The following is a 144,179-nucleotide window of genomic DNA, read 5'->3' on the forward strand; positions in this document are numbered from 1 at the left end:
TGGACTGAGCACACAGCCCTGGGGGGCCCCAGTGCTCAGTGTGATGGTGGTGGAGAGGCTGTTCCCGATCCGGACTGACAGAGGTCTCCCAGTCAGGAAGTCCAGGATCCAGTTGCAGAGGGAGGTGTCCAGGCCCAGCAGGTTCAGATTTCCAATCAGGTGCTGAGGAATTATTGTGTTGAATGCTGAGCTGAAGTCTATGAACAGCATTCGAAGGTATGAGTCCTTTTTATCTAGGTGGGTGAGGGCTAGATGGAGGGTGGTGGCAATGGCATCGTCTGTTAAACGGTTTGGACGATACGCGAACTGCAGTGGGTCTAGTGAGAGGGGCAGCTGGGTCTTAATGTGCCTCATGACGAGCCTCTCAAAGCACTTCATGATGATGGGTGTGAGTTCCACGTTGGAACGACGGCGCTGCTCAGAGAGATGTTGAAGATGTCGGTAAGAACATCTGCCAGCTGGTCTGCACATCCTCTGAGCACTCTGCCAGGAAGGTTGTCTGGTCCAGCAGCCTTCCATGGGTTGACTCTATGTAGAGTTACATCATCCGTGGTAAGACGTTCCTTGGGAGGAGGGGTGGTCTTCCTCACCACCACGTCTTTCTGTGCTTCAAACCTAGCGTAGAAGTTGTTCAGCGCATCTGGAAGGGAAGCATCTATGTCACAGGCAACTGATGTTGTCCTGTAGTTGGTGATGGCCTGGATGCCCTGCCACATATGTCGCGTGTTGCCGCTGTCCTGGAAGTGATTGTGGATTCTCTGGGCGTGTGCGCACTTTGCCTCTCTGATGGCCCGGGAAAGTTTGGCCCTCGCTGTTCTTAGGGCAACCTTGTCGCCTGCTCTGAAGGAGTCTCGGGTCCTCAGTAGCGCACGCACCTCCGCAGTCATCCGCGGCTTCTGGTTGGAGCGTGTGGTGATGGTCTTGGAGAAGGTGACATCGTCAATGCACTTGCTGATGTAGCTGGTCTCTGATGCTGTGTATTCCTCCAAGTTGGTAGAGTCGCCATATGTTGCAGCCTCCCTGAACATGTGCCAGTCAGTACACTCAAAACAGTCCTGAAGAGCAGAGATGGCTCCTGCTTGCCAGGTTTTCATCTGCTTCTGGAGCGGTTTGTGCATCTTACGAGTGGTCTGTATGCTGTAATTAGCATAACACAGATGTGGTCAGAGTAGCCGAGGTAGAGGCAGGGCTCTGCCTGGTACGCGCCTGGGATGTTTGGTAATATGTGCCTTTTGTCCACAACAGTTCCCCGTATCCAATGAACCCCGAGCACCCCTTTAATTCTTAAGCACTATTCGGGTACGAACTCGGTGGAGGAGTTATGGTCCCAGGCCCAGTACTCGTGGTATGACCCTTTTCAGGTGAGCTCGTGTACTTGGGCTCAGTGCTCCATACATGGTGATTCCCCTTTGGGTAATTCCATGTGATGCATTTACACTGTTCAGGTTTGTCCTCTGGTGAAGCCTGTGTTTCGCCTCATCAGAGCCCCGCTCTGCTTCGGCCACTGTTGCTGTGTATCCTCTCCCTAGAAAGGGTCCTCCCGTATCATTCCATATGTGAACTTCACTGTTGTTAAGTCCATGTGAGGTAAGACATTTCATCTTATTCCAGGAATATTTTATACAAAGTCACAGTACTTTACCGATTTAACCTTCTAAAATGTACAGAATGTATTTAAATCCATGATTTAAACAATACCTAGTATTGCTAGGTAATTCTGAAAATGTATTTGAACTGTGGTAACTTTTATAACTGACAAATGAATGATTATAGCCTGATGGACCTCTTTAATCCTCTGGGGTCTGAGGGTGTTTTGGGCCCTGGAGAAGTTTTGACATGCCTTGACATTTGTGCTTTTTTTCAGTTGCTTAAAAGCATATTAATGGCTAAAGTCTGATAACACTGTATTCAGCACAAACTGGGCTACAATAATATGTGATCAGCATGTGTGTACAAGTTTGTATTTTTGCGAAAATAATGTTTATGCATGGTTTTTGAAAAAATATATTTTTTTAAGTAATTGAAATAAGGACATATAACACATACTAAATATTTGTCCACAAGACTTTTGAGAACTGGATCTTGTAGCCTAGAGTTTTTGCTACAAAATGATGTGAAACCATCCTGATCAATCATTCATACAAAACAATATAGTAATTTAACTTTTGTAAGACACTTTTAGTGTTAGAAAGGTCATATGCGAGGAGGCGTGAATGATCATGAATATTTTCAGCAGCATTACTGCAGTCTTCAGTGTCACATGATCCTTCAGAAATCATTATAATATGCTAATTTTTTTAATATGGGCATATTTAAAGAGTATTTTACTAATTTACACCTGAACACATATTTGAAAGCACAAGCTTCGTTGATGATAATGAGGCAGCAAAAACACTAGTTAAAATATAATCTAAACATTCATATTATTTATATATCATATTACATATCATATTTATATCATACAGCATACAATTTAAATGCCTGCTTTAGCCGAAACAGCATTTACATGTAACTAAAACTTGCCTATTAGAACATATTTCAAATTTCAATACTCTGAATCCTGGCTGGCAAGTCTGGAAACAGTCCCACTAGTAAAATATGTACATGTTTATATAAAATAGCATGTCAACTAATATGTAAGTAAAACTAAATGACTTACTCATACAAAATTGTATCCTCAGCTGGATCAAATCTCTCTTCAAAATACAAACGTTCATCAGAGTCCCCGCTCTTCTTTGGAGGAAAATGTTAACTCTTCATCACTATCCAGGAGTTTCCTCGCCTGTGTATCTTGCTATCTTTCAAACGCACAGAAAAGTGAATGAACTAGATGTTTTAAGGCAGAGTCGGGGGTGTTCACCATTTGTTTCGATCATCTCAGCACATTTCCGCATGAATAGCGCCCTTTGCCCGTGGGTGTAACCACATTAGGGATAATTAGCTGAGCCTGGAGAAACTGTACCTCTCTTTGTTTCATACAGATTACATTGCAGAAGAATATTTGTTTTAAATGTGAATTGTTTTATTTAAAAGTAGACATTTTAAGCTTTCTTTAGACATGTTTCATGATTGTGTGATAAGTATTTGCAGAGATTCAGTTCAATTTTGTGACGTCTTTCAGAAATATTCTCGCAAACGGAGACTGCTGAAAGCTCACCATTTTTATTTTCTTTATTTTACAAAAGCACAAGGATTTGTTGTTATTGCGAGTGTACACAAACAAAAGTAGACCCTTTATAGTCTCTAATGATCTCTTACACTTATCTGTATGCCCCAAAATGATGGAGAATTTTATGTTGTTTCTGCTGTAATGACAGAAAAATCCAGCAGGATGTGCCGGTGCATCTACCGACCCCAGAGGGTTAAAATGTGTGTAATGTTTGATCCATGTTGTATAACCAATGAATTTTTGTTACCTACACGTATAATATTCATGAAAGAATGTCAAATTTGGTATGTAAATGCTCACTTAGTTACATGGAAGAAGCTGATGACAACGAATATCATGTCTCTTGTACCATTCTCAAGATATATAAGTTCATGTTTAAATATGCACTAGTTTTGAGCGGGAGATTTGTGAGACTTCGAAACAAAGGACCATAAAATCAACTGTCGGAAAAGACAGCCCAGTTGACCATGTGACTCTGAAAATTCACTTCTGATTATTGCAGACCTTGGACACTAGACACTTTTAGGGATGCGGACAATTTCAGTTCAAATGTTTCCAAACAGGAAGATCACACTATCTTCCTCTCACTTCTCTGCTCTTCTGACTGCTCAGACTTGGCTCTGACTCTTCCCTTGTGGTCTTCTCTGGATCTTGTCAGAACTAGATCCATGCCATGTGAGGTCCAAGGAAGCTCGGGACTCGAAGCCCCGAGGAAGCCTCTCACTCTCTATGGTTCAAACACCCATGAGAAGGCCTCGCTTCATAGCCAACCTCATCATTCATCCAGACAATAACTACCTGCCAAGAACCAAGCAACACAAAGAATGCAAGGAAATAGAAAGACACGCAAGTACATCTATACACTTTGCTCAAAGTGCTGGTATATTAGTTAAATACTTTGGGTAATCCAATAGAAAATCGATGTAGACTCAAAGAAGGATAAATGGTTCTTAAGGCATTGTCAACAGACTCCATAAAGTTCATTTTCTTCACATTCTGTCATTCTTTTCACCAACTTGTCTCATGTATATTTGTGTTTGATTATATTTATGTTTAGAATAGCAATAAAGTTTGTCTCTATTCAAAGATAACTTGACTGTGGTATATTTTGAAAATAATCTCATCCCGGTTTCTAAAAGATTTCGCTTCAAAGCTGTACCTAAATACATGTGATATTATTTTCAATAAGCCATGAGAATAATATTACTCCCATAAGATAATTAATCAGAAACCCCTTATGAAAGCAAATTCCTTACAATAGAAATTGTGAGCGGATACAACGAGACAATTTTAACGGTGTAGAATTTTATTCAAACAAATTATGTAGTTATTTGTCATTTATATAATGTATAATGGTTGTCGCTATATTATATTTTTCATTACCTAATAATGTAGAATAAGGACAGTTTCATTTAGTTCATAGCTCACATATTTCTAGACCCAAAATTCCCTTACATATAATGGTGTGAGAATGAGGACACTTTAATGGTTCCCTTCTAAATTAAGCATACCAATACCCTACAGCTCTTTCTCTCTCAATCCCTTTCACTCTTCCAGTCTTGTCTCATAGTGACTCACACACACACACACACACACACACACACACACACACACACACACACACACACACACACACATATTATAAATCTTCCTAGGTTTGTTTTCTCAACCTTTTGTATCCACTTCCCCTCTCCCTCCAGTTATTTCCTCCTACACATCAGTATTCACATTAAGATGCTTATCTACTGTGTTCCCCATCATTCCCCCAGATGCTTCATTTTTTCTGAAGTTCATCGTCACTTGAAATGAGCTCCATCTGTTACACTCAGCCAGGGTTTGGCCACCTGGTGGCCTTGTACCCTAATTGTGACCATGTGGAGGGTCTCAAAGGCCCCTGTAACCCCGCCTCCTACTGGGACTGTGGATGATTGACAGAAGGTTCACATCACTGCCACAAACAGTCCGGGTCAGGACTGCTGCCAAAAAAGTGAAACATCCTTTGCAAGCATAAGCGAGTCACTGCTGAGTATAACTGAAAATGGTGGAGAAAGAATTAACAGAAAAGGTGAGAAAAAAGAAAGAGTGTGGGAAATGGGATTTCTTCTAGATCAGCATGACTTTGTTTGACCACAATTCAAAGACTACATTTTGTGTTCCCTCGAAATAACTTTTTCATTCCCTCGCAATAGTTTGCATTCCCTGGCAATAGGTTTTACATTCCCTCACATAAGAACTCGTATGATGCTATGTATGATCGCTATGGGACTCTGTCCGAGTGTCAATTGGTCTGAAGCCCTTATACAATCACAGTAATTTAAGGCTGATGCTGCTTAAGCGACACCCCTAGTGAGCTATGTCATGGGCTCCATAAAGGCACTCGCATTCTCCCTACAATCTTACCCATTTATCATGCCAGGGAAGACGTTTTATTCCATGAGCGTTCCTGCTGTATACACACTTCAAGGCGATTTTTATACATGCCAAGATAATATAAAGCAATTCTCCCTACATTCAACCCTGTTCAACATGCCAGGGAAGATGTTTTATTCCATGAGTGTCCCTGCTGTATATACACATCTGGGTGATTGTTATGCATGCCTAGATATAATAAAGGCAATTCTCCCTACATTCTTCTCAGTCCAACATGCCAGTGAAGTTGTTTTATTCCATGAGTGTCCCTGCTGTAGACACTTCAGGGTGTTTCTTTATACTTGCCTGGATAAAATACAGGAAAATATTATTTACTCTCATTCAATTGGCTGCAGTAGCGAAGGCACAGGAGTCTCCTGCTGTGCCACTGATTTTAGAACAGTCACCAAATGTAAGCCAAGAGTGCCATGCCATCTAGTGGTTAATTTTTGTGCTACAGGAGCGAGCCATGCATTCATTCCTCTGTCTGCCCGTTTAGCAGATTGGCAGCAGTTGCAAAATGATTTGAAATTGGAAGTTCGAATGATAGAGCATTGATATATCACGGCGGCTTGCATATCGATCTGGATTTGAGACCTTTTCATTTCACTCTAACTGTGACAATATTTGTTTCTGTGTCAACATTCTGAATGGACATTTCATTACAGTCGGGGGACTGGTTTGTGTCCATAGATTTGAAGGACGCTTATTTCCATATTCAGATTCTGCTAAAGCACAGGCACTTTCTCAAATTCTCTTTTGGGGGTAAAGCAAACCAATTTTTTGCCTTTCCGTTTGGATTTACTCTAGCACCACGCTCTTTCACAAAATGGATGGATGTTGCTCTGATGTCCTTAAGGCTTCAAGGTATCTGCATTTTGAATTATATAGATGATTGTTTGGTGTTGGCTTTTTCATTCGCTCACATAAGTTTGCATTCTATTGCAATAGTTTCCATTCCCTCACAATAAGTTTTGTGTCCCCTCTGAATAAGTTTGCATACCCTCGCAATAGGCTTTGCGTTGTCTCAGAATAGTTTGTGTTCCTTCACAAGTTTTGCATTCCCTCATGATACATTTAGCTTTCCCTCACAATAGTTTGCACTACTGTGCAATATGTTTTGCATTTCCACGCTATACCTTGCAATCCCTAACGATTGAACCAATTAATTTACTTGGTTTTACTACAGTAATTTTAGTTGAACTATGGTATTTGTTGTATTACCATAGTAAACACAAAATTGATCATAGTTTTACTACAGTAACTAAAGTTCAACTACAGGGCTTTCCACACTGCACGTAACCCTGTGTTATCGTCTTTTTAAACCCTAATTTTAAAGGGTAAAGCAATATTTCACTCTTGCAATTTTGAAAGTGGGTCAGGGTTATGAAATCCTTCTCCTGAGCAGGGTAATTATGAAGAGTGTGAGACATGAAACAAGTTAACAATGATATTTATTGTAAAAATGTAATAGGCCTAATAATACCATAATACCAAATCTTTGGTAGTAAATTTTTTTATAATTCTGCAGTTTCAAAAGTGGTGTCAAACTTATTTTAGGTCGAGAGCCGTTTTGGACTAAGTGTCAGTGTATGAGGGCTGAAATGTTAATACATGCATGTGTGTGTGTGTGTGTCGCAAGTCATTTGGAAAAATTATTTGAAAGTACCAGCTCATAAGACTCATTAATTTGTAGATAATCAAACTACACCAGTCACTCAGTGTTGTTGAGCGCATTAGCCAACAAACACAACACAATAGAAAGGTGTGCCGTGCTGTTTTGGTGTTATTTCATGGCATCATTCAATTCAGATTGCAAAATCAAAACTTGGGTATAATAAAATGTCTTTAGTTGTGACGCTGAAAGTGGTGGATCAAAGCGGATCAGCAGAGCATCAAACACCATTAATCTAGACTAACCTATATTCTGCTTTAATTACTTTTGGGTGAAAATAAAAGGGAGAACATTGATTTTATTTATTTCATTAACTGATGTTATATCAATTAGTACAAAATCAAGCAACAATACTGACAAGAAAAGAGAAAACCTCTGCTCTAGGCTGGATTGCTTCAGCTTAAAATAAATCTAAAATCGGACATTGACACAAAGAAACTTTAAATAAGAAACCCACATAGTAAAAATTATTATTCTGGAAATAACTTTAAAGTTATTACCTCCAATAGTTATCCTTATACCGGTCCATTTTGGGATGGGTTGTCATGGGACTGTTGTGAAGACATAAGGGTCATTCGCTGAAATGCGTGAATCCACAAGTGCTGAATCTTGTGCATAATTAAATTAATTTCCACTGATGGTGCTAGGTACTGTATAACACAAATTAAAATGTTTATCTGCACTGCTGTAGCTTAAAAAGATCATCATACTAATAGTAATAGACTAAATCAAAGTGAAAGTATTTTTTCCCATCAAATCATCCCATCTCATTGGAGTCCTTTGCGGGCCACATTTGGCCCATGGGCCGAATGTTTGATACCTCTGCATTATGCAATGGTTAATTTGTGGTAGACCTATGAATTTTAAAGTATAAAACTCACTCAATTTTGTTAGATTTCCTAAATAAGAATTCATATCTTAGCTTTTGCTGCTATAATACTGCTGCCAAGATTCTAGGGTGTCCTTGGTGGTTGCCAGGGTGTTACTATGTGCTTGGTAAGGTGTTCTGCTGGGGTGCTTGTAGGTGGTTACTTATTGGCCCAAGTCAAAAGAGCCTTTCTTCATTATTCTTCTTTGATCCTTAGCTGGCAATGTGCCGGGGTTTTACTGTTGTGCTGTACGCTGCTTTGGGCAGTGTTGGTTAAGTTACAATCAAAAAGTAATCCACTTATGATTACTTATTACTTCTTTTGAATTTTAATTAGATTACTTTACTGATTACATCTTTGTTAAAGTAATCAGATTACTAATTACTTTACTTTTATTTTTACTTTCTAAAACCAATCAAACCAGTGAAAAAAACGAATGTGACAATAATAGCTCTTTTAGTACTTTAATATTGACTGAAAACAATAACACAATTTCAGCAAAAGACAAAGACAGCAACTTGGTTAAAGAGATTCAATGCATTTCTAAATATGAAATTTCTTATCTCAAATATGCTGTAGTATTATCTTCAGGTGAGTGTGTGTGTGTCCACGCTATCTACATCCTTCTTAGCTGTGTGTGTATGTGTTCAGTATGCTTGTTTACCAGTGTTTTTGTTGGAGAGAAAGACACATCTGCAAACAGCTTTGATATTAAATCCATTGTGTATTTGAATGCTTGTTGTATCTTTTCTGTGTTAATGTACAGGTTTGCTTGTGTGTTTCATCATGCCTGTGTATGTGTGAATGTACAGTATGTCTGTTTGTGTGTACATGTGCAGCATGTGTGGGTTTACAACTTTATAGAGAGTGGATTGATTCTACCATCTTGCTTGTGCTCGGATGAATTGAGTATTCTTTATCACTTGTGCATCTGTGATGCTATTGCATTGTGTCTGTGTCTAATTGTGTACAGTACATAAAGAACATAAAAGAGCCTTCTGCTTAGCGATGTCTTTTTCATGACGCCATGCCACAAATTTCTACACATTGTTAGCGATATATCCCTCTGTCAGATATGAACGTGTGCTGTTTTCCATGTACAGTCCACACAACACCGATCCCCTCTCCTCCCGCAGAAACTTCAGAGGGGCGCATAAGGATGGGGTAGAGTGCAGAGATTTGAGGAGGATTTGTGAAATCTTGAAATGCTTTAATTTCGTTTTGAATTTGAATAAACAACTACACTCCGCTGCATCCATAGTAACACAGCTCACTCATCTGCTATCGCCTCGATATGTGTCCTCTATGCCATGGTGGTTTGTTAGAGCGTATGCTCATTAGTTGACACAGCAACACCCATAAAGTACTAACATAGGAACGCAGTACATTTTAAATTGCATTCTACTTCATTCCTAGTATTCTCTATTAGATGTGTAATCCTGTTAACATAATTGTATTAATGTCTGAAACTGTAATCAGATTACTTAATTTTTAAAAGTAACACATTACAGCATTACCAAAAATTAGATGGCTTTGGGTGATGCTGGGCATCATTTACATTTACATTTATTCATATGGCAGATGCTTTTATCCAAAGCGACTTAGAAAAGAGGAAAACATAAGCGAATCATCTTAAGGAGACAGTGGTACAAAAGTGCCATATTACAAAGTTTCACTAGCATCAGAATAGTATTCAAAACATTTACAAGTGCAATTTTTCTTTTGTTAAGCGATCTTGGAAAAGATGCGTTTTAAGTCGATTTTGAAAACAATGAGTGAGTCTGCTTCACAAATGGAGTTGGGAAGGTCATTCCACCAATGTAGTATGATGAAGCTGAAAGTACAAGAAAGATTTTAGCCGACCACAGGCTTCTAGTGGGCGTATAGCTCTGCAGAAATTACTAAGGTATGTTGGAGCAGACCCAGTGACTGTTCTGTATGCCAGCATCAGAGCGTTGAATTTGATATGTGCATCAACCGGTAGCCAGTGGAGAGAGATAAGAAGTGGTGTAACATGTGCTCACTTTGGTTTATTAACCCTCTGGGGTCTGAGGGTGTTTTGGGCCTTGAGAAGTTTTGACATGCCTTGACATTTGTGCTTTTTACAGTTGCTTAAAAGCATATTAATGGCTTAAGTCTGATAACACTGTATTCAGCACAAACTGGGCTACAATAATATGTGAGCAACGTGTATGTACAGGTTTGTATTTTTGAGAAAATAACCTTTATGCATGGTTTTTGAAAAAAATTAAAATTTTAAGTCATTGAAATGTAGGGCTCACAGTTTAGGAGCGGGTTTGGTTATTAGCAATAATTAATAATTATCATAGATAATTATTAATTATTAAAATCAATAGAACATTGATTAGAATCAATGTTAGCTTTTTTTAATCCTTTAAATCAACAATCATCAAATTTAATAGAATATTAATTATTATCAAAGATAATAATTAATTATTATAATTAATTAAACATTGATTAGACTTAACACTAGCTTATTGATCCTTCAAATTCAACCATCATCAATGATAATTGTCAATTATCAAAATCAATAGAATATTAATTAGGATTAATGTCAACGGGGCACCACCCTGGAATCAGGGACTAATAACCAGACAGTATAACAGTTTCGATGATAGATTGTTCTCTTAGGAAATGTCCATAGATCATCAAGATTAGAAAGGGAACAACGAAGGGTTGAATTCGAGCACTAGCATCCCCTGCCAGCCTTTGACACATGTGTATGCAAAACAAGCCAAAACACTTCTCTTTTAATTACAACGAAGTTTATTGAAAATATAACATCAATTAATAATCAATACAATGCAGTCAATAAACTTCCGACATTCAACTACAAATTAAACAGTGACGTGATTAGATATGGTAACCAAAATAAGCCTATAACACATGAGAGGATGGTATGTGTGTGTGTGTGTGTGTGTGAGAGGAGTGATGTGCACAAAATGGCGGACGTGACTCTCGTGGAGAGTACGCCACGTGAGATTTCCGGCCAGAGAGTATGGCCGCGAATATGGGCGGAGAGAAGCCGGTTAATGGCGTCTGCTCGTTTACAGCGTGTCTCCGCTTACACGATAACCTGGGGATAAAGCTGAGCTCTATCACAAAGTTATCTACTAGCAAATGTTTGTGAGGGGTCGCGCGCACGTGTGTGTGTGGTTAATACGACAGAGACAGAGAGAGATAGAGAGAATAAAGTGGCGGCGCTGAAGCTGGTTTCGTGATCGTGGGAGAGAAGGCAACTGTTAGATTATCACTCAGAGACGTGGTGAACGGCTCGTAACCCGTTTGGTTCTTTAATGGATAAACACAGTGTGCCGGTCTCATCCGCGATGGCGTAATACACAACAGTCCAACGTGGTTGGATTACAACACAGCAAACTCTCATTTGTGATAACAGTATGTTACATTAATACCTTGAGTATTATTAATAGCAACAATGAGCGGACTCGGCGGTCCATAAACAGTACAAACAATAAACTTGATCAACAAGAATAACACACCTAATTATCCTATCTCTGTCCAGACGTTAACCTCTTACTTGGATCGCGTGGGGACGCATGTAGAACGTGTGTTCATCCATCCTTTGACTCCGACTCGGTTCCTCAAGGCTCGGGTGATGACGGGAGGCCGTTTCCTCGCTCTGTCGGCGGGCGGTACGGCTGCTGATTCTCAGTGGGCTGGCAGAGAAATCAGCGACGTCAACTTGATTGAAGAGGGAAGGGGATCCTTCTTTCTTCACTTCTGCAGGCAAACGGATGAAGATGCGGATTGCTCGGCGGTTTCCTTCGGATCCGTGGAACACAATGTAATCTCAACTCGTCCAGAGAGATAGAGATTGTATTGCCGCAGTTTCAAGTTGCACGTTACTTCCTTGTGCAACGAGGCAACACCTGAGAGCAGCGATGAGCTACAGCTACATACGGCACGCAAAGTCACTGGAAGCAAGGTACAGACGATTTCCGAGGTATTTCTACTCCTGATGACGTCAAAGCTGAGGTGCGTTCTGTTGAGTGCCTCATCCAATAGGAGTTGAGAGTTCAATCCTTTGGAATTTCACACAGTTGTAAAATGAGCAAGGCTTCTTGGGATTTGTTGTCGGTTTTGTACTCCTTTGTTTGATTTTGGCGCGGTTTTTATCAGCAAGATTTATGACTTTGTTTTTGTGGGCCTCAGTCAGGCTTTATGACTGTGTTAGGCCTGCCTTTGTCTTGTATCTGAATACATGAGACCCAACAGAAATAAGGCCATATAACACATACTAAACATTTGTCCACAAGACTTTTGAGAACTGGATCTTGTAGCCAACAGTTTTTGCTACAAAATGATGTGAAAACCATCCTGATCACTCATTCATACAAAACAATATAGTAATTTAACTTTTGAAAGACACATTTAGTGTTAGAAAGGTCATATGCGAGGAGGCATGAACTATCATGAATATTCATTGTAATTTCCACCTGAGGAGACAAAAGACCCTTCCCTGGGCCTATCAATGAGGAATGTGAGGAGACTTAATTATCAAAATCAAGTTTTAAGTTCAAAGAAGTAATCTGACTGTACATTTTCTTTACATAAAGACATTACTCAATTTTAGACCTACACTACCGTTTAAAAGAAGTCTATTTTGCTCAACAGTAAAAACAGTGATATTTTGAACTATTTTTACAATTTAAAAGAACAGTTTTCTATTTGAATATATTGTAAAATGCTATTTGAGATCAAAGCTGAATTTTCAGCATCATTACTGCAGCCTTCAGTGTCACATGATCCTTCAGAAATCATTATAATATGCTAATTGTTTTAATATGGGCATATTTAAAGTGCATTTTACTAATTTACACCTGAACACATATTTGCAAGCACAAGCTTTGTTGATGATAATGGGGCAGCATAAACACTAGTTAAAATATAATCTAAACATTCATATTATTTTTATAACATATTACATATGATATCATACAGCATACATTTTAAATACCTGCTTTAGCTGAAACAACATTTACATGTAACTAAAACTTGCCTATTAGGACATAATTCAAATGTCAATACTCTGAATCCTGGCTGGCAAGTCTGGAAACAGTCCCACTAGTAAAATATGTACATGTTTATATAAAATAGCAGGTCAACTAATGAAAACTAAATGACTTAGTGGTCTGAAATTGTATCCTCTGCTGGATCAAGTCTCTCTTCAAAATACAAATGTTCATCGGAGTCCTGCTCTTCTTCTGAGGAAAATGTGAACTCCCTTAATATCCAGGAGTTTCCTTGCCTGTGTATCATTACAAACGCACAGAAAAATTAACAAACTTTTTGTTTTTAAGGCACAGTCGGGGGCGTTTACCATTTGCATTGATTGTCTCAGCACATTGCCATATGAATGGTGCGCTCTGCTGGTGGGTGTGATCACATTAGAGATAATTAGATGAACCAGTAAAAAATGTACATCCCTTGGTTTCATACAGATTGCATTGCAAGAGAATATTTGTTTTAAATAAAATAAAAATAGTTAAAAGTAGACATTTTAAGCTTTCTTTAGACATATGTTTCATGTCTGTGTGATAAGTGTTCGTGGAGTTTCAGTTCATTTTTGTGACGTGTTTCAGAAATATGCTTGTGAACACAGAGACTGCTGAAAGCTCACCCTTTTTATTTTCTTTATTTTACAAAAGCACAAGGTTTTGTTGTTATTGTGATTGTACACAAATACAAGTAGACCCTTTATAGTCTCTAATGATGTCTTACATCTGTATGCCCAAAAATGACAGAGAATTTTATGTTGTTTCTGCTGTAATGATGAAAAAAATCCAGCAGGGCGTGCTGGCACGTCCGTCGACCCCAGATGGTTAAAGACCAGACGTGCTGCTGCATTCTGGAACATTTGCAGAGGTCTAATTGCATATGCAGGGAGGCCTGCAATGAGAGTGTTACAGTAGTCCAGTCTAGTTATGACAAATGACTGAACAAGCAGTTGTGTGGCATGTTCAGATGGAAGTGTCTTATCTTCCTTATGCTGTAGAGTGTAAATCGACATGTTCTTGCGGTCTTTGAGATGTGGTCCTTGAAATTGTATTTGTTATCAATAATTACCCCTAAATTTCTGACCGTTTTTTAAGGCATTACTGTAGTCGAACCCAGCTGCACGGTGATGTTGAGTTCAACAGCAGGGTTGGCTGGAAAGACCAGGAGTTCAATTTTGGCTGGATTGAGTTGCAGGTGGTGTTCCTGCATCCTGGCCGAGATGTCTGCCAGGCAGGCAGAGATATCGAGCAGTCATGGTGGTGTCGTTGGGCTGGAAAGACAAGTAGAGTTGTGTGTCATTGACGTAGCAGTGGTATGAGAAACCATGTGCCTGAATGATGGGTCCCAGTCATGTTGTGTATAGAGAGAAGAGAAGTGGCCCAATACCTCACCTCTCCAGGCTACTTTGAAGGACCTATCTGAGAGATAGGAGTTCAACCAGTCAAGCACAGTTCCTGTATTACCCAGCGAGGAGAGGATGGAGAGTAGAATCTGATGGTTGACTGTGGTCAAAGTCTGCAGAAAGGTCAGAATCAGGACGGATTATCTGGATTCAGCTTTCGCCTGTCTCAGAGACTCATGCCGATAATGGAGAGCTGACTGATCCTGCGATATTTCATGCAGTCCTGACTGTCGCCTTTCTTCAGAATTGGCATGATAATGGCCTTCTGAGTGCCAAATCAGTTGTATGAGCATGTGAAGCTGATATATAAAGATGTCTTCTCTGGCTTTGATCGCTTCTGCAGAAACTTGGTCTACTCCAGGAGCCTTTCCATTCTTCAGCGATTTTATGGTGTTTCTCACTTTGTCAACAGTTGGCTCGGTCGATGGGTGTTGGCTCTGCTGTGGATCCGTGCGGTGGATCATGGTTGGTAGCTCTTGGAAGTACTCTTTCCGTCACCATAGACATTTACTGGTTGAGCTAATGGAGGTTCCATCCGTCTTTATGTAGTCATTTGTTGATTTGCTTTGTCCACTCAAACTCTTAAGGGTCTGGTACAGGACTCGATATTCGTGCCTGGATACCAATACTGTATTCCAATAGGTTTCTCATTCGGCCTTCATCTTCTTTAGAACTTCTCTGCACAGCTGTCATGATTGCTCAAATTTGACGTGTTTGACTCACTTCCTTTCTCGCACAAAATCCAGTCACTCATCCAAGATCCACGGTTGTGTCCAGTGGGGGATAGGCTGACATAGGTTGATGGCACAATCTAGGATCAATGATGTTATTTTCTTTTCTTCTCCATCCACATCATCTAGCTGATCGAGTGCTGTGAATTTATTCGACAGGGCAATCTGGAATTCTTTTTTCGTTTCTGGATCCTTTAGTCGCATCCATTTTGGCTGGGCTAATCGGGGTACCTTGTGCTTTGTTCGCTGGAGTCGCAGTTGGAGCTTGGCGCGAACGAGGTAGTGGTCCGATCTGCAGTCAGGTCCCCTCATTGCACGCACATCCGGAAGCGACGACTGGAAGAGGTAGCTGATCAGGAAGTAGTCTAGGTAGGCAAAGTCTAGATGTATGAGGATGCTGGAAGTGACTGTTACCCACAATGCGATTGTTGGATAAGGCAAAGGAAAGTAGGCACAGACAAATTATCATTGATTACTTCATGGCTTATTTGCCCAACATTTGATGGGCCTTTACCCCAAGATAGTCTTATTCTTCTCTCTAGAAATGGCACAAGTAGATCTACTGTAGATATGGCCCTTCTTCAATGTAAATATATCGAATTTATTATCCACTATGCAAAAATCGGTCATTTAGAAAATTCAGAGTTCAGTCATTTAGAAAATTAATAGCACACCTCTCCTTGTAACGTTTCTGGACACAGGTAGTGACAGGAAGACGAAGATGACTTGATGAACCCAAGTGCAGTTTTATTTTTCAAACATGGAATCCAATAAACCCTAATATTAATATTAAACATGAATCAAAACAAAACTAAAACATGAACGACTAGACTAGACAGGACTAAAGACTTGACATAAACAAAACTTGACTAAAACTAGACTTGACGTGACTTGGCTTGAATAAAACAACAGTTACATTCACAATACCTGACCAGACACAATGGCAAACATGAGGGCTTAAATACAAGGACATGGTTAACAAGTAAACAAGACAACAAATCACAAGACTAAACTATAAACAAGACAATACTAATAACAAAGTAATCAACCAATGTGCCAATGAAAACAAGACACATGAACAGGGGAAACACATGACAATATCAAATGAGGGAAAACAGGAATCACATGACAAAAACAGGAACTGGATTTTAAATATAAAAGACATGAAAACATGAACCAACAGAATAAACATGACACTCCTCCACGAGCCATGCAATTTGAGGTATAATTCATGTCTGTAGCACAAACATTATGGGATGAGTTAAGCATCAAAGTTTAATACTTAGGTTAGGGGTTTGTGCAAATCCCTATAAGCAGTAGTTGTAATACTTGCATTAGTAAGCACCAGTAATAAGCCCTCTTAAAATGCGTGGTAAGTGTAAGTGTGAGAACAATTGTTGTTCCCCAAATGTCTCACCAATAAAATTTTTACCACATTTATCACTGATGAATTGATTTACAGTTTTCTAGCCATTAGCAACTTTGGATAAAGTTATTAATAACTGACAACAACTCTTAACATTTTAATAATGACACCAAAATGACAGAAGGGTCTCATTAACTCTTAATGAAATACTCAAATGTATTTATTATTTTGCACACCTCTTGGCTTTGCTGATATTGTATATTTAAAACATTGTGGTATACTGCTGTGATAACATGATCCCCCTGTACATGCCCGGTTTTCGCTGGTCTCAAGATTGACTCCCCACAGAGTATGGAGAAGCAGAGAGAGGCCAGCCCAGACAGCTAATGTTATTAGTCTCATTACAGCTCCCCGGGAGCACTGAGGCAAGGGGGCGACTGCCTGACGTGCTGTTTATTTCCTTGTGACTACACTGCTCCAATTAAATTCTCCGTAATGAGCGAGATTATGATTTTTTTGGCAGCCTTTTGTCATTCCATGGAAAAGGCTGTCGTGGTTTAGACAGAAATAATCAAGAACTATTGTTAGAAAACACAGGTGTATGCGATACTATTGTGCAGGCACAGAAATAAATCAGTAATTTTCTAAATGTTTTAATCAACCAAATACGTAATTTAAGGCAATTTTTATGTCCCTTAGTGTGATAAAAAATAAATAAAAATACAGCGTCACGTCCTTGACCCAACAACTAATGTCTTTTTATTGTAAACATTTTCAAGTTAATTGACTGCTTCTGGCTAACTTGTGTTAGAAATATTACCATCACACATCATACACAAATCCACTTGAAGGCTGATATAGGCTATGATAAGATCCTTAATCCATGATAGTTTATAAAGGTTTTTTCTTTTCTTTCTTTTTTTTGTAATTTTATTTTAATGTTAAATAAATTGTGTTGATAAAGCAGTCCTTGACATTTTTCACCATGCAACGGCAGTGTCAGTAATTAACTTTCCAAGAAGGAGGATTTGAAATGTTTCTTTCTCTATAAAACTTGTCTGCATTTTTTGACTTCTCCTTTGAATGCAGTTAATGCCATAATAGCAAGATAATTCCCCACTTCCAACAATTCACCAATCATCTTCCAGAAAGTGAAGAAAATGTAAAAATGAAAATGGCATGCACTTGTTCCAGTTCCAATTACATTCTGTCATATCAGTTTTAAAATACACTGCACTAATTAAAATAGTATGGTTAACCAACACCCCAGGCCTTTTAATCCTCCAACACTTTGAAATCACTTTTCTTATTGCGGTGCCAATCTCTTATGAGAAAATTGCTCAAGTTTATTTAAAAGTCTAATGCAATACTCCCTGACAGAAGCCTTTTCAAAATGAAGTGCATGCAATAATTCCACCTATACAGCTTATATTAAGATGAATGTTCAGTGTGGCTTACAGTCTACAATCTATTGTTCATTGTAATAATCTATGCCTCTTTATAATGTGATATTGCAACATGAGAAAAATTAAATTTTCCTTGATCGTTTGAAATAAAAAAGTTCAGTGCACTATGAAAATACACATTTAGAAAAAAACAAGTTTGGATGCTTCCGTCCAACTTGGCTATCCGAATCAATTCGCCTGGCACCCGCCCCAGTTCCACGGCGTTCTCTTCACATCGGTGAGGAACAAGAGTGCCGCCATCCTGCACGCAGAGATTGCTTAGAGCCTGTCCCCCCAGCTGAGATGAAGAGCAACTTTTACAGCCCTTACTTCATTGTTCCCAAGAAGGACGGTGGGATGCGCCCAATCCTGGACCTGCGAGTCCGGAACCGGGCTCTGCACAGACTCCCATTCAAGATGCTGTCACAGAAGCACACTTTGTCATGCATTCGACATCAAGATTGGTTTGCAGCGGTAGACCTGAAGGACGCGTACTTTCAAGTCTCGATTTTACCTTGACATTTGGTTTGTCCACTAGGCTTGTCCCTGTCCCCCACATCTTCATGAAGGTCACGGGGTTGCCATTGCCCCTCTAAGGGACATAAGCCTACTGAACTACCTCGACGACTGGCTGATTCTAGTACACTCTCAAGAGTTACTCTGTGCACACAGGGACCTGGTGCTCACGCACCTCAGCCATTTAGGGCATCAGGTCAACTGGGAAAAAAGCAAGCTCTCCCCGGTTCAGAGCATCTCTTTTCTGGGGCATATGGAATCCTCAGCGGCGGTCACAGCACTTGTGATGATGCATATGAGACCGCTACTGACCTTGGACTGACCTTGAGTTCTTGTGGGCAGGAGTCCACATACAGCAAGTGTCAAGGCACATCATGGTTATGATGGACGCCTCCAAGACCGGCTGGGGCGCCGTGTGCAACGGACATGCAGCTGCTGGCTCCTGGGCAGGACCTGCTCGCCCTGCGGAGGCTACGGCCATTGATTCAGGGCAAGCATGTGTTGATCCGCATGGAAAACACCTCGACGGTGGCCTAGGCGGTTTATGCTCCCGTCTCATGTCACAACTCGCACATTGTCTCCTCCTCTGGAGTCGGCAGCAGCTTAGGTCGCTGCGCACCACTCACATCCCGGGCAACCTCGACGTCACAGCAGATGCTCTGTCATGGCAGGTAATGCTCAGGGGTCCAGCTGATTTGGAGTTGATTCGACAAGGCACAGGTAGACCTGTTTGCCTCCCAGGAATCCTCCCACTGCCCGCTCTGGTATACCTTGACGGGAGCTCCCCACGCCACAGACACGCGGGCACACGACTGGCCCAGAGGGCTGCGCAAATATGTGTTCTCCCCAGTGAGCTTACTTGCACAGGTTCTGTGCTAGGTCAGGCAGGATGAGGAGCAGGTAACCCTCGTGACTCAGACCTGGTACTTGGACCTCACACTCCTCGCGACAGCGCCTCCCTGGCCAATTTCCCTGAGGAAGGACCTTCTTTCTCAGGGACGGGGCAACGTCTAGCACCTTACGAGAATGCTGTCTCCAAAAAGAGGCTTGCCCACTGGATTTTGGATGCCATAGCGCACACTCCACGAGAGGTGTGGCATCCTCGTGGGCACTGGCCAACAGCACCTCTCTAGCAGACATATGGAGGGCTGCAGGCTGGGCAACACCCAATACCTTTGTGAGGTTTTACAATCTCCGGGTTGAGCCGGACACATCTCGTGCTCTTTCAGGTGTGAACAGGTAAGTAAGTTTCATTACAGCTGGCCGGGTGTACCGCTTTTCCCCCTGAAAAAATAGGAACGGAAGAGGACGCCTTCCCCGGCGTGTTTTATGAGCATTTTTAGGTCCCAGCCGAATCTATTTTTCTATGGAGAGAAAAACTTAGTGAGAAAAGGCCACGGCTGGAACATCAACATTGTGGCATTTCGTATATGGGACCCCTAGTATCACTTCATTGATACAATGTCGAGTGAGTGGCAGAAGGGGAATGTCTTGGTTACTGTCGTAACCTCCATACCTTGATGGCCGGAATGAGATGTTGTGTCCCTCTTGCTACAGACCGAACTTTAACGGCCGGGACCTTGTCTTGGCTCCTCAGTGCAAAACCTGAATGAACTTGCCTGCTGTCCTCCCTTTATACCCATATGTCGGGGGGAGTGGCATGCATATTCAACTCGCCAATTCTCATTGGCCTTTTCTCAAAGATCTGAAGGTGAATCGGTCGTCTAAGAGCGACCCCTAGTGTCACTTCATTCTTCGTCGCATTCCCTCCATCAGGGAACGGATGTTACGATAGTAACCGAGACGTTTTTGAAAAATCTTGTTTGTTCTGTTTAGCTAGACTCTAAACATATGTGCTAGTCATTTTGTTTCGAAAGTTCTGGGTTATAAAAATGCTATACCATAAATGCTTCAGGGCTTGACATGCACAGTAGCATTCTAATTCCTTTGTTATGTTTTATGTCCTTGAAATGGTCTTTACAAGTTAAGCTCTATTAAAGGGATAGTTCACCCAAAATGAAAATTCTATCAGATTCACTCAACCTCATCTTCCCAAACCTGTATGACTTGCTTTCATAAGCGAAAAAAGCACTCAAAGGTATTGTTACGCCCTCTAGGCATATGTGTTTTGTTTTCTCTCTGTGAGTTTTCTGTTGCAGGAGCCTGCCCCCCATTGGTTCATCCATTTGCATTTGTTCCAGCCAATCGCGGTGTGACTTATGTGATCAGCCAATCGCACATGGAGACCTGAGATCATCCAGGTAATAAAATTCAAGATGGCTGTTATATGAGAAGACCTGTTTTGTATTGCTTGTTGTTTTTGTTGTAAAGCTTTTCAGTTTGTTTTCTTTGCTTTGCTTTGTTTCCTTCTTTGATCTTGTAAGGTCCTTGAACCTTTCTTGATGCTTGTTTTATTTTTGAATTTGGAACATGTTAGGAGCCCTGCACATGTTGCAACTTGTAGACCTTAACACTTTCTAGTAACACCAGGTAAGGAGTGGTTGCCACCAATTGTAAGTTTTAGTTTTTAGTTAGCGCAGATTTATGTTGTGTTTTTGTTCTCTGTAAGCCTTTTCTGCATTTAGTTAGTTGTTTCTTTTTGTTGGCAACACTCTCGTTCCCTTTTCCCACATTTTGTGTTTTCTGGGTTCATGTTTATGTAAATAAGTTAAATTTTTCTCAGTAAAGCCTGCTTCTTGCACTTCAAGCCTTTTTAGTGGTCTGCTTAAGCTTCTTTCTGTTTATTTGCACAAGGTTGTTCTAGTCAGTTCTGTCCTGGTTTATGTTGATGTCCCTTCTATACCCCTAGACTGATAGGGATGTAACAGTATCTTAAAAGCAGTTGTTAAAAACAACACTAGTTCTCGTGTGAACATGCAAGAAACCTCTCTGAAAGTAATCAAGAACATGCAACAGACGTCACAGAAAAATGAAAAAAAAAATTGGGATTCTTTCTAACCTTTGTGATGCCTTCGTATTCCTTCAGAATATTGGGAAATGGGAATATTTCAAATTACTTTATGTATAGATTTTACTTATTAAGCCTTGTCCCAGACTTTCAATATTATACTATGAAAATAATTTATAAAATATAAATTATTACACATTTAAAAGTAAGATCATCTTAACTAAGATTGAAATAAACATAAACCATTTCTATATTAATTAAAATTAGTTTTATAATTTTTTTTTCCAAAAATATGACTGTCCCACAGGCATCATTTCCACCACACCAAACAAATTTGCCCCTAATAAAGATTTTTTATTTTTTTTAAATTAATGTACTTGTTAATTATGCCGACAAAGGTGTCAGTGAAGAGTCATTAGTAGTCATTAATAATCATCCTTTCTAATAAAATATTGTGATTACTTCGGATAAAGCCAAATGTAAAGTGCTTAAATCATTACTTAAATATATCATTCATCACTTATGAAATGACTAGCTTAATTTAAAGCAATTCACAACTTCAGTTTCATTAATTTCTCTGTTTAATAGGCAATTATTTGTTGGAGTCTGAAGTCTGTTTCTAAAGCTAAACTTAAAAACCAGCACTATTGCACTTATAGAAATAAACACTGTGTGCTTGAGCTATTTTTAGAGTCTGTCGCTGCATAATTTGGTAATGATTATACCAGAGCCACGTCGCCTGTATCACTGCGTGAGTCTGGTGGAGCATAATTTCCTTCTTGTTCTTCGCTCATGTTCTTGACAAGCACACTGGCCTCAAGAGAACAGAAATTATTACTTCCGCAGCTGTGAGGACTCAACAGTCACTCAGGAATGGACAGGAGACCACAACATGCTGCTGACATTTGTTTTAAATATTGACATCCTGGCTGTGTTATTACTCTGCGATTTTCAAATATGTAGTTGAGGTGATGGATAGGGAGAGTTGGGATGTAGTGTGAATTGGGATTCGTAGGAGGGGAGGATTGGAGGTATATCTGTGCTTGTGTGTGTTTAAATAAGTGTGTAGGAAGGATACTGCTCATACCCAAGGCTTTTTCTCAAATCTAGCTACCTCACTGTCTCATGGATAACTCAAAATGTGAATCCTTTGAAACTGTGTTCTCACCTCTTGCCTTGCATGAACAGCAATGCAAAGCATTCTGGCATGAAAGCCACCACACACACAATATATCAGCTCTGTTGTATTCTGATGGTTATGGAGAGTCTAAAAAAATGGAAGAGTTACGGAGACTAACTTTAAAACCTGTTTTCACTTGGTTTAAGTCAATAAAATCAAAATTGACACTTCTCTAATGCACATAACTGGTTTTATTGACTCTTTTCACACTTCCGGGTTTTGGAAATCAAAAACGATTGCAGAGTCAAATTCGATAGCAGTGAAGAGACCACACCAAATATATATTTTGCTTACCCATTTGCTCCAACATCATATGAAAAAGGCCAATTTTAAGATTCTATAACTTTCCAAAGGAAGAAAAAAAATAAGAATGATGGATTATGACCATATATATACAGTACATATATATATATATATATATATATGAATATAAAAAAGTTTGCTACATTTACGCTGCTAAATAAGGAAGAAATGCATTGTCACAGTCTTGGAAAATGGTCCATTGTGAATGATTCATCAGTACATGTTATTCCAAAGAAAAAAAGGTAGCCTTTGTAATCTTTCATCTGTATATAAAACAACTTTATTTTCAACTGATGTAAACTAGTGTGCATGGGCAGTTAGTTACTGAAGGGGAGGGGGGGTCCATGCCGCACAAGACATGATGCTGCCCCGGGCGGCTGCCTATATCGCCCGTGCCTAAATCACTGAGACCTAGACAAGTCGGAGCTGGGGATGGAGGTGTGTTTCAGAGCAAAGCCTTTTCAGCAAACTGCTGTGAAATGTTATCGCAAGACTGAGCTATTTAAATGTTATGCAAAGAGAGAGATGCGGACTGAGTGGCTCTTCGAATATACTTGAACCAACCAGATTACACCAAGCAAACTGATTGGCTTAACATGTCATGTGTGAGCAAGCCAATTTTTGCTAAATATTTATATATATATATATATATATATATATATATATATATATATATATATATATATATATATATACAAATTACAAATACTTTAAGTGTAGGGAGACACAATTGTGCATTTCCCAGTGCATCATGGGAGTGGGCGGTTGCAGCAGAGCTCTTTTGGCACACTTTGTTTGCCGCAATTCTCTGATTGGTGGATTTTCCCCCTCAGGATCATGAATAGTGTAGTTCTTCACCAGGGATTATGCCATTAAAACAAGCAAGTCTCATAGAATGTACATTCTAATTAGTCCATTTGAAATCACTAGAGACGCTACAACTGTCTGTTTTATTCACTTTCACACGAATCACAAGTACAATGGCTGATTATGGCTTTGTTAACATTTAAAGTTATTAAACTTCGCACTATTACTCACACACTGCTATGTTATGATTTCTAACCACTTTTAGTGTTGATCTATAACATAAAAGACTGCAGTTCAAGCATGAAATAAGGTGGTTGCTTCAGAAAATGTGCTTTCCATTTCGCATTTTGTTATTGGACACTATTGGTTAGGTTTAGGTATTGGCTAAGGATAAGGATGTCTGCTTTGTGTCTTTCGGTTTTTTTTCGAACACTGCTGGTTACAATTAGGTTAAAGTTTTAAGTTAGGGAGGTACGTTTTACTCATTAAAACCTCCATCTAATATTCACCATAAAAACCTTACAATACCTGATAACAATAACATTTCACTCACTTTTGGCACACCCACTGGACATTTTACTAGGAAACTGCAGTGAAACGTGTAATAAGTCATTTAATTTGTTTTGCAAAAGCGTTACCACACTCACATAACGTTGATGAGATCAGGCTGCATTAAATACAATTAAATAAATAGATATATTTGATGATGTGGGCTTATAGCTTTAGCAGAAGCATATACCACTGATAACAATCTCGGAGCTCATGGTTGGTCTGTCTTAGAAGTTTTTAGATTATAGTTAATAATCAATTGCCTTATGAAAAATCTAAATATGGGGTTTACTCGTAGAACCAGACTGTTTAAACTATTTAAAGGCAGCTAAAGCTACTTTAATAAAGGTTACAGCAATAATAGCAAACATTGATAGATTTGAAAGAAGAAGAAATAAAGATTACCAATGGGTGCTGGGTGGACAGCTCTAAATACAGGTGTAAATAAGGCCCATTATTCATTCAGGCCCATTTTCGGAGTTGGTTAGGGACACATATGACTACACTGCATTTGTAAAGCATTGATGCATCCCAGACAACATCAAAAGACCTCCTTCTTACATAACACATAATAATTTCAGGGGAAAGCGTTGTTAGGGGAAAGCATTCCGAAACAACTTTGCCAGCTAGGTATGCCTTTGAAAGAAAACAACATATATCCCCATTGCTGGACCATATATATTTGGACTGATGACTGAAAGGGGCCCATAAAAAACACGATTCATAGAAAAAGAGCGTTTCTAAGTCAGAAAGTGTGAGCCATTCCCCAAACTCTTTTGTTAGCTGTTTACAGAGTCATTATTTCAGTGATTTCTGTCAGGTTGTACAGATATTTTATGCTGGGTATTACAAAAACAAATAGTTTAAAGCACCTTAAATCGAAGAGTATGTATCAAATTATGGTGGAATGGCTGTCTCTTTAATTGACACTCTAGTAATCCTCTTTTACAAACCCTGACCCTTTGGGCAACACATACAAGAGTAAGCGTAATGATCTTATTTTGAACATGGAATAATAATAATCGACTCACTTTCCTCTGATTTGACAAATTTTTATTGGGAAATCCGTTAGTGCTTCTGCGAGGTGCAATTATCATGATAATAAGAAAGGTTGAACTGATACCAGGACATTTGTGAATGGCACCTCATCAAAAGCAAGGCAGCACAATAATGGGTCTCTCTTTCACTGACTTCACACAGACCACAGATCTTTCTTTGACCTGCCGTGTAAGAGGATGCTTGTCTGAAGGATGTGGGTCAAGTGCAGAGCACCACCCAGCTGATATCATCAAGCTAAGTGGAGGATAGTGTCTATTTCCTGTCTTTTCTAACTTTACACAGTTTAAATGTTGTTGGAACAGTAGTACCAGCACTCTCTTTTCCTTGTGGTGTAAATGTGTGAGAGCAAATACTGGCTAAAAAATTGCAACTGAAGAAAAATAACTGGTGTGTTTTGCACTTGCTATTTTTTACACTATTTGGTGTTTGGGAAGCTTATGTGAAATACCTTTGGGAATGTCCTGCAGTGTAACATGATAAACTCCATTTGCTATAAGTATTATGCCTGCCATTTTATTGCCATCTTAACTGAGAGACTACACAGGATGTTTGTACTCAAAATATATCATCACAACCACTTATGAGTAGGCTGTCTTCATTTATAATGACGTTGCTTGACTGTGAAGACTTTAAATGTATGTATTTTTCCCAACTGTAAAGTCACGGAGCCAAACACCAGTTGCTTGCCAAGAAATAACAAATTTATTAATTCATTTTATTAATCAGACGTAGGAGAGAAAGCAAAATTTAAATTGGAGAATGTCATTAGGTGGTCTTCTCGTCTTGCTTGGTCATTCTCTGCAGATGTTAAGTGTACAGGGTGTATTTAAGTATATCCATAAGAAAAAAAACAACAACACGTTCTTCCATTGTTTAAAATGAGCCCATATTACGTCTCTCTGAAAAGTCCTTCCCAGCAACTTTGCATCCAAACAATACAAATGAATGCAATTTATATAAGACTTACATAAAGTTTGACTTACACTAGGCTTTAGGCATGCATATTAGACAACATAATAAAAAGCACAAGTGTAATAATTTAATACAAATGATCAATAATGCTACTAAATGATTATGAATACTGATGATAATTAATAACACTATTAAACATGAACATTTATTCTAAAACTGGAAATTGAATAATAGGATGCAATAACCAGAGAAGAACTTTGCACTTGACCCAGACCATTAGCGCTTAACGTATTAGATTCCGTTCTTGTTTTCAGCATATGACATTTTACATTTACATTTAGTCATTTAGCAGACACTTTTAATTAGATGAGCAAATGAGGAACATAATATGTCACACACATGTCAACAATATCTGCAATATTGCACTGCCACGTTCTCACAGTGGCAGGAGCAGTAAAATGGAAGCACAGAAGAAAGAGAAAGATTTTTGTCCTCATTCAAAATAAGCTAAAAAAGTCACAAAAAGGAGACTAACATGGTCTAACAAGTTCAAAAGAAATGATGACAAGTTACCGATGAGTTTTTAATGACTGATGCCGATATCTAGAGAAATGGTGCGTACATAAAATTGCAAATAAAAAAAGATAAGAAAAAAAAGATGTGTGTGTGTTTTAGATGAAAGATAGCAGATAATCTTGGTTTATGTTTAGTTTTCCCATTTTAGTAATTAGTTCACACATTAAAAAATACAAAAATAAAAATATCTTTAATAAAAGGAAGAAGAGAAATGCATCAGTGCACACAGTAGTCCAGTAACCATGGATGCTATGTGCACATTAGAAATTAGATTTTCTCACATTAAGACCAAATCATACTAATTGTACATGCACAGAGAATATGACATTGTTATCAGCCAATTACATAAAGCGCACAATAAGCGCTTTCAAGATGCTCTCTCGTGTAGATCCAGCAAGAGCATCAATCTCCTGATGGCTTCCGGTCCACAAATTGATGGATATGTGCAAGTTTTGGGAGGTTTCTGAATGATTTCTTTGAAAGACATTCATCCGCATAATTGAAGACAGTATATGATGGAAGTAATTGTGCTGTTTAGACAAGGCTGTTGAAAGTTGGAAAACTTTTGGGGAAAACGAGATACACAAGCATTTTAAACATGGGCTCAAGCATGTCTGCTGAGCCGCAGAACTGTTTAAATGAGAATTTGTTGCACACATAAGTAGGCAAGTAGACTATTCCAGGTGAAATCACAGCTTTCAAAATGTATCAGTCAATTCGAAAAATGGATCTTCTGATACGATACATTTCCAAAATACAAAATATTGGCTGATATATCGATTATCCACAAATGATGACTATTCAAAGCAACAAAAATATTAACTTTTTATTATACATTCTTGTAAATTTAAACCTAAAATATTGATGTTGATTTAAGAAAAGAAAAAAACGAATGGACGTGTTATGTGTCAACTATAGACTACTTAGTATAGTTTGCAAGTTTTCTGTATGCATTGAATACTTGGATGACTGCAAGATGTGCATTAAACAATGACAGCACATACATATATGGCCTCTCTATTAATGGTTTCCTGATGCATACCTTTCCAAGAACATGTCTCACGGTGTGAATCATGGGGGGTCTCATAAATTCTTATGAGTAGGCTGTCTTCATTTACATTGACGTTGCTTGAGAGGAAACTGAATATATAATAGGATGCAGATGGTGCAATAACAGGTGAAGAACTTTAAAAATAAATTGCACTTGATGCAGCACATTAGCGTTTTGTGTACGCAATTTCACTTTGAGCATATGACATTTTGCATTTACATTTAGTCATTTAGCAGACACTTTTATCCAAAGCAACTTATAAGTTGAGAAACATAACAACAATTTGTCACACAAAATTCAACTACATCTGCAGTATTGCACTGCCAAGTTCTCACAGTGGCTGGAGTAGAAAAGATCCTAGCTTAGAAGAAAGAGAATACAAATTTGTGACGAGTGTGAGTCACATGATGTTCTGAGTCACATGATGTTCTGGTGCACATGGCTTAAGTGAGTTTGAAGATGGCAGGTTCAGGGCAATGCCTTGTGCAGTGGAAAGATGTGGGAAGTTAAACCCTGCATATCTCAAAAAAAAAAACTTTGAGCTAGAATGTTAAGTTAATTGATTGCCTTGGGATTTATTAACCTTTTTGGAAGATTGCTGGATGTTCACCGAGAAAGCTACCGATGGTCCAAACAACAATGGAGAGCAGATAATTTGTCTGACTGACCTACTGAACAGAACCAAACAAGTATTGTTTTTTTTTTATATTCTTATGTTGGATTTGCCAGTTGAGTGTCCATGAGACTGTTTAAATGTTTGAAGTTCTAAAGAACTCTTTCTGAACTGCACAGTGAAATGGTTTGCATAATGCTGGTTTGAATGGACTTAAGGATTCTTAAAGGCCTAAGTGTATATGGACTCTGATGTATAAGCTACTATGCTGAATTGAGAACTCACTCAAGAACTGTTAATGTGAACTGCATGTCCAATTAATTCTGAAACTGGTGGGTTGCACCCCAAATGAGTTGAAAAGAATTGAACTGAATTTGATTGAACTGAATCTAATTTTGGAATTTAGTGACTTATTTTTGTTGAAAGGTTTTGTCATGCTAAAGGAGCCCCTGAAATGAGAATTGAGTATTTGGATTTCTGGGATATTTTTCTTATTCATTTTGTGTGTGTGTGTGTGTGTGTGTGTGTGTGTTGAGCTGTGCATATGTGACACATTAACACTTTGCCCTCATTGAATGATTCTTCAAAAATCAATTACAGTTTATGTGAATTGAGTCTTGCTGTTGGTGTGTTAATATCCACATATTAAGGGTTCCTACTTCTTTAAATGTGTGAATCCTTTGTATGGTTTACTGACTCAAAGACTGAAGACATTTAGTAGGTTTAATCACCTGCTTGGCACCCCAATTAATTAGGTAAATCTGATACACGTATTTTTTTTTTATTTTTTGTATTGTTAAATCGTAAGTGCATTGAGTGGTTAAGTGCTCACGGAACAGATGTTGTATTAGATGTTTTTTTAATGCTGATATCATATCAGCAGATCATGTGGAGTTTGGAAGCTCATTCCACAGAGGAACGGAGTAAATGATCGAGAAATGGACTTTGTGACTCTTTGTCACAGGACTACCAGGCACCGCTCATTCATTGACTGCAGAGAGCTAGTTGTGGCATAGGCCTGCACGAGGGAGTAAGAAGGTGCTGTTCCATTATTTGGTCCTGAAGGACAGAGTCAAAGTCTTGATTTTGATGAAGGGCAATTGCTGGCAGCCAGTGGAGTGAAATCAAGAGTGGGGTGATGTGAGCCCTCTTTGGCTGATTGAAGACCAGACATGCTGAAGCAGACTGGCCAACAGGGCATTACAGTAGTCCAGTCTTGATATGACCAGAGCTTGGATTAGGAACTGTGTAGCATATTCAGAAAGAAAAGGTCAGATTTTCCTGATGCTGATGATCACATAGAGCTGCACTTCGACATGGCACTCTTAAAATAGGACCTTCCTATTCTGACACAAAAAACTCAGAGGGTGATTTAGACCATGTTATCTTATTGATTAACTCTTTTGCCATAGTACATTTTTCCTTCTCTCACTTTTGCATTGAAGGTCAAAGAACAGATGATTATATAAGGTAACCCTTTAAAAACGCAGCGTAACAAGCAGGATGAACATACCCTCAAGGCAATGTTAGCTGCAAGCTCTGGATCATGAAGTTGATGCTCCTTATTGCATTCCTGAAAAGCCAGATGGGATGGCATGACCTTGTCTAACCTTCAGATTGACCCCTGTTCATACTGACCTTCACTGGAGGATTTTGGTAATCCAGTGAGTGCTTTGTTTCAATCATGACGTGTGTGACCCACATAATGCTGCCTGTAATCTGTTTGTTCCAGAGATCTCTGAGTGCTGTTTCTGATCTAATCCTTTGTGTCCATTTCCAGTGGGCATCATGTTCACTTACACATAACGCATTTAGGTTTAACCACTGTTAGTTTGAGTTTATTCTGCATATTTTGAATCATCAAAATCCCATTGTAGCATGAATCCTGAGAGATAAAAGATGATCTCAAAAAGCTTAAACTGAGATATGACAGCGCAACTCTAATTGAAGCTAAAAATAGTTTCTCATATGGACTCAAAAGCAACAAGACAAGCCGCAGACCTGCGAAACTTGAAACACACAGAAAGTCTCATCTAATGTATGCAATTCAATGTTTGTTACATAAGAGCTACTCAAGAAAAAGCTTTAAAGCTGCAGTGTGTAATTTCTGCACCACTAGTGGCAACAAAAGGAATTGCATTTGTTTGATTGAGCAGTCCAACAGGCTCAAACAATTGCATGGGTTTAGGCTGGGACTGCCTGTTTAAGAAGACAAGAGGTGTATTGGAAACTTCCAAGGTTTAAAAAAAAACCAGACCAACTAGACCAGTGTAAACCAGCTAAGACCAGCAGATCACCTTAGGCTGATTTAAGATGGTGTTTTCAGCAGAGCTGTTTAACAGTTATTAAAATTGTCATTGTTTTTGCAGTTTGGTGCATACACATTATCTTTCTTAACACTCATCAAGGAATTTACACTTCATTTTGGTTGTAAACGGGAGAGGGATTGCAGTTGCACATAATAATCTACTGTACATTTCTGCTTCCATAGAATCCTTTTGTTGTTTTAGTGCGGAACTCAACCTTTAATATCAGGCTTGTGATAAGAGATGACGTAAAGGTTGCAAGTGTTTGACATGCTTCCTGCCATCTGCCCAACAGACATCCATGCTTCAAGAGCCAGGAATGAAGTGGAAAGTAACGGCAAGATGAATTTTGGTGATTCTTCAATAAGGGGAACTTTTCTTTCCCCTAGGATGAATTTAAGGGAAAAATGTAGCTGCAAAAGGGAACTAATGAGGGCCAAGCAGTTTGCAAAAGTGGAGAAAATTACCAAAATCAATTTTCAAATGTGAAATAATAAATCTGTCAAGCACTCATTACTTTGTAGGTATCTTGTTTGCAGACATACAGGATTAGCGAAACAAAACATATATCTCTAATATCTGTCAGGCATTTTTAGTTTTCTGAAAAAAATCTACTTTTTCAGACTCTTCATTTTTGCATATTAGAGACCCTCATAACAAATCATTAACAAAATAATTTTAGTTTGTAAAGTCAAAGGAAGATACAAGCTGATGATCTTTTCTGGCCATAGCCCAAATTAACTTAACCTTTATCTTCTGAATGATTTGGCAAATCGGACCAACAGTATAGGAGAGAATTTTGGTTGTAGCCTATACGGTTGCAAAGAGATAAGCAAAAACATAAAAAAAGCTTATTATAGTGCCACAAAGGGTTGGATGGGGTGTGTGAGTGTGGACCTGAGTAGTGGAGGATTTGCGACCATCCCTCGAAATGTAGTCTCTTGGACTTGACTTCAAATTTGGTGATCCTAGGTTTTGCTGCCCAGGCACTTTTAGGGCAGAAAAGGGATAATAATAATAATAATAATAATAGTCATAATAATGATGATGATGATAATAAAAAATTTGTCATAATTATAACTTTTTCACACTTTTAATAATGTTGAAGGGTGAATGTACACACACACACATATCCCTCTATAATGACAGAATAAAATGTTAAAATGAGGTATATATTATTTAAACTTTTTTTGAAAAGAATCATATGTTGAATTATATATATATATATATATTTTTTTTTTTGTAACATTATTTTAGGGATCAGAAATTAGACCATAATTAATGACTAATAATTGGACTTGTAAGTGACTTGTTTGGAATTATAGGGTATTTATTAGGCCTTTGTTTGCTGATGTCTTACCCTTATCTAAAAGCCTCTTAGCATGTGTTTTTTTTTTTTCTCCTTATAATTAACATTTTAGGTTAAAACTAAATATACCAGATAGCTAGTATGGTGCAAAATACATCCTTTATAGGTTCTCATAACACTATGTGAATGTGCAACTTATAAGTACAAAATAAATCTAGAAGGCAGAGACTTTTGATGCTTAGTTTAAATAGCAACAGAAATCATCCTCTTTAAGTGCAAATGGTGTCAGATGCTATTTATACCCCAAATTAAATACTACCATACAGTACAGGGGCATCACTGCAGCATGTTTATTTAGAGTCCCACAAACACCCTACACCAACTCTTAACCTAACCCTAACCTTCCCTGCTTCTTTGGATTACTATATGCATTCTAGACGTATTTCTTACTTATTAGCTGCACATTCTCCTATAAAGGATTTACTTTGCATGATACTAGCAATTGATATTGTTTTGTTATCGTTGTTTTGAAAATCATTGTTATGACAAAAGCAAATATAAAGGAGCTATAAAGCAAGAATAAGAAATCAGCCATAACAAGTCACTTACGAGTGTAATTATTAGTCATGCATTTCTGTCTAATTTCTGCTCCCTAAAGTGTTACCATATTATTATACACTCACCTAAAGGATGATTAGGAACACCATACTAATACTGTGTTTGACCCCCTTTCGCCTTCAGAACTGCCTTAATTCTACGTGGCATTGATTCAACAAGGTGCTGAAAGCATTCTTTAGAAATGTTGGCCCATATTGATAGGATAGCATCTTGCAGTTGATGGAGATTTGTGGGATGCACATCCAGGGCAGGAAGCTCCCGTTCCACCACATCCCAAAGGTGCTCTATTGGGTTGAGATCTGGTGACTGTGGGGGCCATTTTAGTACAGTGAACTCATTGTCATGTTCAAGAAACCAATTTGAAATGATTCGAGCTTTGTGACATGGTGCATTATCCTGCTGGAAGTAGCCATCAGATGATGGGTACATGGTGGCCATAAAGGGATGGACATGGTCAGAAACAATGTTCAGGTAGGCCGTGGCCAATTAAACGATGCCCAATTGGCACTAAGGGGCCTAAAGTGTGCCAAGAAAACATCCCCCACACCATTACACCACCACCAGCCTGCACAGTGGTAACAAGGCATGATGGATCCATGTTCTCATTCTGTTTACGCCAAATTCTGACTCTACCATCTGAATGGCTCAACAGAAATCGAGACTCATCAGACCAGGCAACATTTTTCCAGTCTTCAACTGTCCAATTTTGGTGAGCTCTTGCAAATTGTAGCCTCTTTTTCCTATTTGTAGTGGAGATGAGTGGTACCCGGTGGGGTCTTCTGCTGTTGTAGCCCATCCGCCTCAAGGTTGTGCGTGTTGTGGCTTCACAAATGCTTTGCTGCATACCTCGGTTGTAACGAGTGGTTATTTCAGGCAAAGTTGCTCTTCTATCAGCTTGAATCAGTCGGCCCATTCTCCTCTGACCTCTAGCATCAACAAGGCATTTTTGCCCACAGGACTGCCGCATACTGGATGTTTTTCCTTTTCACACCATTCTTTGTAAACCCTAGAAATGGTTGTGCGTGAAAATCCCAGTAACTGAGCAGATTGTGAAATACTCAGACCGGCCCGTCTGGCACCAACAACCATGCCACGCTCAAAATTGCTTAAATCACCTTTCTTTCCCATTCTGACATTCAGTTTGGAGTTCAGGAGATTGTCTTGACCAGGACCACACCCCTAAATGCATTGAAGCAACTGCCATGTGATTGGTTGATTAGATAATTGCATTAATGACAAATTGAACAGGTGTTCCTAATAATCCTTTAGGTGAGTGTATATGTTAATATAGTTTGACTGTTTTTTTTATATATAACAAAGATTCTCTGTCCCCAACACTGCTGTCTTTACCATCACACCTAACATTTTATCCCTTTCGTTTTGTAAGTTCTAAACAAACATTCTGTAATAGTCAAAAAAGACCTAGTAAAGTACCAATGCATCTGGATAGAGCGCCACCTATATATCAGTGGTAGAAAACCCTTCATTCTGAGTGCAAAAAGCTAATAATTGGAATACGTACACATTGTGCCTGTTAATAAGAAGTACAGAAACATGGTTTATATTTTAAGGGTCAAAGATGCCACAAGCATAACAGGAAGGTTAATGATCAATTTATATTTAGAGAGAGAGAGAGAGAGAGAGAGAGAGAGAGATTTCAAAACAATCTAAATGACATTGCATTAACATCACACACAATATCAAAAATCCACCACAAATTATACCAAAATACACTTGGCCAGTATCAGATCTGTATTATAATAAACATTTATGAAACACAGTTTGAAGTTTCATAGTTCTAGATGCAATGTTGTGAAAAGTGCCCCTAATTGAAGGATCACCCGTTTCCAGAGTATTACACCATCATCTTCAAACACCTTATTTCTAACATTGTGGTCTATGGAGTAAGACTGCAGCCTTTCGATTTGCTTCCAAAAAGCACTCTGCAGGCTACACCTCTGACATGAACATCGTTTTGTTCAACTCTTGGCGAACATCATGCCTGCAAGCTGACAGCAATGAAACAGCTCTCATCTTGTGGTGCAAGCAAACAACATGACCAGTGCTTTAATCGAACATTTCTGGAGGTGCCAAAGACATTTTAGCAACAGCATTCAATCCATACCGTTATTATATGCCACTAATGGACGAACAAAACAACACAGCGATGGTGCAAAGCTCCATAGAGGAAAGCCAGAGGGCTGCTAGGGGGATGTGAAAAGCATCTAGTATCCTTCTTGCAGGCATAGCAGATGCCAGTTGGGGTCACATCAGTGTAAATGTAGCCCATGAGATGTGTGAGAAGGAAGCCAGAGTGCAGTTTATAGTGTGAAGAGGGGCCTTGGATGGGATGCCCATGGTAAATGCTACCAAGGCCAAGAAAAGGGCAACATATGGGGTCATGGGCCTCCACTGCATCTCTCTCCCACTACATGTCAGGACTTTATTTGTGAATGCTTATGAAAATGTTTTGAAAGTTATGTAATTATGTGTGGAGGAAACAATTCTAACACATACATTTTTCGCACAAACATTGCTGTACTGCGATTCATTTCTCAAAATGTATCCTCTCTATGCACTCTCGTCTGAAAGCACGTACAGCAAGAACTTCAAGTAAAGGCATTTGTCACCATCAAAACTAGTTGAAACACAAACACCTTTTATGTGGCCTAGACTACACGTGATCAGCTGAAAAATTGCCAACAAATTGCCCCCTCACACCAAAATCAATACAAATAATTACCGTTAGCACATTCACATCTCTGATCAGTCAATTTTACTCCAGTACAGTAAGTGGCGCAAAGCATCTTTCAGCTGGTCAGCCCACGTCATCCAAAGCTCACATTTTATTGGTCAGGGTAAATGGTCTACACTTATATAGTGCTTTTTTTAACCTTAGAGGTTACCAAAGCACTTTACACTGTGTCCCAATCACCCATTCACATTCATACACCAATGGCGACATGCAAGGTGCTAGCATGCCATTGGGAGCAACTTGGGGTTCAGTGTCTTGCCCAAGGACACTTCAGCATGTGGAGTCGTGTGGGCCGGGAACCAAACCACCAACCCTGTGGTTGGTAGCCGATCCACTCTACCACCTGAGCCACAGCCTCCCCCAGGTGTCGGGTGTTTGTTCGGAGGGCAATGGAAAAAACATTGAGACATTTTAAAATAAAAAAATAAATAAAAATAGTCACTGCTCGAACATTTGCTCCCATTGTGAAAGGCTCCAAAGGAATCCATTGTTTCTATACAAAATCTTTACATTTGCGTATGGTGTGAAAAAGGCTTTTATAATGTCTGAAACTGTAATTTTATGATTCAGAAGGGTGCTCACAAGCCCTCTGTTTTGTCTTAAAATCTGCTTTTATTGTCTTCACACTGCAGACAAGCAAATTAAATCTCTTAAACTATAAAAAGTGAGGGAGACAAATTTAGTATTTTGTGGAAACCTATTTGTTAACTGGAATAAACATTTTAAAAGCTAAAACTAATATACAACTGAAACTACATACATTTACATGACTGCAATATTAACTGAAAAATACATAGTATTTTGAAAATTTGAAAACTTTACAAAGCACCTTCAAATAAAAATGTCACTAGACCGCAATGATAAACACTAGATGGCTCTAAGAAATGTAACCGTGTTAAACATATTTAAATTATACCAGTGAACATGCTCATTGGCAAACAGAAATTGCTAAAAAAAATAATAAAACTAAATCTGAAAAACTACAAATAAACTAGAAAACAGAAAAAGAACAAATCAAAACGAACTAAAACTAAGTCAGAGAGAAAATCTAATGAAAACAAACCTTAATTTAGAAGACAAATTGAAAATAAAATAGAAATAGAAAGTAGACAATGTAAAACTATAATATCTCTGTATTGAGGGTCGAATTATTCAAAATTACATAATTAAATACATATTTAAATAATTAAATATAATGAAATTGAATCACTAATTCACTAAATAAATAAATATGCTGTGGCAGGTTGGAGGGTGGGGCGGGGGTCATGATTCCTCACACCCGGACCCTAATTGGGCTGATTATCCCGAGAGGGATAAGTGGCGACTGGAGATGGCAGTGCGACAGATAGATTTACGGGCAGCTACCTGACACCTGTGTGTGTGTGTGTCTTTTGGTTCAGTGTAAAGGGATTAATGGAAAGGAGGAGGCAAGAACCTGCTTGATAATATAAATAAGATTTAATGAAGAACTGAACCAAAAGACACAAACACAAACAGGTGTCGGGCAGCTACCCGTAAATCTATCTGTTGCACTGCCGTCTCCAGTCGGCTCTTATCCCTCGCGGGCTAATAAGCCCAATTAGGGTCCGGGTGTGAGGAATCACGACCCGGCCCCGCCCTCCGCACTGCCATATATCCCTTTTATTTTGCCCATAATGTCCATGTTTATAACCCAGGGGACATGATGGCTGTATTTGTGTCCAAAATGGTGCACGATACATACAGTGTATACATTTTTGAGAATCAGTTATTACTTACTTATTATATTATTATTACTACATGAAAACTAGCGCTGCACGATATGAAGGAAAAATTTATTATAGGCTAAGTTGTTGGATAATGCAATATTCTAACCGCAATATGATATTCCTATGATGGCATCATTGGTATGCATGGAACATTGGAACCCCCACCGCTCACATAATCTGTAGTTTATTGGAATAAAAAAAATGACCTTCTATCCCAGTGATCAGAAACATAGTTGTCTTTGATTCCAAATTGCATTTAGACTCACTGCTTATAATTTACATTTACATTTATGCATTTGGCAGACGCTTTTATCCAAAGCGACTTACAGTGCACTTATTACAGGGACAATCCCCCCGGAGCAACCTGGAGTTAAGTGCCTTGCTCAAGGACACAATGGTGGCCGTGGGGTTAGAACCAGCAACCTTCTGATTAACAGCCCTGTGCTTTAGCCACTACGCCACCACCACCGTCGTATACATATATACAATATATATAATATATACAGTTTAACCATAACCTATGTAGCATTTATCAAAATTCATATTTAACCTCCTGAGTCATTTTCCATTTCCCTTTTTGATTTGTAACTAGTAGCACCTAATAAACAAGCAAGAAAAAAAAATTCTAGAGCAAATTAGTATGTTTCCTAAAAATGTATGTCCACGAATGTGGACAGCAGGACTAAGTTGTGAAATTTTAATTAATGTGAAAGTAATTTCAAGCTACAGATATTATTTTTATCAAATAGTTTGTGTCCAGGAGTGTTGGTTATTCATATACTATAGACACTATACACATTACACCTGATTTTCTATAAAGCTGAATGAATAATCCTGATTAAAAGCAATGGCCATCATCATCAAATCACTGCCAACCATGTTAAAATGACATTTTGGATTATAAAATTCTGAAACTGTGTACTGATTGTCATTGTTCCATGTCTGCCAAGCATGTTGATTGGTCCAAATATCATCTGCAGCATGAAACCAGATGTTAGAAGTGACTGCACTAGGCTGCATAGGAAAGCAATATGATTCTCCCTTGCTCCCTAATTAGTTAATGACTTTACCTCCACTGTGCTGTCTGTCTTCACTGGTCTCAGAACAGTTAAAAATGCATTTTATTTTCATCATAACTCTGAAAGCAACATTTTCCAGCTTTAGCAATTGTCCATTGATTCTCAATGTGATAATGCACAGTGAATATAGGATTTTTATGCAAAGCTAGTCTTATTGTCCACATACATGGTCATTGTGTTTAACAGTGTGCTGTTTCGCAATAAATCTATGCAATTTTTAAAATGGCATATTGGATGAATATAGTGACTCTACTCTTTTGACTCAAACAGGTTTTAATGTAAAAACTTAAGCTGATTTCTTACCAGATGTAGTTTTGTTGCCAATTCTCCAAAAGACAAACTGGGCTGAGACTGGCACCATGTTGTTTTGTCATATGACTCGGTGCGCTGACAGTTTAACCCTTTAATAACAGCCTTGAGTCTCCTGAACTGAGATCAGTTGGTTTTAAAAAACATAAACTAAGCATAGCCTATAGTGAAGTCAAAACATAATGTCCACGCATGTGGACATTGGGTCTCACAAGGTTAAATATTTAAATTTTTTTCTTTAAAAAGCATATGGATCAGCGCATATGCGCACTACAAGTGACAATCACATGCCCTGGTCTATTCTCTATGTGTTACCTTTGAACAGTTATTTTTAACATATTAAAATCAGCCCTTGCATGAAGAGTCCATGACGTGTCCATTTCACACTTGGTTATTTTGGTTGAAGAAGTGCATCCTCCAGGTACTCATAGCTGATCAATATGCATTTTCAGTGTGAACGCACTACTCACACTCCTTACACAACAAAATGGCTTAGAATACTGCAGAAATATACAATTTGGGAAAACATTTATGCCTCTGGCTTGACATATGATTTGACATGCGGTCATTCTGCTGTAACACAAGCACAGCAGAGTGTATCCTGACAACCCTAACACCTGACAGCAACCCAATGGCCAGTCCAACAAGCCTTTCCTGTTTGTATTTTGTCATACAACACCAGATACTTTCCCCAGTACAGCTTCACAACTCTGTAAACACAATCCAACTCACTGACTGGACAGTGACAGTAATGAGACCCTTTGTGGACATATCTATCACAGATTAGCTCTGCAAAGGATTTGGTTACCTGAGTCTCCTTCATTGTCATTCTTAACGTGCTTCACATATGTCTGCATTTCCTCCAGTGTGAGCGCTGGATCATACATTGTTTCTGGCAAGGAATTAACACTCTGGATGAGAGCGGGCGTTAAATAAACAATGTTTGTTATAATGAAGCATGGTGTCTGCTAATGTGCCACTGGCGATAAGCACGGAACAGAAGATAGGGGGAGGGGGAAAGGGAAAGGGGGGTTCAAATAATCTGTCTACCCAAACACCTCTGGTGTGTATGATAATGTGGGTTTCAGCTGCGGTGCAGGTGAGTAATGGAATTGTACTGGGGCCCGTGACCCCCTGCTGGTTAAGATCCAGACCCCTCCCTGACGGCTAGCTGGAGCCAGAAAGCCAGGATCCCAGACAGACAAGAACAGTGGGCATCTCAGAGGTGAGGAAAGTGAGATGTAGCTGGGTTAACAAGAGAAAAAAGAAAATCAGGAAAGATGCAGCAAGCTGGTGTACATGATTAAATATATTTTTTTACAATGTTTTTTTTTTTTCTCAAAATTACACGTTTCAACACATGCCAAAGCTGCATCATAATTACAACAGCAGACTTTAGATGACCTAAGACACTGACAACAATTCAGATGATTCAGTTAAGACGAGAGTGCATTTCATGTAAATGGTAATAAATTCACATAAAACTGATCCGAAACCTTTAATTTAAAAATACTACTTGTATCATCTGAATTAGATCAGATTTACTGAACTCAATGTATTTGACACAATGTATTGATTGTCACTGTGTGTGTAACTTGCATCAAGCCCGATAGATGTCTTTTTTCAAATGGGTGAACAGTTCAATCCATTATTTTGTATTGCTCTATATAAGCCATTTTAACTCTTAAAGGTGCAATATGTAACAATTTTCATGTAATATTTCTTTTTTGCCAATGTGTGAACAGTTTGTAATGCAACTTAAAAAACTAGCCCTTCCCAGACTTTCTATGTTGCCTATTAAAGCCTGTATACTGATTTTCATGGGAAGGGAGTGGGTCGCTTTTGCCGGGAAAATCCAAAGGATGTGATATTTATGCGCACTCCCGAGAGTCTTGGCTCGGACAGTATTATCATCTTTTCCGCTATTCAACTGCAACACTAGGTAGCGTTATCTTAGAGATGGAATCCAGCAAACATCCGGCTCCCAGCCCAACACAGACTCCTACACAAACTCAAAGTAAGCCAAAAACAAACAAACAAACAAACAAAAAAACATTTATCTACTGAATCCCATCTGGCTAAGTGATCTTGGTCGAGTGAACATCAGCAGGGCATTTGATTCCTGGAGGGACCTCCGTTCAGTTTTGTGGCTCAAAATCGACCCTGAATTGGCTTTCTTTTTATTAGACGGGTAAGTTTACTTAACTGCAAATCATGTGAAATATAGTGCCATAAGGATTGTTCTGTGTAATTTTAGTTAACGTGATCTTGCCTGCTAATGTTGACGAATTGCAAGCTACCTTGCTTCGTTACTTTCATATAATTTCAATGATCTTCTTTTTATACTAAAAGTCAGGTATTCAGGATATATTTAAGCAAATACACTGGTTTCTTATTTGTAGTAAAACATACAATAATGCAACAGTAAACAGTCTGGTATAGTTCGGTAGTATGTAGCTGTATGTGTGTGTATAAGTATGCTATGTTAACTGATGAGTAGTTTTAGTTTAGTCTTAAAGTTTGTAGTAAAACAATCATAACTGTAATTTTAATTGTACTACCTTATCTGTTAGCATGATGCCAGTGGATCACATTCAGTCTCTTTGTACGTTACGTCATTGTTTTGGCTGATGCTTGCTTACTCGTGTCCCGAGTGTGTGCACGAGCAATAGTTAGCTGGTTGCAGTTCACTTAACAGCCACAGGTGTCAATAATAACAAGGATTTATGAATCTTACAAACTCCACCTTTTACAGCTGTTTTTTAATTGGCTGACTGTGGCAGGGTAGAGGGCGGTGCCGGGTTATGATTCCGCCCACCTGGCCCCTAATTGGGCTGTTTAGCCCGAGAGGGGTAAGGGCCGACTGGAGACGGCAGTGTGACAGAGAGATTTTCGGGCAGCTACCCGACACCCTGTGTGTGTTTGTGTCTTTGGTTCAGTTTTTCATTAAACTAGTATTTATATTGTCAAGCCGGTTCTTGCCCATCTTAACCCCTTTACAATTAAAAATTAGAAGTGCAACTTATGTTGATTGTTGCACTAATGTTGGAATGTCGTCTTTTGTAATTGTTTTTTTGACACAATACATTTTTTCGAATATGTCAATTTAATATGAGTGGATGGTTTCTCTCCACGTGGAATGTGAATGGGTCGGGGCACCCCATAAAAAGAAGGAAGGTTATATCTCTTCTAAAACGTAAGAAATATGATATAGTTTTTCTTCAAGAAATGCATCTATCCCCGGAAGAAGCTGAAAAGTTTGAGAAGATATGGGGTGGGCATGTTTTCTTTAGTGCTGGCTAAAGTAAGAGTAGGGGAGTCATTACACTGAGTAAGCATCTACAATTCAAATGTCTCAAAAAGATTAAAGATAAATTAGGAAGGGTCATTATTATTTTAGCAGAAATTCAGGGGCAAAGGTTGAGTTTGGCTAATATTTACACACCTCACGCTGATGATCAGGGCTTTTTTATAGATCTTGAAGGGATCTTGTTGCAAGCCGCTAGCACCTCTCATGTTATAATATCGGGAGGGGACTATTTTATTGATGGACTCCTTGATCATAGTGAAGCAAATGTAGAGCACACTGATGCTTCACAGGATGTGTAAAAATCTTGGTATTACAGCTATTTGGAGACTTTTGTACCCATCTGGTAGGGACTATACATTTATTTAATCAGTCTATAAGATATTTTAGAATAGATATATATTTTTTTTTTATATCCAAGTCCCTCATTTCATCTTTTGTTGATTGCTCAATTGGAAACATCTTGTTCTCAGATCACACCCTGGTGAGTTTAGAGATGTTGTCAAATACAGAGAAAAATAAATCATATAGTGGGCGCTTTAATCTCTTTTCAAAATCCTGAATCCCAACAAATTTTAAAGGCTGAAATCAATGTTTATATGGAGACCATCTGGTCCTCAGTATCCTCTGTAGGCGTGGCTTGGAAGGCACTTAAGGTGGTTCTTAGGGGTCCGATCATACAATTATGCTTCATTCACCAAAATATCCAAAGTATGAGAACTCGTGGAGTTAGAAGGGAATATTAAAACTGCCGAGGCAGAGCTGAAGCGCCAAATGTCGTCTGATGACCTCAGAGAATTGACCTGATTGAAATACAGATATAATACTATTTTGTTACAGAAGGTGGAGTTTTGGCTATTCGGGGCAAGACAGTCATACTTTGAGTTGGGGGACAAAGCAGGGAAGCTTTTGGCTAGGTATATAAAGCAGAGAGTCTTTTTCTACCATTTCCTCAGTGAAATCTGCTGGTGATAAAATATTTACCTCGGCTATTGATATTAATAATGCTTTTAAAGAATTCTATCTTGATCTCTATAGTTCCACTTCTTCATCTACTGATAAAGATATTAGAAACTTTGTGCAACCATTAGAACTCCCTCAACTGACGAATGAGCAAAAAAGAGAGAACCATTTATAGACAGCAAATTTGTCTGATTTAGTTAGTTATTTCTGACCCCTTAATAAAAAGTTCTTCATTTGGAATGGATAGTATCCTAGATTACATTTCAATAAGTTACATAGACCGATTGACAAAGGTGGTTTGTTTGATAGGAAATTATATATATATATATATATATATATATTAATTTATTTATTTATTTATTTATTTATTTTTATTTTTATTTTTTTTGTGTGTGTGTATCCTTATACGTGACCACAGGGGTGTTAGGGGTCAGAGTGGGGTTGGTGATTGGGGAGGGTTAATAGTGGGGGTTAAATATGTTGTGTTTTTCTTTGCTATATATCTACGAATCAATAAAAAAACTTTTTTAATCGAAAATAACAAATAGCACAAATGCGCTAAAAAAACCTGTGTAAGTCTGTGAGATGCACGTTAAACGTTGGCCATTCCACCCCTGATAGGCCCAAAAGTGCGTCGGCCCACCGGGAAATGCCCGGTATGCCAGATTACCAGTCCAGCCCTGCTTGTGTGTGTAAGCATACTTGGCAAAAAAGCTCATTCTGATTCTTTTCACTCTTTGTGTCACCAAACAACAATTTTCTAAGCATAACCAATAGTATCTACACAGGTGGCAGCCAATGAGTGAGGATTCTCTTCTTCGACATTTAGTGAAACACCATGGGTCATGTGATTTCAAAATGGCAAAACACATTGAAGGGGGTGACCTGCACCATGTAGAATAAAACACTTTTATAGAAAACTATAATGAGTACAGTCTTCATCTCAAGTGAGTGTACACTATTTGGATCAAACTTCCCAAAAACACAATTCATTCATTAATGTTTTAAATGTTTTAAAGTACTCCAAACTACTAAATGCACCTTTAAATGACTGTAGCAACTATACAGTTTACACCCAGTTTTAAGGTTAATAGTTTTAACAAACCCCTTACCCTAAGGATTAAATATTCTGTTTGTCACTTGTCCCATAATATTTGTGCCAAGTAAATGGACTTACAATTTTCATCTGGCTGACCATTCAATAGATGGGACTTGAGTCATATTAAGGGACCAAAATATCATTGATACTTGAGAAGCTCTTTTAACTTGGACCAGTAAACAACTACACAGCAACAACCCAGAACACCCTAGCAACCAGCTGCCAGGGTGGTTCAACCAGAAAACCTACCAACCATACAACAATGGACTAAGCCAGTCAAAACAACAAACTGTGCATAGACAAGCGAGTCTTCTAAAAGCATGTTATACTTGGACTAGCACCTCACAAAATTTCCTCAGAAAATGTTAAAATCTATCACAAAGTTACATTTGGAAGCAGACTTAATCTCTGAAGTCCACCTATGATGTCTAAAAATGTTGGCTACTGTAGTTGGGCAGCTCAACTTGTATGCCCTGTTTTTAGGATTTGGATTTAGTCAGCGGTCTTTGCATCCACACATCAAATGCTTAGGATTTAATTTTCTGCTTCACTTTGAAGATGGACATTAAATTCGGCTTTCATGCTTTGTTTGACCATAACCTTTCAACAGGAGAGATATTTTACACCAGAAGGCTTTTTGATAAAGTCTGCCCCCCCATCAGCTATTGCATACCATCTGCCAGACTTAGGGTATATTCCAAAAACTGGTGAGCGGTCTTATTGCCATATTTCTACATAGGCATCTACCAATCTATGCTTGTATTTGAACTAAAATGGAACCTCAGAAGTAACCGTTCTGAAATGTTTAACATAGGCAGCAAATAAATGTCATTAAAGTGCTCCTCATGTGAAACACATTCACAATTTATTTCAATAGTCTGTTGTTAGCATGTTGCTTAGCTAAAATTATACTGTAAAAATCAATATGCATGAATTTATTATAATACAGATATATTGGGTATCAATATTGTTTAGATTTGAATCACATTAAACAATTTTTATCAGTACTTATCAACATTGAATCACCTTTTATTCTTGGTTTACCATCTTGGAGGATTTTTTTCACAATGCATTATGCGATTGTCTTATCTGTGAAGTACGTATACTTGTGATGCCACCTTAGAATTTGGCCAAAGGCATCTCGGAAGGCACCATAACATATGCTGCTTATCTTTTGGAACAGTCTTTGCATCCGGAGCATGCCTATGATACCTTAACATGCTGTCTAGTTTGACAGTTCACATTTTCATAACACGGCTGTTGTGACTATATGGTTTTTCAAATTATATACTCTTTTCTGGAGATGGATTTAGGCAAAATCCACAGAGTACAATCTTCATACCAATCAGACAACTCCAGGCAAAGTTATTCCCCAACAAATACACCTAGACTTTTAAAAACACACTGTTTTCACACTCTCTCTCTCTCTCTTTCTGGCTCAGCTTGACAAGCACTAAATAGACTTTTTATCAAGTTAGCAGAGCAACAGTGAGCTGGGAACATTTCCTTTTGTCGGTGTTCATTTTTCTTTTGGATTTGGCTCCATAGTGTCTCACATTCTGGTCTAAATGAGATATCTGGGCCTTAACACAAGCCCTGCCATCTCACAGGCTAAGCTGGAGTTATGTTCAGATAACGTATATCAGGACTTTCCCCACATACTTCTTGTTTAAAGTGCTTCTGCCGATAAGCAAGAAATACGTGATTCAGAGGTGGGAGATTTGAGTTGACCTGCTGTTATTGCAGATTTGGAGACCAAATCATGTAGCCGACAACACAATCTTTTCCAGAAACTAGTCTTGCAGAACCAGACTTTTGACTATTGCCATAGAGACTGGTCCATTTAGCACTTTATTTTGGTTTGGATAAGAAACATATCCAATGCAGGATCTGCAATATTTAAAATCAGGACGAAACATTTAAAGTGACTGTCTGCATTGAGATCAATTAACCTGGGATCTGAGTAAAACTGTTATGCATCACAGATCATACTTAAGGAACATAATTAATTAGAAGCTCTCTAAATGATTCAGTGAGAAATACTGGATTTGGCTCATGGGAGATGACAAAAGTTTTTAAGCTAGTCAGCTTCATCTCCTCCTTTGCGGTATCGATAAAAGCGCTCAGGTTGAAGAGGTTCATGATTATTTCAACAAATAATGATGGTAGAGGCCTCTAGAGTCAGATACATTTTCCTGCAGTGCTCCCTTGCAAGCACACAATTTTGAAATTACTGTAGTCCTTAAAGCACTTTAAGAAGACAATGTGTGTTTGAGTGCTTGTTTTATGATGAATCCTGACAACAACTGTGTTTGTCGAAACAGAGATGCATAATTATAGACTGACAGTTGGAGACAGTTACAGTATGCCTCCATTCTCTCTCTTGCACAAACTCAAACACATAATTAAGCTGCTTACTGGTACTTCCCAGTTCCTTTTATACTCATCATGTCTGAAATGTGTTTTGGCTCAAGGAATCTAGTTCTTTTAGCCGGTGAAATTTCTTTGAACGTACACACACCTTCTTAAATGTGATCTCTATCAGAGGAGTTGTACTGAAGCTATTCCTAATAGCTGTCAGGCTCTGTTAATTGCAGCACTGGGACCCATTTCTGCCTGTATCTGCTTCACATTACTGACCATTGTTACTGACCAGTCCTACCTTGGCGCATTTTGTAGTCCACCATTTTGTTAGAAAAGCTATTGTTCTTGTTTTGTAAGTCTTTGAAAGTTCTGTGTTTTGGATAGTTTTAAACTGAATAAATCCCACAATGCATTGCTCAGTGAAAAATGTGTCCAAGATGGTGGACAGAGTTGAGAGAAATATTGATAATTCAAATTGTAATCCAGTACTGAAAAGTATTGATTAAAAAAATATAAAAGATACTTTCCTACCCAATGTGTGTTTGTGTGTGTGTGTGTGTGTGTGTGTGTGTGTGTGTGTGTGTGTGTGTGCGTGCACACACTATACAGTATTTTGTTATGCTTATCATTAGCAAATGTTTTGTTCACACTGTTGGAAATATCATTCAATATTTTAGACTGACTGCAGGTTATAAGTGGACAGATCAGACTGTTATCTGTTTAAGACTGCAAATTCGTTGCTTTTGCTAGCATGTCCACATAAGTTGTCATTGTGATGCAGACTTGTATATGTTCACCATGCATGAGATTTTAGCAATAGATGTTTTGCCATTTTTTTTTATGTTTTTCATGAGGGCAGTATCCAAATATGAACACATTCATCGTAGACAGCATCTTAAAAAACAGGAGAGGTGGCATATGCAATGTTTGTTGCTGCTAGGGTTTACAACTGTACTGTTTTAGCCCGGAGGTCCCATACAGGACGCCTATTGTCCTATATTTTAGTAGGCAGTGAAACGTGGCATATTAAAGGCATTTTAATGATCCTGCAGCATGGCCATCATACATTTCTTTCCTTCAAAGTGCCCTGTGAAGACATCAGATGTTTGTACCATATGACGCCATCATACTCCATAAATTTTTGCTATTTTGTTTCATTTTAATTAGGTAAAAAACACATGGATAAAACAAGTGTTACAATTTTTTTTGTCTTTTAACATGTCACCAGGACCATTTCTAGGCATAGGTGAACTAGGCAGCTAATAAACTTTTGTTTGCAGATCAAAGTAGTGACAATAGAAAGAATCAAAGTAATTACAGTAACACAATTAATAATATTACAGCATTTATTAATCTTAATTTCAACATGTACTAACACATTTTGAACAATTGTGATTTTTACTAACATTAACAAAGATAAATACATTGTTAGCTGTTTGTTCATTATACCCAATGCATTAACTAATGTTTAACCAGGGTTGGGAGGGTTACATTTGAAATGTATTCCACTACAGATTACAGAATACATGCTGTAAAATTTAATTTGTAACGTATGCTGTTAGATTACTCAAGATCAGTAACATATTCTAAATACTTTGAATTTCTTCTCTTGCATTTGACTATAAAAACTCTGTCAGTACAGTAAGACAAAATACACATGTTAAAAATACATTCTCTGAAAAACTCAAATATCTTATTCAGTGTTGTTTCTAAAACAAGATCAATCAAACTGATTTTTAGATATTTTTACAGGAAAACAATGCAAAATGTATTGACAAGAATACAATTTTTGTATTATCAAAGGTCTTAAAGAAATTATGATCTAAAGTAAATTTTCTTGATAATAAATATGATGGTGTCTGGTCACATGTGCATGTAAAATGGCTAGAAATAACATTTTAGCTTAGCATAAAGCTAACAATTTACACAAGGTTTATTTCTATTTCTTCTGCTCCAAACTTACTTCAAACTTACTTCTCTGTCTGCTCGTATGAATGTAACACATCATAAGAAAGTGTTTCACCGCTGTTCAAATGCACTTTGGATCACATCATTTATATGTATAAATGTTTTCCATCTGAAAGAACTAAATATTAAATGAAACAAATGACAATAAAAAGCAAAGTAATCTCTTCAGTAATCAAAATACTTTTTGAATGTAACTAATCTAATTACCAATGATTTAAATTGTAACTGTAGTGGAATACAGTTACTTATATTTTGTATTTTAAATACGTAATCCCATTACATGTATTCCGTTACTCCCCATCCCTGTGTTTAACGAATGGGACCTTTTAAAGTGTTACCTTAAGGAAGTTGATCTTAGAAATGAGGCGATTCAGAGTCAATTCTAATCATTAATGCTGCCAGTAGCAGCAAAAATAAAACAGACAATGGACACAAAGTGTGTATATATATATCTATACATATATAGATATATATATATATTCATTTATTTGAGATTTAAACAGACTAAAAAGTTGTAAATACAACTTCTGAATGAAAGGCACAGTAAAATCAGACACAGCTGATTAAATACACAACAGAAATATACTTACAGTACAAAAGCAGACAGTTATTTATGCACGCAAAATATCCCTCACGTGCCAACACCCAAAGCAAGGCCATCCAACCACAGGTAAAGATTTGACAAGAGCAGGATATTTTCAGAGATAATGGTGTGATCAACAATTATTGCTTTGACTACTGTGGGCCTGCATGGCCAGAACCCAAACATGAAAATACAAAGATTAAAATCTGAATTTATTTTAGTCATTTGATTTGGCAGAACAAATAAATTGAAAGCAATTAGCTAGCTTTCAAACTTTCATGCTCAACGAAGTGATGTTGTCAGTCAAACACTCGCACACTTCATTATCTAACATATACTCATTAGCATACTACTTCATCGGTCCACCAAGTGCAAAATCAAACCAAGGGAGGGAAAGAATGGCTCAAAGTTAAATGATCTTAAGTGTTAGAGACATTGAAATACATATTGATTAATTCAATTGCAGAGCTGTGAAATTAAAATGTTAAGATGGATTTTAAAGATAGAAAGTCTCTTTTTTTTTTTATCCTGCGTGGATGCACATTCCCAGGTTGTGGAGTTTCATAGTGCTACAACACATCCTGTGCCGGTCGATAATTTATAGTTAATTGCCAATTAGAGGCTTGGGCCTCTGATTTAATAGCGATACATAATTTGTATTCATTGTGGACCTCAGTGGACTTTTTCTTGATTAATACAAACACAAATGTTTGCAACATGTCTCAATGCATTTATGAAGTTGCTCTAGGGTAAATTTGATTGGTTGAAAATGCTCAATTTTACTGGAGAAGCTCTGCCCCTTTAATCAAGAGGTTTGAGTTACATAGAACCAGACTCTTTGGTATATGCAAAGCAATTTCAACTCATTTCCCCTCCAATCTCCTCTAATTATGTACAGATTTTGAAATCCTCTTTTGCATTTCAAAATTACACTATGCCAAACATATTCTTTCTGGAATGCAAGTAAAACGATTAGGCAAAGACACTCTCTAACAAGTTTGAGACATACAGTGGCCCGAACAAGTATTTGAACAAGCACACTATTTAATCAAAACATTTCACAAAAAAGAACTTCATTGGGTTTTGAATCATAAAACACTACACATTCCATTAAACAAAGACCAAAAGATATTACCTGGCTGTCAAATATGAGTGGAACGTGTCCATAGATCATGTGATGAACGTTGACTTCATGCATCCACTAACATCCACAAAACTTCTCTAAACCTTGGGAACTATTACAGTTGCAAAAATGGCAAAGAAATGTAAGTTCTGAGAAAACTTCTAGCATAATTTGTTTGTAGATGACTTACGGTTTGATATTTGCGTACCAACTATATTGATTTTTATAGGTGTGGCTTAAGTGTCCAAATACTTTTTGGGATCACTGTAGTCGCTCTGTGAACTAACATTCCCAGCTGCCTTTCTGAGTGTCAACAATTGCAATTAAACTCAGAGTAAACTGCAGGATGTTAAAGCCGAAAACATACTTGCGCAAGTACATGAACCTTGACACTTCTAGCAACTTAAGCTTGATTCTGGGAGCTGTTACACTATGAAATGTGTCAGATCGCAATTGATGAGGTAACACGTGTTTAGAAAGTATGTGTTGCATTCTCAACATTGTCACAAGGGGTGCTATAGTAGTCATTGGCGTAAACGGTCTCATTCTATGATTCATTTTCTCTTTCAGTTGAACTACTGTCATGGCGGAGCAACAGTTTGAACAGAATCTTGCGGAGTAGGGTAGTTAAAATTAATTAAAGCAGATATATGCAACCTTTTCATTATTAAATATTTCCTTCTATCCCAGCTTAATATGTAGTGACAACATTAAAAAAAAAAAACACTTAGGTTGATTTATTTATTTTTTTTCCCTAAAATTTGTTGCATTTGGGTTTGGTGACGATGGTGGTGAAGAAATTACACTCTTCAGCTTTAAACTATAGACATTAATAAAGTCCTTTTGACATTTAATCACATGCAGGATATGAATTATATTCAAGTATCTATAATTACAGTTTCATTAGTTAAGGTTTGCACTAGTACGAATTTTAATTCTTGATATAAAAATGATGTTATTACTTGAAAGAAATACACATTCTTAAAAACATGGAATTTCAACTAGTAACAAACTTAAGTTTTGATGTCTGAAACAGCATTTTCAGTTCTTCACTTCTGTTCAAAATGCAGTTTCTGATATCTATAATGAATTTATTTGAATAGTTAAAATTCCAAAAACACATATAAGCTATGTACTTCTCACTATTAAACAATTTTAACTTTTAATTGTTAATAATGCAAATGTCCATTTCTGATATTAACAACTGAATTACAACTAGTAAAAATTGCTAATTAGTTTTTTTTACTAGTGGTAATATTAATTTTGGATATGTACAATATTATTGAAACTAGTAAGCAAGCCTTTTACAATATCTTCAATTACTCTCCAATTTATTGATGTCTGAAATACATTTCCAGTTATCTGAAATGCCAAATCTACCATGTTAAAATCAATTTTAGTTTTAACACTATTATTGTTTTAAACTATTTTTACTAGTAAGAACATACAATAGCTCATATGAATTCTCTAGTAAGAAATTCATTGTAGATATCTGTAATTGCATTTTGAACAGGAGTGCATTAGAAATCATTGTAAAATTCAACAAGTAAAAATGCAATAATTAGCATTTTAACTAGTGAAAACTTAATTATATATAATTAATCTCCAGCACATGATTAAACGTCCGTTTGGCCTGCCATAGTTTATTGCTAGCTACCTGAATAATAACATCTAATTGCAATGCATTGGCAAAAGCGTTCAAGTCTAAGTACTTGTGTAAAGTATGTTTCTGTCTTAACAATAATAGCAGACCTGCAGCTTTTATTGCAAATTAAACCTAATACTCTTCAATAATTTAAAGATTAATGTAAACAAAACAAAATATACACAGAAGTGATGAACGATTGGTCTGAAATAGAGTTACAGAAGACCAAAGCTTCCTTTTGCCCCGACGTCAAAACTTCAAGACATGGACACCCACAATTCTCTCTCTCTTTATCGAGTCCAATAGGAATCGCCAAACCCCGCTGATATCATCAGAAAGTGATGGGCGGAGGTTGAGCACTGACAGGTGTGACCTGTCATTACCTCGAGGTGCCACTGAGCTGGGTTAGGTACTCGCGCAGTTCTTTAGCTGCCTGGAAGCGGCTGTACCGCTTTTTGGGGTTGGCGCACTCATCCAACAGAGCTTCAAGCTGGCCGTCTTTGGCTATGTGTGGTGGGGGGTCATGAAGGAGCCCACCAGAGCTGCCCCGCCATGTCGCATATCGCGATAGAAGGTTCTGACAGACAGCGTAATAGTTGTGGTCCACTGTGACCCGCGAACACAACATGTCTTTGGAGAAGGAAAGGCAGGCTTCCTTGTCACATTCCTCAAACTTGCTCTCGTACCAGACGTCGTAGTTCTCGGGTTTATCTGCAGGAGAAAATGAGAGGGACAATTGTAAGAATGCAGCCATTGATAGAAATGCATCACAGACCATCTGATTTTGCTCATTAGAGGTTGTTTTGGGGGTTGAAACTTCAAAACAATGGCAGTATTTTACAATTTAAAGGAATAGTTCACTTAAAAATGAAAATTTGTTTATTTACACACCACTGTATCATTCCAAATTCTTTTATGGAACAAAAAAAAAGAAAATGTATAAATATTAGCAGTAGTAAACCATTATATATTAATGGCGTACGAGTCACAGTTTTCAATAATATTTTTTCATGTCGTACTTGTTAAATTTAGTCAGTTTTACTCAATTTGACAATATTTTTTTAATTAAATTCATCCCAAGTCATTATCAAAGGACGTAGATTGTGTGCATGTATCTTTCATATAGCCTACAAAATGTATTTTTGTGGTTTAACAGTTTGAATGAAAACTATTCAATATTCATACAGAGAAATTGCATAATAATCTTTGCCATTTCTAATTGTTCAGTTTGTGCAGTTGCACCAGTTTCATACACCACTGCAAACCCTTCAACATCACAGAAGTACAAAAACCTCTGTCACTTTTGTGTGTATGATGACTCCATTCACAATGAGTCCTTCAGTATTAAGTATAGTAAATGTTATATCACCCCCTCGTGGTCTTCCATAGCTATTATGCCAGACTACATTAAACGGAGGGTCAACTGACAGCGAGTTGGAAAGTATACAAATTAGGCTTCTAATTGAAATGTTGGCTTATATTAATACATTGTCTCGATACTTTTTTAAAGCATCAATGACGTGCTGATCAATAATTTATTTATTGATATTTTATAACAATCCTAATTATCATATTTCAACATGTAATCATTTGTATTTTTATAATATTTATTTACATATTATTTGAGTTATTGTTGACAAAATCCCAAAACCTTTCATCAACAAACATTTTCGTCAGTAATTTTACTGATGAGATTAACACAGAGTTGTATGGACCACTTTTATGGTGTACTTTGTCACTATGAATGTTGTTATATGGAAAAGAGCTTACATGAGCTTATTTTCCAGCTTACATGTTTGGAACAGCATGAAAGTGATCAAATAATGACAGGAGTTTCATATTAGTATTTTGAATTATTACTTTCTGAATTATAAACTTTCTGCTTTTTATAAATCATGACATTATGATGCTCTCATGCAGTTTGAACACAATGAACTTACCACTCTTGACTTTGAAAAAGCACTGAAGCTATCATGTGGCCATTTCTGGGATACAGCCTGTTCCCTTCTTAATAGAAACACACAAATTGGCCTATTTCTCAACCCACAACACCAATCCATTCAACCTTCATCTCTGTATATTTTTCAAGGACGAGGCAACCAGGGCAAATAAATAACATTTTGTATGATGAGAAACTCTTTGGAGCTGTATTAATGATCAAATTGATTAGAGTGGAAAACCCCTTGAGATGTCAAGCCATAATCAGTTGCCAAACTATAATCATGTTTGGGAAACTTAATGCACTCTAAGACTCTTGCCCTTCCTCGACTCCCACTACTCAATCTTTGATTTTGCCGGCACCACGTTGTGCCCCAGGTTCCAGACACATGCTCAATTCAATCACTGCTGAAGACGGATCAACCAGGGCTGAGAGAGCCAAGGTGAGAAGCATTTTACTGTGGCAGCACCTAATGAATGTGACTGGCATGCTACATCAGAATTATCATTGACTAAACAGCAAAAGGTCTGGACCATCTTCCAGCTAAAGACAGGAAGAGCTATCTGATTGACATGTAACGCCATCAATCACCGCACATTTGCCATTTTGGGCAGATATTTTCCCAAGGGGAAATTGTGTGGAGATACATCACATGGACTTACCAACCACCAGTATCACATGTGGAGGAATTCCCTGTGGTAGGTCCTACCCAGAGGGGACGGAGCTGTACAAACACGCGACCGGTGGCAGAGGGAAATTTGCCCAAGGAAGACGCAGGTTTACCCACAGGAAAACCATACCGCAGAAGATACATCACACAGGGTTACTCACGGGCAATCGGTGCATGTGGAGAACCTTCCCCAGTACAGGGCCTACTAGCACACGTACTGGGCTGGCATCGAATTTCTCTAACTAATTCACCTGCCACAGAGCTAAGGAGGAAGGACTTCCAGGGTCCACAGTCTCGTGAACTCGGCTGGGGGAAAAAGCACACGTCTTCCCCTCCAGGAGAGGAAAGGCACTATATGCAAGAGGTACACCCTGCCAGTTGCCCCACATACTTACCTGTTCGTACCTGAGAAAACACGGGACAAAACCGGCTCAACTTGGAGAATGTAGAATCTTGCGGAGGTATTGGGTGTTGCACAGTCCGCTGCTCTAAAGATGTCTGCTAAAGAGGTGCCATGGGTCAGGGCCCAGGGGCTCAAATGAGGCTCTCCGCAGGACCACAGAGAGATCCCACGAGGGAATGAGGCATGGCCTGGGAGGATTCAGCCACCTCACACCTCTATGGAACCCAGAAGGATTTACCATCTACTCCATCATGGTGCACCACTATAGTGGCCACATACACCTTCATGGTGGAGGGGGACAGCCGCCCCTCCAGCCTCTCCTGCAGGAAGGAAAGCAGTGACCCGACTACGCATCTCTGGGGGCCTTAATTTCCAGAAGAACACCACTTAGTGAACAAATACCACTTCAAGGCATACAGGTGCCTCGTAGAGCTCTGGCCTGAGTGATCATGTATACCACCGCCAGTGGTAGGCCACTTAGGTCTTCCACGTGCCGTCAAAGGGCCAGAAATGGAGATTCCAGAGGTCTGGTCACGGTTGCCAGATGGTGCCCTGTCTCTCGCCAGGGAGAAGCTATCGCAAGGAGAGAGATCTGAGAACCAAGTCTGGGTGGGCCAGTAAGGTGCCACCAAGATGACCTGCTCCTCGTCCTCCCTGACCTTGCACAAGGTCTGTGCAAGCAGGCTCACAGGGGGAAACTTGTGCTGCCCCCGGGGCCAGCTGTGTGCCAAAGCTTCTGTGCCGAGGGGAGCCTCAGACAGGGCATATGAGAGCAGGCAGTGGGAGGATTAACGGTTTAACAGGTCTACCTGCGTACGCTGTGCCGTTGAGGTCGCCAGGGATGTGAGTTGTTCGCAATGACTTGAGTCGCTGCTGACTCCAGAGGAGGAGAGTTGCGACATGCGACGCAAGCGTAAGACGGCTTGGTTGTTTATATATGCTACCATCGGCGTGTTGTCCGTCCGAACCAACATGTGCTTGCCCTGGATCAATGGCCGAACCCTCCGCAGGGTGAGCAATACCGCCAGCAACTCGAGGCAGTTGATATGCCAACCACAGAGGACGCCATATGCCCCAGGAGCTTCTGAATATGGTTTCAGTGGGACTGCCGTTCTCCGCTTGAATGACTTAAGGCAGTTCAGAACCGACTGTTAGAGACTGAGTCTAACTCCATCCCGAGAAAAGAGATGCTCTTGCTCTTTTCCCAGTTGACCCGAAGCCCCAACCGGTTGAGATGCCGGAGCACCAGGTCCCTGTGCACACGCAACAAGTCTCGAGTGTGAGCTAGAATCAACCAGTCATCGAGATAATTGATGCGAAAGCCCAGTTACCTTAACAGAGCAAGGGCTGCCTCTGTGACTTTTGTAAAGATGCGAGGTGACAAGGACAGACCGAAGGGGAGGACCTTGTACTGGTTCGCCCGACCCTCAAAGGTGAACCACAGAAAGGGCCTGTGCTGAGGTAAAACCGAGATGTTTAAGTACGTGGCCATCAGGTCTACCGCCGCAAACCAATCTTGATGCCGGAAGAACGGCAACATGCTTGAACGGAAGTCTGTGCAAGGCCCGGTTCAGAACTTGCAGGTCCAAAATTGTCCGCAACCTATCGCCTTTCTTTGGCACGATGAAGTAGGGGCTGCAGAACCCATTCTTCATCTCGGCTGGAGGGTCGGGCTCTATCGCGTCCTTGCGTAGAAGGGTCTCTATCTCCGCATGCAGGGCAGCGCCGTTCTCGCCCTTCACCAAGGTGAAGCGGACGCTGCTGAATCCAGGCAGGCGCCTGGCAAACTGAATCGCATGGCCGAGTCGGATCGTAGCCATCGCAACGGTTTGTAGAGCACTAGCCATGCCTCCAAGCTTCAGGAGAGGGGCACCAAGGGGACAATTGCATCTGACATACCCATGGGTGGGGCCTCACTGGACTGTATGCTCTGCATACCCACCATTGGACCAGTCAGCAACGGGGAGAAGGGAGACCGTCCTCGTGACTTGTCACAACCACCTGGGCGTGGGTGTGTGTGTGTGCCCCAGCCAGGAGGCCCACCTGCACAGTGCAAAGAAAGAGCAAAGGAAACAATGGATTCTCTTCCCGGCCCTCCACCGGGGGAGTGAATGGTCTGTTAACCACCTCCTAACTTGTAGCGGGTCTCCATGTCCCTGGGTCAGAAGGAAAGCCGCGACTGCAACATTGCCATGGGCATGTTCTTGCAGTGAGAATCTTTAAAAGAGTGGCATTTATGGAGAGCGTCTTTTTAGAGATAATATACTCTTTTAGGCTGTCGAAGCACCCAGGGGCATTCTCTGCACTCAATCCGTGCACGAGGGGGAGAAACTGCTGTAATGTGCCGTAAATCCAACAGCATACAGAGGTGAATGGACCGGCAGTGGAATTCAGCTCTCTGTGAATCAAACGCTCGTCTCCGAAGAAGAAATCTGAATGAGTGGTTGCGAGCCAGCTCCTTTTATACCCGTATGTCCGGGGGAGTGGCACGTAAATTCCACTCGCCAATTCCCATTGGCCTTTTCTTAATGATCAGAGGTGTTTGGGGCTCCCAAGAGCAACCCCTAGTGTCCCTACATCGGCACAACGTCGAGGGAGAGACTGATAGCGAACCACTGTTCATCTTTAGCAGGCCAAAGGGACACATGCGATTTGTGAGAGTCAGTGGAGCGGAGCCGAGCAGGCTTAGGCAAACATCCTGTATCCAAGACATCCATTTATCCAAAGCACTGTGGATTATTTCATTACGGTTCAGCAGATCAATGTGTCATTGTGCTCTTTAAATACTGCTCTGGCGATCTTGCAGCCTAATTGATCGGCCTTTGTATCGTCAATTGTTCCTCACAAAGGCTCTTTTTTGTCTTAATCCCCTTGAGTGAAGTCAGGGCTGTAGTAAGGAATTCTGGGCCCCCGACTGTATATTACTCTGGGCCCCTTACCTATTCAAAACTATACAATTTTGAATTTGTTGTGGGGCACTTTGGACCCCTAGAATCATTACCACCTTTCACCCCACTAGCTATGGCCCTGTGTGAGGTCACCAAGATGTTTATAGGTCACATTTAAGCCCATGTAATGCTAAACTTATGTCTCTCAGCTTTCTGTGAAAACAATGTAATGAATCTTTAGTACCCCCTAAAATTAATGGTTCACCTAAAAATGTTTAAATGTGTCCATATTTGCTCGCTGTAATGTAGGGTGTCTCTGTACATCTTATTGTAATCTGTACATTGCAAAGTTTAAATCACTTTTTAAGAAGTTCTCTAAAAAAAATCTAATTGTAATAGTAATTTTTTCACATTATTAATGTCCGGAATATACTTTGATCAGTTGAATGCCACTTTGGTGAATTAAAGTTCCAATTTCCTTCCGAAACAGCAAAATCTGTACATTATTCCAAACGTTTGGATGCCAGTGTAAATGTTATGGCACCGGCAAAATGGTTATATTCTCTTTAAGAAGACTGGGCTTGAATGCATTCTACAATTTTGAAAGCACTCTGTGCAGTTTTTGAGAGCTATAAAGTCCAGTTTAATTCATACGGTGTCGTTCTCTTGCATCAGCATTGATTTACTTTAAGTATTCTTTTATTTTGTGACATTAAATAATATTGTTATTATCATTCTGCACTGCAAGCAATGAGGATTTCAGAGATTAACTGCTAGAGATTGTGAGACTACAGTCAGTATTTAAATTTTTTATATTGGCTGGATCTTCTGTGATCTTTTTCTTTCCCCACTGTCAAGTGAAGTGTCCGTGTGATTGTGCAACAGCCCATGTTCTCATTTGTTTGGGTGTGAGACGATAAAATACTGTAGGGACTTTGTCCACTGTGATACGGAATGCAATTCTGATCCTTTATATTCTGGATGATACGGACAGTTGGCAACTGTTATGCGACTGACATGACAAAGTTTATTAATAAACATGCAGACCTGCCAGCCCAATTCTTGAGTGGTCCACCAGGAATTCACCCAGACCTTATGTCATTCCAAACTGATGTGTTGATATCTTTTTGACCATGCAGGTATGGGTCAGGAGCTTCAGTTAATGTTCACATTGACCATCAGAATGGGTAAAACAAAATGGGCTGGTTTGAGTATTTCTGTAACTGCTAATCTCCTGGGATTTTCACACACAACAGTGTCTAGAATTTACTCTGAATGGTGCTAAAAACAAAAACATCTAGTGAGCGGCAGTTCTGTGGACAAGAATGTCTTGATGAGAGAGGTCAACAGAGAATGTCCAGACTGGTTTGAACTGACAAAGCCTACAGTAACTCAGATAACCACTCTGTATAATTGTGTTGAGAAGAATATCATCTCAATGCTATTCTGGGATAGGGGTTGGTGCTGTTTTGGCGGCACGAGGGGGGCCTACGCAATATTAGGCATGATGTTTATGCTGACTGAGCATCAGAAAATAAGTTTTCTGGTAAATATATGTTTTCCACCATAACTATTTTTAAGGTACTTTTATGTTGTTTATGTCCTCTCAACAGCCATGGACATTACGAAATCTCATTGTACGAAAAAGTGCTACAGAATGAATCTTCACAAATGTTCTATTGAGTTCTACAGAAAACAATAACAGCCTGACAGGGTGAGTGACATTTTTGTTTTTATTTTATTTTGAGGTTAACTTTTCCTTTTAAAAGCTTAGCTAAGAGAATTGAAATTCATCCTAGCGGAGCTGTTTAACTAGTAAAGGGGGATGCCCTCCCCTCAAGGGCTCTCTCCTAATCAATGACAGAGCTTCCTCTGTGAGGCTTTTGGCACCGCGACAAGTCACCATTGAAGAGGGAAACGACTGGCGTCACTCTGTCCTCACGTGCATGTCTCTCACACACCCACCTGCAAAGACACACAGATCTGCAGATTTCAGGGACAATTGTTGTTCTCTGAACAGTGTCCTATCTGATGTTGGGTATCTCCCCTGAGACTCTAGCACAGAACACAAGGGCACATATCTTTATACGTTGGTGACACACTCGAGACTGGCACACTGGGGGCATATTACAGCACTTTCTGTGTACTTATTCCTGTATTCAAAACATTGTATATATTTTTAGTAAAAGTAGAGCTTTGACTTATTTATTTGCTTTTTATGTCTTAAATGGAAAGGACAATGAAGATAAACAAGAATGAGGATGGAAGGAGAGAAGAAATTGGACTGGGAAATAACACTCAAACCTGCATCCCCATGGGAGCACCCTTGCTCCCTTTGTGTCACATACACGTACACTACAGCAGTACCATGACATTTTTCCATAATGTGGATAATGGCTTCTTCTCATTTCTTTAAGTGTGCACCCTCGTTTAGTTTTCTTGTGTCCTTTACTCCAATGAGTTTTGCCTATGATACAAACAAACCTACTGGTAAAAAAATACAAAATACACTAGAAAAGTAGAAGCGTCATTATTTTATGTTAACAAAGGTCTTTTACTAAAAATCAACTCACTTCAGCACCCTTTGTTGCATTATATGCCAATGTTGTGAGTCCAAAAATGGGGAAAAGGACTTTTTTGTTTTGTTTTTCCAAAGTTGGACTGCCTATTACTCAAGAAGTTTTAAAAATATCGTAATATCCTTTACGATTCTGGTTCAGAACAAACTTCTCTTTTTGTATCTTTATTTTTAAGGCCCTGTATTGTTAAATCCCAGAGACATGGGGCTCTCAATGTGGCTCCATGCATAAATTGTTAAATCTTACCCACTTTCAATGGTCGAAATCCAACGTTGGTCACATGTTATGAAACTAGTTTTTCTTGTCCAACAAAACAAAGGCCTGAAGTACAAATCATTTTGAAACTAGAAATGTACCTTGATTTATTCACATAAAAAGAAATTAAGAATAAGCAACACACGTGGCTCTTCAATTAGTGCAATACCTACAGTATATCTATTTATTGGATATCAGAAATGTACAAGGCACCAAAAGGGATCGAAGCAACAAAGCACCAAATATTGAAAACGTTTTCCTAATTATTTTCTTTTTTTTTTCTTCCCAAAGAGTTTTTGAAATCTTGTTTATTTGACATGGAATAATCCAATGGTGATTTAAAAATATTGCAGCTTCCAAATTATCTCAGTGAAAGATTCAGACTCCTTTTACACATGGATCACTCAACATGTAGAAACAGGATATTCTATTCACTCACTTTGTTTGATCAACTTCTTGTCGGCCACAACCACATTCTCTGCATCCACCACGATGACTTTCCCATCCCGCTGGCCCACGGCAAAGTTATCGAAACTGACGTCCAGCAGGTACAGAGCAAAGTCGAAGTCATTGTTGGTTAGCTGCTCTGCAATGTCCATCAGTTGCTTGGCCAGATCTACTCTCTTCTCCCAAGGAGCATTGAAGAAACTCCAAAGCTCCTCACCCACGTAGTTCACTGCAACCATCCGTCCACAAGCGCCCAGGTACTTCGCGAATGGCCAGCCTTCATCTGATGGGAAACTCTGAGAACAAGCCAAAGCACACAAAGGAATGACTGTGTTTATATTCAACAACAACATTAACGGACCCTACTGAGAGATTTTAAAGATTCCCATCGTACCTCTTTGCCAAACATCAAGTTGAAATGAAAACGATTTGAAGGAAGGAAGTTGGCTACACCATGGGTTGAACTTCAAATAACATCATAAAATAACAGTTAATTGGACTTCAAGGACTGCACTGACTTCAATGATGACTCCGATAAATTCAGTGCTCCTGAATTTAAATGTTTATTATGAAAGCTAACTGCATTGGTAGGTGGTCTACTTTAAGAGGAGGGAAAAACAATACATTATAAATAACTTGCTGTATTGTATGCAATTAGTGTTTGCAAAGCCAAGCATCACCATTTCTATTGCTCATACTTAAGAGCTATAAACTTGGCATCTAACTTGTCCCACATTGTTTGTGCTATGAAAATGAATACTACCTCAAATTGTACAGCTGGTTGAGAAAAGTGCTAGCAATCAGACTTATCATTTTACCTGGGAGATGACAAAATGGGAGAAAACAAAATCTATAGACATTTAAGAAGGTACCCAAACCATATCTAGGGGACCAGAGTATCATAGAGACTTTGGAGTGGACTTTTTTGACTTGGGCCAGTAAGCAATCATTTATAAACGCCCTAGCAACCACCCAGATCTACCAAGAACACCCTAGTAACCGCATGGCAGCACAGTAAAACACTACGAATGCATTGACACAGTATTGTGGAAACTACAAGCTACTCTTAATGTATAGTAGTTAAACTACAGTCAATCTACTGAAGTCGTTCGCTACACTACAAGCTACAAACAAAAAGTAGCAAACTAAATTGAAGCCATATAAAAAAAAAAATGTTATATATAACATCAGAATATACTGTATAAAACATCAAAACCAACAAAGCTACTGTACAGCGTTCCTCCTACTCAGTTGTAAACAGTGCAGCACATCCAGTTGTGTAGCACATCCGTCAGTTCTTAAGCGTCTCACAAACCAAAGCGATTATGTAACACCAGACTGGAAACGATGGTAAAAAGTACTGAAATATAGACTTTTTCACACCAAAAGTGATCATATCGCTTTAGAAGATCGTATAGATGATGTTTATGCTGACTGTCTGTTTTTGTTGGAGCTTCAAATCTCTGATCACCATTCACTTGCATTTTAAGGACTAACTGAGATATTTTTCTATTTTTCTTCAAATGTGTTCTGCTGCAGAAAGTAAGTCATACACACCTGGGATATCATGAGGGTGAGTAAATAAAGAGAGAATTTTCATTTTTGGGTGAACTAACCCTTTAAATGAACCATTGTTTTACTGTAACAATAGTAACCTCAGAGTTAAACATTACTACTAACGTTTTTTTACAGTCTAAACAACATTGTTACTACAGTCATGTTTCCTACTACAACTATAGTGAAACCATGGTTACCAGGGTTAAACATGTAGAGTGACAACATTAAAGTGAACGTAAATTTATATACACAAATAAAACATATCAGTGCACACTACTGAAAAATGTAGTTAGTAGTGTTGCTACCTTTAGTTGACTACTCCCCAACACTGTAGCAACACCCTGGCAAGCATCCAAAGCACCATAAGCATCATGGCTGAGACTTTTTCATCAAGCACCCCTCACATTTCCTTCAGAAAATGTAAAAATCTAGATATTTCAATATGATGCTTAATCTGCTTAAACCACATTTAGTTACGAAAAAATGGTGGATGTCAGGGAGGCATCTGTCAGTTGTGACTTTACTTTGCAAATCTCTTTTGAAAAACACAAATGAGGCAAGTAAGGCAGCTGTACCCCAGTAACTGGGTTGGTCTCTGAGGGCCTTGAGTGGGCATGTCTCATTACAGCTTTCCTCTCTATTCCTTCTAATGCAGTGTTGAAGAGCACAGGCAATTACACATGAAAGAGCACAAATTAGAGCAAAATAAAAGGAAAAGCAAATACATTTACCATCCAGGCAGCACAGTCTGCTTTATTCAATCACAGTGCCACTCTGTTCTGATTCATTTTTGATATGTACGAAACCTTCATCTTGTTACGTACAGCTGCTATTCAGCAATAATTTTACCCGTTTCATTTTTCCAAGCTACTCAAATGACTCACGTGAGCTTCATTGATATTGACAGACAGTGCTGTGTGTGTGTAAAAGGTGTATAAGTGCAATCTGATTCCCTTTTATTTTTTACAGTTGGAGAAATCTAATATTCTAGTTTAATCTGCATCAGAATCTTGTTAAAGTTCAATGAAGAGTCTCATTAATATTTCAATATACACATATTATTTAAAAACATACAATCAGTAAAAGGACAGAAAAAAGCAGCAGCAGATCAGTTCTGGCTCTTGTGTTTCAGAAAGAGTAAACACACAGCATATGCAACATTTTTGTGTGCATGGATGACGCAGATGACCTTTTGCATTTCGTGTACACCAATGGTTGTACCACAATGTACCAAAATGTGCTGCATACAACAAAGCAAGACTAGTGTATTCCACAATTCCTAGTACCTCTAAAATAAATTACCTTTTAATTCTGTTGTGACGCATGCATTTATTTTATTAAAGGTTTTATTTATTCTCATTATTGCCTCATTATTTAATTAGACTGCAAATGAAGAAGTTTTTGCACTAAATTCAATTTAAAAAGCAAACTGTCCATATCTGTCTACACAGACAATAATCACACACCATTCATTGAATTAAACAATGTATCCTTCACATGACAATTTAGCATACTACACGTTTATCATTGCATACGGTGTACTGTTTCAGATACAATTGTAATATATATATATATATAACCACAAAAAAACCTGCCCCTCCTTTGGTTTAAAAACAAGCAAAAATCATGGTTATTGTAAGTTGCTTACGATGGAAGTGAATGAGGCCTGTCCCAAAACATTCAAATACATATTGTTTCAAAAGTGTAGCAACAAGACATAAACAAAATGAGTGTTAACATGATTTTAATGTGATAAAATCACTTAATAACCTTTTCTGTGTAAAGATACTGTATATCCAATATCACTTCATTGCCATGACAACATGATGCCAGTTATCACTAAGTGATTTTATCATACTTAAATCATATTAACATGTATAATGTTCTTATGGCTATACTGTTGAAATTGAGTATATTAACGTTTACAAATTGGCCCCATTCACTTCCATTGTAAGTGCCTCACTGTACATGTGAAGTCGAAAATGTTCATTGTGGTAATCAACATTATGCTACAAATGGTTATGCTGTGGATTGAGCTTAACTTCTACTGAACTCGGAATATTTCTCGAAGTGCTTTTTTTTTTTTTAATAATAATACATTTGGGAATAATAAACTCTCAGTTTCGAATGCCCAATTCCCACTATTTGGTGCATTTTATCACGTGGCTTGTTGTTCATGACACCGCAGAGACTCGCAGCATGTGGAGACTCATGCTACTCTCCACGATCCACGCACAACTTACCACACGCCCCATTGAGAGCGAGAACCACTAATCGTGACCACAAGGAGGTTACCGCATGTGACTCTACCCTCCTTAGCAACTGGGCTAATTTGGTTGCTTAGGAGACCTGGCTGGAGTCACTCAGCACGCCTTGGATTAGAACTCGCCAATCCAGGGGTGGTAGTCAGCGTCAATACTCGAATATCTGACTAATTAAATTATGAGTAAATATTGTGTAAAATATGACTTCATTTAATTTCTGCAATTTTGTGTACATAATTTTTTTTTCTTCACAATATTACAGTACATAGTATATACAGTGCAGTGTGTAGTGAGCTAGAATTCCATTTGGAAGATAACCTTATGATTAAAAAATAACTTATACTGTACACTCGCTTGGTGTTCAATGTAACAATGTCCTCCTCACCATCCTTCAGTTCTTTCCATTCTTTAGTGTAACGCCTCTTCCACACCTTCCCCTCAATCTGTCTTTCTGCCCCGTATACACCCTTTAGACCCCGTATACACCTGTATTTAGCACTGACCACATGTGATCAGATCATCCGAAATACCAGGTGTAAACAGAATCTAAGAAGGGACAGATGAGATATGATTCAAATAGGGATGGATGATTTAGCTAAAATAAGCACATGAAGGTATATCTCAGTATTTACTTATTTGCTTTTAAAATGTCTCCTAAGGGTAAAAATTAGGAACCATTATTCTGAACAAACCATTGTACCAAAGTAGTTTCAAATACAAGAAATAAGTTACAGTAAAAATCTAGTTTAAAATAGTCAAGGCATGTTTTCCTCCACGGGTTTTCACTAAATGAACACAAAGAAGAATGATTGTGATGATTTCACCATTTTGTTCATACGCACCAACATAAGAATACATTAAAGGAATATTTCGCCCAAAAAAAATACAAAATAATAATGTACTCACCCTCATGCCATCCCAGATGTGTATGACTTTTCTTTCTTCTGATGAACACAAATGAAGATTTTTAGAAGAATATCTCAGCTCTGTAGGTCCATACAATGCAAGCGAATGTGATCAGACCTTTTGTAGATCCAAAAATCAATGGGTAAGAAACAGAACACTCTAAATCTCCACTTTTGCATATGAAAGTCACATGTGATGCCCATTTAGTTTCACTTTTACATCTGAAAGTTAAAGTGGAGATGTAGAGTAAAAAGGACTTAAATATTGATCTGTTTCTCATCCACACCAATCATATCACTTCTGAAGACAGGGATTAAACCACTGGAGTCAAATGGATTACTTTTTTGCTACCTTCATGTGCTTTGGACCATCAAAGTTCTGTTCACCATTCACTTGCATTGTATGGACCTAGAAAGCTGAAATATTCTTCTAAAAATCTTAATTTCTGATCTGCTGAAGAAAGAAAGTCATACACATCTGCGATGGCATGAGAGTGAGTAAATGATGAGAGAATTATTAAAACTATAACAAATTATTACAATATATCTGTGTTATCATTTACAAAGTTGAATCAATTTATATGTTAATCTCATATATATATATATATATAAAAAAAGTATTAGGCAGTAGCCTCTTTATTAAAGCAATAAAGCACTTGAAGCCATAATGTGAATATATCCGGCTACCACATTTAGCCATGACACATTCAAAATTTAGAACAGCCTTGAGTGCCTTATTGCTTAAATAAATATATCATAAACATTCAATACTTTGCCCATCCATTGACTCAAACGTTTAAGGCCACACTGCAGTTAAGCCAACCAATCCAGGCTCCAAGCATCCAGTAAACAAAACACATATTTCCTCTAATAAGTTCTAAAATGTGCCAACAATTTCTGCAAATCTAATTTGTTCTGAGGCATTATAAATCTAAATGTGTGATAACTGCAATATTAGCCCTGTCTAATATTAGTCATTAGTAAAAAGAGCAGCAGCAGGAGTGCAGTTGGCTAAGAGGGGGTGGTCGATACGCTATATGAGGACTGACTCAATAAGCAGAGAGGAGCCCAGTCTAACAGCACAGTTCCAGAATGGGTTTGATCAGACGCCCCCTTGAAGAAAGAGGGGGTACTCCTCCAAAACCTCAAGAGAGGGATTTGAATAGAGAAACAGCAGGCCAATAGCTTTTGTGTTGCATTGTTGTTGCCTTTGCTCTGTTAATGAGGGTTAAGAGTGACTTTTACAAAAAATAAAAACCTACGTAAAGCAACACTGAGGCTGGTCAGCATAACATACTGTATATAGTCTTATAGGGTGTATTGCACATATTGTTTAGTTGTTCATGGAAAAGTTACACCACGACTTGGCACACTAATACAGAATTCAACAATGTCTGATTGAAGGTATACAAATATAGGCTTTTTTACAACAGTTACAAAATTGGCTTATCCGATTAAAAGACAGAACTATTTTATAATGCAAAATTTTATAAACATTCAATTTCATTATTTAGATTTTTTCACAGTGCTTCAGTGTACTTAAAACTCATCCTGTATGCAGCAGTTATTAACATTACCGATGAGGCGTGAGAAGAGGCTAAATAAATTGGAAACTGGGGTCTCACTTAACATTGAATAAACTTTAATTTTAAGAAAAGGTGCTTGGGTGGAAATCTGTTAGAAGTGAGAGAGAGAAAGAGCACATTTGTTAATTCAGTGGCATTCAGAAGTGCTGAGGGAGCACAAGTATGCCTGAAGTGATACAGTGGACTCTCACATTGATTAGTGCGAAATTTCCATTCTTATGGTGCACAATAACAATTACCCTTCTTCTTTCATCGTAGTTTATCTTTAAAGGGGCCATATTTAACACATTTGTAGCAATTGTCCACAGATAATGTTAATTATGGTTTCTGGCATTTTCTTTTGTAACTGCGCATTTCTGAATGCACAGAATACGCATGGAATTATTTGCACTAATTAGTGTGTCTACAAGGTGGCAACACTCGCATTCGAGTCGTTGCGATCACAAAGACGCGCTAGATGTAATCACAGCTAAACAACAGGAGACAAGTGTGGAAACGGCAACTGTCGATGTGCATGTCAAGAAAACATGTGTGAGGAGGTCAGGAGATACTTGTAATTGTGTAACTCGAGTCTGAAGGACTATAAAGACATCTTTATGGGTCTAAACTTGTGTATGCGCAGAGTCAATTGAAGTACTTTTTGTAAGGCTAGCGTTCGACTGTAGGCAGACACTCAGAGTTTTCCTCAATACCGAAGTATTCAGTTAATCAAAGTGGATCGATTAACTACATCTGCAAGATTTGCTGAATACTAAAGTTAACTGAAGTTAAACTTCTCATTGTGCTTCCTGGTGCACCTTCATTATTTAGACCTTTTGTTGTAGAACCTTTTTTTATGTTAAGCACAAATGGAAATGTTTAAAGGGATAGTTAACCCAAAAATGAATATTCTCTCATCATTTACTCACCCTTATGTCATCCCAGATGTGTATGACTTTCTTTATTCAGCAGAACAAAAATTACACATTTTAGAAGAATATCTTAGCTCTGTAGGTCCACACAAAGCAAGTGAATCATGACAAGAACTTTGATGGTCCAAAACACACATAGAGGCAACAAAAAAGTAATCCATATGACTCTAGAGGTTTAATCAATGTCTTCAGAAGTGATATGATAGGTGTGAGTGAGAAACAGATCAATATTTTACTATAAAATGTACTTTCCACTTTCACATTCTTCTTGTGTTTTTGGCGATTCACATTCTTTGTGCACATCATCAACTACTGGGGTAGGAGGAGAATATATATATATAGTAAAAAAATAAGAACTTAAACATTGATCTGTTTCTCACCCACACCTATTAAAATGCTTTGAAAGATGCGGGTTTAACCACCTTAACTCACTTTAAAGGTTTAAACAACACAAGTAGTTGTCGCATGAACATGTGCCACTGTGAACGAGTTTATCTCTTACACTTATGAACGCATAACAGACTTCACAAATTTATTTGAAAAAATACTTAAAATTCTCACCAAAACCTATTGTTTGCAGTCAGAAGACTTGCAATATGACACACAAGTTGCATGGACTACTTTTAATTATATTTTTGGATAATTTATAAGCATTAAAGTGCCATAGTAAAACAAAACAAAAATCAGCTTTTTATATTAATTAAAACATCTCCTGTTTAGCATAAGGAAGCCTTCCAAGTTTTGAATTACATGAGGGTGCATCAGTTATTACAGAATATTCAATCTGAACAATACTTTCAAGTGATAATGAGAGGATGCATTTTTTCAAGCAAATAAGGAAATATTTGATAACTAAAATGTAAATGTTTATTGCTCTATGAATGTGTAATTCTCAAATAACAAGAATGAACCTTCTAAAAGGCAAGACAGACAAGATAAAAAGGAGAAACTATGGAACAAATAGAAAAAAGAAAGTAATGTTGTGCTAGTGGATCTGCAGAGAGCCAAGACACCCTGCAGAAAATAAAGCACAGGCTCAGACAAATAGCTTTCCTCCAGAGGAGAGGATGAACAGAGTAAACCAGGAGCTTTTTACAATGCCGTGCCATTCAAAACTGCCACACATGGGAGCTCCGTTTTAGTGTGTTTGTGGAAGAGAAAACATCTCTGTTATGTGGAACGTAACCCTGGTTCCCTGAGTGGGAATGAGATGATGCGTATTCACTTTGGGACAACTTCTGAGTGTCACGTGGTCTGAATCTCTTATACAATCATGGCAATTTATTGGTAGATGGTGCTTAAGCGATGTCCCTAGGGAGCTACGTTACAGGCTCCATGAAGGCGCTCGCTTTCGTGCCATTAAATATGATTTCTGCAGGAAGGCACAAGCCTATGCAGCTGCTAGAGAGTATGGCCAGCTATGCAGCGTCTCATTCCCACTCAGGGAAAAAGGTTATGTTCCACATAACCTTTGAGAGGTTCCTTTTGTAGGAACTCGAGCGGTGTATTCGCTATGAATATACATTCACACCGGTCTACACCCATGTGGCAAACATATAGCTGCACACAAGCAAGCTAAAGCGTCCGTATAAAAAGGAATTATGAGTTTACTCCTGTTCCAATAGAGAAAACTTGGAACGAGAAGTCAAGATTATAAAATCTAACAAATGTATGCTGAAATGTATCCGACTCAAATGGGGGAGGATAGGAAGCCTGAAAATTAACAATCTGCGAGTAAAATGATGTAGAAATAATCTTAGGCAAATATCACAAACAAGGTCTTAACCCCATGAATACCCTGGCAAAATCCATACAGAAGGAACTGATCGACAAGGCATGAAAATGACCAACTCTTCTAAATGATGCCAATGCCACTAGCCGGGCCGATTTAAGAGTCAAAAACATATCAGTGACTGTTGCCAAGGGCTCGAACGGAGCAACTGAGAGCGCCACTAAAACAACAGATAAATCCCATAAAGGACGTGGATGGGACAATAAGGTCAAAGCCTGCATAATGAAAGACAAGAGAATGTCTACTGACAGAGACTCCATTGATAAGAGCATGTTCAGCCGCTATAGCAGCAACAAAGACTTTAAGCCGGCACAGAGACGCACCTGCAAAAATTACAGCACTGTACCAACAGGGCAGTGTATATTGAGAAGCAAAAATACACCAGCTGAACATATAAAGCCTCCTAGTTGATTGAGCTCTAGCATTTAGAATGGTATCAACCACAGCGGAGTGAATCATAAACCCATCATTCAAAAGAGTGCCATACCCATAACTTCTACATGCTGCCCGTGCAGCAGACTGATTGTTAGAACAGTGTAAAAACGCATTGTCATCCACTGATGTGCCAACACATTGATGCCCAGCTGTGCCGGGGCGAGAGGGAAAACCAGAGGGGACAGAACAACAACTTACTCTAACGAACAGGTCCGCTTCCACTCTACCGAGCCTTCTCCAGATTTGTTCCATAATCTGAGGATGTAAAATCCACTCTCCAGGCACCAAGCAATCCCTGTCTGGACAGAAGATCCACCCCCAAATTCAACCGGCCCGGAACATGTAAGGCTCGTAGAGACCACAAATTGTACCGTGCCAACAGATGAATGCTATGTGCCAGCCTCAGCATGGCATGAGAGTGCACTTCTCCATGCGATTGATGTAGGACTCCACCATCCTGTTGTCTGACCAGATGAGGACATGGCTATTCTGAATATACAGGAGGAAAAACTTTAACTGCATTGTGAACATCTCCAGACAGTTTATGTGCCAATATTGCTGCTCGCCCGTCCAAACCCCATAGGCTGGATGACAATCGTATACAGCGCCCCAACCCTTGGAGAAGGCGTCTGTCGTTATCACCTTGCAGTAGCACAACTGTCCCAATGGAATGCCTGACATTAGAAGGCAGGACCGTTTCCATGGTAACAGAGTTTAGTAGCAAGCACACGTTACTTTGAAAAGATGGAACGCATGCATCAGTGGTTGAAGCCCCTTTGTGAAGTTGATCCAGCACTGAAAAGGTCTTGCATGCAACATGCCCATGGGAATGACAGCAGAAAAGCGATCATGAGTCCCAAAAGCCTGTGAAATGTTCTTGCAGGGAGAACGTGTCCCACTTTGAACCTTGCTAGACACTGGTGTAATGACAGAAACGCGAGCCGGAAACAAGCGCGCCTGCATTTCCCGCAAGTCCAGCTCCACTCCTAGAAACTACTCTGTTGCTTTGGCTACAACACTGTTGTCTAGGTATACACTCAAGCCAAGATTGCTCAAATGGCTGAGAACGTCATCTCTATACTGGGCAGCCAAAGTATCTGCATGGTCTAACACCGACCAGTCATTGAGCCTCAATGTTATCAATGCTGCATCATTTTTTAAAATGCGCTGTGCCAGTGCAAGTCAGAATGGAAGGATGCTAAATTTGTACGCTTTGTCCCCAAAAGCGAATCTGAGAAAATGCCTGTGCTTTGGCGTAATCTGAAAATTGATTTTTGTTTTTTATGACTGTCCTTCAACTCTATTGTCACAACCAGTCCCCCGGCTGCACTGCAAAATTATTTGTTTCTGTTTCAGCATTCTGAATTGACATTTCATTAGTTAAATTCAAAGGTCTCAAATCCAGAATGGGACACAAGCTGCCTGAATTGAATGACATAATCATGCCGAGCCAACAGACAGGCAGAGAGAGAAATTAATGCATGGCCCTTGGCTGCAGCGCAACCTCTAAAAACTAGATGGTATGCTTTGTTTACTATTTGCGACAGCAGCGGGAAGCATTCGCTCCGTCAATACTGTGGCTTGTTGAAGGGAATTTGATAAAGTTTTGCCTTTATTGAATTTAGGCAGAAATTATGAGCTCCCTGAAATGTATATACAGCAAGGACGCTGACAGAATAAACCTTTCCCCTAGTATTTTGAGTGGGGAAATGTATATGAACATTGGGGGAAAGTTTATTAGAGAAAACTGGTTCGCCACAAAGGCCCCAGCATTCTTTATGGGGGGACAACATGTGGCGCTTATGTTCACAATGTTTTGTGTACACTTGTGCTTGATGAACATCGAATTCTGTTTTGCATGTCTCGAAACCTTTGGTCATGGAGACAGAGGCCGAATTCGATCAGGCAATTATAAAAAGTGGTCACTCTTAATGTATTTACAGCAGAGAATGCCAGATAAACCATCTTCCCTAGAATAGAATGGGGGTACATTGTGGGAATTGAGAGCAAGCAAGTTCGCCACAATGGCCCCAGTATTCTTTATGGGGGTACAACATGTGGTGCTTATGTTAAATGTGTATTTTGTGTACGTTTGTGCTTGAACAACATCAAATTCTGTTATGTATGACTTGAGATCCTTGGTCATGGAGACAGTGACTGAATTTAGGATGCATTTTTTAAATGTTTGCTCCCTAGCAAGTTGAGGGGGAAAACTGAACCATATTTTGGTTTCATATTTGAGTTATATTATGCGTGCCCTGAGACCCTTGGTCATGGAGTCAGAGACAAAACTCAAGCTGAAAATATTCAATTCATGTTCGCCAGCGTAAATAAAGGGCTAAACTGGCATACTGAAAAACAGGTTAGACACTATCATGATCATGCCGATAGTGAAAAATACAATAGGGACAAAAGGGCCAATTTGTTCCCTTCCAACAACAAAAATTCTCTCACACAGCATTTTTAATGATGACGGCTCAAGACGCGCATGGTTTCTCTTTTGCATGTTTTTTGTCACACACAGGCTGAGACAAAATCGTGCACTAAAGAACAGAAAATCTGACTCGATGGCATGAATGTGAGTGTTTTTATTGTGCCCGTGACATAGCTCCCTAGGGGTGTCGCTTAAGCGACATCGGCCAATAAATTGGCATGATTGTATAAGGGCTTCAGACCACGAGACATTCAGATTGTGTCTCATAGCGAATAGGCAGTTTCGAGTGCCTACGAAAGTGAACCAGTTAGAGTAGGGTGTTGCTAATGTATTCTGAGTGGCTGTAAGGTATCTGAAGTGTCATGATCGTAGCACAAACAAGATTAGATACAAAGCGGAATACGTAGGGTTGGGGTTTGTTCAAACCTCTCATCTGAAATATGAGCAATAGTAATAGTGAAGGGTTTGCCTTGTAATATTAACATTTCACTCACCAGTGATTGAGTTGTGTAGTGTTGAACCACCAAGATTCTTTTACTGAATAAAAAGCAGGTGATTAAGAAACTGGATTTAGCCTCATCTTTCCCTGCTTGCTGTCTCGTGAGCATGTAGGAAAACACGTTTGTATCTCCTTCAGTTGAGCTCCAATCATCTCATGGAACTGCACCACAGTTGTCACAAGAGCAGATCACTTGAGAGCATGTGAAGATGAACTGCTTCTCAAGCGCTCCGATGTGCACCATCTACAGAGACTTGCGTTAAACTACCACGAAAATATAAATGAGGTATGAAGTTGAGGGCGTGGTTGAGCGTTCGTCTGGGGAGAGAGGAAGCGTTAAGGGTTTTCACCGGAGATGAATTGCTGGTAATTGCCGTTTCTTTGTTCGCAGAGAGAGACGGGACAAATAAAAGGGGCCAGACCTCAGAAGGGGGGGCTGAATCTACGAGTGGGTTGGCAGCTGCCACTCCAATTAGATATATTGTTTGAGTGTTTGTCTGAAGCTTTACCATTTACCATGGCCTGACTCCCGCTTCCTCATTCCTCAAACCTGTTATAATGTAATATAATATACAGGTTGGCTTAGTTCAAAAAAAAAAAAAAAAGAACATTAAATTGACCCAGACAAAAAAAGAGATATATGCAAGTTATTTAGATATATTTTCATTCTCAAAATTGTATTTACATTATTTGAACATTTATACTTATATATTTGGTTGTCATTCATACATTTTTGAAACCTGAAAATGAAATGACATACATTTTATTTTATTGAATAACCCAAGCAAAATTTGTATTAAGGACTTTGTTGTGTGCATGAAGCACACATATTGACAGTTTGTATGACAATTAATCGTCTTAATCACAATTATTTGTTTGACAGTTAATCATCAAAAAATCGCAATAATGTTCCAACCTGATGTCATCACATCATATAAATTGACAGAATGTAAAATTTATAAATTTCTAAAAAGGTAAATGTGATTAAAATGATAATGTGAAATATAAAATAAAATATCTAATATTGCATACTATATTGCACGTCGTTGCCTATATATGAAGAGGACCCTTTCTCAGTTTGCTTCATATCTTTTTCAGTTGCATTACGCTTTCATGTCATCAAAAGTCTGGTGATTAAAAACTAAACTTTACTATGGCGATTCTTTCTCCAACATGACCGTAGAGGGTTGTGATAATGTTGTATACACATGCAATTAAACTAGTAGTAGTGCTGGATAACTGGATGTAGACTCCAAAGAGCCTATGATATCTGTGATTGTCTTTTAGTAGATATGCCCATATCTTTAAATTAGCCAGATATGATTAGAGAGTGTGTACCGAAGAACAGAAAGGTCCTGTGATACGTGATTTACATGCCTTTTAATTATTCCCTTTGAAATGCAAATACAGGTAAAATGTCAAAAAGGTAAATTGGCTGGAAGTATGATGTGATATTTAATTTAAGAGCAAGGCATGAACATCATTAAGAAGATGTGCTTGTTAGTGCTCTGTGTTTTCCTGAACAGAATCAGCCACAGAATTAATGTGGTCACAAAGTAAAATTTATTTTAGTAAAAACTTTTATTGGAATGACTTGAAGACGAGTAAATTATGCTAATTGTTTTTTTCAGGTGAACTATTCCTTTTGTTAGTTTGTATGTTTTTCGATTTACTAAATGCTTTATACATTTCATGTTTCTAAAAAAAAAAGTACTTTCTTTTAAAATAGTCAAGTGAAGTAGGGCTGCAACAACTAATCGACAATTAAAATAGTTGGAAACCTTTTTGGACACAAGGTATAGTATACATTTACGTTGCCTTCACATGCTTACAGAATTATCATAAAAATAAGTTTCATTCTCAGACGTTGCACACGAACGCCCCTTCAAGTTGTAATTACAACAGTGAAAATGGTCATTTTCACTGTTGAAAAAAGAGGTCATTTTTATACCAGTTTGCTAGTTGGCAGAAGACATTCACTTTCAACATGGCAGAGGAGCTTATGGTTTCTGTAGTGAATGCCTTGTTATTATTAGAGGTAGACTGATATATCGGTTTTACCGATTAATCGGTACCGATAGTTGCTTTTTGGAGCCATCAGTTATCTGCAAAAAATATGTTGAGAGTTGCAAATGGCCCATCAACACATACAGTACATGGAGTCTCCAACTTCATATCTGGTGAATAGCAATAAACCATATTCCTACATTAGTCCCATGTTATGCATTAATATATATCTGGTTATTATTAGGATTTTGAAGAACTGAAGTATATACTGCATCTGGGATTTTTTTTCGTTTTTGACTTTTGTAGCATCTATTTCTGTACCTTTCATAAAGGAAAGACTATTGAGAAATATTGTTAACATTCTATAAATCGATTTTTAAAACTAAAATAGATTAATCCTTAGTGGCCTTTTCCACCACCTTAGTTATCGTATCGGCAAAATCCACTATTGGTCGACCTCTATAGCTATTATCACTTGCCATTTCCTAAAAATGTATTTATATCAGTAACCGATGCATATTGCAAATGTTTTTACACAATTACAATGGCACGCATTTGACCAAAATTCCATTATCTACTGTATGTGGAGAAACATATTCTACAGAGTCAAATAAATATGCAAGAATGAAACTGCCGTCCCCTATGTTTCAGACAACACAGCACTTCAATACAAGTTAAAGGGCTCAAAATACCCTACAGATCATTTATTATACCATGTTGAATATGCCAAATCTTAAGTGGGAATAAAAACGGGCTGTATGTGTGTCTTGAAATGAAAATGAGCTGGTGATCCCCGCCCCATATCCAGAATAGGGCAGAGTTTTGACATCTCTGCTTCGGACAACTAAACACCATAAGCAATATGACTGACAGCGAAAATAGTGGTGTTCAGCCCTATATGTTTGAACCGGAGTCAGACACTGATGAGGGAGAGACTCCGTCAGAAGTAACAATTTTGAGAATGAACCAGGATGTTTCCGAATGGTTATTTGATCTATTTATTTGTTGTATGAGTTTTTTTTCAGCAGTTTTGCAACGATGGATGAGCAACACACACACACACACACACACACACACACACACACACACACACACACACACACACACACACACACCCTCTGACATCCTATCTCTCCAATAGGTCCTTCAAGGTAGCCTGGAGAGGTGAGGTATCCAAGCCACATCAGTTACTTACTGGGGTACCTCAGGGATCAGTGCTTAGGCCACTTCTCTTCTCCATATACACAACATTACTGGGACCCATCATTCAGTCACATGGTTTCTCTTACCACTGCTACGCTGATGACATGCAACGCTACTTGTCTTTCCAGCCCAACGACACCACAGTGACTGCTCGAATCGCTGCCTGTCTGGCAGACATCTCAGCCTGGATGAAGGAACACCACCTGCAACTCAACCCAGCCAAGACTGAACTCCTTGTCTTTCCAGCCAATCCTGCTGTTGAACAACATCACCGTGCAGCTGGGTTCAACTACAGAATCTACTTCCAAAACGGTCAGAAATCTAGGGGTAACCATCGATAACAAGCTAAATTTCACAGACCACATCTCAAAGCCTGTATGATCATGTAGATTTACACTCTACAATATCAGGAAAATAAGACCTTTCCTCTCTGAACATGCCACACAACTACTTGTTCAGTCACTGTCATAACTAGACTGGACTACTGTAACACTCTCATTGCAGGCCTTCCTGCATGTGCTATTAGACCTCTGCAGCAGCACGTCTGGCCTTTAATTTCTGGTCTGAACCAAAAAGAGCGCATTTTACACCACTCCTTGTCTCTCTCCACTGGCTGCTGGTTGATGCACATATTAAATTTAAGGCTCTGATGCAGGCATACAGAACAGTCACTGGGTCTGCTCCAGCATACCTAAAATCATTTATGTAGATCTACACTACCGCCAGAAGCCTGCAGGTCGGCTAAGGAAAGTCGCCTTGTTGTACCAACACAAAGAGGCACCAAAACACTTTCCCAGACTCTCAGTTTTATCATACCACATTGGTGGAATGACCTTCCCAACACCATCAGTGAAGCTGGCTCATTCTCTGTCTTCAAAAAACGGCTAAAAACACATATTTTCTAAGAGCACTTAACCAGTCACACACACACACACACAAAAAAAAAAAACATTCTGATGCTAGTGAAACTTTGTAGTATGGCAATTTTCATACAAATGTCTCCTTAAGATGATTCGCTTATGTTTTCCTCTTTTGTAAGTCACTCTGGATAAAAGAATCTGCCAAATTTATAAATGTAAATACTGTTATAATGTTTGCTATGCGCTATAACGAAACAACACACACATATATGTCCGTCAACAGTTGTGGGCAGGGCTTCTCTTTGTACAGAATCTTAGAATGGCTTGTTATGAGACAGTGCTTATGATTAAATGGGTATTTAACAAAAAAAGGACTGGGTGGATTTTTATCATTAAAGGGTGGTTGTGGTTTAAGTTCAAACACCATGTAAAAGTTAATTTTGCATAATAGGTCCCCTTTAAGGTCAATCAACAGTATTTATGGCACAATATTGATTGCAACAAAAATGTATATTAATTTTAATCATCCCTCCTTGTTTTTTAAAAAAAGGCAAAAAAATGTGGTTTGAGGCACCTGTATACACATGAATAAAGGAAATGTTATCAGAGTGAATGGAAAAATAATTTATGAAAGGATATCTGAAAACACATAATCTGAGCAGGAAAATGCCATATCTTATGCTGTTGTTTTGAATATTGAATCATTGATGTTTTGAAATAAATGATTTTACAAAAGTTAGGCAACATTTGTTAACATTTAGATATTGATAGTTTGATAAGTGTAAAATGTTGTAAAGTTTTTATAACTGCAGGATATTCTGGCCAAATAGACCACGGTAGTAACTCATTTAGAGGTAGTAACTCATTGTTACCAACCAGTGGTCAACATCTCTGGGGCACTTTTAAATCCTTTCAGATTTCGGAGTTGTCGCCACCTCTGAAAAGCCGATGTTGATTCGGATTTTATTACAAACTCTGTCACTTTCCCTATTTGGTTGAAGACTCTGCTCTGTCCGGGGTGTCTTTGATTTATACAACCAGTGATTCCCTGGAGGTTTGCAATTTTTAAATGATGCATGGTCAATTTTTCTTGTTCGTTGTGACAACAAACTTTCAGCTTCAGCTACTCCCAAACATGCGCTACAGTAGCCGGAGCTCATTTTCTCAGTGGGATATGATGTCAACACGCACACAGTTACATAGTGTAGCTTTAATTACCAAAATGCTTGTTAGTTGCATCCCTAAATCATAAATTGCCTGATTACAGACATTAGTAATTAGCCGCGTTTCATCTGTATCCATCACTAACTGCGTTTGTCATGTACAACACTCTGACTGGGTGAAATTTTCCACATTTTCTCTCATAGTCAATCGCTTAGATCCATAAATACGTCAGGAAAAACACCTAGAGTCAGTCCAAACCAGAGTAAGTCACAAAACAGCTATAAAAAAAAAAGAACAAAAGTGTCAGAAATTCTCCTCTCAATGACTGTGAAACTTTCGTTCCACAGTCTGATAAGCCAATTTAAAGGGCTGCAGAGAACAAACTAAATGCAAGTTGTTTTGCTCTTCACATTAATTGCCTGCCCTTTTCCTTCAATCCCCATCAGGGTTCCCACTCTTTTCAAGGCACACATTTCCAGGACATTTATTCGCCCAATGTGTCCATTTTAATCAAGCTTTTATTTTGATGTTTCTGTGTGTCTTTGACGTAGCTTCTCACCTCCAGATAAAGACATCATTTGTGAGGCAAAAACATGTGTGATAAACACTGGTGTGATGTTGGAGCCGAGGTTGCGCTGACGCATCACTTATATTAGACTTCAATATATTATGCAGCACTTACGCGAGTCATGTGAAAGTCCCTCAACATGTATAAACATCAGTCACTTTTACACATTTAATAGCTCTTCTGCCCTTTTCTCTCTGTGATGAACAAGGTAGACTCACATGCCGATGCCGAAGTAAACAAACAACATGCCCCTCATTCAGTAGGTAGGTACATGTTACCGGGTCATTCAGTTTGTTTATGAATGAGAAGTTTCATGAATGTCACTTCTCACTGTGCAGGCACTGCTGTAGCCAAGCACGCGGTTGGCCGTAGCTGTAACCAATCAAGCGATCTTCCTCGTTTGGGCCTTGATTTCAAAGCACATGATTGGCTGCTGCTGTAATCAATCATGAAGGTGTAAACGCCCTTAACCGTTGATGTTGTTTCACAGTGTGCAGCCGCCAGCAGTGACAAAACGATACACATTTGTGTATTTGAGTCCTGATCGTTTCCAAGTTTTTGTACATGTAATAGAAACCTTGATAGAAACACTAGCAAAGTGAAATATCTTCCAGGACAAATCATTATTTTCCAGGACATTTAGGTATTTTTCAAATTTTCCATGACTGGAAAACTGCATTGCAAAATTCCAGATTTTTCAAGACATGTGGGAACCCTGCCCATCATTGACCTACTCTCCTCCATGCAGGCATAAGCACAACAGCCCCCGTCAGGCATTTTGCTTGGCCATTAAAGTTTAAAATAGTCAGTCCAGAGAGAATGCTCATCCCTGTAGGGTGTCGAGCTAATTCTACAGCTTGGCCGACTTTTCTCCACCCCTCCCCCGACAACCCTCTCCGCATCCCATCCCAGACTAAAGACCAATCGGCCAGCTAAGGAGGACATGAGGGAGGAAAGGGGGAGATAAACAAAGAGCTGAAGGTTTAGTTTTGTATGCTCATCCACCATTCTTGATGTTTGGAAATTTGTCTACAGCATCGGAGAATACATAAGAAGTAAGCAATGGGTAGTAGTAAGTGGAGGGGCATAACTCAAGTGGTTTGTGGTGGGGTTTTTTTTATTGTCGTTTCAACCATATACAGTTAGTACAGTACACAGCAAAACGAGACAATGTTCCTCCAGGACCACTGTAATGCACATGTGTCATTGTGGTTGCTCATCATTTTAGCAGGTGATTCTTATCCAAAGTGACTGCCATGACAGTTCCTCTGGGGCCATCTGGATAAAAGCCTCACACTTGGAGTCAGTGGATCATATAACCCTCCACTTTATAGGTCAGCGAGAGAAAATCTGCATTTGTGTTGCAAACCCAGGTCTTTAACCATCAGGTGACTACTAGACTCAGGGTTTCTGCAGGTTTATGAAGCTATATTTAAGACTTTTCTTAAGACCTTTTTATGACACCTAAAGAAAATTTAAGGAATCAATTTAAGAGAATACACAATACGTCAATATGTTCTCTAAATGTAAATGTTTAGGGAGCACATAAAGAGTCATATTTATAGCAACACTTCAATGTTTCTAAGCCATTTAACATAACAGGATCGTGTGTAATTTGTCTTGTGGAATATATGCAAGGATCTGTTAAGTTTACATTCCCTTGGTTTTTAATATGGTGTGTAGCTTTCTTGATGATCAATGACTGTTTGTGTAATAATTGTTCATGAGTCCCTGCTTTGTCCTGAGCAGTGAGGATGACCACTTTTCTTAGGAAAACCCTCCCAACTAATGTAAAATAATTTGGTTTCTCAGCATTAGATCCAGCTTTTGACACATGGGACAATTGAGGGACTCATATAACTATTACAAAAGGTGATAGGTGATTACAATTAATGATGCTCAAGAAGGCAGCACAAGAGGAACCAAGGGGTGCCATCTTTTGAACAGGGTGATTTGTGTAAATAAGAGTATATTGTGTGTTAAGCAGCTTTGACGGGCAGTATTACATAAAAAAAAAAAAATTGATCTTTTCTAGGCTACTGCAGCCAAACAACAACAGGGGGTGATTCTTGCGTGTGCACAGGATGGGGGGTGGGGGCAGAGCGAGAGAGAGAGAAATTAATTAGAAGAGCGATGGCAAATCTGTCTGATGCAAACTTTGTAAACTCAAAGGAGGACATATGGCTGAGAAACAGACCAAGAGAAAAAGGTCAGACGAATATAAACTAAAAAAGAAGGTTGAGGTCTAGGAGTCGCGTCAACATCGGCAAGGCTTTTCAGCGGTGGAGAGACCTCAGAGAGGTAAAAGGCTTGAAGACGGATGCAGAAGTTGCATTTTTCTTCTCGATAGGTAGGTAACACAACTGTTGCTATGTTTCACAGAACCCATGTATGCTGCTGTTGTGATGTTAGATTTAGCAGCAGGAGAGTTGTGACTGTCTGGAGCTGGTGTACTTAATTTGGGGGGGCGGAGCTTCCAAAGGTGCAGTGTGTTTTTTTTTTGTCAGTTGAGTTCAAATATCATGTTTCTCAGGAATCACTGAGTACACCTTAAACTGTATACAATATTTAGTTTGTGAAAATGTATTTATTTTAGATTGCATTTTGGAACAAATGTAAATCGCTTCATTGCACACATGGAGCTCTACAATACGACTGCACAATAGCAGCCACAGGTGTTGTACGATGAGTTCGGCTGAAACTGTTGAAACTGAAACCAGGAGCGGGAGAGAGAAGTGCTTTTTCAGTGCGAGGGATCAAATGTCCATTTGAAGCATGAGAGTGATCTGCTGTGACTGCACCAAAGAAAATGAAAGATTACAGAGGTTAATGATAATGGCTGATATAATGATAATTAATCTACTATATATACTGCTGAATATTATGTATAATATCGCTTTAGGGGAATATAATCCTAATGTTAAATGTCATGTATTGTATTATTTCATCAGTAAATTATTATTTAACTGGACAAGCCTACACATTCATTAAAGGTGAAGTAAGCCATTTTACTCCAATACACTTTTTATCAAATTCCACAAATTTCTCTTCATGGTCCACTAGCAGTCCGTTCTTTGTGTGCGCTGAAAATAAAAATCTGGTATTTTTACACAGCCCTGGCTCTGTAAATGGGAAATAAACAAAGTGGATCGGACCAATCCACACAACACTAGTGCACGTGCATGTATTTGGGGGCTTCTGAAGGAGCACTGAAGGGGGGGGCTTCTGAAGGAGCACTGAAGGGAGGGGTGTGATTGATTGATTTCTTCTGTAGTGGAATACAGTTACTTATATTTAGTATTTTAAATATGTAATCCAGTTACATGTATTCCGTTATGTATATAACCCTGTGTATACTTAGTCACTTCATTGACTAAGTTTTTGTTGATCAGCTTGCTACCCGATCATGAAAAGACCAAGTGTAAATACCCTCCAAGACACATTCTAGATGGATACAAATCTAATCATTCAAACCACCTCTGGTGGTGGTTGGAAGCGCATTCCAGGCAAAACTTAGTCAAGTGTAAACGATTCTGGCTATTCTAAATACGTAAACTTTCCTCCACTAATCAGCGCTATGTCAGCATAAGGACATTTTTAAACCTCACAGCTGCTACAGATTATTTGCATATGGCTCATGTTGTGCAATAAATAATAAAAAATTATAAAACCGACGCACATTATATAGACAGAACATTTCTTCATTTAGTTTTTATGCAGATCGTTGACGAAACTAAAACTAAACACTGACAATAAGCGCAGCTCACGTGCATGATGCGTCATACAACAAGAACTGAGGGAAAAATACACAACGCGCGCACACACACACACACAGACACATGCACTGGGCAAAGCCACTTGGAATCAAATAATAAATCGCACCTTTTAAATTAAGTGCCTGGCATTAGCATAATTATTGTAAAACACAGCACGGCCGGTGTAGTCAGATTCCTGAACTAATCACTCTTAGATGCCATTTTTGTTTTCTTTTTGTTTCACAGTGAATCAAAAACATACAGCACGACCAGTGTAGTTCGGTTCTCAAATGAATTACTTTTATGAGCTCTCTCTTTTTAATGAATCAAAAGTACTTACTTAAATATGTCACATTGACAATGGAGAGAGTTGTAAACCCCAGCCCAGCCAAGCCACCCCTCCCCAGACTCGAAGCTCACACGGGTTGCCAGGTTGAGGACATGCAAAAGGAATGAGCAAACTGACAATGAAAAGCGACGAGCCTTACACTGTAAATTGATCAGCTAATGAATACGTTTGCAATGTTTTTACTGGGGCGGCTGTAGCTCAGGTGGTAGAGCGGGTTGACCACTAATCACAGGGTTGGTGTTTCGATTCCCGGCCCACATGACTCCACATGCCAAAGAGTCCTTGGGCAATACACTGAACCCAAAGTTTCTCCCAATGGCAGGCTAGCGCCTTGCATGGCAGCTCTGCAGTCATTGGTGTGTGAACGCGTGTATGAATGGCTGAATGAGACACAGTGCAAATCCCTTTGAATAAACTAAGGTTAAAAAGGCGCTATATAAGTGCAGACCATTTACCATTTTATTGTTTGCAAATTATAAACCAGCTCATATGGATTTTTTTATAACTCTGTCAATGTTAGCTAGATGTATTGTTGGCTTCCATGGCTGCAGCATGCTGTTACAAGAATTGTATTCAATTTATGACATTTCACTGTCTGACTGGGGGCCCCCTGGCATCTGGGGCACATGTCATGCATGGTTGTTTGCATGATGGTTAACACTGTTTATGAGTCCAAGAGACCAACATAAGTACATTTAACAAATATATAGTTTGTTTAGCATATTTTGAGGGGTGGTACAAGATTTGTGGTATACGCCACTTATGGTATGTATGATATTTTCAAGGAATTACCCTGTTGCTAACAATGGAAGACATTTGTAATATTTGAAATAAATGGCTATAATGTCATAGTTTGAAGTAGGGCTGGGCGATAAATCAAAAACATTTTCAATATTTTGCCTACGTTCTACATCTAGATGATCAGATCATGGACAAGTTGCTAAAACCACAAGTAGTTCAGCAAAGTTATACTAATGTCTTTCTTGCATGTCAGTCCACTGGCGGCCATCTTTGGAAAGCTCCCGGGAGGCTATTTCCAGTCATGACAGTGCAGCTCCTATCTACTTGAATGGGGGAACACCGAAATCTCCAAAACTGCTAGTCAAGCTTCCGTTTCAATAATATATTTCAAATCAGCAGTAACATCTGACAACACTGGTACCTAGGGTTGCCACTTTTGGAGCTGTAGAATAAAGGACACTCTCTACAGTTGTTGGCAGGGGAGCAGTTCTTGCGATGGCAGTTGTCGCTTGTGTGGTTTTTTGACACGGTCCCTTTTCAAACCAGCGTTAGTTTTAGCACAATGTTTTGACTTTTTAGACAGTCCCTCAATGGCATTAGGCAACATTTACAATAGATATCAAGGTTAAATTAACAATCTTGAACTGGTATCATAAATTGTGCATTTTAATCTCGTATCACACTAAAAAGACTGAAATTTCCCCAGCTTGTATAGCTAATGCACATGTGCGTTCCCGAGTTTATTGACAGGCAACGTCTGGCTCTTTTACTTATGTAAGGCAGGACTTCCTTTCAACATCCGTTGACCATTGGGTGCTTGGAGCTCCGTGGTGGGGCATTCCAATTTCTCTCATTCATTTTAAATGAAGTGGCCCGTCCTTGCTAAATAGTCTCTGGTTATACTGTACATACAACTAGCTAAATGATTTACAGTCATGAAATCAGCCAGTTAGGAAGTATTAGCAAGCTAGTGGCTACCTCGCCCTGCTGTCATGGAAACAGGCAATGAGTCTCGGTAGCCGCTATCTAACTATCAGTCTAATATTTACATTTACGTTTATGCATTTGGCAGACACTTTTATCCAAATTATTTTATCCAAGTTATTACAGGGACAAACCCCCCCAAAGCAACCTGGAGTTAAGTGCCTTGCTCAAGGGCCCAACAGTGGCATCTTGGTGGTGCTGGGGCTTGAACCCCTGACCTTCTGGTCAGTAACCCTGAGCATCAATGCAATACTGCTATTGACTGAACACAACAGCAACTCTGACATCAACACCATTGCTATTCATTTATGTACTATTTTGTTAAAAACATTCATGATTCATAGTGCAGTCACAGGCAAGAAAGTGTTTCTTCTTATGATGGTGTTTATTGGCCGTTGGCAACCCAACTTAGTGTATTACAGCCACCTAATGAGCAGAAGTGTGGCACATCACAAGAAAGTCTTTCAGTGGAGACAAACATCCACTAAAGATGATGAAATTGGCAAAGTTTCACTGAAAAGTGGTAATAAACCTTATGTAGGATTAACTACAAAACAGAGTATACTTTAAAATATATATTTAACGTGTATACTTGCTGTCTGGGATTTACTTGTCAACAAACAAGTTATGATTACATTCATTCTTGAAATCTCGCAATCTCGTGTAGCAATTTTGTGTTACCTTGATAGAGACGATAAACCATAATGTATACCGGTTGGCGAATTTCTTCCGGTTTATCATGTCTACCAGTATATCACCCACCCCAACTTCAGAGTAATATAATGAGCTGCCATTTCAAGACTTCAATCTGCTAATGGTTTCATCAAACAGCTCATGAATTTATAACTTGCATCAGGAGAGAGCTAGATTTTTTCCAAACTGTTAACATAAAACAAAACATTACATATCTACTGCAATTATATTAATACCTATATAACTAAAAGTGGCTAAAGTTTCCCAAAACAATTTGGATCAAATATCAATATTAAAGCTATCATGGTAAGCATGGTAAAATATGGTCTGTCGGACCAACCTTGTGTATGCACTTAATCAAAAACTAAGGTCATTAATTAAATATGGCCATGTATTAGTGTAGTATTGCTTCAAATATTACCCTAAAACAAAAATGCAGTCTCTTAAAATGTCACTTGCAATGGCTGGCTGTGTTTGAAAGGATCTCATGATATTTTTATTTATGCTCTATCACTCAAAAATATAATAATCTGGGCCTAGTTTCACTCCACAATCCAGAGGGAGCTTTAAAAAGTAGAATGTGCCATTATGTCAGGTGGAGGAAGGAGTGTCTCAACAAGTGCAGTATGTAGACGAGAGCTGTACCCTTGACTGCATAAACCCCACAGGCCTGTCATGTCGCGTTGTCAAGCTGGCTGAGCAGGCAGAGCCTATGCTAACGCCAGGGCTGTTAACAAAGTAACTTGCTCCTGGCTGAATTTGAGCAAGGTCATCTAAACCAGTCTCGACAGCTATTGAACATGACCTCATGCATCATAGCTTCACAGACAGAAGATAAAATGCAAGAAGCGTGGCTCACAGATTGTGAATTAATAACCATCTCTGATGAGAATGTGGGTCACACAATCTCTTCAAACCTCTGTGCTCACAGAAACTGTACTCAGCAAAGGGGATAAAAAGGGGATGTTGTTCTGAAGCATTAGTTCGGCCAAAAAATTGTTAATAATTGTTAATATAATTTTATCATAGAAAAACATTACACACTTCACCAACTAGTTGCCTCAATAACACTGTACATGGATATGAAAATCCTTCAGTACCAATAAATATTTTACATTTTGTTTGTTTTTAATGGCATGCCAGCATCTATGGCTGTTTCCATGCGAAATCCAAGTAAAACAATGAAAACGGGTGTATACAAAAAAGTACAATGGTATTATCATCTGATACCATTAATGTACCATGGTACCACCACAGTCCTTTTTTATAAGGAAAACCGCTTCTCTTTTGACAATTCCAACTTCACAAAGCAGCATAATATCTTCTCCAGATTAGTATACACTCGCCATAGATGCCATCAATTCTTTATTAGCTGGAGCACAACCACTGGTTTCCTCCTCTTCTTTCAACATTACAGTGTTTCTTGTGCAAGGAACAGCCGAAGGCACTTAGCCACCCTTTAGGGGCCCCTGGAAGCTTCTCTGTTGAACAGAGAGTTCAGATTATCCACAGATCTCCCAGGAGGGGAAGGATCCCATGGTTCACAAGTTCAGTGTAAAATGAACTATTTATGAGTGCTGGAAAACATGCAGGAACAACTCAAACGGAATAATGATGGGCAAAACTACAGATAGACGAAGGAAATGGGGTCCTAGAGGTGGGTTGAGTCGGTATTATATGCTGATATGCAATGGCATTATGAACTTAATGGAATTATCTGGAGAACAGGAAGTGGGGTACTGCCGAAGAAGCAAGAGGGAGCGAGAAACAAATAAAGAGACAAAGGGGAGAGAGCTGAATGACAGGGACCACACACACAACTAATCAGATTTTATAGATTGGCTTGATCGCCCCTTTGTCTAGCAAATGCCAGAGGGTGTCTGGACCTTGTGTGATAGAGTAGAGGTCAGTGAGACACTGAATGTCTTCACAGAGCTGTTGTTCCTATGTTGATATGGGCTTTTACCAGCCACAGTCAATGACAGGTGAAATTGGAATCGATCATCCAATTGCAAATCAGTATTAGAAATCGTCCAGATACTGACGCTTCTTATCAATGCTATGTGAACATAGTAGTTAGCATGGTTTGTCAGGTGAATATTTACAAACTCAGATATTAAAGATAAAAACTACAGTATCAGTGACCTCTGTTATAACTGGGTTATTAGTAAACTAGCCTTTTCCGCAAGGCAGCTTCCATGATATCTTCAAGCTCTTAAGGTGATAAGTGCAGTTTAAGAGATACAAATTTTATGACCATTAACAGTTTGCAGTGGTAAATAATTCAAACTTATGCATCACGGCAAGACAAATCCATCAGCATGGACTATAAGGCTGCAATTAAACACCTTCCAGTTGAGGTCCTCCAAGATTTCAGAGGCAAGACTTCAAACTCAACAACTGCAACTTACAAATTTAACGTAGCCAAGAATGGAAAAAGACAGGCAGGGAAAGTAGGACACCCTATAATATACAACAGCTGATTTTTAACCTATTTGCAGCGAACGAAATTGATCAGGTTCTATTACGCTGGTGGAATTATCAAGGGCAAATCAAGAGCATACGTTATGATCTGGCTTTTATTCCAGACAGAGGGTGTCTGTCAGAGAGAAATGAGAATGTAGACTTGGGCAAAACATACCTGCAGCACTAGGGGCTCTGGATTGAAAGCCAATGTCATCAAGAGCTGCATCCTTTCCGTATCTTTGAGGTTCTTGAGCAGGAAGCTTCCAGAGTCCTTTGTCTCTGCGTATCTCCTGACTATTCTGTCCAGCAGTCTTTGGGACGGACAATGAACAAGGTCTGACCAGCCTTCAACAACGTCTGGAGTTAAGAGTCTGACATCCCCATTGAGTCGAGCAAACTCTGTCTTGTACATGGCCTGGATGAGATCACAACGAGGACGCCCTGTTGCCCGCTTGCAAATCTTCTGGTCAATATCAGAAAGCTCTTGATTAGACCCCAATCGCTTGAGTACGATCCTCCGTGTACCCTCACGAGGCTCCCCGTATTGGGCGAAGAACACGTTTTTCACATTGAAGACATCAAGGAAGCGAAGGCGACCCCAAGTCTCAAAGGATATTTGTCCATTCATAAATTTACGACACCAACTAGTGCCAAAGCAGGCCGGGCACTTGTTGAGATTGATGAATCGTCGGTCTGTAAGTTCGTTCTTTTGGAAAGAGGCAAAGAGGTTCTGCGTGTTCATCAGCAAGATAACAAAGAGGCCCACGATGAATAGAAGCTTCAAACACCGGTACAAACGGCCGAGTTTGAGAGGGAGGAAGCGCAGCATGTTCGTGCACTTGCCAGGCAGGGCAGGGGTAAAGGGGGAAAGGGCAGTGTAGAATCAGGGACAGGACTCAATGGATCTCCATCACTGATGCTGACTCATTACCTGAAGTTCCCAAAGGGGAAAAAACTGGCAGAGTCATCCCTTGCAGGGTGCTCGCTGGGCTAAGACAACCTCACAGCCCTGGTTCTGTAGCATGCTTTGTAGATGCACATTAAAGTTGGCCTGCAAAGAAGCACAAGGAAAGAAACACATATTACACCAAACAGTATTTACCAGGGTTGAAACATGGAACAAAGAGCATGCAGACAAATTTACAAACTATTTGGGAACTGAGAATCGGTTCTTATTTGTTGTCAATTATCGATTGTTATCGATTAGTTGTTGCAGCATTGAATCTACAGTACGAAACACACAGCGAAACCAGTATAGTCAGATTTCTGAACAAATGAATCTTATGAGCCAGTTCTTTTGAATTTACAGCACAAAACATACAATGCAGACAGTGTAGTTTGTTTCCCAAATAATGGCTAGTTAGTTTGTTTTATTGAATCAAAACACTTACACATCTGTCAGAGTAGTTACTGAATTAATCAAACTGACCTGGAATACGACTTATCTCATGTCCAACTCAAAATGAACCAAGAACTCTTATTGTGTTATATAATGTTGTCCTTATCAAAAAAAATTTGTTGGTTCAGAATTTGTATATATAGTATAGGACCTATAACTGGATTGAATTTATTCCTCTAAAAAGGCAATAATGGAGCCGTTAATCGAATTGGAACCATTTAGAGGAATCAGAATCATTAAATTGTTTACGATTCACATGCATTTTATTTGAACACCTACTTTCCATTTCTCTAGACCTGAATTTGAAACCTTTTGTCCCAAGAAACACCTCTACAAAGCAAAAGCCAGTTTTTGTGTTGCTTTAAAATGTTTAACAAATTGGAAATGTTCCGGTCATATGAGCGAAAGCACTGTGTTCCAAACTGTAATGAGATAGATTTCTGCCCAGATCAATAAATGTCGAGACACTCCATACCAGACTGTGCTGGCTAACATTTCACCCAGAATAACTCCTAACCACAGATAAAAATAAAAACTGAGTGCCCTACAAAAGAAAAATGTATTAACTAACGTTACTATGACAGATATTAACGACCTCTCTGAAACAGTATCTTACAGAAATACATTTTTTTTTTTTTTTTCAACACCTGTAAATCAAGTGAGACTCATTCTGCTTTCAAACAGAAGAGATCCTCTGTGTATTACGAGAAAAGTTGTGCAGAGCGTAGTTTAACCTTTGATCAGAGTTGCCCTAGTACGTTTATGTCTCTTTGAAGTTTTCTCATTGAAAAAGTCAGGTAACACCAAGGTGATGTGGGGAGGAGAAACAACGCTTTACAGAGCATTGTGTGATTGCACCTGACGCAAGAGTGTCACTGATACTCTGTCATAACACATAAACAGTCATTCAAATGATGCACAAGACACCTGTGTTTGAGAGGTGCTGTCGTAATCCTCAATCACACCACACCAGTGTATTCTACGCTGCTTCTGAATCTGTACTAGACACTGTACCACACACACATCACTATTTATACTACAGTAAAACAAGATTTACCACCCATGTCTCAGTTTCCATGCAGGAAATCAGATATTTAGCACCAGCTTCTTTATAAGGCTGCTTACGATGCAAATGGACCAATTTCAATTAAAGCTCATTACACCATGCCTATTAAAAGCAATGGCTTTCAAGGACTCTGCTCATTAGTAGACAAGTCAGTGTGATTAGCAAGCATCTTGATGAATTTCTGTGCATTTTAATTGGCCTAGTGAGATGTGAGCTGCTGGGGAGGATGTGAAAGAGAGAATTTATACCAGACTTTACAACTCACCTCTTAGCCAGAGAAATAGTTTCTGCACATCCCCCCAACCAACAGTGATGTTTTAAACATCTCAAGTTTGAAGCTCGTTCCTCTTTCTTTTTTTGTGCTTATTTTACCTCAAATGGAGGACACATGGTGAAATTCCATGCTTGTGGTCATGCATGCATTGTCTTGAATAATCTCTAAAATGAATTTGATTCCACCAACCCAAAAAACAATACAAACAATGAACTGAATGACTTCCCTTTTCTGTTGACATCACAAGTGGGTTGTGAATGTGAACTGAAGGCCTGAAAAATTGGGATGGTTTAGGTTCACGTCCACCAGATACCAATAAGATGCTTTACTTAAGGCTGTGTTATTCTAGGTGACTTTAACACCAATTTTAGCCCTGATTTGCTAAAGTGTTTGTCCACTCCAATCTGCTTTGGGCGAGTTGGAGTTGACAACATTTAAATAAAATCATATGTATGCATAGACTGAGACTTCTACCCTGACCTTACTATTCCATCCAGAGTATATCAAGCACGTTTGATATTTTAGAGACTTCTAAAGAGAAAAATTAGTAGTATATGATGCTCCACGACTCAAATCTGAAGTCATATGTTGAGCAATGGAAATCAAGTACTTGGGCCATGAAGCTCAAGAAATGGATGTTGCGAACAAGCACTCGAAGTGGAGCTTATCTTATAAAGCAATGGTGTGCAGTCAGCCCCTTCAATCCCATCAGAAAAGGGGTGACATAAACTGAGACAGACACGTTATTTAACAGGGACTAAAAACATAACGTAACTAAAAACAGGAACAAAGTGATTTTCAATTGTTCTGGAGTGACAAAAGGTCACAAGGACAAAGGGTTTATCACAGTACATTTTTGGAACTACACCATTTCTATCACACATTTCTTTGTGTCGTTGCCCGTTGTGGATGAAGCATTTTGTGACTGAAGAGCTTTTTAACAACTATGTATAATTACTGCATATGCATGCACAGTTAATTCAGGTACAAGGACAACATTATGAGAGGTATAAAGTATATTTCACTGTTGATTCCAGGTCTGAAATTATTTTTAGATATGATGCATTAATACAGATTTGATGCTGCTGGGTTTTTAACTCAGAAGCAGATCTGTAATTTAAATTATACTTAACTGTTAATTAACTGCTTTTATGATTTTTATGCCGATAAAATTGCTTATTTTCACTTATTTTGGTGAGGCCAGTGGCTTATTTTGGGCTTGTTTTCCAGACCAGGTTGCTTGTTCTCTTGCAAGTTCTGGCAACAAATGGTATTTTACCATCCCCTTAGTCATTTTTAAAAGAACGTTATTAACAGTTCTTTTATTTTGCTCTAACTGAGAACCTTTTGGAAAGGAGGCTGCAAAACTTCTAAACCAGAAAAAAAACATTTTTATTTTTGCTCAGAAAGAACTGAAATGAAAAACATTTCGTTTCAGTCCCTGATTATTACAATTATGAAACGTTCTTTCCTCCGTTTATAAAACAAATTGCATTAAATAAATAAATGCAATAAAATATATAAATATACTATGTAATGTAGACCATAAATATCTTCACATTATTCCTCTTTGACAGTGTAAGTGATCCATGGCAGCCAGTCTCATTATCGTACTCTAGCTCAACGTTACTGCTTCCCACTTCACAGATGATTTTGAAGGGTCCTGTAATTTATTTGCTGGGGGGGGGGTTAAAGATTGAAGAGGTACCCAGTTTATGCACCACACACCACTGGTATAACATCATTAACTTCCAACTCACGGTGCTGTCTATAGAAAAAATACACTAAGTGAACACTTTATTAGGTACACCTGTACTTATGGATGTGATTTACAGAAATACTCATACCAGCCCGTTTGGCAACAAAAATCATGCCACGGTCTAAATCACGGAGATCAAATTTTTCCCCATTTCTTATGGTTGATGTGAACATTAACTGAAGCTCCTGACCCGTATCTGCATGATTTTACGCACTGCACTGCTGCCACATGATTGGCAGATTAGAGAATCACATGAATAAGATGTACAGTACCTAATAAAGTGGCCTTGAGTGTACATTGCCAATGATCAGAGCCGTCTGTTAAGACGTTGAGTGGAAAAAACACGTCAGACAATCAGCCTACACCTCGTGTTGTGTATGAAAGAAACAACTTTGAATTAGGTGATAATGACTGCAGAGTTGCAATTTGTAAGCTTTGCACTGCTAGAATTTTATGAGTTGGAACAACTGACATTTTTAACACTACTTTGATTACTCGCCCTAGAGCTTGAGACAGCAAGGAGTATGATGAGTTTGTTAAAACAAAAGATAAAAAGGTACAAAAGTTTAGTTATTATAAAAACAAATCAAAATTAATGTGATTATGTGCTAGTCATGTGCATTTTGTTTTGATTATAACTGAGACCAGTTCCTCTGAAACATGAATGTCTAAACTGTGTCTAAAACGTTTTCGGATAAATAAATAAAAAAAAACACATACGAAGGTAGTCAAAAATGCATCACATAAATGTGTCCACATCATATTTACAGTAAACATTAAACTGTCCTTATGCATCCTGTACCGCAGCGAAGCACCACCCCCTCACCTGCTAATCAAGGGGTGGCTGTGGCTCAGTTGGTAGAGCGGGTTGGCCACTAACGAACCCCACGGCCACCACCATTGTGCCCTTGAGCAAGGCACTTAACTCCAGGTTGTTTCCGGGGGGGATTGTCCCTGTAATAATTGCACTGTAAGTCGCTTTGGATAAAAGCGTAAATGTGTGTGTGGATGAATGAGTGAATGAATACAGTGTAAAGCGCTTTGAAAACCTCTAAGGTTAAAAAAGCTCTATATAACTGCAGACCATTTACCATTCAACTGCTGTGCCAAAACAAGAGTTTAAACGTTGCTGGTTACGAGCTGAAAAAGAAAAATGGATACATAAGCACAAGATCGAAAGGAACATCTTCAGTGTGTCTGATATCAAAACAGATGAGAAGTACAAACTGAAGCTCCTTTAATACAGGTTGTTTTTTGTTGTGTTTTTGCTTAGATTAAATTTCAGATGCATCTGGGAAAAACAGTGCACCGTTTTTTTCCTTTGTGTTTTCTGACTTTGTTGCGGTTTAATTTCATGCAGAAACACACCGACATAGTCACTGATGTATGCCATCATGGAACTGAGATCCTCCCCTCGAAATCCAAACACAAGTGGTCACAGGAGACGCATTTAAGTGAACAGCGATGTGTCTTGCCTTATCACATGTGATCGGATCACCCAAAAAGTGTTGTAATACCAGGTGTAAACTCATTTTACATCTGTGCATTCCTAGTGAGACCTTCTTTTAGATTCTGTACAGATTTCAGTCATGTCGTTTAATCCAGCTTTTATTACTATATGGACAATAAGCATTGCCCTTATGGGTAACTGAACAAATAGATTAAATAACTATAATTTGTCATTGCACAGAAACATGCTAAACCTACTCTGAGAGGTTGCATCAATAAATTTAACCCTTTAAAGCACTGCCACTAAAAATATAAAGATAATATCTTGATAATCCCACTAGTCAACCTCACTAACTGACTCTTGTTGTTGGACAACTAGTCAACTATCCTGACCCGTTCCTAATTGGCTTGTTTTTGGACAAGGTACCATTTCCATCATATCTGATATGGTTCTTTTTTGTGAGGACAAGAACATAGGGCCTCATTCATGAAACACGACCAGAACCAATTTCTGTGTAAACTGTTCATAAATCGATTCTTGCGTAAATTGTTGCCCTGAAATGATCGCGACACTTACACAAGAATGATTTAACAAATGATTTGCACATAAATACGTTCTGCTCGTGTTTTGTTAATGAGGCAAATGGGTGGATACGTCCACTACAGACAAGGACAATACAAAACTGAAAGCAAAGTGACTTATGAATGTGTTAATGTACTAGTGATCAATTGTAAACACATAGAAATTCATCTAATTTGGAATGCAGCAAAGGGAAGCAGCCAACACAGATCATGATAAGAAAATCAGGCATGCTGCCTTTAACACAGAACCCGATTTCCTGAATGTTCATAGAACATCCGAACACGATATGATCTCAACTCACCATTTAACAGACTGACATCCACGGCTTTCATTCACAGAGAAGAGACAAAGATAAACACCAGCCATCTCTCTTCAGGAAAATGAGGTAGTCTAGGAAAATCTTTGGTATGCGTCTTGCGGTGCACATCCTTTACCTTTCACTAAAGATTGGCAGAGCGAAAGTAAACAAGCCCAGCTACTCGAGCTGCCTGCTTCACACCGCACCAGATTAAGGAGTTTCTCGCTCCATCAGTCGAGTCCATGTCCACCCACAGTCACGGAAACACTGTATTAATATTTCAGGATGCAGGGCCTCTTTTTAAAATGAGTGACACGTTGAAAGGTTTGTTTGTGGATAGGAGAACATTTTCTAAAGGTTTCTGCTGATTCTTTAGCCTTGACATTTATAGGGCTTATTTCAGACTTCAGTAGGATAAGCCTGTGAGGGTACGATTCAGATCAAGACTTGGGCAAACTGAAAATGACAGCGGAATTCGATTTTGCCTTTCTCAAGCACCCTTACAAGCCTTCCAAATGGTTTAAGTCAGTCTGCTAAATGAGCAGCTCCTCATATTTCAAGCTAAAGCCCTTACCAGACCCAGACACCCAGATCAGCCCCATTCATAAGCAGACGTATTTAGTCTTCACTCGCTTGCTTTTTTTATTGGAAGAAGAAATGTTTTCATTTCCAACAACCTCATCCTGCCCACAGGCCTAAATTTCCTCCCTGACACCCAACCACTGGGGCACTGAAGGAAACGAGGAAGCCCCAGCCTGGGGGCCACCGAACATGTCTTAAGTTTACCACTGAAGAGTTCCTCAGAACGTGCTAAAACAAGCGCTGTGCAGAACCTCAGAAAGGTCAGCGCAAATAAACAAGATGGCTGATGGGAGCAACAGTACAGGGAATGAGCAAGTACTGGAAACTAGTTCATGAATATTGGCAAAACAGTTCCACTTTATTCCATGTAACAAAATTTCAGAAATTCTCCAGCTGAAATTTTTGATTTTGTTAATAATTTTTCTGCAGAGACAAATTATATTTTATCTTAGAAGATAAAATATGTATATTTTATCTTTAAATGATGATGATGAAAGCCAAAATATTAAATGCCATGGATCAATATTTATTAAGTAATCCATTATTTTGAACATACATTTTCGTCTATGATTTTGGTACAAAACTACAGTTCAAACAAATAAACTTGATGCATATGCCAATGTCATCCACTTTCATTTCATCTTTATATTTTTCATACAATGAAAGTGAACTGAGGCTAACATTCTGCCTAGCATCTCCTTTTGTGTTCCACAGAAGGAAGTCATAGTGGTTTGGAACGAAATGAGATTGAGTGAATGAGTGACAGAATTTCCTTTTTTTGTGCTTAACTATCCTTTTAATGAGTCTGAAAAGCTCAGTGATCTTCTAACATTAAACATAGGGTTATGAGAGATTGCTGTTGTGTTCCATTACAAAATAATGGGTCTATACTAGGGCCAGGCAATATATTTGAGATGAATTTGCTGTCGATTGGGCCATTGTGTTGCGATCCCTCCTTAAATGACTTGTCAAGAACTTGTCAACAACTTGTCTTGTTCGTTTTTCGCTCTAAGCTAGAAAGAAGGTTGAAACACATGAGCAACAATATACTGTTTGCAAAAAATTCAGACTAGGGAATGCTCCTAAATGCTGCTGGGACCAGTGAATTGAGGAGCATTTGACAACAGACTACATGTAAAACATTAACCAATGTGACATTAAAATGAGTAATCAATGACTACATGCTTCATTCAGTGAATGGAATCCAAATGAGACCAGTAAAAGAAGCTGTTTTAACCACTCAACGATGTTGTAATGTCTATTTAATAAATAATGTGTAATTTGTCATGTGGTTTACATTCTACATTTATGGTGCTAACATGCTATACATGGTCATAATATGCACAAGGGATGCCGCGATTATACAGTTTCACTATTAGCCGCAATTAAAAATGGCACGGCTCATTTAACCGCACGAATTTAGAATCTACAATTACATATTTTATTTACACGTATCAAAAATATGATGTGTATATAACAAAAATAGTTTCTCTTTTGCTTGTGTCTGGCTGGTTACTAGCTGTTACTACGGTTACGAACTGTGTCCGCGTGGTGCTTGGCCAAGTGGCACGAACTAAACTGCACATTCAATTCACATGACACTGAGGCTTACAAACAAACTCCAAAACATAACAGAGGAATCCGATCTACCAGACTCATATCTACCAAAAAAGTGGTTTAAATTGGCTATTTGGGAGCTTTTAAATGACTGACTGAAGATGATGCACATCATACACATGGAAGAGGATGTTCCACAAGTCGTCCCGGACCTCTCTAAGGCTAAAATAATGTAATTTGGGGGGGGGGGGTCCCCTGGTGTTTCATCAAAACTAGAATACTAGAAACATAAACAGATTTTTTGCATTTTGCACTATGTTCGTTTATGATCAGTTGTAAAGTTATTAAATAAATGAGATGTTGAGATATATCTTTGTCTATTTATTATATTATGTAGTACTGGTGGCAACTCGGCACTCCAATGTGTTCATGTTGACTGATCTCGACTGAGTGAAGAAATAAGCAAGAAAAAGCAGTTGCCGTCAAAATAGATGGAGCACCGGGTCACACCCATCGATGACATGGACTAATGGCAGTAAGAAGGTTTAACAGCCGGTATAAAGTTTTCCTGAAAGTTTGCGCAAGTAAGCCGTTTAGAACCAACGAAAGAAACTCAAAAACAACGTATTTTTGGCCAGATAAAGTTTGAAATGGTTGAACACCAATTGGCAAGAGGTACACTATATTGGCCCCTTTAGTACTAAGGCTAAGAATTAATTTTTTTTTTGATCTTTTGACAACAGTGCATTGTACCAGCTAGTTTTGACAATAGTTCATTTTCACACCTAGTTCATTTGAGCACTCCAAGGTCTCAGAGCCGTATAACATGTATATGTGAACAACCCAAATTATTTCAGACCTCCCTAAAAGGATCCAAAAGTGAACCGTACTCAGACCACCACAGGAGGGGGTCTGAGTTCAGTTCGTTTATGGGTCCTTTTGTTGTTCGATTGATTTGTGCGATGTGAAAACGAAGAGGTAAAAATAAGGGAATTTTAAGCGAATATAGAAATACCATGATTACCAAGACCGTGTTTTTGTCTCATATTTTCCATTCTTGACGTATAATGTGAGCACTCCAAATGAACCGCGTGAAGCGCACTGACAAGCGTACTGTTTGGGGAGGTTTGTACCAAACTCCCGTGAAAATACAAGCAAAGGATTTTGATAGTTTCACTTTAATTTAACATTCAAGTGATGTTCTTGGTTCATACATGGAGGAGGAGACGCTTGCTCCATTTATTGCTAGCCAAATTTCATAATCTTTACAGCCATGGGGTTCTTAAGGAGTTGCAGTGTGAACAACAAGGATTCTAAGACCAAATAAATGCTAAAAGGATAAAAAAAAAGAAACTGGGTCCTCTTTTAAATCAATTACAAAGTGAACACAAAAAGCACTGAGGTCTAGGGCTACCCCCTAATAGTCGACCAAATGTTAGTCAATAGGAAGAGGAAGTTTTGATTGGTCGGTTAGTCGCAGAAAAAAAAACTCCACAGGAAACCAACGAACACCAGTATTACCGCTGGTTGGATGCTAGGTGATACTATGGGATAATTTTCATTAAGTAGGGTTAGGGTTAATTCTACACAATAAAGCAATAAAGCACACCTTAATAACTTTGAACTTTATTCTTTATTTACTTTAACAAAAAATTCCAAAGAAACATTTAAGTGCAAATAAAATGTGTGTTGTTCAACTTTTTGAAAGATGGCTTTACAACAGTTGACAACATCTCTCTGGCAAAGAACCTACTTCATCTGTGTATTCTCTACTGGACGGGTATTTTGTTGTCTGGGAAAATACATAATGTGTGTGAATAAATTCATTTTGTCCCTCCTTCACAATATATATATATATATATATATATATATATATATATATATATATATATATATATATATATATATATATATATATATATAGCAATATCCAATTACATCGAAATGTATTCCTTTATTTTCTTATCATTACATTTATTTATTATTTTTGCAGGTTTGGGCCTCCATACAGGCAGAGGGATCTGTGAATATTCTAGCTTTAGTGATTTTGCATTGTCAAAAAGCTACACTTTGAAGCTGCACTGATTTAGCGCTTTGGGAACAACTTTAGGTGTGACCAGCTGTGAATATGTTTGCAACATGTCAATGAAATTATTGGATGCACCTGTAGCAGGGCTATAAATAGATGCGTCACAGGTGCATAGCGTGGAAACTTCTGCCAGGTATGTCTATGTGGGTTCTAAGAACAGTAGAAAAAGGCTACAGAATTAAATTTGTTCACCGTCCTCTGCATTTCAACGGCGTGGTTTCCACTACCGTGAAATCGGAGCAAGCATTTCAACTGTGGAAAGAACAACAAAATCTCTTGGTCAAAGGGGCCATAGAACATGTTCCCCTTCCAGAGAAAGAGTCAGGTTATTATAGCAGATACTTCCTGGTTCCCTAGAAGGGTGGGGGGGTTGTGTCCGATCTTAGACCTTCGAGGCTTGAATCGCTCAGTCAGGGCGTTCAAGTTCAAGATGCTAACTATCAAGACGGTCGTGTCCCAAATCCAACACCACGATTGGTTGGTCACGATCGATCTCATGCAGACTATGTCACATTGGGTGAGAGACGCTATTGCCCTGGCCTACGAGATGCGCAGTCAAGCTTCGCCAGTAGGTATCAGGGCTCACTCTACCAGAGGGGTTGCCTCCTCTAAAGCCTTGGCTAGAGGTGTCCCTGTGCAGCATGTTTGTGATGCGGCAGGCTGGTCCTCTCCGCACACATTCATAAGATTTTATAGTTTGGATGTTCATGCCACTCTGGGCTCTTATGTCCTTGAGTCAACATCACAAGCTCATGTCTGAGACCTCTCATGAGCACAACTACACAACCGTAAGGGTCCAGACATCCACAGTGCGGCGGAGTGGGTATTCTCATTCCCAAAGCCCTAAATCAGTGCAGCATCAAAGTGTAGCTTTTTGATAGGGAACGTCTCGGGTTACTTAACTGTAGCCCCTGTTCCCTGATAAAAGCGGAACGAGATGCCCCAGGACTGCTCCTCAGACAAAATACCTGACGATGCACCTGTGACGCATCTATTTATAGCCCTGCAGCACGTGCATCCAATGATGTCACCAGCAGAGGCTATAAATTCTGGTCAATTTCATTGCTGTGTTGCACACATATTCACAGCTGGTCACACCTAAAGTTGTCCCCAAAGAGCTAAATCAGCGCAGCATCAAAGTGAAGCTTTTATCAGGGAACAGGCGTTATAGTTAAGTAACCAGAGATGTTTTTCATATCTAAAATAAAGGTTTACATGCACAGCTGAAATGTTTTATCTTTTTCTGCTTGAACCTTCTGTGGACTGCTCCTTTCAGCCTTATTGATTTGTCCATTAGGCAATATGTAATCTCACAAATTTGTCATTTGTAACTTAATTTTTCACAAAATCTAAGATTGTTTCAGTCTGATCCTAACAGACTGTGTTGTAGTCTAACAATTTGCATTTCGCATTGCATATAGTTTTGCTTGATTTGTACTATATTTTATTTCCTTAATTAATCATTTTGCTTTGCTCTCTTAAAAAAACACATAATTTAAAGTAATTTCAGAGCAAATACTATAGTATCAGTAAATAGAATATTACATATATAGAATTTTGCTAAAAGGCTTAAGAATATTGAGACACACACACACACACACACACACACACACACACACACACACACACACACACAAGTTTGAAACTGAGCTGAATGTATTAACTTTATTCCCATTACATTATGCAGTTCACAATGGCCTTGTCATTAGCTTTGCACATGCTGAGCTGCAGGCGCCCGGGTGAAGAACTGCAGTTGCCAAGGTTGTCGACTGCTGGAGTCAATAATGTTTGATCACAAAAACAGTCATCCACAACTGAGCAAACAGCACAGACAATGATGAATGGTAACAAATTCTCTCTTTCAAACACTAACAACTAAAAACATACGCTAATTTACCGATTAACCACATTGCCATTCAAAGCTGACACCTGAATATTACACTTAATGATGCTGCGGATTGCCCTTCAGTTTCCAAAAATATATATATATTGTTTTTTTGTAAATATGACTCTTAGGTTGGCACTAAGTAAATGCAAAACCTTTTTCTAAATCAAACGGCTAGTTTGAACAATTAGTTGACTCATTGTAATCTTTCAAAATAAATATGAATAAAATTAAGATCAGGTCAAACTCACTAATCAACCAGTTGGTAATTGGACTAGACAATAATCCTGACCCATCCCTAGTTGGAAAAGAGAAGAGGCACAAATCCCAATTCAAAAGAGTTCTTTAGGCAAATGACTGCTTTGCTTAGATAAATTTAATCAATAACTTCCATTAAATCGGACACAACGTCTGCCTTGTTTTTACAATTACTATGAGACCAGACACACTATCTGTTATCATGTCAACATGTTTCAAGGCTGGGTTTCATTTCATTAGCTGGGTGCATTGAAAACTCACTTTTCAGCTTCACAGTATTGAAATACACAGCCTAGATTATCTAGATAACAACACAAGTTTCCGAAAGGCTTGACTTGTTTTTCATACTATTGGGAGTTACACTGCATGCAGATCTGTAAAAATAGGGCTTAACAAAACATGTCAACACTTGTTTGAGGGTTTGCACGGTTATTTTTCTCACCGTTTATCATACAGGTGTGGTGGCATTCTCACGTTCTGCTCCCTGCGTACTGAAGATTTAACGATCAAGTTACATCAACTTCTCATAGTGCTTTTAGCCATATGGGGAAGGATCATAACATCTTGACACAACCTATTGTATATATTGCACCATTTTCCAATGGGGCAAATAGGTTTTAAATAATAGATAGGACTCAAACACGGCATTTGCCTGTACTTCCTAGAAGTCTCGATCCTCAACATGATCAAGAAGTCTGCTAATGGTCAGAATAACACATGTACAAGTTTAATCCAGAGATCTTTAGACTGGTCTGAGGTCAGCAGCAGAATAAATTATTTCAAGTGTAAAATCTGTGCCAAGAAATCTCACACTGACTTCATGATGTCCTGAGCTGTGCTGTTTCAGAGTACAAGATGAGAGTAATGTATTATAGACAATAATTTGTATGTCTTAAAGCATAATTCTTTTAATTGGTTTTGGAAAAAAAAAAAAACATTCTTCAGCATTACTGTTTGATTAGTTCTACAAGTACATCTCAGACATATCTTTACAATTTAGATTTTTTTTATTTATTTTAAAAAATAAAATATAAATAAATATATATATCAAATTCTTCTTAGGGTTCCCACACTTTTTGATAAATTATTTTCTATTGTTTATATAGCTGTCACTAAATAGGGACGTCTCACCAATTTATCAATCAACTTATAGACATTTGCTCACAAAAAAAAGAGCAATTACTAGCCAATGTAATATTTCAGAGCAAAGCATGACAAGAAAAAAATATATATTCACTACAGAAAGGTTTTTAGAAAATAATAATAATAATAATTTTATTATACATATATAATATACACACATACACATACATTATGATTATTATATTATCCATGGTTGTGGTAACCCTGTATTTACAGTGGGGTCCAAAAGTCTGAGACAACTTTGAAAATGTGTGATTCAAAATCATATTTAAATCTGGAAATTAATTAATTTTCAGGATTTTGACAAATTCATAACAAAAACATTAATTAGAAACAGAGTAAAATGAATAAGAAACACATAAGATTTGTCTTTATTTTGGCATTGTCCATGTTAACTCATTTGTACATCAGAAGCACACAATGCTCTTAGGAAAATTCAAATCATAGCAAATAATAGAAAATTATTTAATTCATTGTACTTTTCACTCAAATTGTTATGTTGATATTTATTTGTAATAAGCAAAAATGTAATTACAAAAAGGAAAAACAGAAGCATTTAACAAGTGGTCTCAGTTGAGTCTTTTGAAGCCCAATGAATTTAATGTAAAACTGCTGAATTTGTGCAGAAACAGACATTCAGTGTAATTTAACTTCATTAAGAGAAAAGAAAACCTGGACGATAGAAAGTAAACTAGCACAGAGAAGGAAATAAAACTGCCAACAAACCTGCGAGAGTTAGTTCACTCGGTCTCGGCTTGTGTTTCTCCGGGTCAGTTACTCTTCAGGCTGGAGCGCTCGCGCTGCATTCATGATGTTACTTTATTATGCGTCAGACGCTCCGATAAAAGAAATACGAGAAGCATTGTAACCAGCACTCACATCAGACAAACTCAGATGGTCTTTCCATTAGGAGATCAAGCAGTTAGCCACCTAGCCAGTGAGATGAACAGAGTGATCAAGCCTCTTAAGTCTTCTTATTCTCATTCTCTTAAATACAATAGTCCTTTATTCGAGTAGGACTGCTGGATCGTCGGATTCCTGTGCTCATCCCGATCTATCGACCGCAGGAGTTTGCTCGAGCGCGGTCTCCATACACACACTACTGCTGCTCTCAAGAACTAACAACGATCCACAGCGACCCACTCCTTCCATCACCGAACCATTAGTATTTACGACTCCTTGCATCACTTTACGTTATTGGTTTGAGGGCGTTGCCATGGCGCCCGCTCCTTCCTCCCGTAACAGCGACGCTGTTTCACTGATTATGGTTTAACAATAAATCGCAATAATATGTATAAACTAAAAACAAACAATAGCAAATATATATATATATATATATATATATATATATATATATATATATATATATATATATATACAGTAAATTATATATATGAATAAAATTAATATGGAATAGTTTATTCACGGGGGTTGTATATTTTCTGTTTCTATAATTCTTTGATTTGAGAAGAAAGAAAATAAATTGAATGAATTAATTAATTAAAAACGGTGAAGGAAGAATTGAGAGAGAAAAGATAAAAAGAAAAAATAATTAAAGTGAAATTTGTATTATGAAAAGAAAGAAAGAATAAAGAAAAAAGGATGAATTAATTAATTAACACATGAAAGGGTGATGTATTGAGAGAAAAAAGAAAGATAGAAAAAAGGAAAGGAAGAAAGAAATAAATTTAAGTGAAATTATATTATGAAAAGAAAGAAATAAGAAAGAAAGAAGGAAAGAAAGAGAGATAGAAAAAAGGAAAGGAAGAAAGAAAAAAATTATTAAATTAAAATTATATTATGGAAAGAAAGAAAGAAAAAATAAGGATGAATGAATGAACGAATGAATGAATGAACAGAATGGTGAAAAATGAAAGGAACAATAAAAGGAATAACAGAAGGAAAATAAAAAGCAAGAAAGAAAGAATGGCAGTCTTTGGATGGTTTGAGGGTAATTAATGACATTAATGAACTTCACTTGAAAGGGAGCTTCATGAACTCTAGTCTTCATGTTTGGGCTTGTGAAGAAACGAGAGCTTCTACTGCGAAACGGCCTAACCGAGAGTCACTTCTGAGTCTTGCCCTGAAATCCATTTCCTCACAAATGATTTGTGTAAATGCATGTGACCATATTCCTTATGGATGAATGTGAACCAAAGCATGAGAATGAGTAACAAACCTGGACCAGTTCCCAAAAACACAGTCATCTGCTGAAACAGGGGGAAATGAGAAGGGACCTGCACTAAATTATTAATTGTATTACAAGCACCAAGCATATTTTATATCTGTATAGTAACATTAAACCCATTGACTTCAAATATATAAGATACATATTATTGCTTGATAAACTGACCAACATTGCTCTGTATTTCTTTTGAATTGTTCCTTGTAGTAACATATATTGTTAATACCTTATATAAACTATATTAAATGTTCCCAATATTTTGAGAGGCTATCCTAAATAAGTGTTCCACAACAGAGCTGAGTGAAAATGTTTGCATGTGCTGCCACCTAGTGGTTCATGAGCATACATGATTGTTCCACTGAAAGTAGATCAACAGCTCAAAGGGATGCTTAACACACAATGGAAAATGTACTTTGCTGTTCTAAATCTCTCTCTCTCTCTCTCTCATTGAGCTCTTTACCATGCCTTCTCCTCATTGGAAAGTTGGTAAATGATGCCATGGAAACATCTCCGGTGAGTTCAGTTGTAGGCTTTCCCTGACACGGGTTCAACAGATCTTGTGCCCTTGTGTCGTTTGAGTAAGAGTGCTTCAAATTGCTCTATTTTATTGGCTGTAGCTGCGATTCTCCAAGCAATCTATATTGATTTTGCAGTTGCATTTAAAGACTGGAGACAATAGCTCCTACCATGAAAATAATCCTTTCTTGATGATTTTCTAGAATGGTTTGAATTAGATGCAGCTGGTAGTGGATACACACAAATAAATGAATAATAATCATTTTTAACACCAAGACCTGTTTTCAGGTTAAGATTGATGTGAATGTGCAGTATAACTGAAAGAGCACATCTTCTCAGCACTTTCAATCATCTATACTGTTCACTTACATTAAATAGTCTTGCAGTGTGCAAATGAATTTTTTTAAACGTAAAAAACATTCAATGTAGTTTCTCAAATAATATGAGCTCATAAAATCTGCATGTAAAATGATATAAATTATTTAATTTTAATATAATATAGTTGTATTCAAAATCATTTTATTTAAAGTCATTTATTTTATGCCATAACATTATGTTTAATAACACCAATGGTTGGGATAGGTACAGCATGCTAGTGTCAAGACACTGTTAATATCAAATATCAAATTTGTTTTTTAAAGTCACTGTGACAGGGCGGAGGGCCTTATCAGGCTAATTAAGCCTCTGAGCCTCTGTCATGTGTAAAGGGGTTTACAGTCGGGCAAGGAGGAGGCGAGAGCGGGCTTGATAATATAAATTATATTTTAATGACAACTTAAACAAAAGACAAACACACACACGACGGACATGTCCGTAAACGATCTCTCTCTCTCTCTCTCTCTCGTCGCACCACCATCCACAATTGGCCTTTATCCCTCTTGGAGGCTTAATTAGCCTGATAAGGGACCGGGTGTGTATAATCACGACCCGCCCCGCCCTCCGCCCTGTCACAGTCACTTTTGATTATGCCTTCAAGCTCATGTCAAGTCTTGAGTCCTCATATCAGCAAGCCACATATTTTTATGTTCTCTGCAGAATTACATTAACCTGCGAACTACTGAAATGTATTAAAAGGCAATTTAACCATGGACAGTTTGGACACACGTAACTGAACTTCTTTTCCTCACGATCTTAAAAACACTGCGATATAAAGACGTATGCTTAAATACTCGTTGTGCGTACACATTAATTTATTTACAAAATTATTCCTCTTTTTCTTGTTATTCTCCACATTTTAGAATAATAATAAAGAATGAGTAGGTGTCCAAATGTTTAACTGGTAGTGTAGTTGGCATAGAATAATATTTATTGTTCTAATTATATATATATATATATATATATATATATATATATATATATATATATATATATATATATATATTTTTTTTTTTTTATTTAAAATCTTAAAGGAACCAGTCAATTTACTAGCAGAATAATTCATAACCTTCATTTTTGTATTATTACAATGTATTATTATATGTAATTACATTATATATCTTATAGTGTATAGTATTATATATCTCATAATAACATACCCTGTATATGAACAGGTAGATATTGTTCTTTTCTAACTTCACAAGTCACACTTTTTGTCAATGGAGAAAACATCACAATTGGTCACATTGGTTGCAGATCCTTTAAATAAAAATGTAAATGTCTACTCCAAGAATGAAACCGTTTCACGGTTGTGATGTAAACTCTTTGGCGCAGCTTTCTTCTGGCCTCTAACACAGGCTGAGTGTTCAGGTCACCTGGTTCAAACTGCTCTCAAAGACGCCACCAATTACTCTGAGTGAATGTGTAGCCCCAGCGAACACGCCTCATTTAAGCTTTTATTGTGCTAGACTGAGGATGAATAATGAACTTGGGCATATTCTCAACAACAGCTTTGAAATCTTTGTTAATCATTTGCTTGTCCGTCTTTCCTTATTTTCTGACGGGGGGAATTATTATTAGCAATGCATTAACAATGCTATTCAGTTGAGACTGTTTTGAAGTCATTAGGCTGCAAAACATAGCAGGAAGAGATTACTGATGATGGATTTCATTGTGTCCTCAACTCTATTAGATTTTGTCCTTTGCAGAGGGATAAACTTGATACGAAACATCAACATTTTCTGAATCTGATATGTGACCTTGAATGAGATTTAGGAGATTTGACACAGGGGAAGATTATCAGTGAATAATGACTATAAATGACTAAACTATTCCTTTAAAAATGCTTCTGTTTGTCATGTATTTGACATTAGAATGGTTTGTGGTAAGCTCCGTGCCATTTGGATTTTAGTAATTGTGAATTTGTGTTGAATTGGATAACACTTCCATGCTTACATAATTCATTTAGGACCCTGGCAGCTGCGAGACTGCACACAGCCCAGAAGGAAATGAGACTCTATGTCCAGATTTACTTTGCACTCCAGGGCAATCACTTTTCCCTAATCAGACAGCCCACTCTCACCTGCTTCTGCACTTTCATTAAACCAACCCAAATTATTTCTCACTACAATGTCAGGCTGAGAGCGTTGAGCTTTGAACAATGCTTCTGGTTTCCATGCGCACAAGGAAACAATGTTGACTGCATTAATGCTGATCAAGTGTGACCTAACTTTCATGTAAATAACAATTGGAGGGTCTAGGGGCTAGTTGTCACATGGGGAAGTCGTCACAAGGGAGTCAAAAGGCCAATTACACAAATGTCTGTTTCTCCAACAGTTGGTTTGTTGATTTCAAACACCTAGTTCAAAACTGACTAGATTACTTGTGCAATATTTTCTATAAATTAAAATACATTATATTTTTGTAATAGCTGTCGGCTTAACAAGTGAACTTAATAAAATCACATGCATTGAGTAAAGAGTAACAGTATAATGAAGATGGATTTTAATTGAAAGGTTGAAGGGTATTTTTCCTAAATGTCATCCCGGGGGAAGGTTGTCACATGTATAAATGTTGTAAATTAACCTCATGAGACCCCCGCACGACTACTGTGCACTGGTGGAATGAGTGATTTATTTTTTTACTTAAGTAAAAGTACTGCTACTGAAGAAATAATTCACTTGAGTACAAGTAGAATTATTGTGAAATATTACTCAAGTAAGAGTAAATAAGTAGCTTGGCAAAAAACTACTCAAGTAATTATGTTTCAAGTTACTTTATGAAAATTATATTATATTTGTATATACGCTTCCATTTTTAGAGCACAAAGACATTTTTGTTCTTGAAAGATATTGATGCTACCTTTCACCAAGGATGATCAAAAATACGGCCAAAATCATTCATTGCAAATTATTATTACAGTTTGAAATAAGTATTTTAAGTGATATTTATTCAAATTTGTCTTTATCCATGATGGCAAACATAAACTGTGTCACCTATTCCTTACAAAAGCATTTTAAAGTGCTAATTTTGTACTCTGTAATAATGTTCTTATTATTAGAACAATTGAAAATGGATGCACTACCTGTGTAAATCACAATACAGTAGAGGTTTTCCCCATTTGCTGAGATAATGAGTTCTTACATGTTGCTTTACACTTGCAAGTCAAATTTTGGTTTTAAAAATAGGCAAAAATAAACATATCTCTCCTGAAATTCTATTTTCTCATAAAGTCTATTATTTTAGAGAGATAAAAGCTATTCTATGCTTACAGTTTTGAAAAATTATATCTAACCAGGAAATAGAGGGAAGTGGATGGCCAGATGCACAAAACAAAAGACAAGTATATCACAGACTCTAGTTTGGGAAACAGATTCCTCACAGGTCCTAAACTAGCAGCTTCTAAATGCCAAAGACCTGCATTGCTGCAAGAGGATTCTTGGACAACCAGAACATTTTAATAATACATTTATTTAAATTTATTTTATTTATTTATGTCCAAGTATTAACACCTACATGACAACTGAATAAAATAAGGCAAAAATAAACATTTCACACAGTGTTTAGAGAGAGATATGATTGATTAAAAAACTAAAAGTGGTTGTTCTGTATATGTATTAATGTATTTGTCACGAACCCCGCTCCCTCGCTCCGCCCCCTCGAGCTTCCACACTCGTTTTGCTCCCTCGGGCTTCCACGCTCGTTTTGCTCCCTCGAGCTTCCACGCTCGTTTTGCTCCCTCGGGCTTCCACGCTCGTTTTGCTCCAACGAGCTCTCATGCTCGTTAGCAGGTCTCCCTCCTCGGGCTCGCATGCCCGCTCCCAATCACCAGAACATTAAATACACCTGCACTCGTCCCAATCATCACATCATTGTTTACACCTGCACTCGCCTCTATAAATACCACAGCACATTCGTCTCACTCCTGTTGGTTATTGTTCTAGTTTACCCCTTCGCTTTGCCACCGCTAGTGTTCCCCTAGTTCCCTTGTTTTTTCATCCCGCTAGTCCCGTCTAGTTGTGCTTTTTTCCCGGCTTCGACCTCCCGCTCTCGTTTACCACTCTCTCCCGGATTTGCCCCCTTGTTTATATCTTGATTCCCCGGCTTTTGACCTAACGCTCACCCTGACCATTCTTCACTGGATTTGCCCTTTTTGTACTGTTGCACGCTTTGTCTTTAATAAAGCTGTTTGTATTCGACATTGTGACTGTCTCTTCTTGTGCGGGTGACAGAATAACCAACCTCACCGAAGACAGTCACAATGTCCCGCGCGGAGGATTTACGCAGCTCACTAGAGCGGATGTTTTCAGCGCGCACTGCAACAGGAAGTCACGGCCCCGGTCCCGAAGCCTGACACGGCCCCAGTCCCGAAGCCTGACACGGCCCCAGTCCCGAAGCCTGACACGGCCCCAGTCTCGAAGCCTGACACGGCCCCAGTCCCGAAGCCTGACACGGCCCCAGTCTCGAAGCCTGGCACGGCCAGCGAGTCAACGCCCAGCGAGTCAACGCCCATGCCTGCCATGGCCAGCGAGCCAGCGCCCATGCCTGCCACGGCCGGCGAGCCAGGGCCCATGTCTGCCACGGTCAGCGAGCCAGCGCCTGTAGCCTCGCCCGCCCCAGAGCCAGCGCCTGTAGCCTCGACCGTCCCCATGGCCACGTCCCCTGTTGGCCGAAGACGTAAGAGAAGGAAAAGGGCCCCTTCTCCCCAGTCTCGTCTTGTGCTCAAGACCGCAGAGGTTCCCTCAGAGTCTTCCACGGCTCTGCCGGGCTCTGCTCCGCCCTCAGAGTCTTCCAAGGCTCTGCCGGGCTCTGCTCCGCCCTCAGATTCTTCCACGACTCTGCCAGCCTCTGCTCGCCCCTCAGAGCCCTCGTGGCCTCCGCCTCACAAGCCTCCCAGGGCTTCTCCTCTCGAGGCTTTCAGGGCTCCTCCTCCTCTCGAGCCTCTCAGGGCTCCGTCCCTCGAGTCTTTCAGTGCTCCTCCACCCTTCAAGCCTCTCACGGCTTCGTCTCTTGAGTCTCTCAGGGCTCCTCCTCCTCTCGAGCCTCTCATGGTTCCGTCCCTCGAGTCTCTCAGGGCTCCTCCCCCTCTCAAGCCTCTCAGGGCTTCTCCTCTCGAGCCTCTCAGGGCTCCATCCCTCGAGTCTTTCACGACTCCACCCCTCGAGCCTCTCAGGGCTCCATCCCTCGAGTCTTTCACGACTCCACCCCTCAAGCCTCTCAGGGCTTCTCCTCTCGAGTCTCTCAGGGCTCCGTCCCTCGAGTCTTTCAGGGCTCCTCCCCCTCTCAAGCCTCTCAGGGCTTCGTCTCTTGAGTCTCTCAGGGCTCCTCCTCCCCTCAATCCTCTCAGGGCTTCTCCTCTTGAGTCTTTCAGGGCTCCTCCTCCCCTCCGGCCTCTTGGGGCTTCGTCTCTCGAGTCTTCCAGGGCTCCTCCTCCTCCTGAGCCTCTCGGGGCTCCGTCTCTTGAGTCTTTCATGGCTCCCCCCCTCGAGCCTCTCGAGCCTTCCAGGGCTCCACCTCTAGAGCCTCTCGAGTCTTCCACGACCTTTTTCCCTGAGCCTCCCACAGCTCTACTCCCAGAGACTCCAGAGCTTCCTAGGGCTCCACCTCTCTAGCCTCCTACGGCTCCGCCTCCCGATGGTCTCCTGACCCTCTTCCTGCCCTGTGGCCTTTTCCCTGGCCTCCTGACCCTCTTCCTGTCCAGTGGCCTCTTCCCTGGCCTCCTGACCCTGTCCCTGTCCTGTGGCCTCCTCCCAGACCTCCTAACCCTATTCCTGTCCCGTGGCCACCTCCCAGGTCCCCTAGTTCCGTCCCTGTCCGGTGGTCACCCTCCAGGCCCCCGGACCCAGTCCCTGTCCTCCAGTCGCCTTCCAGACCCCCTGACCCAGTCTCTGCCCTATGGCTGCCCCCTAGATCTCCCGACCACCCGCCTGTCCGCTATGTTCCCCCTGACCTTGCCTTGAACTGCCCATTGACCCCATGGACTGTTTCATTTCCCTTTGTGCCCCTTAGACTGCCCTCATTTTGGTTTTTGTGTTTTGTGGGGGTTTCTGTTCTGGGGGTTTTGTTTGTTGGAATCACCTGTTATTCGGTTCACTCTGCACCGCTTCCCAGAGGTCGCGCTCCTCGCAGCCGAGCGCGGCCGTCAGGAGCCGTCCGTTACAGAGGGGGGAGTACTGTCACGAACCCCGCTCCCTCGCTCCGCCCCCTCGAGCTTCCACGCTCGTTTTGCTCCCTCGAGCTCGCACGCTCGTTTTGCTCCCTCGGGCTTCCACGCTCGTTTTGCTCCCTCGAGCTTGCACGCTCGTTTTGCTCCAACGAGCTCTCATGCTCGTTAGCAGGTCTCCCTCCTCGGGCTCGCATGCCCGCTCCCAATCGCCAGAACATTAAATAAACCTGCACTCGTCCCAATCACCACATCATTGTTTACACCTGCACTCACCTCTATAAATACCACAGCACATTCGTCTCACTCCTGTTGGTTATTGTTCTAGTTTACCCCTTCGCTTTGCCACCGCTAGTGTTCCCCTAGTTCCCTTGTTTTTTCATCCCGCTAGTCCTGTCTAGTTGTGCTTGTTTCCCGGCTTCGACCTCCCGCTCTCGTTGACCACTCTCTCCCGGATTTGCCCCCTTGTTTATATCTTGATTCCCCGGCTTTTGACCTAACGCTCACCCTGACCATTCTTCACTGGATTTGCCCTTTTTGTACTGTTGCACGCTTTGTCTTTAATAAAGCTGTTTGTATTCGACATTGTGACTGTCTCTTCTTGTGTGGGTGACAGTATTACTGTTGTAATAATAGTCTTACTTAACATTATGGTTATTTAACATATTGAGATATTATTATTATTATTATTAAGTAAATTGTAGCATTTGGTTCCATTATGTTTTGTGATTTCTCATACCTTCCTTAAATAACATCCATCCTTTGTGCACTTTTGGCCTCTAGTGAGTGAGTCTTTTCAGACAGATAAACAGCAGCACAGTGCAGAGAATTACAGTACAGCACCATGAGAAGAGTGTTACCCGCTAGGACAGTTCATTTTGAACAAGAGGGGCGAACTGTTATGGAATTCAATGCGGGAGTACAATACCGAACTGATGTTGATTGATAGAAGCGGAGAGCCTGTTTGTGCATATAATGGTATGAGGAACCAGACGGCAGGAAAAAAATTATGTTTAGTGAAAAGTCAAAAGAAGATTGTAATATATGTAATTGTAACTATCAGATATTTTTTAATAAAACACTGGAACTTGTTGTGTGGGCATTTTTTGCCACCATATTTAGAATTTCTGTGATATTTTTGGCAATTTTGGTGGCATTTTGTCTCCATTTATTTCCGACATCTAAGGTATTTAGAAAGTTTGTTTTAGACATACATTTGCAAGTAAACAAGATATCCCCACATTTATGTCAAACTACATTGTGTTAATGTTTGACTGTTAAAACATTGCCTACCTTAAAAACAAGTGAAGTTTGATCAGTGGTTAAACGTGTTCAGACGGTTCCCTCGTACCTGAATGAACGGCTCCTTTACTGAATCAAATTAATTATGCAGAAAATCACAGTATGACAGTTCATGTATAACAGAGGCGGGCCGTGCATTTAATGTCTAGTCTCAGTGTGATTCATGCCATTAATAAAACACAGTTTCACAATGAATAATACACCCTATGCCTTTGGGCATCATACATTATGTCACAGCTAACAAGTAAGACTAATTGACATTTTAAAAACACGTCCACACACGAATGCCAGAACTTGAAACGACACTTAATTTTACCAACCTATTTTAGACAACCTAATTTTAACTGCAGCATGACTGTTTAGTGAAAGGAACGTCTCCCAAACAGACATTTAAAAATCATAATTTTTCATATGAATCTACCGAGGTCTATACCTGGAAAAATCTAATAATATTTGTGATTTAAATGTCGCTTGCAATAAATTTCATTTGTCAGGGTACACGGTTATGCTGCGTTCATTCAAGTTGGATGTGGGATATTCCTTCTTGATATCTCGACCATCAATGCATTCCATTCCCCGATATTCAGAACTGCAACTCTCCCGTTAGCTTAGCAGTGTTTGACTCTCATTAGAGATGTCTCCTAGCAACCCAACTGATAAACAATGCTGCAGCGCTATCATTTGTGCTTCAGGTGTACGATTATCAAAAGAGATTATAATGTTTTATACATCTGTTTCTGCAGGCATTTGTTAAACCAGCTTTAATATCATGTAATGTGGAAACAAACTCATTCATCAATATTAATTAATAATGTGAATGTTTATCACTTACTTTTTACATGTTTGTGTGACATCATGCCCCTGAATCTCGGCAAAATCGGAGTTCTGAATTCCTGCACGAGCCTACAAATTGTAATTCTGAAATCAAGATGCATCCATTGCACTTTTCCTAGTAGGAAGTTGTAAAATCTGACTTTCTGTGTTGAATGGAGCACAGCTCTACTTATCAAAACTTGATCCGACACTGAATACTCCAGCAGCCTAATTTACACTTAGAAAACTCCTGATGTTGCTATAAAAATGCAAAAAGCACTTACCAATTTACTTGAAGTGGAAATCAGTCCTCTTTTCTGTTTAATAAATTAAGTAATCACACGTCATGCAGAACATCTCAGGTTTTTAAATCCATAAGGATCTCTCTCAATGGCAATAGCAGCAGTATTGACAGCCGACTCGTCGGCATCTCACGCTCTTCGCTTTCAAATTACGTCACTTAATTGCGTGATTGCATCACTCAATGCTAGCTAGAAGGCCTCGACCGGGACATATTCTAAAGATCACACCCACCAAGAACAAATAAATCAATCTGATTGGCTGATGAATCTGACAATCTGACTTTATTTGCTCATTCATTTGCACTGTTGAGGGATTCTGTGGAAATTCTGAAGGCCTGAGGGGGTGGAGCTCAAACTCATGCACTGCTTTGTCTTCAGGCATGTGATTGGTGAAACAGTTGTCACGCTTCGCTTGTAATCATCAAGGAATAAATTCTGACTGGATAAACTTTTATTTTCCTCTATTTGTTTTAGATTACTTAAGAGTAGAAAGCGATTAAAAACACATAGGCAAAAAGGTAATTGAGAATGAAAGGATGAAAAATATTTATTAATTTGGCATGCTAGGCCAGCAGAGAAGGCTTTGCTGGCCCCGAGAATTAGCCAATGTTGTATAGTGACATGGCAGAAAATCTTGGAGAAACTAGAAAAGAGAGGACACTGATGGCAGTTTATACAAGCTGCTGTGCTCATGATGCCGTGCCCTGCAGGCACATTTTCATTTATAAACGATTTAGTGTGTATAACTTTCTTCCTCCCAAAAATTCAGAAACACTATGTATTGATTTTTACTTTGTAATTGCGGTGAAAAATAAAGGTAGCGAAGTTGAATACTTCATTTTTAAGTAAAAGTACTATTGTGTGTATTTTTTGATTTTCAACTAGTAGGACCTAATAAAAAACAAATCTAGAGCAAATAGATTTCATAAAAATGTATGCCCACATATGTCTATACCAAGTTATAGAAAGTACTTTTTTATTTATTTTTTTAAATCAAATAGTTTATTATGTGTCTAGGAGTGATGGTTATTCATGTTTTGAGACATTATAGACATTAAAGCTGATTTTCTATAAAGCTGAATTACTAATTCTTATTCAAAGCAATGACCGTCATCATCCAATCACTGCCAACCATGTTAAAATTACATTTTGCATTATAAAATTCAGAATATATGTACTGATTATCATTGTTCCATGTCTGCCAAACATGTTGAGTGATCCAAACATCATCTGCAGCCTGAAACTGAACTTATGACCAGATGTTAGGAGTGAATGCACTTGGCTGCATAGAATGATATATGATGCTCCCTTGCTCCCTATTTAGTGAATGACTTAACCTCCAGTGTACTGTCTGTCTGCACTGGTCTCAGAACAGTTATAAATGTACCTTATTTTCATCCTAACTCCATATAAAGCCTCTGAAAGCAACATTATCCAGCCTTTGCATGAATACATGCATGTAGAGTAAATATATAGGAATGCATTTACTAATGTTAATGAATAGAACCGTATTGTACAGTGAATTGATGTGTTAATGTTGAAAAATATTAAATATAACTAACATGTATTTTTTTCAACTTTTGAAGGAACATGGACATCATGTGTATGTGGACATCATGTGTATAAGTACACTGACGTGCGGAAAATAAACAGATTTTTTTAAAGCCGCATATCAAATGAAACTAGAGACACTACTCTTTACTAATTTGTACTAATTTGAGGATTGTGAGTGTCCTGGAATGTAGTGAAAGTGGTGAAAGTGTTGTGAAACTTTGTGAAGTTTGATGATGAAATGTTGTTCAAGATGACGGGCACAGAGGATTTTGACAAGCCGCCAGAACTTGAGAGAGCACACGTTCTCCTGTTCAAAAGCTGGTGTATGGCAATAACCTGCAACTTTTTGTGGTATTTTTTTCACCGATTTCAAGCAAAGGAAAGAGTGATGCAATGGGCCAGGCATCATGAGATGAAATTCAAGGAAAATGTCATCAGAATATGCCCGGATCTCTGCGTTGCCCTATTGAGGAAACGTGTTTCATTGAACGAAATTAAACAAGCACTCTATCGGAAGGGTGTCAAATTTTACTTGCTATAACTAGCAACTCTCTCCCTCGAGAGTAATTTTCAGGGAGGAAACTTTCACATTTACACACTCAAGGAGTCAAGGACATTGTATGACCAATATGTCATTGCTTAAAAAAAGTTGTGATTTATATGTTGAAAGACTGTTTCTGAATGGAGGCTGTTGCCTTTTTGAGTTCGCTAATTTGCCCTAATTTAAGACCTTTTTAGTTCTTACTCTGACTTGTTTTAATGTTTGTACCCAGTGGTTAAATTTGGATTTTGGAGGGCTGAACCCTAAAATTGGGTAATGTTAATCCCCCACCAGATTAGATAGGCTTTATTAATGGTCATCATTTATTATACTAACATCAAGAGGCTTCTCAGGGTTTTACCTTCTCTTATATCCAGGGATGCCCAAGAGGTGGTGGTAAAATACGTGTCATGGATTCAGTTGATTTATTCTACTCCCATAGCATCTGTTGTAACATACCAATTGTGTTCACAATTCTTTCCACTATCAAGGGGCACAAGACAGGGCTGCCCATTAAGCCCTCTCCTATTTGCTTTAGCTGTTGAACTACTATCCATTATGCTTAAAACCTTGCAGTCTATACAGGGTATTGAACTGAGCATGGAATGCAGGGTTTCTCTGTACGTGGATGACCAGTTTTTTCTAGTGCAAAATGCCCTAAAACAGTGCAGATGTTATCAGACTTTGGCAGGTTCCCAGGTTACAAATTAAACCCCTCCAAAAGTGAGTGTTTCCCGATCAATTGCCTTGCTTTACAAAGGAAACTTTGTCCATTTTGCATGTCTAACTCTGGTTAATCACTTGCATTGCACTTATCTCTGGCATGTAGAATTAACTGTAAAAATCTTGTTTTAATCTCTCCCATTCATTTTCCCAGATTCTCTCTCTCTTTATTATTTTTTTGCTGAATAAAGCCATGTTGTAATTTTTGTGGAGAGGAAAGAATTCTAGAATTTGTATGGAGCTGTTTGAAATGCAACGATTGCTAGGTTTATCTCTTCCTATTCTAATACTGTAGGTTACTACTGGGCTGCAAAATATTATTGGCTGGGATAAATCCTTGGAGACCGACTTGTGTAAAGCAGAAGCAAAAACTTTTATCTCCCAATCACTTTCTGCTCTAATAATGACAAAATTGCTCTTTTCTCTTTCTCATTATCCTTCAAGCCCAGTAGTAAGTTCCATGATTAGTATATTGTCACTGTTTAGGCAAATGAATAAACTCAAAGATTTCTCCATGTTAAGTCCTATATCTGTAATAATCATCTGTTCCCAGCTGGCAAAATGGATTGTTCTTTTGCAAAGTGGTGAAGGGTAGGCCTGGCCAAGTGTGGGGATGTTTATATAGATAATTCTTTAGCCAGTTTTACTGATCTCTTTGAGAACTTTCAGTTAATCTGTTCCGCTACATTTTATTCAAACTCAGAGTTCAACTTTTCCTGTCCTTCCACCTACGTATTTATTGGAGCTGCTTCCTGCAATACAAGTATTTTTTCTTGTTTAATGGGACCATCTCTTGTGGGGGCATGATTTAAGCAACCCCAGACTCACTCTAATGAACAAAAATTCTATTCCATATTATTCTGTTTACTATTAGTTTCTGCTTAGATTTTATTTCTCTATTTATTAATTTTTTACTCTAATTCAAGAAATTGTCTTTTTTGATTTAGGCATAAGTGATCATTTGATTATTTATCACATTTGCCTACAATTCATACAGAAATATTGATTAAAAAGTGCACTTTCTATAAGGTTCAACGCATAAGGAGCATTTGAAATAGTTCTCCCTTTTATGAAATAAAAACTGAAAACCAAGAATAAACTAGAGAGACACAAGGTCGCCTGTCAAAAGTATTCAAAAGACTCCACAAAGTGCCTCAGATGAGATAAAAGAGAGGAGGTGGCTGAAAAAATAGTCCCTTTTTTTGTCCTCAACCGTTTTTATGTAACTGTCACTCATGTGTATGTTACAGATTACAGGTCATCCAAAAATTATTTGGGGTTTCTCATTCTTAAAAATCCTTCTGGTTTCCTCACATTAAAATCAAGTATTGTGATGTTTATATAATGTCACTTATGTAGAACACTTTAGTCCCACAAACATACATGTCTCACAATCTTCACATCAATGCAGTTTTACAGTACACATAATAGTGCTTTAATGCCTGCAGTAGGGTTGCCGCCTGTCCCATAAAATACAGGATCATCCCATATTTAAAGATAACATTATCCATCCCGCATCGAATCAATATGTGATGTGATTTGTTCCGTATTTAAGCTGGTCAGATGGCGTCACATTGAAATCACTCCAGATCGCTAATTTTACTTTGATATAAGTTGGAAAATGTGCCTATGGTGGGTAAAAGACCATCCGAAAAGTCCATAAATGGTGCTAAAACATATATATATTTTTTATATATAAATGTTTAATAAGATCAAACAATGTATGAATACAATCTTAAAGACAAGTACAGGTGAAGGAAGAATAAAAAGTATGTATAAACCAACCAAAATTTATGCTTAAATAAGATAAAGGAGACAAATAATCGAAAAGATAAAAATACATATATTTTTAACACATAAAAGATGTATTTTTTTTTATATGTCAAGGGACAGGAGTTCTAATAAGACCCCTGTAAGTTATAATATGTTCTAATTTCCACATATAAGAAAGGGTATACAACCCACAGAATGCTATTCTGAGATGCGGGTTGTCTCTATTTGGCGTCACGAGGGGAACCTACGCAATATTAGGCTGGTGGTTTTAATGTTGTGGCTGATCAGTGTATAGTTGAAGTCCTGCAGTAACCTCATCATAAAATACAGCATTTTGAATTTCTTTATATAAGCTACTGTAAGATAAACTCAATTTAAAACAATATAAAAAGCATAGACGCGCACACACACAAACAATGCGGCTGCATGTGTCTCTCTCTCTCTCTCTCCCAAACTGGCGTCTCCGATTCAGGCCGGGGAACTCCGTCCCCTGGCAGCAGTTTCTCTGACTCCCGGCAGGCAGGCAGTGACTCTTCCGTCCCCTAGTGGGCGGTGAGGACTCCACGACAGCACATCCCTCCTCCTTCCTGGTTTCGGCACCAGAAAAACGTTGTGGTTTTTTGAGGTGGAGGCTACATAAATAGGATATTGGAGGCTCCTTTAAAGGGTGACTTGAGGATCTTTAAAAATCTGAAAGAGTGAGCTGAAGAATGTGGTATTTTTGTTATTAAGATGATTGATTCCTATAATGAAAATGTTATCCAGTCTTACTGGTTGAATTCAGTACAATGGCAGTTGTCAGTGACACATTTTAATGCTAAATAAAGCACCCAAAGTCTCATGAATGTAGTCAATTTTGTCAAATGCTGGGCTTTACTTTTGTCAAGTAATATGCTTGTAAAAGTAAAAAAAAAGCCTAAATATCTTACACTTCACTTCGGTAATTTTTTTTACATTCATGAATTGGGATTATGTATTGTGCATACCTATAAACATGTTTTAGAGCATTTCACCCCTTTCTCTCCTTGTTGAATGCGATTGACTCATACTGTATTTCTCAATCATTGACATCAGTTTGGCATGTGAGTCAGTGTATGGAGGAGAACGATCCATTCATTTTAAAGATTCATTCAAAAAGATTCAGTCATTTCCTTCACTAATGACATCACCACCATAGACTGATTTTAGCAGACAAAGCATATGACCTCCTGTCACTGATTTTCCCATGAGATCAGTCTGATCATAGAATGCATCAGTGCTCTTGGTGAGCCAACAGAAATATGAGCTAATAATGATCTCTGAGAGGGTTTCAAATGGTATGTGATGTGAAACATGAAATATATTCAAGAGGGTAATGAATAGCAGATGTAACTAGTTGATCTAATCTACTGACATTCAGATATTTTAAATGTGGTTTAATCTTCTGGGAACACACGGTGCGACTTACCCTGGCCCATCTAGCGACATTGAAGAGATGGTAAGTGGAGTTCCACTGATCACATGGAGGCAGAGAGCTATATAATGGAGCATATTCTACTAAAAGCAGAAGACAAATTAATCTATGGAAATAAGTAAATCGAAGTATCTGGACACTATGTTTAATTGGTGGGTCGGGGGATGGTTTGGGGTATGCCTTCTGAGTCAACGAGTGTGTGCTGATTGAAAGCACCACGGACTGAAATGTGTGGCCCAGGAGTGGGCTCACTGACCCTTATGGGCAGTGTTTTGAGTTTTTTTTTTTCTGTTAATTTTGTATGTTTGTTCTTCAAGGTTTCTGTGTTCAAAAACTGTTTGAGGTAGTGTTGTTTAATTGGTTCTCTAAAGGACATAATTACGGACACAATAACAGTTCATATTTTGAGTTTTAATTGGAAACATAATAAGGGAGCCACATCAGAGCACAATAAGTGCAAAGTGCGTTACTCTTTTTGGTAATGGATAGACAATGTTTAAATATCATCAAATGGAATATAAATGGCTGTGGATCACCTGTCAAAAGGAAGAAAATACTTTCATATCTTAAGATCGGAAGAGCTGAAATCGCCTTTTTACAAGAGACACATTTTAAAGATGAAAAGGAAGCCTTGAAATGAAAGAAAGACATGTCTTACACAACTCCTATATTAACCAAATGGAGAGGCTATTCTAATGGGGAAAATCATAAGGGCAAAGAGGGTAATCTAATCTGCATAGAGGCAAAGCTCAATGGTGTCATAGTAGTGCTGTGCAACATATATGCCCCGAATAAGGAGGAGCCATGATGTATACATGATGTACTGTATACAAAATACTTCTTTCATGATGCATACAAAATATTGGTCAGACTCAAGGGACATGATATACTTGGAGGGGAATTTGTGGAAATGAGACTGCATGTGAATGCAGACCAAATGAAAAGAGGGAGATGGAGACTGAATACTTTTATGTTTGAAGATAAAGTCTTTGGTGATTCACTGCATTAAGAAATTAAATATGTTTTTTTAACTCAATAATGGGTCAACTCAGAGATTAGCATCAGTATGGGATACTCCAAAGCAGCCCGCCTGCCATCAAGAAAACCTGTATGGTTGAACCCACCGCCAGAGGATATGACAGCTAACTCGGCATGGAGTGATGAGTGGGTAGCAACTGATGTTGTGAACCACGCCCTCGTAGCTGAGCCGTCGGTCTGTCCTCCTGGCTTCGACCTTCCTCGACGACACTGGTTACCACTGAACCGATTCCGGACAGGACAGGGGTCGATGTGCAGTCAACCTTGTTCGGTGGGGGCAAGCCACCAACCCGAACTGCAGCTGTGTGGAACCAGAAACCATGCAGTGTCAATGAGTGTCCGCTAACTTATTTCAATGGCGGACTCGAGGCTCTACACCTGGCTGAACAAGATGCTGTTCTGTGGCTGGGCACGCAATGTAAACGCTAAGAAGAAGACTCCAAAGCATATATAATAATTTGGCTTTAGGTTGGGTAGTAATAGAACAACAATTTACATTCCCTTTTATACCAATAGAGGCTCTTTCACAAAATTTGGAGGGAGAATTGCAGCATGATTTAGCCAATCTAAATATTTACAGATTAGAAATTGTCTGGGGGCAATAGTTTATATTGTGCAAGAAAATAATGATTCGGAAGAATTTTGCAAAGTACCAAGGTTTTTTCAGAAGGCATCTAATTTTTACCAAAGGAGTATAAGGCTTGATGAAAATTATTGTGAAAACATAAGGCAAAGAGACCTTATAAGTGACATATATAAGGACAGATGGAACAGAGTTTTGTCCAACAATGGGAGGCATATAAATGAAGCAAGTGGAAGTAATTTTTTTTCAATATAGAGTCTTAGGTATTAGTCTTAGTCATACAGTAGGTATTACTATACATCAGCCTGCCTATACAAAATGGGCATTTCGAATAATAATAAATTCTGGCAATGTAAACAAGAATTTGGCACATACATGTACATTCCTTTTCTCTGGGAGTGTATGAAGATTTTACCTTTTTGGGAAATTGTGTTTAAAGGGCTTGGAAGATGGTTGGGATATGACTTTCCACTTTCAACAAGTATATGTCTTTAAGAAGATAAGACTGAGATTCCTCAGATTAGAAATAATGACTTCTCCCTGTAACTGTAGGAATAGTAGCAGCAGCATGACAGATTCTTAGATGTTGGAAAGACACCCAACCCATACATTTAAAATGTGGATAATTTGATGATTGAGAGAGCCTCATAGGAAAAGAAGCTGAATGGAAAACCAATAAAAAGGTTATAATGAAAAAAGTTTAATCAGTGATATCTTGCTGGTGGACCAGCTTCAACATGTTTAGGGAAGTTTTGCTGATGAACAGCATGACTATACTTGTCCACCAGTTAGAACAACACCAGTGCAGCACTAACCAGCCTGAAATTCATGCTGGTTTGAGCTAGTCTTTTCAGCAGGCAATCTGAAAGAAACAGACACCGTCAGGTTTTGTACTGGTTTCCGTTGAATTCTATTCCACTCTTTCTCAAAGCTTTCTTTTGATGATGTTTCGTCTTTTACCTAAAGGTCAGAGTGCCTCCACTGTAGAACACAGCAGTATTCACACTGTCAATGTGTCTGGTGGGAGAGCGGCACAGTGTCACAATAGGAGTACTGCACCATGACCAATCCTTTTCTGTACACACTGATAAGGCTTTGTGTATCACCTCTGTGGCTTGACATGAATGGGAAGTCTCTTCTACAGTGTGAAAAGAAGATACTTCTTAAAGAAATCACATTCCAATTGAGTCCATAAAAATATCGAAATTTAATAAGATCAATTTACATGATAAGACTGTATTTGATTGAGAACTCATCAAAGTTTTTCTAAAAAAGTGAAGGATTGTTTTTATACAAGAGTATACTCTTTTAAAGCATTCTTATCTAATCTTAAGCAGTTTTGCATCATAGGCATATCTATCTAGTTTTAAAGTTGAAGTGTAATATCTGCTTCACTACCGAGTTACTACAAGTTAAACAAATTCAACTGCAAAATTACTGATTGTTTTCAGAATTTTCTCCCCATCTGCCAATGGTCGGCCAAACAGAAAGTCCCATGCTGAATCTCACACCATTGGTTCAGTCAATGTTTTTATTATGTCACAAAGCCAACGTGTTCACACTTTTCAGGGAAATCTACCAGCTAATGTCTTACTTATAAACTCAGCAAAAAAGAAATGGCCCTTTTTTTCAGGACACTGTATTTTAAAGATAATTTAGTAAAAATCCAAATAACTTTACATATCTTTATTGTAAATGTTTTAAACATTGTTTCCCATGCTTGTTCAATGAACCATAAACAATTCATGAACATGCACCTGTGGAACAGTTGTTCAGATGGTAGGCAATTAAGGTCACAGTTATAAAAACTTAGGACACTATGGAGACCTTTCTACTGACTCTGAAAAACACCAAAAGAAAGATGCCCAGAGTCCCTGCCCATCTGTGTGAATGTGCCTTAGGCATGCTGCATGGAGGCATGAGGACTGCAGATGTGGCCAGAGCAATAAATTGCAATGTCCGTACTGTGAGATGCCTAAGACAGCGCTACAGGGAGACAAGAAGGACAGCTGATTGTGGCAATCTCAATTCTGTGAGTTATAGAGAAGACATCCTCCTCCTCCTCCTCCTTCACGTGGTACCCTTCCTGCTGGCTCATCCTGACATGACCCTCCAGTATGACAATGCCACGAACATGATTTCCTGCAAGACAGGAATGTCAGTGTTCTGCCATGGCCAGAGAAGAGCCTGGTTCTCAATCCCATTGAGTCCCATCTTAGTTGTTGAATCTTTTTATGTTCATACAAATATTTACACATGTTAAATTTGAAAGTGAGAGGAAATTTAAGAGTTTAGTTGTCCCAAATTATGTTATATATTTTACAGGGAAACAAGACAAAGATACTTGTAAATAGGCCACTTACATACACCGATCAGCCACAACATTAAAACCACCTGCCTAATATTGTGTAGGTTCCCCTCGTTCCGCCAAAACAGCACCAACTGGCATCACAAAATAGCATTCTGAGATTCTATTCTTCTCACCACAATTGTACGGAGCGGTTTTCTGAGTTACCATAGACTTTGTCAGTTTGAACCAGTCTGGACATTCTCCGTTGACCTCTTTCATCAACAAGGCATTTCCATCCACAGAACTGCCACTCACTGGATGTTTTTTGTTCCCCTTCTGTCACTCACTCTATGTTGTGTTGATTGTAGTGACACAAAAGGCTTCTTTCAGGAGCTTTGGATACCTCTGAATATGATAAATGCCAATGAAAAATTGGCGAACAGAATTTGCATGTCCCGCCCCCAGACATACGGGTTTAAAGGGGGGGAATCGTGCATCTATTCAATCAGATTCTTTCTTCGGAGCCAAGCGGTTGTGTGATCAGCGAGCTGAGAAACTCACTACTGTTCCGCTTTGGCGCTTTTACAGCGTTTCCTAAAAGAGCAAATGTGACCTTTAAAATAGTTTATTTCCTCTAAAAGTGTAAGCACATTGGCGTTGAATGTCTTTTTAAAGACGCATTTTTTCAAGATGCCTTTCCGCCTTTGTGTAGTTCCTGGATGCGGTAGATATCTCTCCACTTTTGATGGTCACATATGCTTCCTCATGTATGGGCTACAATCACACTGAGGCAGCGTTTATGAATGGTTCAAGTTCTCGTTGCGAGAGCGTGACCATGGCAATGTTGCGGTCGCGACTTTCCTTCCCTAAAAGAAACGGCACTCCAGCCCCCCCCCCCCTCATGGATGAGAATATCGCAGCTGCATCGGAGAGCGTTGCGTTGTCTGATGCTGAGGACTCGACTGGGCTGCCACCTTCGGGTCTGCTCGCCCACTCTGAAACCGATGCGCAGATGTCCGGCATGCTTGCCCAGGCCGCCGAGAGCATTGGGCTGCACCGGAACTTCCTGTCCCTCCCTCAGACCCCACGGCTAGCCGATTAGTTCCTCGGGTCAGGGCACTGTTCACAGCCACACCACAACTTGGTTCCTTTCTAACCGGAAGTGCATGACGAGCTGACAAAGTCTTGGAGGGCACCTTTTACTATCCGAAATCAACCTCCTTGCTCGTCCGCTCTCACTACCCTCGACAGCGGGGCAGTCCGCAGCCTTTAGATATCATTGCCCTGTAATACCGCCATCACGTCCTGCCAATTTTTTTTCTCATAACCAGAGCTTGAAGTGGGTATGGTATTCTTTCCAGGGCTGAACGTAGTGCATCAGTGTAAATGTAAGGAAAAAATATATGCAAAACCATTCAGAGAAATAAAAACCTTGTATGGAATTTTTACTCATTAATATTTATGACAGGCAAAGCCTGTTAGCCAACTGTAAAATAAAACTAAATTGCAGTGAACATGAAAAAAAAGAAAATGAATGCTTTTAGTCTTTAACACACATCACTAATTTCTATCAAGTCCTTTTAGCCACACTTTCAGGAAAGAAACCAGTTTACCAGAAAAGAACAGCTGACTTCATTTTGTTAAGCATGGTGGTAGCAAAGTGATTCCCCTGGGGAAATGGGAAGGCAAGTTCCTTGATTATCATATACTTGCCAAATAAAATTCTTAAGACTTAAGAGCACTAAATATATCGATCTGTTTCAACCACATCACTTTTTCCTCACAGCAGCCATATTTGTGACCATCAGTGGGGGAAAGCAATGGCGGTGAATGGAGAAACACTAAGAAAGCAACAAGAAAAATGTCTGCAAGTTTGATGAGTATAGTACACACCTACAGGAACATCACCATAAACATCTCTCATTCAGAAGTTACAAATGTTAAAAATGTGTTCTGGTCTGATTTGGTCACAATATTACAACATTTTTGTGATTATTCTGCTTGTATGAGTGTGCTCAATTTGTCATAAACGATTCCCCAATCATCGCACTCAGACCAAGAGGATATTAAGATGATTAAACCAATTGCTTTCAATAACTGGTCTCTGGGGTGAAAATATTCCTTTATTTGAACCATCTAAAATGGATCTTATAACTTGTGCAGATAATAGTAAAGGTAATGTAAGGTCATGAAAGCAATGTGATCATTTCATTGTTCATATTCTATAATCTTTACTCATAATGTAAGCTTTGTTTGTGACTTACACCCATCTTCTTCTAATGCTCTCTTTGGAGTATGTGAAGTGCTGCCTACAGAAATACACACTTCCCTGTAGAATCATAAAATGCATAAAATTTAATGTGACAACATTTATTTGCTTCATCATCCCTGAGTAATGACTGTAGGGTAAGGTAGTTATGTTTAGATAAAGTATTTGAGATGGATGTTTGTGAAAGATAGACAAAAACACACAGAGAAGGCCAATATAATAACAAATAATCGTTTGTGGGGTGAATTCACTAAACAGCCTTAAAAATCTGCATGGGAATTAAGTTAAAACCAGAACCAAGCCCACACTTGCCATTTTTTCTCAGCCATAAGCTGTGTCTAAATCTGCACACTATCCACCTTAAATAGTATATGAGATAAGAATTAGGATTTCTCAAATTGTAGTATGTTTAGAAAAATGGTTCCAAAGTAGCCCGGATGGTCTATTATTTCCAGTAGATTTACGAGGTGAAGGGGTTTGATACTAGATGACATCACTACGGTGGCTCCTTTTGTGAACGTGAATGCGAATGCAACAGGGGAAAAGTCTCCTTGGATGTTCCATTCCTCATAAGAGTTCACATCTAGAAAGTTACTGAGGGAAAAGTATCATTACTGTAGGTGGAAAAGGGCATAAAGTAAACAAGAGGCATAAAAGTACTGCTCCAATCTACTTGAATGGGGAAAGACCGAAATCTAAAAACTGGTAGGTCAAACGACAATCAAAGAACATATTTAGAATCGGCAATAAAATCTGACAACACTGATATCATAAAATGTGATTCTTTAGTTTTAAACATGTAAAAAAAAAAATTATTCAGGCTGGCCCAGCTAATGCATAGCACGTTTTTGAGTTAACTGACGATGTCTGTATACTGTTTGGCCATTCATTTCTTCCATTCATATTAGTACCAGTGCACCCTCTGTGCTAAACTGTCTCTCCTAACTGACTAAATGGGAATTTGTTGTCGGCCACAAAGTAGGTGGAGCTCCAGGTCACGTGGACCAATGGAAGTAAGACGGTGTTTAGCTGCTGGTAGAAATTTTCCTTTCCAAACGTTGAGCCACATGTGCCACTCTTGGACCACAAGAGTGGGCATCGTTTGGCCCAGGGCATGCGCCGTGATCTTCGCATGTAAGGCAAGACCTGTCGCAGTATGCAGGATGGCAATGGCGTGCAAGGCATTAGCGGCCTGACCTGCGGCTTTGTAAGCCTTCGTCATTAAAGAGGAAGAGAAATTACAGGCCTTAGAAGGGAGCCTTGGTCGGTTAGTCCAGGTGGCTGAGCCCTGCAGGCATAAATGCACCACCCCACCTGGGGAAGCTCGACATATACCTTAGACGCTCCACCGTCGAGGGTAGTCAGAGTGGACAAGCCTGCAAAGCATGTACGGGCAGAAAAGGTGCATTCCACGACTTCATTAGCTCCTCGTGCACTTCCAGGAAGAAAGGCAACGGGGCGGGACGTGGCCGTGAGTCACGCTCCGAGCCCAGAAACAAACTATCCTGCTGTGAATGCTCAGGACAGGGTGGAGGGTTCCACTTCAGCCAATGTTCGCAGCCTCATCCTGTGCTCTACCGCCTGTGTGTGGGAGCTCAGAAGATTCGTCTGCTTCCGATAGCAGAAGCCCACCCTCCGATGTTGCGACCGAAAGCTCATCCTCATTGTGAATCACGAATGACACATTAAACCCGCCCTGAGGCAGGCCGCCTGCATCGCTAGACAGCTCTTCCGGATAGATCAAGCGAGCTGGGGGATGGGAGGTCCGCGGGGGCTGAGCCGGTGCAAATGTTCCCATGTCCACATTCAGAATGCCCGCAAAGCTTGCCAACCAGGCCGGCTGAGCATCAGCTCAGGACGGACCAGGTTGAGGAGCAGCCGTGGTGGCTTCTTGCTTCATGAAGAAGGAAGTGAGCCATGACTGCAAAAGCGGCATATTATTCTACTATTATTATTAGTAACATCTCAAATCCCAGAGTTCTGTTTAGAACAGTTAATAATCTAATTAAATCTCCCAGTAACTTAAACTGTCCTACCACTGAGCAGTGTAATGCATTGCTCAATTATTTTTCATCTAAGATTGAGAATATTTATAACGCCATTGCCTGTGAGGATGCTTCTGAATTTGTTGAGGTGCATTCTCCTAATCTCTCTGGTCTTGCTTTTTCAAGTTTCAGTACTGTTGATTTTGATTTTATTTCTAAACTTGTTTTGTCAATGAATTCTACTACTTGCATACTTGATCCACTACCTACGACTGTTTTGAAAAACTGTCTGCCTGTCATTGTGCCCCACATCACTGCTATTGTAAATGCTTCACTCAATACAGGGAATGTCTCTTCTGCTCTAAAAATGGCTGCAGTTACCCCAGTTCTTAAAAAGCCTGGGAGTGATATCACCGATATGTCAAATTATCGACCCATCTCTAATTTACCTTTCCTGGCAAAAGTGCTGGTTGTTGGCCAACTCCATACTCATCTCTGTATGAATAGCCTACTAGAAAATTTTCAATCCGGGTTTAGATCTGGACACAGTACATAGACTGCTCTAGTCAGGATCCTGAATGACCTCCTTGTTATAGCTGACTCTGGGGCTTGTGGCATTTTGGTTTTGTTAGACCTTAAGGCTGCATTCGATACCATATGTCACAGCATATTATTGGATAGATTGCATATGTGGACCGGTCTGTCTGGAACTGTGTTAAATTGGTTGAAATCTTACCTCTCAGATCGTTCCCAATTTGTCTACCTGGGTTCTAACAGATCTCTGACTGTGCCTCTGTGTCAGGGTGTCCCTCAGGGGTCAGTTTGGGTCCTGTTTTATTTAGTGTTTATATGCTGCCTCTTGGGAAGATCATTCGGAAATATGGCCTGAGCTTTCGCTGTTACACGGATGATACCCAGATTTATATCAGCTCTCAGTCTGATCTTAATTCTTCCTCTTCAAAACTTTCTGACTGTTTGTTGGAAATTAAAGCGTGGATGAAACTCAACTTTCTAAAACTAAACTGCTCCAAAACTGAAATCGTATTAATTGGTACTCCAATTAATGTCAATAAATGTAAGGATTTTAAAATTTCAGTAGACAATACCCAATTGTCCCCTTCTGGCCAGGTGTGTAACTTGGGCGTGATTTTTTTTTATGCCCAGTTAACTTTTAATTCACATTTTAAAAAAATAACAAAGGTTTCTTTTTTCCATCTGAGGAACATTGCACGTATTAGACCATTTCTCTCTAGGCCTGATGCAGAGAGGCTTATCCATGCCTTCATTACATCAAGGCTTGATTATTGTAACTCTTTTTGCAGGTTTACCAGCAAATTCTATTAGGACGTTGCAATATATACAGAACTCTGCCGTACCCCATCACAATACACCCGTGCTCCAGCAACTGCATTGGCTTCCAGTTCAGCCACATATTGACTATAAAATTCTGATTTTAACCTATAAAGCAGTACATGGGTTGGCTCCAGATTACATCTGTGATTTGGTTAATCCATCCATTCCCGCTCGCTCTCTCCGCTCTGCTGGCTCTCTCTCTCTGTGTCAGCCTCATTGTAAATTAAAAACCATGGGGGTAAGGGCCTTTTTCCTATAACGCACCTAAGTTATGGAACACACTACCCTCATCTATTAGGGATGCTGCTTCTGTGGATTGTTTTAAGAAACTTTTTAAAACATCTATTTAGTCAAGTTTTCAATTTATAATTGTATTATTTAATATTTTTTCTTTTTGATACTTCTATATATATTTTTATTCATATGTTTGATTATTTTGTTCTGTACATGCTGTAGCGCTTTGAGTCTGAGAAAGGCACATTACAAATAAAATGTATTATTATTATTATTATGGGCATGTTCTCGCAATGAGAACATGACCCTGACACGAAAGCTGCCTTGGCGTGCTGGCACCCCAAGCACTCAAGACAGATTTCATGGGTATCCAGAGGGAAGAGATAATGGCCACATCCAGTAGCGCTAACGCGGAAGTTCATCTTTAAAAAGACGCCAGGCTTTTGCGCAAGCTCTTTTAGAAGGAAATATACTCTCTTGAATATATTCTTAACACCTGCGGACTCAGCTGGCGAAGCGCCCAGGGGAAGCATAACACTCAACCATCTGAGGGTGACTGCTGATTTGCGTCATAAAATCCAGCAGCGTAAGCAAAAGTTGAGAGGACGAACACAAGCATGCATTTGGCTCGAAGAAAAAATCTGAATGAGTGATCTCCTTTTATACCCGTATGTATGGGGTGGAGAGTGGCATGCAAATTCCACTCGCCAATTCTCATTGGCCTTTTCTAATTTAAGCAAAGGTGACTGGGGCTGTCAAGAATGAACCCCCAGTGTTACTACATCAACACAACGTCAAGTGAGTGACAGACAGGGAACATACAGATACATTTTAAAATATACTCTTCATTTATATTTATACAGAATTTTGCCATTTAAGATGATTATTTATTTACTAAATAATTCACTGAGGTGATATTATTTTAACTCAGGAGACTGCACACAGTGGAAATTATATTTCTGTGAATGATTTATATATTTGGTTATATGTAGGTTATGATAACTTTGGTGCTGATTATGGTCAGATGAGGGTGCTATGTGCTCAGAAACACTACCAGAGATGAGGGGGAGTTAGTCAGAAGTCTAAGGTGTGGCTGTGACATGGCATGGAGCAGGCTGAGGCGTGATATGGCCTGGAGCTGACACTGGCGTGTCTGTGACATGGCATGGAGCAGGCTGAGGCATGGATGTGACATGGCATGGAGCAAGCTGAGGTGTGGCTGTAACATGGCATGAAGCAGGCTTAGGCATGATATGGCTTGGAGCTGGCTCTAGCGTGGCTGTGACATGGCCTGCAGCTGACTCTGGTTTGGCTGTGACATGGCCTGGAGTTGACTCTGGCATGACTGTGACATGGCCTGGAGCTGACTCTGGCATGACTGTGACATGGCCTGGAGCTGACTCTGGCGTGGCTGTGACATGGCCTGGAGCTGTGGGAGGCTTGTAACTAATTGTCCTAATTGACTGGGGAAAGACCTCAGTGGTCGTGAATATGAGCTCTCCTGCTCCTATTTATCACACTTTCCCGGCCACGCTCTCTTCCTCGTCACACATAGCTTGTCGTGTGCATGTGGAAGTCTTGCATCCATCCTTGGCATCAATTCTTAGCTTAGAAGGATAAAGCAATGCAAAGCTCACCTTTTGCTTGTGAAGAAATATCTTACACTCTTTGAATCTGTCCTGTTTTACTTGTGTAGTGCTGGCAAAGTCCAGAAAAAATACAATATTGTAGTCCTCCCTGCACAACTTGCCTTTATTCCTCAACACTCATAGAACAAGGTCTCTGTCTGCCGAACGCAAGAATGGTCAGGATGGATCGGGGACTGTTGCCTGTTATGGGAAGCAGAACGAGTGCTCTGGGCATGCTCTATTTCGAGCTGATGGTCTGCTTTGTCTATCAAATTCGGAATGAGACCATCCAAAAACTTGATCACATCTTGACCTTCCTTTCCCTTTGGGTTTCCAATGAAATGAACATTATTACGCCTGCTCTGATTTTCCTTCTAATCTAGTTTTTCCCACACCTGATCCATATCAGCCTTGGTGGGAGGTGGGTTAGCCTGTAGCACTTCCCTGGCTGACTCCATATACTCAACTTACTTTTCAACATCGTTTAATCTTGTAATCAGGGCGGAAAGTTTCACCTCCTCAGATGTGATCTCGCGACGTATTTACGCAAGGCCCTCCATGTCAGTCGAGATTTTCATTAGTGCTGCATAAATGTTTGCAATACCTTGACCAATGTCATGAGGCTTGTTGATGTTATCAACTGGACCCCTAACATTGTGATCCCGCAAGGCATCAGACGCATGTGAATTCAAGAGCCTTTTAATGTCCCCATAGGCCGACGATTTCACATTTTTAGAAATCTTGCACTCCAAGTACAGTTTAACAATTGAAACTATTTTCGCCTCTAAGCGGCCAACACTTGTATAGCGTCACGTGACTGCCAGGGAACAGGATTAAAAAAATAAAAAAAAACGAAAATGTAAATGTAATTTGTGTCAAATCCACCAGACACACTAAAAACTGTATTTTAATTTGATCCATCCAACAAGAGTGTAAAGTCTTAAATTATCTAATAGGCTAATAGTGTTCAATAACACAACCTACACTAAATTGCCAAAATAATTGTACAATTCTTAACAGAAATTATCATAATGGAAATAATGGTGTTCACGTGTTGAAACTGTGGCCGCAGAGACGTAAACATTGTCTGTCTAAAATATCTAAAAAATAAATAAAAAAGAAAACGTGTCCTAGTGTTGCATCCACCATGAGCAGGAAGTGAGAAAAGTGTACTCTGAGTCATAGCTGAACATTGTAAGATTTATTAAAGGAGTTGACAAAGTGAGGACACAAATTTAATAGGCAGTTTTTTTTTATGGAAAATATAATTTAAAGTTTACTTTATGTATTGTTTGATATCTTACAGATCCCTACCTTTCATTTGACTTTTATATTTATTTATTTGTTTAAGTTTTAAACACTTTGTTTGGCAGTTTAACATTGTGACCTCTTGCTGAGGACAGGTATAATTACATGTGCTTCCAAGCATAGAGCATGTATTTTATACAATTCTAATGAAGGTATTTAAAAATATGCTGTATGCAATGAATGCCCTGAGTATACACATCACCTTTAGATTTAACTTTTTCTGTATTTTTGCTATGAACTTCTTGCTTTTTAACATAAAGAGGACTTTTGTATGTAGGACCTGTTTTGTAGCTTATCTCAAGAATCAGTGCTTGGTTACAACTGTAACCTAGGTTTCCTGAAAGAAGACACCAAAATGCCGCCGCCATGGGAACTCCTAGGAGTGACAATTTATGAAGCCCGTATGATATCATACCAATGTCATTGACAGATGGTGCTTGGTGCTCGGTGCCATTTCATCAGAATTTTTCTACTGAAGGGAGGAGCCATGCATGGTTGCTTGGGGCCTTGGAAATTGTTACCCCGCCCTTAAGAATTTGTGGGGGAAATATGCCTAATTGAAAATCAGAAATCTTAATGGTCCAAAATATGCTTAATTTACTTTAAGCTTTGACTTTTGGGTGAAATATGATCTGACAGGTTTATGATTTACTAACCCAAACATGGACTATACAGATGACTGCATACTATCAACTGTTCCCACACTTACAGACGGAGAAATGTCTGTTGAACTGTTTCTTGAAAGGGGTGGTGTGTATTGAAAAGCTGCATTGTATTTAGCTCATCAAGATGACCTTCAAGACAACTTCAAAGAAGGAATTCAGCTGTAAATTTACATTTTAAATAGCATTGTGATAATTTTGGTAAGGTGAAACTGAATTACTATTGAATTCCATAGGTTATGCAAGATATGTAAAATTTAAATACAATCATGCAGGCATTTTTAGCATCATATTATATGCATGTCTTGTGATGGACACTGGGTTGGCCACTTTTTATAGGCTTCGCACTGCTGCAGGACTAAGTCATTCCTATGTGCAGTACATTTTCATGTTCCCATCATGCATTAAAATACTGTATAAAATATTAAACTTACAATTTTTAAAGATGAAAATCATATTAGTTCATTTTCATAAATCACAATATCACAATGAAGTGAACATAGGAGTGAATTTTAAATAATTTCACTACTTTAGTTTGTTCAAATGTTGTCATTATGCCATGTCCCTGTGTGCCATGCTCTTCCTGTTTGATTAGAGAACAAGTTTTCTTGCAAACTTGCAAACATGTTTTCTTCTCACATGACACATTATTTAGTTCCATAAGTGCTTTGAGCATCTCACTGTGGTTGCATCATGTTTAATTGTGTATCATGCCATAAATGCCACATTTGTAGGATGTTGTGTCAAGTTAAATGTAGTTTGTAGTGCTGTGTCAACTAAAAAACACATCTTGATACCCCTCTACCGTGCTCTGTCCAGCTGTTGCCGAACAACTGCCAGTTTGTTGCCTGTACTGCTGCCTGTTCAGCTGGAGTTGTGTTGACTATCCCTTGCTGAAGGTGGTACTTCAAGCTTCAGCCTTGATAGATACTTAACTAGGCTGCATGGATAGAACAGAAGTCTTGGATATATTTTGCCAACTTGGAACCACAAGATTGAAGATATTTACTATAGCCACATATAGTGCTTAGCATGTGATCATCTGCATCAGCTGGAAAGAGGCCCACTCTGATGTGCAGTACCAGATCTTCTGCAGTGCGAAGTGTGTTATATGGCAAATTATAATGCTGGTCTGTTGTTGATCCAAGATGGCGGCGCGGTAGCACGCAGCGGCCACTCCGGATCCACAATGGTGCTATTTTTGTTAAAAAAGCCCGACTTTTGCAACACATGGACATCGGAGCAACCAGTGTTCGTGTCTACCATCGCCAGACACTACTCAAATATAAGACTCATGCAAAAACCAAGCTGCATGATGACCTGCAGGAGGCGCTACGCGTACTCGGCTTGCTGCGGAGACCAGGCCTCCAGCCCTCGGCGTCGCCTGATGCCGGTGGCCGGGGAGAGGACGTCGTAAGCGGTGTGCGAGAGCGGAAGCGCGGAAAGAGGGCGAGGGTCCATGCTAGGCTAAAAACAAACCCTAGCTGGCTGGCTCTCCGTCTATCCTGCTCTCAAATGTTTGCTCCCTGGACAATAAACTGGACTATATCCGACTCCAGCAGGCTATGCAGCGTGAGTTTAGAGACTGCTGCGTCTTTGTTTTCACGGAGACGTGGCTCAGCGACAGAGTTCCGGATGCCGCCATTCAGCTAGACGGGCTCGCCTCGTTTCGTGCCGACAGAAATACAGCTCTCTGTGGAAAGACTCGCGGTGGTGGCTTGTGTGTTTACGTCAACACGGAATGGTGCAAGAACTCTATGCTAGTCTCTAGTTACTGTTCATCGCTGTTGGAGCTTGTGACTGTTAGATGCAGACCTTTTTATCTACCACGGGAATTCACCACTGTTTGCATAACCAGAGTTTACATTCCCCCCAGCGCTAATGCTAAGGAAGCGCTCTGTGAACTGTATGGGGCTATGAGCGAACTGCAGAACTCTCACCCCGACGGACTGTTTATTGTCGCCCGAGATTTCAACCATGCAAATCTCAAGACAGTGCTCCCTAAATTCCATCAGTATGTGGACTTTGCAACGAGAGGGGCGAACACGCTTGATCTTGTTTACACAAACAGCCCAGGCGCTGCACGGCGGAGCCCCGCTCCCACCTCGGCTTCTCAGACCACATCTCTGTTATGTTAATTCCAGCATACAGACCGCTCGTCAGACGCACAAAACCGCTTCAGAAGCAGGTGAAAACCTGGCCAGCAGGAGCCATCTCTGCTTTTCAGGACTGTTTTGAGTGTACTGACTGGCACATGTTCAGGGAGGCTGCAACATATGGCTGATTCTACCAACTTGGAGGAATACACAGCATCAGTGACCAGCTACATCAGCAAGTGCATTGATGATGTCACTTTCTCCAAGACCATCACCACACGCTACAACCAGAAGCCGTGGATGACTGCGGAGGTGCGCACGCTGCTGAGGTCCCGAGACTCGCCTTCAGAGCAGGCGATAAGGCAGCCCTAAGAACAGCTAGGGCCAAACTGTCACGGGCAATCAGAGAGGCAAAGCGCGACACGCCCAGAGAATCCACAGTCACTTCCAGGACAGCGGTGACACGCGGCGCATGTGGCAGGGCATCCAGGCCATCACCAACTACAGGACAACATCAGTTGCCTGTGACAAAGATGCCTCCCTTCCAGATGCGCTGAACGACTTCTACGCTCGGTTTGAAGTGCAGAACGACGTGATGGCGAGGAAATCCACCCCTCCTCCCAACGACCAGGTGCTCTGTCTTACCACGGCAGATGTGAGGAAAACTCTACGTAGAGTCAACCCACGGAAGGCTGCTGGACCAGACAACATTCCTGGCAGAGTGCTCAGAGGATGTGCAGACCAGCTAGCAGATGTTCTTACCGACATCTTCAACATCTCTCTGAGCAGCGCCGTTGTTCCAACGTGCTTCAAGGCCACCACCATCATCCCCATGCCAAAGAAGTCTTCAGTGTCCTGCCTCAACGACTACCGTCCCGTCGCACTTACACCCATCATCATGAAGTGCTTCGAGAGGCTCGTCATGAGGCAGATTAAGACCCAGCTGCCCCCTTCACTAGACCCACTGCAGTTTGCGTGATCGTTCAAACCGCTCAATGGACGATGCCATCACCACAACCCTCCATCTGGCCCTCACCCACCTAGACAATAAGGACTCATACGTTCGAATGCTGTTCATAGATTTCAGCTCAGCATTCAACACAATCATTCCCCAGCACCTGATTGGAAAGCTGAACCTGCTGGGCCTGGACACCTCCCTCTGCAACTGGATCCTGGACTTCCTGACTGGGAGACCTCAGTCAGTCCGGATCGGGAACAGCATCTCCACCACCACCACACTGAGCACTGGGGCCCCCAGGGCTGTGTGCTCAGTCCACTGCTGTTCACTCTGCTGACTCACGATTGTGCAGCAATGCACAGCTCGAATCACATCATCAAGTTCAGCCGATGACACGACCGTGGTGGGTCTCATCAGCAAGAACAACGAGTCAGCATACAGAGAGGAGGTGCAGTGGCTGACGAACTGGTGTAGAGCCAACAACCTGTCCCTGAATGTCGACAAAACAAAAGAGATGGTTGTTGACTTTAGGAGAGCACAAGGTGAACACACTCCGCTGAACATCGACGGCTCCTCTGTGGAGATCGTCAAGAGCACCAAATTTCTTGGTGTTCACCTGGCGGAGAACCTCACCTGGTCCCTCAACACCAGCTCTATCACCAAGAAAGCCCAGCAGCGTCTCTACTTTCTTCGAAGGCTGAGGAAAGCACATCTCCCAACCCCCATCCTCACTACATTCTATAGAGGGACTATTGAGAGCATCTTGAGCAGCTGCATCACTGCCTGATTTGGGACTTGCACCGTTTCGGACCGCAAAGCCCTGCAGAGGATAGTGAGGACAGCTGAGAAGATCATTGGGGTCTCTCTTCCCTCCATCAAAGACATTTACAAAAAACACTGTATCCGCAAAGCAACCAGCATTGTGGACGACCCCACACACCCCTCACACAAATTCTTTACCCTCCTCCCGTCTGGCAAGAGGTACCGAAGCATTCGGGCCCTCACGGCCAGACTATGTAACAGCTTCTTCCCCAAGCCATCAGACTTCTCAATACTCAGAGACTGTTTTGACACACACGTGTCCTGAGTTGCACTTTAATAACTGTCACTTTATAACTGTCTGCTACCTCAATAACTGCTATGTGCATAGAACATTATCTCATAGTATGTTATGTTTACATTTTTAGAAACTGTCATCTTTTTGCACTACTGAGTACTGGTCGGCGCTGCACTGTCTATTGTCCTGTTCATTGTCAGTAATTTGTTGTACTGTCCTGTACTTTTTGCACATGTTTGCACGTGCACTTTATATAGGTATATATAGGTAGTTTATATAGGTATTTTATTTCGTTGTGTAGTCTCATGTGGTCCTGTGTTGGTCCTTTGTTGTTTTTATGTAGCACCATGGTCCTGGAGGAACGTTGTCTCGTTTTGCTGTGTACTGTACTAACTGTATATGGTTGAAACGACAATAAAAACCACTTGACTTGACTTGACTTGAATGTGTGTGAAATATCTCTGCAGAGGAACAGTCACATGATATCCTGGGATCTGAGTGTGAGGGCTGAAGTGAGGATAAATATACAGTAGATGTCAGGTATGTACTGTAAACAATAAAAACACTACTGACCATGTCAGTCCTAAACAAAACAGTACTTTTCTGACATTCTGACATCATCGGATTGGTTCACGATATGGAGCTCACGGTTCGGTTCAGTTTACGATTCTTTAAATCAATCAAGAAATCAAGAAACGTTATTATTATTATTATTTTAAAGACATGTGTAAAACATTTCAAATTTAGCACTGTTATTAAAAGTGCTATATGATCCATCAAGATGCACTGGGATAAAAAAAAAATCAGCCTAGACCAGGGCAATGGTGAAACCAAATGGAAATATTAGCTAATATTTAGCTTTGCTGAAAATATAGAATAATGTTAGATCTGCTGCTTACACACTCTTCCTGATCACATGAATTTAAAATATTTTAAATGAAAGCTGTATTTTCTAAAATAAAATAATCTCTGGTTAGACTACATCTAAATATTATTAAAAAAAAAAAGGCATATTTAATGGAACTGCATCTTATCCTGTTAAACAATGTCCCTACTTAAAACCTTTCTTAAATGTACTGATGAAAACAAATCAGACATTACATTTGACAGCATAGCATCATTATACTGTATATATTCAGCATTATATATAGTTGATTAATATGGCTCTATCATTCATTTCAGGTCTTACAACAATTTTCGGCAAACCTGCGCTGAACTAGTTGTCAGTCACATCATTTAATGTGAGAGAGCCACACTGCAATGTATACACATGTGACTCCTGTGTTTCATAACTCGTGGAGAAGTTAATATTATCTGTTTGTCATGCAAAGATTCAACCACTGTTTTCCACCGGCTGCTCACGGGAATGAGCCCTACAACAAAAGTTGCGCTCTGCACACGGTTGAAATGCATTCAAAGCTGTTGTCAGTTAATTATAATCTGATGGATAAATTTGCACCTCGATTGGACTTACTTAATAATGTGACATCAACTGTGACTAGACATGCCGGTGGTATGGACATCATCATCTTTACTTTTGTCACTATGGTAACAGCTATTAGAATACGGACTTGACTTCGGGGGAGGTGTTGCTATTTATATCAAATGCAAATTCAACTCTAGTTTAGTGCTCTCAAAATTGGTGTGTAAACAATTTGAGTTTTTGGCCTTAAACCTTGAAGTCTCTAAAGAACACTATATTAGGTTGGTTGGTTGTTATAGAACTCCATCTGCATCAAATGACTCTTCGTCTACACTATCACATTTTTTATAAGTCAAGTTATTTGTAATGTTGTTGTTGGTGACCTGAATTGGGACTGGCTAAGGCCGATATCAGATGCTTTTAAAGAGCAGTGTGACAATTTAAATTTGACACTCCTACTCGGCCAAATCCTAAATGTCCGGAGAAATCATCACTCATTGATTTAATCCTGACCAATGCCCCTTTTAAGTACTCTGCAATAGGTGTTTTTGCTAATGATGTGAGTGATCACTGTGTGATTGCTGCTGTTAGAGATACTAAGGTGCCCAAGTCTGCACCTCGTATTATTGAAAGGCGAAATATGAAAATGTTTGTTGAGCAGGGTTTTTTATATGATTTATTTTATTTTGACTGGAGTAGAATTGCCTTGATTGATGATGTGGAATTAGCCCTGACTTTCTTTCAAAACAGTTTTCTTGATATTCTTGACAGACATGCACCTATTCGTAAATTTAGAATTAAGGGGGCGGGACAATCCCTGGTTTACTTCTGAGATTTCGAATTTGCTCCATGAGAGAAATGTAGCAAGGAGATCAGATACTGATGCTGACTGGTTTGTTTTCAGATGGTTGCGAAACAGATTCACTTCACTCTTCAGAAAAGCTGAATTGTACTTATCTGAATCCACCGAGAATTTAAATGACCCCAAAAAAAAATCTGGAAAACTATTAAGTCATTATCTGCATCGACTAAACCAACAGGTTTTCCGTTGTCTCAAGTTAAGAATGGTGTGTCTATATCTGACAAAGTAGAAATGTTAAATGGTTTTAATGAGCATTTCATATCATCTGGGTTCTTGTTTGATTCTGTTGCCCCTATAGTGTCGGAGCCTGTAAATGACACCTTTATTACTAGGGATGTCCCGATCCGATACCTAGATCGGTATCGGCTTCGATATTGACGTTTTTAGACGGATCGGGTATCGGTCTGACGAGCCCGACCCAAATCCGATACTCTGTGTTAGTCATGTTCGTTACTGTCAAGCTTAAAAAATGACATAAAAGAACTGTTAAAACACCATTAAAGCGGTTCATATGACTCGTGCATTTTATTCAAAGCCACTTGAAGACACGCGATAGCTCTGTGAATTGCAATAGGCTGTGTTTAATAAGTAAACATATAAATGCACGCGCAGCTTCAGCCCGTTAATGAATGGTGCTTCGGTTTACACACACACGCGTGGCTATTTATAGCCTTCACACGTGCACAATATTTGAGCGCTACAAACGAACATCTCAGATGTAGATGCTCAGCAGTTCGGTTCACTTATAATATGGACTTAGAACGGCACTGGAGGTGCATTTAACCAGAATATAAATAAGAAGCGAATTAAACTGTGAATAAAAAGGGTGAGGGTTTAAAAGTTAAAGCTGTCATGGAGAGACTCACAGCAGAGATATGAACTCTGCAGGGTTTATTGATAGAGGATTGAAACAGTGATGTAAACATTGTGAGTAAATCCAGTTAAGCAGAGTGGCAAACAGCAGGTAAGTAATATCCAGACAGTGTATAGACACGATGAAAGAGATAACTTACAACAATTTTATGATACTTGCAGGCAATAATGAAGACACATGTTTGACATAGTATTTCTGAGACTCTAGGACTTTCTACTATCGATGAGAACAGGCACAGAGTGTGAAAGTGTGTAGTGAGAGTGTGAGAGAGAGAGAGAGAGAGAGAGAGAGAGAGAGAGAGAGAGAGAGAGAGAGAGAGAGAGAGAGAGAGAGAGTGTGTGTGTGTGCACGCGCACGCGGGTGAGAAAGCGGGGTATTTATGCAGTCATTGATTAGCCACTAATGATATGCAGGTGCGTGTAATCAGAACTCAGGGAGTGCCAGTATCCAGTATGCAAGTTAATAATAAAGTGTTTCTTAAAGGGGTCATGACATGAGAAACCAAATTTGCCTTGATCTTTTGGAATATAAGAGGTCTTTGTATCATTAAAACGTCCTGCAAGTTTAATATTTTAAGACGTCCTCCCCATTCTAAACGAATCATTTATTTAATCAAGCTCAAAATACAGCTCGTTCTGGATTCATGGTTAGAAGTGGCGTGACGGTTAGAAGTGGCGTACCAGCGTTTGCATATGACCGCCTCCAGCACAAGATAACTACGCTTTAAGCGCCAAGACAACTACGCTCATTTCAGTATCGCCGTCGCCTCACAAGTGTTCAGTCGATGGACAGCGAGCTCTGACAGAGACTACTTGTGCACAGGAAAATTACGATGCCACACAGATGTGCTGTTCCTGGCTGTGGTCAAACAAAACCTCTGAATAAGCTGCCGAAAGATCCAGGCGTCAGGGAAAAATGGATGCAGTTTATTTTTTGCGGACGTCCCAGTCACGGCAGTGTTAACTTAAGCGTTTGTTCTGTACATTTTAAGGATGACTGTTTTGAGAACAAATCTCAATATGATGCTGGCTTTGCCAGAAAACTGTTAGCTCAAAGATAAGTCCGTGCCGACTATTCTGGGAACAACGACGACGCATAAACTGTAAGTAATCTATTTTAAACTTTAAACTACTTTTTAAAGCGCAATTTCATTCATTATGAATAATCACAGTGTTTTTACTTAGTTTACTTGCATATTGTTCTGGCTGGAGCGTCAATAATTGATACATAGGCACTGGCGTTAGCCAATCATAACAGTGGCGTTAACACTGAAGTCTTAAATGGAAAACGCCCCCAAAACAGACTGTTTGAATCAGAGGATGAGAAACAGGGTGGGAAAAGGTCATAAATCACTAGATTTTAAAAGTTTTTCTTAAAAAAAATATATTAATACTATAATTGCACCTAAGGGAACATAATAATACAATAAAAAAACCCATGTCATGACCCCTTTAATAAGCTATACATTTATATTGAAATAATGTGTAGTTAAAGGTTTGTGTTTCTTTACATATTAAAGAGTACATCCAATTATTTCCACACAATAATGTAAAGATATTATAAACTGATTATGCAATAAAACAACACTGGTATCAGATCGGGATCAGTATCGGCCAATACTGAGATTTCCGTTATCGGAATCGGATCGGAAGTGGAAAAAGTGGTATCGGGACATCCCTATTTATTACTGCCGACAAAACTTTCAGTTTTAGCTCCTTCTCTGTTGCTGATGTTCATAAAGCCCTGAAGCAATTGAATCCTCGAAAACCTGCGGGCCCCGATCACTTAGAACCTTTCTTTTTTAAATTAGCTGCAGATATCCTAGCTGAACCTCTGACTCATCTTTTTAATCTTTCACTGGTCACAAACAAAATTCCCAAGGTTTGGAAGTCTGCTTATGTTTTACCACTTTTGGTGACCCAAGGAGGTGACCCTACCTTGCCTAATAATTACAGATGAATTTCCAAACTTTCAGCATTGGCCAAAGTGTTGGAATCTTTGGTTAGTGAACAAATGAAAGAGTATTTAAATGCTCAGTCAATTTTATCTAAGCATCAATCTGGTTTCAGGAAAAACACAGCACTACCACTGCTGCTATAAAAGTAATTAATGATATAGTCAAAGCACTTAATGACAAGAAACACTTTGTGTCTCTGTTCATTGATCTGTCCAAAGAATTTGACACTGTTGACCATAGCATACTAGTTCAGAGACTGACTCAGCACTCTGTGGGCTGGTTTATCAACTACCTTCCAACTCAAACTACGCAAGTTGATGGCCTAACGTCAAAATATTTATCAATCTGTAAAGGGGTCCCACAGGGCTCCATTCTGGGGCCACTTTTATTCACTATTTATGTAACGGAGTTTAAATAATGCTGTTAAATTCATGCATTAATTGGGAAAACTCGACATTGGCTGTTGCGTCACTCGCATTTGTATGCGTGATATTGCGGGCGGAGCTACGTTACCACCAGCAGAGTCGCATATCTCTCGCTGCTGGTAAGTCGCATCAATAAGCGCTGCTTCATAAAAACTGAGTTTAAATAGTTTTCAAGTGTAAAGGCTGGACTTTTATATTACACACAAGGTTACTTCATTTGACTATCAGTTACTAGTTCTGTCAGTCGAGTCAAATGTGTTATTTGCGATTGATAAAATGGTGTGTGTGTGTTAACCTGCTTGTGAGCTCCTATTCTCTGTTTATTTTCATAAGACATCTTAAGCAACGTGATGCACTGTACGCTAACCAGCTTTTGGTCGTGTTTGTCTCAGGTATGTTTTATTCAGATTTGTCATGTTCTGTGTAAAAATGTTAGCTAAATTGAGTGTTAGCATTAACACGTGCTATGTGCTCGCACGTGTTGAACTGTGTAACTGCGCAATTTTAGGTCTGCGTTCTTCACTTTCAATATTTCATTTATATAAAAATATGTAAAATGATGGTTACTTAAGTTTAGTTTCTTTGTATTTATGTGAAGTGATAAGAGAAATGAGAACAGAGACAGTGATTTATTTTTTCTTTAATGTATGTTTTATTTTGAGTTTTATTCCACTATATGTTCACGATCACTTTGTAAAAATGTATATCGAGCAGAGTTTCATATCTCTCGCTGCTGACATCTTAAGCAACGTGATGCACTGTACGCTAACCAGCTTTTGGTCGTGTTTGTCTCAGTTCTGTCTGTCTCAGGCCCAGTAAAATGAATTCTTGAGTGACCATCCACCTGCTCTCAGTGTGATTTCATCCACACAAACACACACAGTCACATTGGTGCCGTGACCTGTTGTTTCTTCAATCGAGATGGCTCCTGAAGCGGCCGAGGGTTCATCTTAAAATTTCCGCTGGAGTCAGGTGGACACAATTTTCTCAGGAATGGTGTTTTCTTTGTCAAGAAAAAAAAAAGA

General features: G+C 39.3%; 1 protein-coding gene across 1 annotated transcript; it reads right to left on the bottom strand.

Moving 5' to 3' along the window:
• Positions 1–47,872: 47,872 nt before the first annotated feature.
• LOC127635398 (divergent protein kinase domain 2A) lies at positions 47,873–103,592 on the bottom strand. Its single transcript, XM_052115399.1, has 4 exons — positions 103,179–103,592; positions 88,286–89,161; positions 60,930–61,233; positions 47,873–52,467 (listed from the first exon to the last, which is right to left on the bottom strand). The coding sequence occupies exons 2-4, from the start codon at positions 88,937–88,939 to the stop codon at positions 52,136–52,138; spliced, it is 1,290 nt and encodes a 429-aa protein (XP_051971359.1). The 5' UTR covers positions 88,940–89,161; positions 103,179–103,592; the 3' UTR covers positions 47,873–52,135.
• Positions 103,593–144,179: the final 40,587 nt, after the last annotated feature.

The sequence above is a fragment of the Xyrauchen texanus genome, chromosome 42 (assembly GCF_025860055.1).
Source record: "Xyrauchen texanus isolate HMW12.3.18 chromosome 42, RBS_HiC_50CHRs, whole genome shotgun sequence".
Lineage (NCBI taxonomy): Eukaryota > Metazoa > Chordata > Actinopteri > Cypriniformes > Catostomidae > Xyrauchen > Xyrauchen texanus.

Coding starts and splice junctions, on each gene's coding strand:
- LOC127635398 (XM_052115399.1), bottom strand. CDS start 88,939: ATGCTGCGCTTCCTCCCTCTCAAACTCGGCCGTTTGTACCGGTGTTTG. Junction 61,234..88,285: donor CAGAGCCCCTAGTGCTGCAG/GTATGTTTTGCC, acceptor GCTTGTTCTCAG/AGTTTCCCATCAGATGAAGG. Junction 52,468..60,929: donor CAAGAAGTTGATCAAACAAA/GTGAGTGAATAG, acceptor TTTCTCCTGCAG/ATAAACCCGAGAACTACGAC.